This window comes from Oncorhynchus mykiss, chromosome 6, assembly GCF_013265735.2.
Source record: "Oncorhynchus mykiss isolate Arlee chromosome 6, USDA_OmykA_1.1, whole genome shotgun sequence".
NCBI classification, from domain to species: Eukaryota; Metazoa; Chordata; class Actinopteri; order Salmoniformes; family Salmonidae; genus Oncorhynchus; species Oncorhynchus mykiss.
In genome coordinates, this window is record NC_048570.1 from 71,308,075 (window position 1) to 71,452,253 (window position 144,179).

Here is a 144,179-nt window from a genome sequence, read left to right on the forward strand (position 1 = left end):
GATACAGCCATCAGAGCCTTAACGCTAGCTATCCCAGAGTCTAGCAATCAATTTTGACTTGTTTTGATTTTCTGAAATCTGATTACTATAAACTGTTCGGTGTTGAATATATTGTATGTGACCGCTCCACAAACAGGCTGTCAGGATTGCTGAGTGAAAGTACTATGTGATGATCAATGTCTCATGTCAGTTTGAATTTCCAAAGCGAGTCACTGAATACATCAACATACTGTGTGAAATAATTGAAAACACCCAACTGCTACCTAGCCAGACCACTGGAGGGCACACTCCCACTACAATGCTATCTTCTACAGTGCCTGAATGCTGTCAGCTTTGAAAGTGTTCTCTATAGGGATATTGTAAAGACATTGTATGTTGTATTGACCGCCTCGATGAGTAAAGGCAGTGGGTCAAAGTGCTGTGCTCTGATGGTCTTTTAAATGTTGCACTAGTCTGCACATATATAGATATTCATGATCTCATGTCACCTTAGATGCATGCCTATTATGGGAATTGCTAGAATGTTCATTATTAGCATTATGCTAGCCTGTATGACTATCTCTATGGGTGAGGTCATTATCTTCTCAGTCTTAGAGCAGTGTGCTGTGGGTCATTAGCACTATGCTATCTCTATTATTAGGAACCCCAACAGAGTCATCAGATATACTGCTGTGGTTGTGACAAACAGTGGTGATTGAAATGTATCACCCCTGTAAGAAAACAAGGAGAGCTGAACAACATGGAGAGAGAGCTAGTTATAGAGCAAGGTGGACAACTACAGACAAGGATGAAGAGACAATAAATCAAACCTTACTTTTGTATTTGTCTTTCTAGCACCGATCTGGCTGACAGCTGCTTTACTGAGGAAGTTTTTACATTCTATGACTGTGACATGTGGATTTATGGACCTTAGTTGAATGCACTGACTGTAAGTTGCTCTGGATAAGAGTGTCTGCTAAATGATCAAAATGTAAACCTAATAAAAATGATAGGGTATGAATGGAATAGATCAAGTGGGGGAAGAAGAGAGGCAGCTTAAAAAACTAGCAGGAAGGTTGATATACAGTAGCCTACTGACAAGGACCATCTATTCAAAACCTGCGAGTTTCCCCCGGTAAAATCTGCTCTAGATGGAAACAAACTCAATCCCAGGATCTCAAACTTCAAGATCACAAGAGGAACTTTCCTTTCCTCATTTCATGTAAAATCTAAAGTAAACCATTTTTTAGATTATGCTTAGAAAGAACTGAACACAATGTAACAGTCCTAAGTTAATCTATTTAAATCTCAATGAAACCTTCAAGACATTGTCAAATACCAGTCTAGAGAGAGCAGTAATTGCAAGCCGGGTTGTCTTTGAAGAGGTCTTAATAAAATGGAAACTTACCAGCGATAATGTCATCCATTTGCTCCAAGGCTGCCTCCAGCATGTGGCTGGCATCTGACGTCATGGCAACGGGCTACTTCATACACTGTTACTCACTGGATCACCTTGCACTAGTAGAAATTGAAATAGAGAGAGGAGGAGGGGGATGCGGCGAGTGAGAGTAGAGCCGGTGAGAGGAGGGTTTGAGAGAGACGGAGAGGGGCAGAAGGAGCCGAATGGAGGCGAGTAAGAGATGGGACAGTTTTCAATCATGAACTAAAATGTAAAATCAGTCAAAGAGAATCTAATCAGCACTCAGATGACTGGAGCTTTAGGGAGTACTCTTTACCTCTTAGATCAAAATTAGAGCAAAACAACAACAGCTGCCCCAGCCCTTTTTCCCATGTAAAAATCCTCCATGGATGTGACTTTTGGCTTTAAATATTCCTCTCATTTTGCGGGCGGAGTTCATGCCATTGTCAGCAGTCCTATCCACTTGGGATGGAATACCAACCTTAGCATTGTTTGTGTTTTTGTGGTCCTCCCGAAAAACTGCATTGCAGTGCTAGCTGTGCCACTAGAGATTCTGGGTTCGAGTCCAGGCTCTGCCGCAGCCGGCCGCGACCGGGAGACTCATGGGGCGGCACACAATTGGCCGAACATCGTCCAGGCTAGGGGAGGGTTTGGCTGGCAGGGATGTCCTTGTCCAAATGCGCACTAGCGACTCCTGTGGCGGGCCGGGTGCACATTCACACTGCTCGCTGTCCTATCACTGCCTGGTATACTGGCAACTGCACCGTCCACAACTGCAGGGCTCTCAAGAGGATGGTGCGGTCAGCCCAACGCATCCCTGGAGGTACAATGCCTGCCCTTCAGGACATCTACAGCAGCCAGTGTCACAGAAAGGCCTAGAAGATCATCAAGGACCTCAGCCACCTGAGCCACAGCCTGTTCACCCTGCTACCATCTAGAAGGTGGAGACAGGTACATCAAAGCTGGAACCAACGGACTGAAAAACAGCTTCTATTTCCAGGCCATCAGACTGTTGAATCATCACCACTAGCTGGCTTCTGCCCAGTACCCTGCCCTGAACCTTAGTCACTGTTACTAGCCGGCTACCACCCAGTACTCTTGCCTACACCCTAGATACTTATATTCTGGACTGACATTGCTCGTTCTAATATTTCTATTTTTCTTAATTGTCTTGTGTTTCTTTATTTTTTCATGGCTGGTATGATTTTTATGGCTTTTATTTTTCCCTCAGCCTGAGAATACGGAAGTTATAAAATACTGAAACAAGGTTGAATCAGTATAAAGATGGTACTGACCAGCAGGACTCAGTCACAATCATTTCTGTATAGCATCCACAGTTTACCTTATGTCACTGTCAATCAGACAGTTAGACACAACACAGAATACCATGATTTTAAAGAGCTGTCATGCTTGGCTATACTAGGGTAGCACAACCAAGGCATTATTTGGAGGACACATAAGAGCCTTGTACTGACAGACGGACATACTGTGGGAGGACAGGATGACAGACAGTTGGATACTGATAATCAATGCAAACATGGACCAATGGCTGTCATAACAAAGTCCAAGTGAAAACCGTATGGATGCTGTAGACAGAACGGAGAGCCATCATCTCTGTCACTACAACCTGTTTTGGACTATTTGCTGTATAATTACACGCACACGCGCACACACACACAAACCTACTCACAGGAAAATGTACATTGCACATTGCCACATTGTATTACATCCCCTGTTCACAGATGTAATCGTGTAATCCTCTTATTTGGTCTATTTACAAATCAAATCAAATTGCATGTGTCACATGCTCCGAATACAACAGGTTTAGACTTTACCGTGGAATGCTGACTTACAAGCCCTTAACCAACAATAAGGTTCAAGAAATAGAGTTAGAAGAGGGGGGTCAATGCAAATAATTGGGTGGCCATTTGTTTCGTTATTCAGCAGTCTTACAGCTTGGGGGTAGAAACTGTTTTCCTCTACACCAGTGGTTCCCAAACTTTTTATAGTCCCGTACCCCTTCAAACATTCAACCTCCATCTGCGTACCCCCTCTAGCACCAGGATCAGCGCACTCTCAAATGTTGTTTTTTCCATCATTGTAAGCCTGCCACACATACACACTATACAATACATTTATTAAACAAAATAATGAGTTTAAGTTTTTGTCACAACCCGGCTCGTGGGAAGAGACAAAGAGCTCTTAGAGTACCAGGGCACAAATAATAATACAACAATAATCAACAATTTTGGTCTTTATTCAGCCATTTTACAAATACAACTTTATTTGTTAATTGAAAATTGTGAATAACTCACCACAGGTTAATGAGAAGGGAGTGTTTGAAAGGATTCACATAATTCTGTAGTGTTGGGTTGTATTGTAGTCTTAGCCTTAAATAATTTTCCACACACATTCTGTGCCTGTATTTAGTTGTCATGCTAGTGAGGGCCAAGAACCTAGCAGGGAGACCTAGTGAAGGACCTGCAGAGAGCTGGGACCAAAGTAACAAATCCTACCATCAGTAACACACTACGCTGCCAGGGACTCAAATCCTGCAGTGCCAGACGTGTCCCCCTGCCTAAGCCAGTACATGTCCAGGCCCATCTGAAGTTTGCTAGAGAGCATTTGGATGATCCAGAAGAAGATTAGGAGAATGTCATATGGTCAGATGAAACCAAAATAGACTTTACCTAGCATAGATTTATAGATGACCTGGAGCCAGTGGGTCTGCAGACGAATATGTAGCGAGGGCCAGCCGACTAGAGCATACAAGGCGCAGTGGTGGATGGTATAAGGTGCTTTGGTAACAAAACGGATGGCACTGTGATAGACTGCATCCAATTTGCTGAGTAGAATATTGGAAGCTATTTTGTAGATGACATCGCCGAAGTCGAGGATCGGTAGGATAGTCAGTTTTACTAGAGTAAGTTTGGCGGCGTGAGTGAAGGAGGCTTTGTTGCGAAATAGAAAGCCGATTCTAGATTTGATTTTGGATTGGAGATGTTTGATACGATTCTGGAAGGAGAGTTTACAGTCTAACCAGACACATAGGTATTTGTAGTTGTCCACGTATTCTAGGCCAGAACCGTCCAGAGTAGTGATGCTAGTCGGGCGGGCGGGTGTGGGCAGCAAAGGTTGAAAAGCATGTATTTGGTTTTGCTAGCGTTTTAGAGCAGTTGGAGGCCACAGAAGGAGTGTTGTATGGCACCCCCATAGAGACTGCCAAAGGTCCGGACAACAGGCCCTCCGATTTTACACACTGAAATCTATCTGCGAAGTAGTTGGTGAACCAGGCGAGGCAGTTTGAGAAACCAAGGCTATTGAGTCTGCTGATAAGAATACGGTGATTGACAGAGTCAAAAGCCTTGGCCAGGTCGATGAAGACGGCTGCACAGTACTGTCTTTTATCGATGGCGGTTAAGATATAATTTAGTACCTTGAGCGTGGCTGATGTGCACCCGTGCAGACTGAAGGAAAAGCTGCCAACAAGTGCTCAGCATATGTGGGAACTCCTTCAAGTCTGTTGGAAAAGCATTCCAGGTGATGCTGGTTAAGAAAAGGCAAAGGGTGGCTACTTTGAAGAATCTCAATATTAAATATATTTTGATTTGTTTAACACTTTTTTGGTTTCTACTTGAGTCCATAAGTGTTATTTTATAGTTTTGATGTCTTCAAGAAAAACCATTGAATGAGTAGGTGTGTCCACACTTTTGACCGGTACTGTTGTTTGCCAATGTGTTGTAATCACACACATTTAAGGGTCGATATGTAGACTGCTTACTGAATCACAGATAAGGTTGTTACTTCATAGCACTCTGGCTCCATAGTGGCAGAGATGCAATCACTAGAGGAGTGATAACCTACCAACTGAACTGCACCACAACAAAACGTATCTATCAGATTAGTCAGATATGATCAAGTCCTTGACCAGAACCAGAGTGCTGCATCATCCTACCATCCTATTGTATAGTTAATTTAAGGTCTTTGGTATATTAGAAAATGTGCTATCTAGAACCTAAAAGGGTTATTTGGCTGTCCCCATAGGAGAACCCTTCGAAGAACCCTTCATGTTCCAATTAGAACCCTTTCCACAGAGGGTTCTACATATAATCCAAAAGGGTTCTACTTGGAACCAAAAAAGGGTTCTCCTCTGGGGACAGCCGAAGAACACTTTTTTGAACTTTTTTTCTAAGAGTCTATAATGACATCCACTCTAAACGTTTTGACTTGTAGGCCTATTTTAGTCACAGCCATTCAGTTGTTGGCTAAATAAATGCTTTTATTTCTGTCCAGGGAATTACAAAAGCACTTTAATTATATGGTACATACACTGTGTTTGCTCCCACAAACCTCTGCACCGCTCAACACAATCAACACAAGTAAGTACAGGTTTTAAATTGAATCCCATTCCATACACTGTAACCATGAATCTGTCTTCGGTATTGACTGAAATCTATCATTTCTATTTGATTTGACCTACATTGACATATGCCGTCGGGAGAATGTTCACTCGCCGTGATATTGCCCCATGGGTAGCATCTGTTGGGGGCAGGATGGCTTATTAACAGTGTTATAATGTACATTTAGCCAGCGGGCTGCTACAATTAATGGTACATTACACACTACCGCGACATACTGTATGTGGATCTGTTTATCTTCTGTAGTGTAATGTGTTCACATAATCCAATTGAAATGGTATTGTGTTGCAGATTCATTTGTAATAGAGTGTTTATGTTACACTGTTGCCCCTCTGTTCCATTTGCATTCACCTGTGTTTTCTTTTGATAGTGTACGTGTCCTATCAGCAGAGACGGTAGAGAAAGCGAAACATCTCACAGGCAATTTTTTTCCCTGATTGGGCAGGGTGGGGTGAGCGGGGGTGAAGGGGGAATAGGTAGACCAGAGCCAGCTGTTATCGGGCAGATTCCTGTTGAAAACAATTGTGAAGGTTCCTGTCTGTGTAAGTGGGCTGTGCCTCTCATTTGTGACCATCTTTGAGAATGAATGCCGGAAAGCATTCTCACGTAAGAAAGGGAACGCCCACTTACACAGACAAGAACCTTGACCTTTTTGTTTTTATGGTAAACAGTCTTTATGTAGCATCTTCATTATCCACCATCTTTGCTATCTGTATAGGAGAGCATGGGGAGGCAGTGATGTGCTGCTATGCCTTACAAGGCCACCAGAGAGCATCAAATGACTAGATACACTATGTCAATGACCAAATGTTGTACGCATGGCAATCATGAATGGTGTTCTGTCTAATATACTGTGTAGCAAAAAACACATCATAAAATAGTCTACACATCAAAACATAGGCTACACATCATAACATAGTCTACATGTCATAAAATAGTCTACACGTCATAAAATAGTCTACACATCATAACATAGTCTATACGTCATAACATAGTCTACACATCATAAAATAGTCTACACATCATAACATAGTCTACACATCATTACATAGACTGCACATCATAACATAGACTGCACATCATAACATAGACTGCACATCATAACATAGGCTACACATCATAACATAGTCTACATATCATAACATAATCTACACACATAGTCTACACATCATAACATAGTAAACACATGTTAACATAGGCTACACATCATAACATAGACTACACACAAGTGCAAGATGGAGTGGGGTAACTGAATTGATTCGCTTAAAAATGTCAGTCCATTTATCCATTGATTCCTCGTGTTTTCTCTCTCTCTCTCTCGCTCTCTCTCTCTCTCTCTCTCTCTCTCTCTCTCTCTCTCGCTCTCTTTTAAATGGTTGCAGGGTATTTTATCCTCCCAAGACTGTTACACGTGTAATATGTTTTATATCCAATGACAGTTAAGATCATTAATGTTGCCATTAATTTGAAAATGATCAAAACTGCCAGTTCAGTGTTCGGTTGCAGTTTGGCCATGCAGCTCTCTGTAAAGGCAGAAAGGCTCATACAGTCCAGTGAAGATTAGATTGCTTCTCAGGGCAGTGAGCCTGGGTGAATCCTCGGAGAGCTGCACACAAAGACTGGCGCAGAGAGATCAGAATGGTGCCTCCTGGGTAGTGATGATGTACAAACCTTGGCCTCTCCTGAATACCATAACAAATGCCTTCACCCTCCAGCTAAGACCATTAGCGGCCAGATAAATGCAGGGTGTGTGTGTGTGTTTCATAGGGTTTATGTACATGTGGGTGTGTTGGTAGGAAGTGTTTTGTAGAGGGACGATGTGTGTTTTCTTATATGTGTGTCTGTCAGTGTGTTCATGCACTCTACCCAGTCTTCCTTTCAGACCCCTAGACACTTGTATGGCCACAGGGTGTATCCTGATGGCTTATTGGATTCCTTTTAGTGATGGCCATTAGCTAAACAAATAAAGGCATGTCTCTGTGTTACGACCTCCACCACTGTGGTCACAGGATCAACATTTTAACTTCAAACATGAAACCAAGCAGAACTAGTTAGGGTGGGGAATCATATACAGTACCTGGGACTTTGGTCTAGAGGTGTTATCTCAGTGAATGTTGCAAGGTATTGTAATAACAGAATCAATGCACAAATATATTTGTATGTGCATGCAGTCATTCCTGCCTATTAGCCTGTGTTTGTGCTTGTGTGTACGTGCATGTGTATGCCTGTGTGATTGACTGCTGGGTTTAGTGAACTTGACGTTCCGTCATCATGATGACACTGACCTTCTCTCCACCAATGTGTTCTTGCTAATGCAGTTCCCAGAGAGTGGAGAAATCAATTGCTCAGTCAGGACAGGAGGTGGACTGGTTCACCATGGTCAGTTTACTGACTGCTGCACTGAGCACTGCGTATCACCTCTTGATTTGATTTGATTTATTCGTTTCCCCATTAGCCGACACCAATGGCGACAGCTAGTCTTACTGGGTTCCGACATAACGAACAAGATATTACAGACAAAATACATTTAGAAATATGAACATGTCGTTTGTGTGTGCATCTATCAGTTACACATACATGTCAGTACAAACACACAACAAGTAGGTCACATGGGGGAGAGGCGTTCTGCCAAGTGGTTTTGCTTTACTTGTTTTTTGAAACCAGGTTTGCTGTTCACTATAGCTGGGAAATGTATTTAAAAAAAGCTGTTGGCATGTCTGGTAGGGTATGTGTGTCAGTGCTGTATGTAAGTTGACTATACAAATAATTTGGAATTTCCAACACATGAATGCTTCTTTTAAAAACAAGAAGTGATGCAGTCAGCATTTTCTCAGCCAAGAGAGACTGGCATCCATAGTATTAATATTAGCCCTCTAATTACAATGAAGAGCAAGCTCTGTTCTGGACTAGCTGCAGCTTAACTAGGCCTTTCTTTGCAGCACTTGACCATATGACTGAACAATAATAAAGATAAGATACAACTATAGCCTGCAGGAATTGCTTTGTGGAGTGTGGTGTCAAAATAGTATACATTTCTTTACAACCATTGAATCTATAAGTTTTGACCATGATAATTTACAATCTAAGGAAACACCAAGTAATTTAGTCTCCTCAACATGTTCAACCTCCACGTCATTCATTACCAGATTCAGCTGAGGTCTAGAACTTAGGGAATGATTTGTACCAAATACAATGCTCTTAGTTTTAGAGATGTCCAGGACCAGTTTATTACTGAACACCCATTCCAAAACTGACTGCAACTCTTTGCTAAGGGTTTTAGTGACTTCATTAGCTGTGGTTGCTGATGCTTATATTGTTGAATCATCAGCATACATGGACACACACGCTTTGTTTAACACCAGTGCCAAGTCATTGGTATGAATAGAAAAAGGTGAGAGGGCCTAGAGAGCTGCCCTGCGGTACACTGCAATTGACATGTTTGACATTAGAGAAGCATCCATTAACCTCTCTGCGCACGGTAGCGGGCTGAAATTCCACAACATACGGTGATCGCTACATAAATGGTCATATTAAACATTCATGAAAATACAAGTGTCTCACGTGTATCGAAAGCCTAGAATCTTGCTAATCCAACTGCGTTGTCAGATTCAAAAAAGGATTTACTGCAAAATAATACGATGCGATTATCTGAGCATAGAGCCCCATAAAAATACAAAAATTAACCAGCACAGGGTTAACATAATCACAAACTGCATTTAAAATAAATAGTTTACCTTTGACGATCTTCGTCTGTTTGCAATTCCAATGCTCATTGTTACACAATGAATGATCTTTTGTTTGATAAAATCCGTTTTAATAGCCTAACACAAAACATTTTGTGAACCGCTTGTGTAGTGAATTCCGTCTCATTCCATTTTCGACGACACATTCCAGGTAAATCACCCACACAGAACGTGACTTTTCCATTCATGTTTGTTTTCACTGCAATTAACTGGTTTGTTTGTAACACAATCAAACCTGATGGGCCATTTCGCGGGACGTATTGAATGAAAGAAACCGATTTGAAGACAACAAGTAATGACATCATTGTGCACCAATGATTTGCCCGCTGTTTCGTTGATTGACTGTCTTTTAACCCAATGACCACTGATCGTCTTGAAATCTAGCTGGGTAGATAGCCAATGAGCTGAGCTATACGGCAATACGCCATGTTTATGTGTTGCAAGACCAACCCATGTAGTAAGCTCCAGCGTAAAGAGAGTCATGGGCTATTGAATTTTCATACCGGAAGGAGAAACACATATTACGCATTGCATTGTTTGGTGAATGCGCAGATTCAGCTGTTTATATATCAATCATTATGGCAACTAAGTCAAGTCTAGATATACAGATGTACACACAACTTTAGAATAAATTGATTGGGAAGGTGAGACAGAGATTGTTGTAGGACGCTTAATTTAGTGATTGTGGAGGAATACTTTTTGAACGGGAGAGGACAATTAATAATATAAAATATTATTTGTGATTTTTTATTTATTTTAGAAGCAGTATATAAACATTTAATGTCCTGAAATGTGAGATGCGTGTGTCTGCCGCCCCACCCCAACCCACATGAAATAGCCTATTTGAGGCTGTTGAGGAGAGGGCAAGACCACATCAATGGCCAAAGTGAAATGGAGACAGTAGATACAGCTGGTCTGTTGTAATATAATAAAGACAGTAGATCTTGCTGTTCTGTCATAATATAATAGAGACAGTAGATCTAGATGAAATGTCATAATATAAAAGACACAGTAGATCTAGCAGGTAATAATAATATAATAATATATTCAACCTTCAACTCTCTATATATATATGTTTATTATACCTGTTGATACAGGGCTCATATGTGAAACTATTTTAACTGAACATTTTCTTTCACAGTGACACTGACACCGAATGCGAGTCTTATCCGGTGTCCTGTGTGAATTTAAGTATGCTCTCTATAATTCTCTCTTTCTCTCTCTCGGAGGACCTGAGCCCTAGGACCATGCGTCAGGACTACCTGGCATGATGACTCCTTGCTGTCCCCAGTCCACCTGGCCTTCCCGCTGTTCCAGTTTCAACTGTTCTGCTTGCAGCTATGGAACCCTAAACTCTTCACTTTTACTCTTGAGGTGCTGTCCTGTTGCACCCTCTACAATCACTGTGATCTCCACCCGGCACAGCCAGAAGAGGACTGGCCACCCCTCATAGCCTGGTTCCTCTCTAGGTTTCTTCCTAGGTTTTTGCCTCTCTAAGGAGTTTTTCCTAGCCACCGTGCTTCTACACCTGCATTGCTTGCTGTTTGGGGTTTTAGGCTGGGGCTATATAAATAGATTTGATTTGATAGAGGACTGAGGGTCTTCCAAATATTGAAAGTGTGTAAATAGTTACCCATGTTATTTTGTAAATGTATATATATATATTTTTTCATATTTTTTTATCAATAATAATTATTTTTTCCATTTTTTTTGGGGGGGGGGGGTGTATGTTAGAATACCATTTTGGTATTTTGTATATAGTTATTTGTTTCAAAATGTATACCTTCACCAATTTGGCCACTTGGGTACATTTGGGCTACTTGTGTGGGACACCTGGGTGACTTCATGATAAATGTCATATAGCACACTCATTTTGGAAGTTATCATTCTGAAACTTTGCACAAGTACTGTTGACCTCTTATGTTTTTCACTGAAATTGTCCGCATCATCCTATCTGAATGTTTGTTTTATCTTGTTCATTTTAAAGATGATGATACAAAAAGAAAAAGAAAAACATATGGTTTCTTTCATTGTTTTATCTAAACCAGATCTATTGTGTGTTATTCTCCTACATTAAATTCACATTTACACAAACGTCAGAGTGTTTTCTTTCAAATGGTACCAAGAATATGCATATCCTTGGTTCTGTGCCTGAGCTACAGGCTGTTAGATTTGGGTATGTCTTCAGGCGGGAAATTGCACAAAGTAGGGGGAGGAGCTGCAAGAGGTTAAAGAAAACCCTCTGAGTTCAATTAGATAGATAGTTCTGAATCACAATATGGCAGAGGATGAAAAGACATGCGTTTTCTCAACAACAGGTTATGGTCAATAATATCAAAGGCTGCACTGAAATCTAACAGTACAGCTCCCATAATCTTCGTATTATCAATTTCTTAAAACCAATCATCAATAATTTGTGTCATAGTTACGTGTCACATAATTTCTCAATTTGCATTAAGTCAGCCAATCAGATGTGCGGCCTGACTTATTAGCCACTTCTTTTCCCCCATCTCTTTCAACCATACAGTTTTGTAATTCTTCATCAATCCATAGAGTTCTAACAGTCAGTTTCTTAACAGTTGCATGTTTATCAATTATTGGAAGAAGCAATTTCATAAATTCATCAAGTGCAGCATCTGGATGCTCCTTATGAATCACATCAGACCAACAGATATTTTTGACATCATTTACATACCTGTAATAGTCACCGCAAAATCTTTTGTATGATCACTTCTACATTATTTTAGGACCAGCTTTTGGAACTTTGGCTTTCCTGGATATAGCCACTGTGGATATAGCCACTTTCCACTGATATAGCCAAATGGTATGGATACAGCTTTAGAACAAAGTTCTACAGTATTAGTAACAATGTAATAATAAATGCATGTGGTTGATCTTGTTCCTTTGGTGTTTGTAAACACCCTGGTAGGTTGATTATTAACCTGAACCAGATTGCAGGCACTTGTTACAGTGAGAAGCTTCCTTTTGTGTGGACAACTTGATGAAAACCAGTCAATATTCAGGTCCCCAAGAAAGTAGACCTCTCTGTTTACATCACATACACTATCAAGCATTTCACAAAAATGATTTAGATACTGACTGTTAGCACTTGGTGGCCTATAGCAGCACCTCAAGAGGAAAGGCTTTAGATGTGCAAAGTGATCCTGCAACCATAACATTTCAATAACACTTGACAAACGACCAGGGAAATGGCTCTGAAAATATATAGCAACACCTCCCCCATAAGCATTCCTGTCTCTTCTATAGATGTTATATCTTTCTATTGCTACTGCTGTATCATCAGAGGAATTATCTAAGTGTGTCTCAGAATGGCTGTTTGCTGTTGATGAGGAGGATTTAAAGAGATGGGGGGTTAATACTGCCAACCTGTTCAATCTCACTCACTGTGTCTTCCTGTAACAGGAGTGGAAGGTGTGGAAAAACACTAGCTCTACCGATGGATTACTTTAATATCTCTATCATCGTCCTATAATAATCCTATCATAGCGATGAACTGACATTCCATTGGCTGCTCTCGCTCTCGCTCTCTCTCTCTTTCCATACCTCCCCCTCTCCCTCTACCTTCCATCAGTGTGCTCCACCAATAAACTAGTCTGTGGAGAACTTCAAAGTAGGTCCTCAGGGCTCCCTACTCCCCAGTGTAGGGATGGAAAGATGCTATGTCTGTTCCATGTGCTCTCACTGACAGAGCAATGTCTGTATAATTAGCAATACAACTCTATGGTTCAGAGGAAGGGAGAAAGATAGAGCTGAGAAAGAGTATCAGTATCAAATAGTATCATATTATCACAAGAAGTCAGCTTCACAATCACTTATTTGTTCAATAGTTTTGTAGCAAAGCAGTTGTTCCCAACTCCAGTCCTCCAGTACCACTAACAGTACACATTGGTATTATAACCCTGGACAAAAACGCCTTATTGAACTTGTCAAGGGCTTGATGATTAGTTGACAACTAGAATCAGGTGTGCTTGCCGGCGCACAACAAAAATGTGTATTGTTGGGGGCAGTGGAGGCTGTTGGTGGGAGGACGGCTCATAATAATGGCTGGAATGGAGCTGAATAGCTGGAATGGAGTGAATGGAATGGTATCAAACAGATGAAGATGCGTTTGATACCAATCCATTCCAGCCATTATTATGCTCCCGAGTGGCGCAGCGATCTAAGGCACTGCATCTCAGTGCTAGAGGTGTCACTACAGACACCTTGGTTCAAATCCAGGCTGTATCACAACCGGTCATGACTGGGAGTCCCATAGAGCGGCGCACAATTGGCCCAGTATCGTCTGGGTTTGGCTGGTGTAGGCTGTCAGTGTCAATATCAATTTGTTAAAGCAAAATCTACAATGGAATGGTTCAAAAATAAACATATCCAGGTGTTAGAATGGCCAAGTCAAAGTCCAGACCTGAATCCAATCGAGAATCTGTGGAAAGAACTGAAAACTGCTGTTCACAAATGCTCTCCATCCAACCTCACTGAGCTCGAGCTGTTTTGCAAGGAGGAATGGGAAAAAATTTCAGTCTCTCGATGTGCAAAACTGATAGAGACATACCCCAACGACTTACAGCTGTAATCGCAGCAAAAGGTGGCGCTACAAAGTATTAACTTAAGGGGGCTGAATAATTTTGCACGCCCAATTTTTCAGTTTTTGATTTGTTAAAAAAGTTTGAAATATCCAATAAATGTCGTTCCACTTCATGATTGTGTCCCACTTGTTGTTGATTCTTCACAAAAAAATACAGTTTTATATCTTTATGTTTGAAGCCTGAAATGTGGCAAAAGGTCGCAAAGTTCAAGGGGGCCGAATACTTTCGCAAGGCACTGTATATATTCTCCCCTGTTTCTTCCCATGATGGCTTATAATGTCTCTGACTGCTAACGGGATATTCAAACATCAGTGTCTTATTGCTCTCCCTCTGCATCTAGGCGCAACTGAGAAACAGTTGACTGTTTCCAACCCTCAGTTGTACACTACAAAACACACACACATGCACACACGCACGCGCGTGCGCACACACACACACACGCACACACACACACACACACACACACACACACACACACACACACACACACACACACACACACACACACACACACACACACACACACACACACACACACAGAGAGAGATATGCATTTGCAACCATGCGTGCATGCATAGGAACGCATGCACACACACATTAATGCAGACATGGACACACACACACTATCCATCATGTCCATCAGGGTAAAGACAGGGGCAGCAAAAACAGCAGCTGACAGATCTTAATAGAGCCTGGCTGTCAGTGTGTTGTCAGTATTATCCCCCTGAGGATAGACTGGTCACTTAAAGCCTTGATGGGCCAGGTCAATGGATACTCATAGCTCAGGATCTAGAATAGCCCCTGGCATAGATAGCCTAGCGAAGTGTGAAAAGAGTGTGGATCTCTATTAATGGTACTCACTGTAGAAATATGTATCTAACTTTGCAGTCATATGAAAAGTACTTGGATTATAGTTTTTTACAATCGGTAGGACCCATTTCTCAATACTTAGGTCACCTTTTCAAACCCTTCACACAGTGAGCATAACAGCAGTCCATGTGGGCTAAACTATGGACCATTTTTCAGTGCTTTGGCACAAAATGCAATGACTACATCTATCAATTTTCATGAACTCTTTTCTCACTCACACACAATCACCACCAAAACTCTATGTACCTACAGGCCAATTTGCACATGTTGACATACTCTTTTCAAAACTGTTAAACTTAAGTTCAAAACCTAAAAATAACACAAAATTGAATAAGACATACATTTGCTACATTTCTACAATAATACTGTATTGAAATATATTCCAAATCTAAAAAATGAAATACTATCCAAACAGTTAGACCAACCACAGCTGATTCCCATCGTAGCTGAACACCTACCCAGGTGTTAGTCTTTCAATTACATTACCATCTATACATTGGAGGACATCTTAGGAATAATGCTGTACTGTAATGTAAACATGGACCCAGCCAGAGATAGAGAAGTGGCTGACAGAAGAAGAAGAGTGGCTGGGAGAGGGCGAGGGAGAGGAGTGTGTATGTGTGGTGGAGGAAGACTGAGAGGAAGATCAAGAGCTGTCCTCTCAGTTGAGATCAGGGCTACCATAATTGATCATGTAATAAATCATGATCTATCAATGAGAGAGGCCGGTCTGAGAGTGCAGCCAAATCTGCAATGCTCAACAGTGGCATCTATTCTGAGAAATTTCCAGCAAAACAACAGTTAGACGTGTATTCTGCAAGGGCATCTGACTGAACTGCACATTACAGAAGTAAATTGAGCAAAGCCTCCAAACCTACTTGTGTGTAATTGTAAATGTTTTTGTAATTTCTGCTTAGGACCCAACGGTTACCTCCTTCCTACAGGCGGGAGAGGTAGGATTTTCACTGCTGTGCAGTAAAGTGTTGGACGAGTGTTGGCAGACAATTTAAGCATAACAAATATTTCTAGAGCCCTGAAACAACATCAAGTCAGGATGAAGCAGTTGTACACTGTCCCCTTTGAGAGGAACTCTGAACGAGTCAAGCAACTCAGGAACCAATAAGTCAAGGTAAGATGACTATAAAATACAGAACTGGTTTTGAAAAAACCAAACAGGGCAGAGGCACACAATGGCATGTTTTTAGGTATAATGTAAACTACCGTAATAGCCTAACTCTTATGTTGCCTTGTGGATTTATTTTAGAGAGTCATGGAGATTGAAGCAAGGCAAACACCCCACATATTCATCTTTGTGGATGAGGCTGGTTTCAACTTGGCCAAAACACGGCGGTGAGGAAGGAATGTGATTGGGAAAAGAGCCACAGTGGATGTCCCAGGCCAGAGGGGTGACAACATCACAATGTGTGCAGAAACATCCTCTGATGGATTGCAAACCGCTAATTGGGCCATACAACACCGAGTGTCTCCTTTCATTCCTGGGTGACCTCTATGGAAGGGTTGTGTCTGGTGAGGAAAGGGTTGCAGTGAGACAAAATCAGTCATTGTTTGTAATTTTATGGGACAATGTGACATTTCACCACTCCCGTACAGTCACAGAGTGGTTTACAGCCCATCCCAGGATGGTGTCACTTTTCCTCCCACATTACTCTCCATTCCTCGACCCCATAGAGGAATTATTTTCCTCATGAAGGTGGAAGGTTTATGACCACCATCCACATGATCAAATGTCCCTCCTGGACACAGTGAATGCTGGATGCCTGGACATATCTGCAGAAGATTGCCAGGGATGGACCAGGCATGCCAAAATATTATTTGCTAGGTGTATTGCCCAAGATGACATAAGATGTGATGTGGATGAGAACCTGTGGCCAAATGCAGAAGACAGGGTTGACTAGTATTGCTACTGTATCTGTATCAGTAGATATACAAATTATTGTATTTTGGAATCACTCAATTCCATAAAATGACATAAAACATATTGAAGCATATTGCATCATGTCTGATACATTCCTGTAACATATACTGCAGTGAATTCTAAACAGTAGAGAGGTGTCATTCTTGTTTTGTAAAGAAAACATTGTGTAATGCTACCTGTTGTTAGTGTTGTTTAGGTCATTGTTCTTTGAGTGACAATGTGTGCTTGTTGGGTGGCAACCTTTGCTAGTGTTATGGAAGAACGAGTTGATTTGAGACATGTATGAAGTGTTTTGGTAGTTTTAGGGCAATTTGAACGTGAAATTAACTGCTGTGCCAAGCTGAAAGTTAGGAGGAGAACTGTGTGAAGAGTTTTGAAAAAGTGACCTAAGTATCGAGAAATGGGTCCTAGTGATTGTAAAAAACTGTAAAATGATGATGTAATCTTTTGTTTCACGGACTTGTTGGAGTTGTGTTTAAGTGTCCAGTGAACCTCATCAATGTTAGTCTCTAGAGGAAAGAAATGGCTTCTCTCAATATTCTTGTAACTAGATCACTGTGATGCCCTGACCACTTCATTTGGATAGAGGACTGGGTGTGAGCGTGTGTGTGTGTGTTCTTGTGTGTGTAGTTGTGTGTACATGCATGTCTGTGTGTACACCTGAGTGAGAGACACGTTGATCTCCTTATTGGGTAGATTAATATTGGAATTCATAGATGGATACATCTCACCATCCCCCCTACTGTCTCTCCTCTATATTCCCCCATTCATCCCCCTCTCTATTCTTTCCCTCCCCTTTCAGAGTTAATATGTTCTGCATCTTTTCTAGATGAACAATCATCAAAAACGTTATGTTTAATTGCATACATGTACAGTATCTATGTTATGTTGATTTAATTCCATGTCTACTTTGTCAACAGTATATTGATGTCAGGCTGATCTTTATTGTGGAGTGTGCACTCATGTACAACTAGGGGGTTTCTCAGGTGAAAGACAGCTTGGCTGTAGCCCTAAAAAATGTGCTGCTCCTACTTCTCTCAGCTCATTATCCATGCATGTAGGCCACTGGAATATGCAACTCTGGGGAGGCTGTACAGCTGGCGACCGCAGGCATGACAGAGACAGAAAAGTGCAGTTTACCTGCGAGAATTCGTAAAATACCTAACTTCTCAAAGTGATTTTCTAACGGAGCATTTTTCACCTGGTATTTTAACACTTAATTCAATAGTTTCAAAGCTCTCTATTCTGTCACCAGTCAAGGTGATAAAACGACAAGATCCCACTCCAGAGTTATCGTACAGGGACTACGTCATGATGTGTGAAAACATGAGGCACACACGGTATGTGAGCTAATCAATTACTCTGATGACACCAATATGTCCTCCCCTCCTGTAAAATAGGCAAAGAGAATGATGTGCTGTAGTATGAGGATGTTCCCACCATCCTTATTTAGGTTGACTTACTTAACCAATCTCCCTGTAGTCTGTTGGAAACCGACCAGCAACACAGCATCTTCAGGTGGCTCAGATATGTGGTGACAGGAGGACTCTATTTGATGTGAAACAAAGGTAATTAGGCCCTGAGTTTAAGGGCTGGATGACACGACAATCTAAACCTCATCAGGACGTGGGAAGGAAGGACAGAGGGAGAAAATAGAACACATCTGATTTCGCTGCGGGTGAATGTTATTTCATACAGTACAGAATGCAATATGCCTATGGATCATTATTGTCCAAATGAACTCAATGCTGAGGTATTCACTCTCCCCTACCTGTAGTGGTTTGATTGTTCCCAGTAATATTTATTATTTTTGGTGAATTCAAACAAATAGGCTTAATCTAAACAAGTTGCTTCACATATCAACAGTAGTGAAAATTTGCTGCAGAAAAAATGTTTTTATTAATTGATCATAGTATAGCTTTTGCTATATTGAAATGTTCATTAGGCCAACTGGCTCTTCAGAGATGCAGAGGCAGCTCGGTCTCTGCTGTCAACATGTAGTCATAAAGTGCTGAGAGCTCCAACGGCTTTGCATCCTCATTAGCATTATCAGTAGCAGGGGTAGCGGAGGCAGCCATATCCTTCAGCTCATTGTCATCTTCCTCATCCTCAGCGATGAGGTCTTTCAGGCTGGTCTCACTGATAGATTTAGCAGAGTCATCAGTAGTGATCATGTCCTTAGTGCTCTCAGGAGTCAGTGCCATGTCAGGAGTGGAGGTCTGGGTAAGGGGTTCTGATGTGTGAACCTCTGTCATGGTCTTCGATGAGACCATGGAGATCTGGCTCTGAGAGGTCGCAGTAGTCTGTGTGTCTGTGTTCATATCTGTTGTCTGTGTTTCTGTCTGTGCCTGTGTCGAAGTGTTGGTAGAGGATGGCTTTCTCTCTGTCCTAGTTGCCATAGATGAGGTGGGCAGAGGGACTCCAGGTAGCTGCCACTCCAGCGGGAGGACGGCCAGGTTCCTAGCCAGGGAAAACTGGGAGAGGGAGCTCTACACGGAGGAAAAGGGGGGTTAGGTTGAGGTCAGAGGGGAAACTGTCTGGATGTTTGAATCTCTGTCTGTCCGCATAGTAATTAAGGTTTCAGTAACTTACGTGGGCACGTGGTAAAGTTGGAGAGTCAGGTATTATGTACATTTCCTCCACAGGGGTCTTCACTTGCCGTGGTGTCCTTCGATTTATCTGCATAAGACAATTGTAACACCCAACGATAATGCAGCATTATGGGAAGGTTCTTTTGCTCACAGTAAAATATGATACAGCATGTTTGGTTGTCTCACAGAGTTAGGTCTTTGTCCCGAACTAGTTCCCTTGTCTGTTTCTGGTGTTGTACTTCTGGGTTTGTGGTCCTGAGATGATTTCAACAGCTGAACTTCAGTCCGGTCTTTCTCCCTGCCCACCTTTCCATTACTCTTGTCCTTAACCCTTTTGGTTGTAACATCACCTCCAGACAAGTCTGAACCTGTGTAGATGAGACATTTTGATTTTGAAGATACGTTCTTCCAAGTGGAGCCAATCTCATTCTATATCTAATCAGCAGACACCCCATAACACTCACCAGTATCAGATGCATTATCTTTGTCCTGGTCCTTTCTACTCTGTCTGTTCTGAGAGGGACGAGTCTTCCTCAGCTTGACTTTCCCACCACAGCAGAAGAGAGTGAACAGCTGCAGGGCCGCCACAGCTGGATGGATGCTCTTCTTCTTCTCTTTCTGCTGGATCTCCTTTGCTTTCTCCTCAGGGGAGACCTCAGTGTCACAATCAGTACATCAGTTAGAAATCTACTGACATTTCAAACTACAATATCAATGTTGAATATACATAGCAAATGAGCTTTAGCTTGATTAGCAGCAAATATGATTTCATAAGTGTGTTTCCATGTCCAAATGTTACACCCTAATAACTAGTGTTAGTGCTGTCCGTTCTGCATTTGTGGTCTTGAGATTCAATGCAATGTTTCTCTCCCCCAACCTTTCCTTTACTCTGGTCCTTGATCCTTTTCACATCACCTGCAGAGTAGTCCAAGCCTGTAAGTGAAACATTTCTAAGACACATGATGTGTTTTTATCTCCAAGTTAAGCCTGAATAATTGTACTATGTAGCAGCACTAATCAATATACACCTCCTAACACTCACCAGTATCAGAGTCATTATTGTTGTTCGTATCATTTATCGTTGTTCCCCTTCTCCCCTCACCACTCTGGGAGGGATCAAAGGCTGTTTTCTTCACCTTGACGCAGCTCAGCATCGTAAACAGCTGAAGAAAGTTCAGGGCTGGAGGGATCCTCTTCTCCTTGGGTTTATCTTTATGTTCCTGGGTCTCCTTTGGTTTCTCCCTATGGGATACCTCAGAGACAGGGTCACTTAGTCTCTGACCCATGTCACGCCAGGGTAGTGTACTGTTGTAATCAATCAAATCACTTATTAGTCGAGAGATCGTTCAAATGTAGCTAATCTCTCTACCTGAGCTTGTCTGACAGTTTTAATGTGGTCCGAGATTATGACATAAGTGTGTTTCCGTGGCAACATGTTACCTCATAATGTTCCCTTATAATAACTAGTGCTCCATCCCTGGTAAAGGGGCATTGTGACATCATCAGGTTAGTTACCTATCTGCATATCCACCCAAAACACTGGAACAGCTTATTTCTATAGACCTAGTCTGCCTGTATGTCTGTATGTCTGTCTGTCTGTACAGATGAAGGATCTTAATTTGATCACTCTTTTGTTTCTGAGAATTGTACTGCAGAACAAGAAATGCGAAGATGTATTGTATTACAAAACGCTTTGTAAGTTTGTAATTTCCATATTGAAAGGTCAGACTTGATTTGCACAAATAAACAATGTATCAACCCCTACAAAAAAATCTTACTTCATTATAATCCACATAATAATTCACATTTCCTGTTGCTGCAGAATTATTTTCCTGCTGTAGCAAACTGGCTCAAATTAAGATCCTACAACTATGTATGTATGTCTCTCTCTTTCCTTCTCTATACCTCTCTCTCTCTGCCTGTACTCATATTCAACCTCTGCCTTCACCCTATTGCAGCAGTTTATTTTCTCATCATTTGCCTGCATCATGTTGCAAGGAGAGGGTGGCTGAGCACAGGTCAATCACTCCACAATGAGTATGATTATACAGTTGATTATCAAGTGCCACATTCAACAGACTACTACTGTTGGCAATCAGAATAAATGCTTGTTGTAGTCCAGGAGTCGACTCAGTGAATACATGCAGCCCAGTGGGCAAGAGTCATGGCAACACGTCTATTCATACCTCCTCTATGTCTGCACTATTAAAAGCAAATCGCCGCCACATGTAGCGTAAGAGATAGCAAGCCTCCCTGGCTCAGCGCCTGTTAGTGTCAGCTTTTAAGTGCTACATGTCAGCCTGATAATTACTCTGTGTGTCATCCGCTGAGGCGATTAGTGATAAAAGCTCACACAACATGATAGGCTAACACCTCTGTAGGCACCTGGATGGATCACGGTAGTTTATCCACTTCACTCAGACCCCTAACGAGAGGTTTGCAGGTATGCACACACAAACACACACCACATGCACACATACACACACACACACACACACACACACACACACACACACACACACACACACACACACACACGCACGCACACACACACACACACACACACACACACACACACAGAGAGAGAGAGAGACACACACACACACAGAGAGAGACAGAGACAGACAGATGTGTCACAACCACACACCCTATTGTCATACAGTAATGGTTAGTGTAGGTGGACTGCGGGACCATGGGTCATGGTTGTTAACCAGACGAGAGGCGACAGCAGGCTGGCTGTCATAAAGGCGCTCAGAGAGACCTGTGACACTGCGCATACTAATGGTAACTAAATTATTCATCTGTAGCACGGCAACATCCAACAGCAGCGCAGCTAGCTAATGGCCTGGTTTATATCAGTCAGGGATGAGAGGCCTTATCTACATCACAGCAACTCTAACCATTGGCCTGTGATGCTATATGCTAGACAGAGGAGAAGACAGGGATCATGGACAATAGAAAAGAAACAGACTGCAGCTAGCTGAATGTAATGGGGAGCAGATATGGAAGAGGATGTTCTACAGTGCAGTAGCAGTGCAGTAGCACCAGTCTCTGTCTGTTGCCAGCACTAGTGGTAGAGGTGATACACGCTCTCTCTTTATGGTGGTCCATGTCAATGCCCTGCTTAGCAGTGTTATGTGCTATACAGCATAGTGTATGGCTGTGTAAAAGCCGTATGTTAATGACCTGTGAAAGAGCAGTATTGACGAGCTGCGTTAAAGCAGTAAGACCATGAGATGGTGTGTTTTATATCCCATGGGATGTGGGACCTGAAGTAAAAGGCAATGTCTTGCCTTGATATAATGATACAGTAAAAATCATGGAAGAAAAAATACATTTCCATTGGCCTCCCTAGCTGGGATGAGTTAACAGAGATATCATCACTGTGTGACAGGTGGAGCATGAAGAAGCCCCAAATGGCCATGTAAAAATCTTAATCTGTGGTGGACAGGACGACAACGAGACTAGACACTCTAATGTACTTGTACTCTTGCTCAGTTGCGCACCGTAGTCTCCCACTACTCTTTCTATTCTGGTTAGAGACAGTTTGCGCTGTTCTGTGAAGGGAGTAGTACACAGCATTGTACGAGATCTTCAGTTCCTTGGCAATTTCTCACATGGAATAGCCTACATTTCTCAGAACAAGAATAGACTGACGAGTTTCAGAAGAAAGTGCTTTGCTTCTGGCCTTTTGAGCCTGTAATCGAACCCACAAATGCTGATGCTCCGGATACTCAACTAGTCTGAAGAAGGCCAGATTTATTGCTTCTTTAATCAGGGCAACATGTTTCAGCTGTGCTAACATAATTGCAAAAGGGTTTTATAATAATCAATTAGCCTTTTGAAATGATAAACTTGGATTAGCTAACACAACATGCCATTGAAACACAGGAGTGATGGTTGCTGATAATGGGCCTCCGTACGCCTATGTAGATATTCTAGCCGTTTCCAGCTACAATAGTCATTTACAACATTAACAATGTTGACACTGTATTTCTGATCAATTTGATGTTATTTTAATGGACAAAAAAATGAGCTTTTCTTTAAAAAATAAGGACATTTCTAAGTGAACCTAAACTTTTGAATGGTAATATAAAGATAAGGTTGAGCGATGGCCGAGCGGCACAGGCAAGATGCAATGGATGGTATAAGATACAGTACATACATATGAGATGAGTAATGTAAGACATGTAAACATTATTAAAGTGGCATTGTTTAAAGTGACTAGTGATCCATTTATTAAAGTGGCCAATGATTTGAGGCAGCAGCCTCAGAATTAGTGATTGCTGTTTAGGAGTCTGATGGCTTTGAGATAGAAGCTGTTTTTCAGTCTCTTGGTCCCAGCTTTGATGCACCTATACTGACCTCTCCTTCTGGATGCTAGCGGGGTGAACAGGCAGTGGCTCGGGTGGTTATTGTCTTTGATGATCTTTTTGGCCTTCCTGTGACATCGGGTGCTGTAGATGTCCTGGAGGGCAGGCAATTTGACCCAGGTGATGCGTTGTGCAGACCGCACCATCCTCTGGAGAGACTTGTGGTTGAGGGCGGTGCAGTTTCCCTACCAGGGGGAGATACAGCCTGATAGGATGCTCTCAATTGCTCTTATCTGTAAAAGTTTGTCAGGGTTTTAGGTGACAAGCCAAATTTTGTTTGAAGAGGCGCTGTTGTGCCTTCTTCACCACACTGTCTGTGTTGGTGGACCATTTCAGTTTGTCTGTGATGTGTACGCAGAGGAACTTAAAACTTTCCACCTTCTCCACTACTGTCCCTTCATGTGGATTGGAGGGTGCGCCCTCTGTTGTTTCCTGAAGTCCACAATCATCTCCTTTAGTTTGTTGATTGAGAGGTTGTTTTCCTGACACCACACTCCGAGTGCCCTCTCCTCCTCCCTGTAGGCTGTCTCGTCGTTGTTGGTAATCAAGCCCACTACTGTTGTGTCATCTCAAACTTGATGATTGAGTTGGAGGCATGCATGGCCACACAGTCGTGGGTGAACAGGGAGTACAGGAGGGGGCTGAGCACACACCCTTGTGGGGTCCCAGTGTTGAGGGTCAGTGGGGTGGAGATGTTGTTTCTTACCTTCACCACCTGGGGGGTGGCCAGTCAGAAAGTCCAGAACCCAATTGCAGGGCGGGGTTGAGATCCAGGGCCTCCAGCTTAATGATTATCTTGGAGGGTACTATGGTGTTGAAGGCTGAGCTGTAGTCGATGAACATTATTCTTACATAGGTATTCCTCTTGTCCAAATTGGATAGGGCAGTTGTAACCCCAGAATATTGTTGTATAATTCTAAATACTTTTTATACCAATTTTTGGTATAAAAAGCCTCTAAAATATATGTAAACAGACACAGAAATTTCAAAAATTTTATTTTCTTGGAAAACTGTGTTTGTTATTATATTATACAATATCAGTACTTGTTGCATTTACAACTTGTCTAAATCCTATCATCAACTGATTTCAATCATGTGCATAGCTGTGGATTGACTGCATTGTTTAAATGGAATGTTGGCATGTTGGCATAATTTGAAAAATGTATGGAATCATTGCTATAAAACTGTCTGGCTATAGCTAACAAACATACAATGCAGATAATCTTCAAATGCATTGTTTTACATTATCTTATCACAGCATTGGCAAACCATGTTTGACCACCTCCCTGACCAAAATGGCTGACCCTTTAGACCATCATAAGAAGGTTCATAACCATTCTAGCGTTCTAATTCCTAATTCTATTTCCAAAGCATCCTGTAGGCTACACAGAACGGGGAAGTTGCCCTGTTTATAGCGAACGTTGCATCATCATCATCATCTAAACGGTGTCACGCGTCATCTTCTAAAGTGTCCCATATGCAGGGAGGGAATGTATCGGCTGATGACCAGTGGTGGAAAGTACCCAGTTGTCATGCTAAAAGTAAAGATACCTTAATAGAAAATTACTCAAGTAAAAGTGAAAGTCACACAGAAAATACTACTTCAGTAAAATTATAAAAGTATTTGGTTTTAAATATACTTAAGTATCAAAAGTAAAAGTATAAATCATTTAAAATTCCTTATATTAAGCAAACCAGACAGCACCATTTTCTAGTTTTTTATTTTATTTACGGATAACCAGGGCACACTCCAACACTCAGACATAATTAACAAACAAAGCATGTACTGTATGTTAAGTGAGTCTGCCAGATCAGAGGCAGTAGGGATGACCAGTGATGTTCTCTAGATAAGTGAGTGAATTGGATCATTTTCCTGTCCTGCTGAGCACTGTATTTTGGGAGTAATGAGTATTTTGTGTGTCAGGGAAAATGTATGGAACAAATAGAACATTATTTTCTTTAGGAATGTAGTCAAGAAAAAGTTGTCAAAAATATTTAAGTGGTAATTTCAATTATTTTTACTCAAATACTTTACACCACTGCTGATGACATGCTCAGCTAAAAAAGAAATAGATGGCTCCAGTTCCTAGTGTTCTATCTTGTCATATTTAAAATGTACACAATGTTGGCTTGTTATAGATGTGTATGGAGCTATGAAGTCGTGCTGGTAAATGTGGTAACCTTCACAGTAGCTATAAGAGTGATTTCCAGAAATGGTAAAAGTTCATAGTACAACAGACGTTACGTAATTCCCATGACTAAAGTCAATACAATGGCAGCCATCATTCCAGAAGAGTTCAACATATAAAGTAATTAATCACTAAAAGCATCAGATAATGAAACATGGATATTCAACAGACAGTCACGGTAGACCTCTTCTGATCTACAGTATATCTGATAAACTGGCTCAATACACGAGGTACAATTGATTAGATTAGAACACCACACTTCTAGTGCTGCGGGTAGCAGGCACAGATCTAGGATCAGTTTACCCTCCTAATCCCTAACTTTACCATTTGGAGGAACATGCTAAATTGACCTGAGAACAGCATATGGAGTAGGTACAACTCCATCAGACTTTGATTTCTGGCACTTTGTGAGGGGCAGGCATGTCTAATTGAAAACACCCTCTCTGACAGTGACAAATCACAGCTCATCATCACTGGAGGCAGCTAATCCATGGAGAGCGACGGTGGACCAATTTAGCCCCAGAACATGCAGCCTACGCAATAAGGAGCTAATGGTTCGATAGCCAATCAGCTTGCTCTAAAAATGATGAACCTGTATGATACTGAAGGAAACAGTGGAGTCAATATTCTGTCAGAGCCTCAAATGTACAAGTACATGTATCCCCCAAGAGGTATGCATAGCCACACAGTATTATTGGCTAAACCCAGCTGATAAAGTGAAACAGTAGTTAGCAACTAGGCATGTATCCAGATTATTCTAAACCATAATGATAAATAATCTGTGAATGTTCCGAGCAGATGTTCATTTGGCATTGGTTTCTATGTGGATTCATTAGTAACCTTCTCACAAATACAGGCATTTCTTCCTGTCATGGTTATTCACTCGGCTGCAATCTCATTTATTGGATTTGTAATATGTAAAGATAAACAACGGATCATCGACAAGGTACAAAACAAATGACTAGACCCCATCTACATCTCTCAGAAAACACTTAAGACTCACACACACACACACACACACACACACATACACATTTCGCTGTTTTTTTTATTTTTATGTCATTCATATGACTATCTCTTGATACCCCTTCTCTCTGTTCTTGATCGTCTCTCCCCCTCTCTCTACAGTATTTCACAGTCACTCAGTTTGTGCCTTTTCCTATTTTATTTTGACATTTAGCTTACTGTAATAACTTAATAGAATCACCGTCCCCCAATTACACACAATAATTGTATTAATTTACAGGATCAGATTAGGCATGTTAGGTTTCATTACCATCTGGTTTTACACTTGCCTTTTATCGCCTCACGATAATCTGCGGTTGTCATAGCAACAGGTGAGGAATATTAACATTGACCACCCAGCTGTGTTTTTATCAATAAATATTTATTGATAACATTTGAAAGGACATTTTTACGTACAGGTACTAAGTCTAAGAAATGAACTGCCACTGCACATGTCATGTGATCATGCGACAGAACATTCTATTCCAAGAACAGAAACCGAAAGAAACTGAGGAGAAAATATTCCACCAAAAACCATGACCTCATGCACCGTTTCCAAATGAAATATGTATGTCAGTTCGACTGGTTGTTTTTAAGTACACTGTGCAATACAGACACACCCCATTAAAAACAGGTAGATCAAGACTAATGTAAAAAACGGTTACTTCAAACTCAGGCTTAGACCAAACTGTTAAAACCTCCTGGTTGTTTTTGTCATCCATTTTCTTTTTGGGACTGAATAAAAAGACAACAACCATATTATGTGGTCACTCAACATGCAACTGAATCAATCTAACTCCCCATGCAAACGTCCTGTCCCAGAGACACAGAGCAGACAATAATTGGTCTCTGATAACCATGAGATCGACCGCACACTGTCATGACGTATAACAGTATGACGACCACTCAGCAGGACGGTACTCCTACGATTGGGCTGGACCGCCTGCCTCTTCTCCTTGTGGTCGTATTCCGGGAGGGACCAGACGGTTAAGCTTACGGAGACGGAGGAGTCTTCAGGGAATTACAGGACCCTGCCTGGCTCCCGCCTGTGGTGCCTTGGTACTGTGGGAGAGAGAGAGAAGAGAGATGAGAGAGATAAACCTCCAATAAAGATAGCTGTGTACATGTAGATTAGTAGTCCTAGAGACATTCTGTAAAGGGGATGAAGATAACAGATCATTTCAGGTCAGTGTATTGACCAAATCTGCTACTTTGATAAACCAATTAAATTGTGAGTTCTGTTTGTAGGTGAAGTTCACTGCACTGTAGTTAAAGCTTAATAGCAGCAATTGTGACCTAAAGACATTAATAAGAGCTCACAAATTCAAGACTCTCTCACTAATTGTAGGTGATAAGCAACAAGCTGTGCCAAACTAAAATCTGTTTTGGAAAGAATCTTTATTGCCTCTGAATCCTCCTTAGAGGACTGCCAAACAGAACTACTCTCTAAAACACCCGTAGTGAAAACAGAGATTCTCTCAAACTCCCAGCACTTCAACATGAAAGCACTTGATTGATTATTTCGCTTGCAGAAATCTAGCCGCTCAGAATCGGTTAGTTAAGCAAGCAGAAAAACGTCTTCCTCTCTTTTCATCTCATCGAGGTCAGATCTATTTTCCAGTGAAAGGGTCAGTTCTTCTTGACAGTAATTGTTTTGTTTGCTGGCTTAAAAGCAAAAAGAAAGAAGCCATTACAGAAAGAGAGTGAGGGAGAGAGTGATGGGTTACAGAGCAAACAAACACACACAAACATAGTTGAGTTTGAAGTCCTTTTGCGTCCCGGGCGTGTTCTGAATATGTGACTTTTTGGGGGAGGGCCTTGTGAAGGCAGAACAACATTGATTCGAATGGCTGGTGAGGCAGACTGCTAAATAATAGATGTGCTTTCCTGGGGGCTCAAATTAGGATTTCAAAGCATAGTCACATAATGTAACTAACTAAGTAAGTAACCCTGAAGCAAACAGAATAGTCTGCTTAATTGTTCCTTTTCTCAAATCCTCCTCTCTCTGTCTATCTCTTTTCTTGCTCTCGTGCTGTCTCTTTCACTTAATCTGCAGTATGTCTCTCCCTATCTGTCTGTCTCTCTTTCTCTCCCTCGCTCCCTCTCTAAACATTGGTGGTTCACTCAGCTGTGTTCTAAAGGAAGACAGTCTCCTTTGTTGCCAACACAATAAAGCCATTACGCAAGGCTGAGTGCACAGGTCACACACACACTCTCTCCTTCAACTCCTCAACACTCCTCTCCACTCAATCTATCATCCATAATAATAATAAAATAGATGTATTATTATATCTTTCCAATTAATGTCAGCTATTGTATGTATACCGTAGTTCAGCTACAATGAAATGTAGAAAGGTCTTGATTCTTGACCACTAACCACCTGTACACATGAAAGTCTGATTTTAATTGTATTTTCCCCCAGTAGATTTGGCTCAACAACAACAACAACAAAATCAAGGTAGTTCTACTCGCTGAAAGCATTGGCATTCTCAGCTGTGGTTGTTTTTAACAATGGAGGATTTTTTTTGCGCTGGGAGGTAGAGAGGTTGAGAGCCTCTTAGGGTATTGATTATTGAGAAGAATGAGGCCTTAGAAAAGAGAAGGATAATTTTGATGAATGAGTTTCTGTGGCAGGTAACGACACTCTACCGTCTGAAGTCTGAAACCACCAGACATAGGTCAAACTAGTCAACTTCATGATGTTGGGTATTTGGGTCATTTTGACAATATGCAATACAAACCTACTTCAGTTGAGACAGACCTTGAAAATGTTGCACTTGGAAACAAAGACATATGTGGGCACACACACACACACACAAACGAACACCGGCTTTACCTCTATGAGCGGGTGCCAGTGGGCGATGGGTTTTCGTGGGTACGACAGCATTTCGCTCCAGTGGTCTCGGCCCAGGTGCTCTGCATCGTTGCCCACTTTACACACCCCGATGACCTCATTATGGCCTACACTGGATAAGGAAACACACAGAGGCCTTCATTACTCCTGACTTTGGACAGGAGATGAAGGAGTATTGTCTCTACCTAAACTTAATGTTTATTTGGTTAGTAAGACAAACCTACAAGTTTATTCCTAACTTTAGACAGAACATTAAAGTAGCATTACAGTAACCCTGTGTGGATCTAAAAGTGAATCACATGTCTAATTGAAAATGTGTGAATTCAGTGAAAAATAGGACATCAACCAAAATGTATGATGGGATGTGAAATCTCAGGAAAGAACATTCATATTGCGTCTGTATGAATGGTGTGACAGAGCAACATGATGTGACAGAATGAGAGTATCTTTTCAATAACGGTGTGACAGAACAGTCATTATTTTTTAACATTTTTTTATTTCACCTTTATTTAACCAGGTAGGCCAGTTGAGAACAAGTTCTCATTTACAACTGCGACCTGGCCAAGATAAGGCAGAGTTACACATAAACAAACGTACAGTCAATAACACAATAGAAAAATATATGTACAGTGTGTGCAAATGTAGAAGATTAGGGAGGTAAGGAAATAAATAGGCCATAGAGGTGAAAAAACTACAATTTAGCATTAACACTGGAGTGATGGATGTGCAGATGATGATGTGCAAGTAGAGATACTGGGGTGCAAAAGAACAAAAAGACAAATAACAATATGGGGATGAGGTACAGTATTTGGGTGTGCTTTTTACAGATTGGCTGTGTACAGGTACAGTGATTGGTAAGCTGCTCTGACAGCTGATGCTTATAGTTAGAGAGGGAGATATAAGTCTCCATCTTCAGTGATTTTTGCAATTCGTTCCAGTCATTGGCAGCAGAGAACTGGAAGGAAAGGTGGCCAAAGCAGGTGTTGGCTTTGGGGATGACCAGTGAAATATACCTGCTGTAGCGCGTGCTATGGGTGGGTGTTGCAAAACTAGGTGATCGTGTGAATATGTCTGCCTTCACAGTAATGATGATACATTTGCCATGGTGGAAAAACATAGCGGTACTAAAATGAGAATTGATAAGAGAAAGAATAGAAAGAAGATAAAGACGAGGAGATGTTGGACTGCTACCCACACGATAGGAGGCCCTGGAGTAACGTAACCTTCTCTATTTCACTCCCATCGGCATTGAAAGCTTTTTAACCCTCTGTAGGCCTTGCATCAATTCTGAATAAGTATTTTCTTGACTGGAGGTACCTACTCTCTCAAGGGGCTATAAAAGCCTGATAGACCGACAAGTAGCACAAAGGTATATACTGCACAAGAACCACAATTTAAAAACTACTGAGTCACTGAGTTAAAAGCTACTGAGTTAAAAGCTACTGAGTCACTGAGTTAAAAGCTACTGAGTCACTAAGTTAAAAGCTACAGAGTTAAAAGCTACTGAGTCACTGAGTTAAAAGCTACTGAGTCACTGAGTTAAAAGCTACAGAGTTAAAAGCTACTGAGTCACTGAGTTAAAAGCTACTGAGTTAAAAGCTACTGAGTCACCGAGTTAAAAGCTACTGAGTCACTGAGTTAAAAGCTACTGAGTCACTGAGTTAAAAGCTACAGAGTTAAAAGCTACTGAGTCACTGAGTTAAAAGCTACTGAGTTAAAAGCTTCTGAGTCACTAAGTTAAAAGCTACAGAGTTAAAAGCTACTGAGTCACTGAGTTAAAAGCTACTGAGTCACTGAGTTAAAAGCTACAGAGTTAAAAGCTACTGAGTCACTGAGTTAAAAGCTACTGAGTTAAAAGCTACTGAGTCACTGAGTTAAAAGCTATGGAGTCACTGAGTTAAAAGCTAATGAGTCACTGAGTTAAAAGCTACTGAGTCACAGAGTTAACAACTACTGGATCTCTGAGTTAAAGCTCATTTACTCACCGGTCATAGTCCATGACGGCGATCATAAGGCCGATCTGGTCAATGTTCTCTGGGGGGACATCAAAGACTATGGCTTCATTGTAGACAGGGTTCAGAGTGTTCCTCTTAGTGGAGGTCTTCCTCTTCTTTAATCTCCGACCGTCACACATTAGAGAGACCTTCACATACGGGTCTAGAGAGAGAGAGAGAGAGAGAAAGAGAGAGAGAGAGAAAGAGAGAAAGAGAAAGCGAGAGAGAGAGAGAGAGAGAGAGAGAGAGAGAGAGAGACTGAGACTGAGACAGACTGAGACAGATTGAGACCGAGACATAGAGACTGAGAAAGAGTCTGCTGTGCTATTTTTGTTGTCTACAGCATATGTTGATGTTAAGTAGTATTGAATAGAAACACACAGTGTTATAGTGATGTGCTGAATAGAAATACACAGTCAGATATTATGTGTTTTTGTGGTAATGTTGTTATGGTGTGAGGTAGTGTTGACTTCTACCTGATGCCCCAGTGATGTCCATGGCCTTAAGGTTCCTGGCCTTGATCATGGTGATGGTCAGTCTGCCGGCAGTGGGCAGGTAGCACAGAGAGAACATCAGGTCTCCCAGATCCACATTATCCTGCAGGGTGGAAACACAATACAACACCACAATATCAACCACATTATCCTGTAGGGTGGAAACACAAGACAACACCACAATATCAACCACATTATCCTGCAGGGTGGAAACACAATACAACACCACAATATCAACCACATTATCCTGCAAGGTGGAAACACAATACAACACCACAATATCAACCACATTATCCTGCAGGGTGGAAACACAATACAACACCACAATATCAACCACATTATCCTGCAGGGTGGAAACACAATACAACACCACAATATCAACCACATTATCCTGCAGGGTGGAAACACAATACAACACCACAATATCAACCACATTATCCTGCAGGGTGGAAACACAATACAACACCACAATATCAACCACATTATCCTGCAGGATGGAAACACAACACTATCATCCACTGTATCCTACAGGGTGGAAACACAGCACAACACTATCAACCACTGTATCCTTCAGGGCTGAAACACAATACAACAATATCGACCACTGTATCCTGCAGGGTGGAAACACAACACCACTATATCAACCACTGTATCCTGCAGGGTGGAAACACAATACAACAATATCAACCACTGTATCCTGCAGGGTGGAAACACAATGCAACAATATCAACCACTGTATCCTGCAGGGTGGAAACACAATACAACAATATCAACCACTGTATCCTGCAGGGCTGAAACACAATACAACAATATCAACCACTGTATCCTGCAGGGTGGACACACAATACAACAATATCAACCACTGTATCCTGCAGGGTGGAAACACAATACAACAATATCAACCACTGTATCCTGCAGGGTGGAAACACAATACAACAATATCAACCACTGTATCCTGCAGGGTGGAAACACAATACAACAATATCAACCACTGTATCCTGCAGGGTGGAAACACAATACAACAATATCAACCACTGTATCCTGCAGGGCTGAAACACAATACAACAATATCAACCACTGTATCCTGCAGGGTGGAAACACAATACAACAATATCAACCACTAAATAAATCATCTCAAAATAATCAACATACGGTCAGGATCGGTTAAGGACAAGATCCTTATCGTTCTTACCCTCAATATCAATAGAATAAGTATGGAATGAATGCTATCACAACAAGCTCTGATCATATCAAGCACAAACCATTGCCTTGGGATTTTACAAGGACTTGAGCCAACATGTTGACCAAAAATGCAATGGCAACTCTCTAGTTGGTTTCGGTGAAGGGTAGGAAGATTTTCTTATGAGATTAACAATGGCAAATTCCCTCACTCTCTTTATAACTAATATGTTGCTAATTTATAGGAGAACTCATCACTGACATGTCCTCATAAGTATCATCACTAACTCATAAAGATGAAATTACAAATTAAAAACTCACTCACAGGTAACGGTGTAGTAGCAAAGATGTCAGGATAGATATATCTGAAACCCTCCCCAGTCATTGGTCTGGAAAACTCCCTCTCATATTTCCAATAATAAACAATGATGCTACGCGAGAGAGAAGACTTCTGTTCAGCTGTAAAAAGCAACAGCTCAATTATCACCCTGTTCTGAAAATAACTCCGTAGAGTTGGTGAGATCTCCTCCTGGTGATCTTCTCTGACACACTGAGAATTCCACTGGAACATTTTAATGGGAGAGCAATAACTTTCTATGCAATATTTTAATTGATTAACCCAATGAAAGGTTTCATAAAAACGTTACCAAACTTACACAAAATATAGCCCTGCAAATAGTCATAATGGTGTGTACAATGTGTTTGAAAGAGTATTCAGTAAACAACTATTTGTTTACCTTCATTAAACAACTTTGTTACAATATTTCTGTCATTCAGTGATATTTATTCCCATAGTAATTTGTTATGGATCCATAACTAAATCAACATCAGAATTTTGAAAGAGTATTGTTATTATTATTTTATTTAGTAAAGTGTAAAGATGTTGATGAAAAAATACTGTACTGCTGTTTTAAGTTAGAAATGTAACACTTCAAAGTACTTAAGCATCGAATACATTGCAGGATGTTCACACCTACAGTAGCCGGGCTATTAAAAGTCTATTGTCCTGCTAATCGTGCTACAAGTGTTTGAAAACCTGTTTTCAAAATGCCACCAGCTGTCCATCACGACTGTAAATTAAAACACAGCATATTGTTTACATCTTGTTTACATTCTTTATTGTAACCACAATGTCACAAATAATTGTATCTACCTTTCCAATTACTTTTAGAGTTTGGGATTAATTTGATTAATATTATGGTGTTTCTATTCCAAGGAAAATGAAAAAGCCTCTGGGTTTCCGTTATCTGTACAACGGACGGTCGGGAGTACTGTACTGGGCTATTTAGCTAAAAAATGCAGTGTTCTGCGGTTCAATTCCCTGACAGGGAGGCAGGAGTAGGCTGTCATTGTAAACTGACTTGCATAGTTAAGTAAAGGATACAGTAAGAGTATAACATTTCTACACCCTCATTTTCTAATTCTAGTCTAATACCCAAACGGAGATTCAGTGAAAATAAAAATCTCAAATCAAATCAAATGTATTTGTCACATACACATGGTTAGCAGGTGTTAATGCAAGTGTAGTGAAAATGCTTGTGCTTCTAGTTCCAATGATGAACACGAATATGTACATAAAAATATATAAATCAGTGATGGCCGAACGGCATAGGCAAGATGCAATAGATGGTATAGAGTACAGTATATACATATGAGATGAGTAATGTAGGGTATGAAAACATTATATGAAGTGGCATTGTTTAAAGTGGCTAGTGATACATTACATCAAGATGACAAGATGCAGTAGATGGTAGAGAGTACAGTTTAAACATGAGATGTAGGGTACGTAAACATTGTATAATATAAAGTGGCTAGTGATAAATTGATTACATCAATTTTTCCATTATTAAAGTGGCTGGAGTTGAGTCAGTGTGTTGGCAGCAGCCACTCAATGTTAGTTATGGCTGTTCAACAGTCTGATGGCCTTGAGATAGAAGCTGTTTTTCAGTCTCTCGGTCCCAGCTTTACTGACCTCGCCTTCTGGATGATAGCGGGGTGAACAGGCAGTGACTCGGGGGGTTGTTGTCCTTGATGATCTATTTGGCCTTCCTGTGACATCGGGTGGTGTAGGTGTCCTGGAGGGCAGGTAGTTTGCACCCGGTGATGCGTTGTGCAGACCTCACTACCCGCTGGAGAGCCTTCCGGTTATGGGCGGAGCAGCTGCTGTACCAGGCGTACAGCCCGACAAGATGCTCTCAATTTTGTATCTGTAAAAGTTTGTGAGTGCTTTTGGTGACAAGCCAAAATTCTTCAGCCTCCTGAGGTTGAAGAGGCGCTGCTGCGCCTTCTTCACCACGCTGTCTGTGTGGATGGACCATTTCAGTTTGTCCGTGATGTGTACGCCAAGGAACTTAAAACTCTCCACCCTCTTCACTACTGTCCCGTCAATGTAGATAGGGGGCTGCTCCCTCTGCTGTTTCCCGAAGTCCACGATCATCTCCTTTGTTTTGTTGACGTTGAGTGTGAGGTTATTTTCCTGACACCACACTCCGAGGACCCTCACCTCCTCCCTGTCTGCCGTCTCGTCGTTGTTGGTAATCAAGCCTACCATTGTAGTGTCGTCTGCAAACTTGATGATTGAGTTGGAGGCGTGCATGGCCACACAGTCATGGGTGAACAGGGAGTACAGGAGATGGCTGAGAATGCACCCTTGTGGGGACCCAGTGTTGAGGATCAGCGGGGTGGAGATGTTGTTACCTACCCTCACCACCTGGGGGCGGCCCGGTGGGTCTAGGGTGTCAGGTAGGGTGGAGGTGATATGGTCCTTGACTAGTCTCTCAAAGCACTTCATGATGACGGAAGTGAGTGCTACAGGGCGGTAGTCATTTAGTTCAGTTACTTTAGCTTTCTTGGGAACAGGAACAATGGTGGCCCTCTTGAAGCATGTGGGAACAGCAGACTGGGATAAGGATTGATTGAATATGTCTGTAAACACACCAGCCAGCTGGTCTGCGCATGCTCTGGGGACGTGGCCGGGGATGCCTTCTGGGCCTGCAGCCTTGCGAGGGTTATCACGTTTAAATGTTTTACTTACGTTGGCTACAGTGAAGGAGAGCCCTCAGGTTTTGGTAGCGGGCCGTGTCAGTGGCACTGTATTATCTTCAAAGTGAGCAAAAAAGTTGTTTAGTGTGTATGGGAGCAAGGCATCGTGATCTGCATCGGTGCTGGTTTTTCTTTTGTAGTCCGTGATTGACTGTAGACCCTGCCACATACCTCTGGCGTCTGAGCCGTTGAATTGCAACTCCACTTTGTCTCTGTACAGACGCTAAGCTTGTTTGATTGCTTGGCTGAGGGAATAGCTACACTGTTTGTATTCGGTCATGTTTCCGGTCACCTTGCCCTGATTAAAAGCAGTGGTTCTCGTGTTCAGTTTTGCGCGAATGCTGCCATTCATCCACGGTTTCTGGTTGGGGAATGTTTTAATAGACGCTGTGGGTACAACACCACCGATGCACTTGTTAATAAACTTGCACACCGAATCAGCGTTTTCGTCAATGTTGTTGTTCGCCGCAATGTGGAACATATCCCAGTCCATGTGATCGAAGCAATCTTGAAGCGTGGAATCCGATTGGTTGGACCAGCGTTGAACAGACCTGAGTGCGGATGCTTCCTGTTTTAGTTTATGTCTATAGGCTGGGAGCAACAAAATGGAGTCGCGGTCAGCTTTTCCGAAGGGAGGGTGGGGGAGGGCCTTATATGTGTTGTGAAAGTTAGAATAACAGTGGTCTAGGGTTTTACCAGCCCTGGTAGCACAATCGATATGCTGCTAGAATTTGGGGAGCCTTGTTTTCAGATTATCCTTGTTAAAATCCCCGGCTACAATAAATGCAGCCTCAGGATATGTGGTTTTCAGTTTACATAGAGTCCAATGAAGTTCTTCCAAGGCCGTCGATGTGCCTGCTTGGGGGGAATATACACGACTGTGATTATGATCGAAGAGACTTCTCTTGGTAGATAATGCGGTCGGATAATGCGGTTCTTCTACCTTGTTGTCAAGAGACTGGACATTGGCGAGTAGTATGCTCGGGAGAGGTGTGCGATGTGCCCGTCTACAGAGCCTGACCAGAAGACCGCTCCGTCTGCCCCTTCTACGGCATCGTTGTTTTGGGTCGCCGGTTGGGATCCGATCCATTGTCCTGGGTGGTAGGCCAAACAGAGGATACGCATCGGGAAAGTCGAATTCCTGGTCGTAATGTTGGTGAGTTGACGTTGCTCTTGCTCTTATTTCCAATAGTTCCTCCCGACTGTATGTAATAAAACCTAAGATTACCTGGGGTAACAATGTAAGAAATAACAATACTGCTTAGTTTCCTAGGAACACAAAGCGAGGCGGCCATCTTTGTCGGGGCCGGAAGGTCATTGATTTATCAAGACCAGTCCCCATGCTTGTCTCAGAGCAGTGCAAAACGGTGCTAAAATAGTTTTAGGCTATTGCATGTAACTTCAATATACTCTTTAAATAAATAAGACCTACACCAATTTTAACAGCACATTACTCAACACTAGTGAGACTCAAGTCGCCTACGGTAGACCTACAGTAAATCGAAAAATATGACATGACTCTCCGCCAATAATTACATATAGAGGATTGGAGGATATTTCTGTAATTCAGCGATATTTATTCCCATAGTAATTCGTTATGGATCCAACTATCCAACTAACTAAACATCGGCCTTTTGAAAGAGTATTTTTATTATTTTATCAATGAAAGCATAAAGATGTCATTATTAGTTACATCATTTCAGTGTGAACCTGCAGACTGGCACTAAGAACAGAACAGCGAGAACGTTTCCCTAGTCAGCGCCATTATAAATGCAATGCCCCTTAAAATGTTGCCAGTGTGGCAGGGTGGGGGTCCACCCTCTTCCCCATGGGCTAGGTAGGTCTTCTGTGCGCGGCTCTGCGGCCCATCCCGTGCCCCCTGCCCTCGTGCCTTGAACCTTGCACTCTTTCAGTAGATACAGCTGTAGAGCTGCAAGGCAGTCCCATTGTGCGCCACTCGGGAGCCATGATCAATATATATTGTCCTGCTAATAACAGGGTTAATAATATATACATGTGAGGATATGCAACAGGATTTTATATAATTCTAAATTAATAATAATAATAATCGCTTTGTTTAAAAAATAACAATATTTTGGAGATTATTTCATTTTCAAATAATGTAAAATGAGTGAGAAAAAGGCCATTCTTGAACATGGGGCTAATGGGGCTAATTTCTAATTTGTAAATAAAGCCAGTTTGTTATTTAGAATGATTTGTTTCTGTTTTTAGATGGAGAAAAAACAAAACCCTACAGTCATCTCATGGGTTTCCCAGTCAAGGCCAACTCAGGTATTGAACCAGCATCTGTAGCAACACAGCTGCTATGCAGCGTCTTAGACCATTGCACCACTCAGGTGCTGTACAAAATGGCTGGCCGGGAGTGGCCTACAGTACTACAGTAAGAGCAAAATAATCCTAAAAAAATAAATAAATAAAAAACCTTAGCGTAACAACAGTTTTAGTAAGTAATACTGAAATTGTGCACAATTATCAGTTTCTATTTAGGTTTTAAGTCACAGATTCATTGTCAGTTAGAGACACAGTAGGACCCAAAAGCATAATCAGTGCTCTAACTCCCCCTTGAGCTGGTCTGGAGCAATGAAGTGGTGACGCAGGGTAACGTACTAAACCAAAAATTACCTCTAAGTTCCGCGGTGTAAGCTGTCAACTTTTAAAGGTGGAACCACTGTATATAGTACCGTAGTCCTACTAATGAATACCACGAGGCATTCCTAAGGCATCTTGATACGTATGCAGCCTTGCACTCCATCAAAAACTCGGAAGCATTTTTTTTTTTACAATTACTTTCTCCTTCCCAAACTAGATTAGTGAACACAAACAGAATGCCCCTCAGACTGTTAATAGCAGTGCGTTCTGCTGGTCTCTCTCTGCCGTCTACCATGCCCGATGGGGGGGTGTTTGTTTTCTCCCAGAACCCCCTGTGGTGTTCCGTAATGAGGTCCCTGCGTCCTGTGACATTTACACGCCTCTCCCTAATTGTCTTCCTATCAGGTTGCTCAGGGGTGCAAGCAGGATGAGAAGGGTTAGATCCGTGTCCCAGGCACCCGGGGACCCCCAGTAGGGCCTTCGCCAGCAGGAAATTGCATTTGAAGAGGGCACGGTGGGAAGGGGGTGACAGTAGGTGTAGGAGGCAACAGCGGGTGTAGGAGAAGGTGACGACTGTGCTCCACTGAGAGTCTCTGGTCATCACGTCGCCTCACAGGCCCAAATCTCACTGGCTTTACACATCCCAGCTAAAGTACAGCCTCGTAGAGACAATACACTGCTAACGCCAATGATCAAAGAAATAGCCATGGTTTCAGGTAACATAATCTACTTACAGTAGCTACTACTCTGCATAGAAGAAGCTAAGTGAGTCCTGCAGTCATACCTCTTTGTTTCAGAACATCAAAATTACATATAAAATGATTTCTTCTATGGTCATGGCCTCAGCACAGATGTGGAATATACAGTAGCTGCACTTCCATTGAACTGTATAGGCCCTTCACACTAGAGACAAACAACAAGTGTACTGGATCCTGTGTTTGTCAGAGACGTCTTCTTATTGTGTGCTCATAGCTCTAAATCATTACAATGTGACAATGCTGCTGCCTCCTTGGTGCTGCATCTTCCCTGAGCAGAGGAACACAAACCTGAAATAGCACCCAGTCAGTTATACAGGCAAGCTGTCTCTGCTTCATTTATAACAATGACTCTGCATTCACCATCAATAGAAGCCTATGCTGTGCCGTGATTTTGACAAATGGCCAATATTGCAGCAGATAAGCAAACACCCCTCTATAACCAGCAGGGCTGCTCTCCCGCGAGCCTAACAATCAGTTATACGTCAACTAAGCGGATATTGGTTTTGTGTGTGTGTTCGTGTATGTATGTGTGTTAGTGTGTGTGTGTGTGTATATGTGTGTGTGTGTGCGCATTCCTGTCCTCGTGCGTGTATGTGTGTGCAGGGTGGCAGGTAGCCTAGCGCTTAAGAGCATTGGGCATGGAACCGTAAGGTTGCTGGTTCAAATCCCTGAGGCGACCAAGTGAGAAATCTGTCCCTTAACCCAAATTGCTCTGGATAAGTGTCTGCTCAATGACTAAAATGTAAAAGTATGCATTGGCAAACAACAGAAGGCCAGACTTGGTTGAGACAACCACTGAAGGATTGTAGAGAACCTGAAGGAGAGAAACAGGTCACGTTCCCCACAACCACCTTGGATTGTCTTTAAATGGCAACCACAATCTAGCCTTATCAAGGCTATTCCTCCAAGAAAGATGGATTTGTGAATATTACTTTTTTTCACTGTTAGAAAATCATAATAGCAATGCTCATCACATAAGTGCAAACACACAGGGTGCAACTTGCGACCACAAGGAACCATTTAAATATAAACAGGTTCTCCAGCACAAAATGCGTATCAGCCAATTAAAATGGTCTATTTACTTGCACATTACAGAACGGTAAGTTACAGCTGGTCCCATCAGATAATATGGCACACGTTAGCCCTATGCTAACCTCAATAGGTGGCACTGATTATATCCTAGCACAAATTCTTCATCAGCCTATCAAAGATCTCAGACTTTATATCCACCAACCAACAATGTGTTGTTTGACGTACTCGAAATAGGCCAAGCTACAAATAAAACTGTACTTTTCACTGTTTCTCTGACGCTTTCTGGGATGTCATTTGAACAACATCACTGCTCTACTATTTCGGGAGCCATGACTGTCATCAACTTCGTCTATGTTTGGTGTGCAGTGGTATCAGAGTGCAGTAGCAACACACACTCTGTCTACACATATTCAAAGTTAACACGCAGCTGGTAAACGTAACAGCAGGTTACAACAGATCTGAAAGGCTGTGAAAATAACATTGAACAATACAACTGTGTCTAGCTAATGATGAAAGGGATGAGGAGTTATTTTGTCATTCAAGGCAAGTTGCTATCTTACAATAACTGTTCCATTTCAGAGAAACTGCTACATTTCCAAAGTAATTGAGGCGTGTTGTTAACTTACAATAGCTGTGATATTTCAGTGCAACTGGCATGTTGTAAAGAATAACATTCCGTCCCCATGTATATCTTCCCCATCATTGATACAGCTGGTCAGTGAGGATCCGCCTGTGTGATTCTGTCAGCTATGTGAGGAGATGTGGATCTGATTGCCTCAGGTTGTGAAAGAAGGGAGAGATGAATGATCTTGTCAGCTCTATGAGACACACTCCTCCCTCTTTCTCAGTAACACTTCAGCGGGGTTGTTTCATACTATCTCACCCTTCATCTCACTCTGTTTTTTGTTCTTTCTCTTTTCCCCTTGACTAGTGGTTCAGAGAGAGGGAAGATAGAATATATTGGGTGGACACAGAGTGTTATAGACACTAGAGAGTAGTCCTGTCAGGTTTCTTTGTTTCTTCTGATCTATGATAATATAAGTGTGCTCTGACATTTTTCACTGGGTCCAGACTCTGACTGGCTACATGACAGCTTTGAAGGTAATGCGTTACTTATAACTGGAGGATCTCTGGTTCAAGCCCCCTCATCAGGTGTATTCATGTCACAGTACACAGTGAGCGGTTAACCCAAGTGTACATAATATACTGTAGCTAGAGATCCTCCACTGCTCCACTACAGCCCCGTTGATGAGAATGGGGGCGTGCTCGGTCCTCCTTTTCTTGTAGTCCACAATCATCTCCTTTGTTTTGATCATGTTGAGGGAGATGTTGTTGTACACAACTTAATGATAGTCTTGAAGTCGTGCCTGTCCATGCAGTCGTGAGTTAACAGGGAGCACAGGAGGGGACTGAGCTTGCACCCCAGAGGGGCCCCCTTGTTGAGGATCAGAGTGGCGGATGTGTTGTTACCTACCCTTACCACCTGGGGGCGGCCAGTCAGGAAGTCCAGGATCCAGTTGCAGAAGGAGGTGTTTAGTCCCAGGGTCCTTAGCTTGACAGAGCATCTTAGACAGATATCATGTGGTTTGGATTGGGTTTGATCTGTTCCAGAGAGCTTCATGTGCCCTCAGGCTAAGGAATGCTAACCACAGGCAGCTCAACACAAACAAGACTACTGCAATCCAATTGTAATATCATAGTGAAAATAAAATATAAAGACAAAAAATCTATAAATGTATAACTTACAGGCTATAACTAGGACCAGAGTTTTTCCTGGTCAGGTTACATGGTCAGGAAAACTCCTGGTCTTAGTCATGAGGGATGTATGATTTCTTGGTCTTAGGTAGGGCTGCTCCCTGTTGTTGCTGGGGCTCCAGACTTAGTGGGAGGCCCGGTCCAGCCCTAGACAGGCTCTAGTGATTATTGGATACCATCACCATCTCTGTGTCAACCTGTCAAAGCTGCCCCCCTCTCACTGACAGCCGAGATTTAGGTCACTCCCCTCTGAAATGAAGCCCTCCATCCTGCTATGTGTATTCAAACATAAACATGCACAGAAGCACATGTGGCACATGCATGTACACTCACACTCCCACCCACACACACACACATGCACACACACACATACATCCAAATACCACTGCTCTCAATTATGTGCCTGCTGTCAAATGAAATACCATGAGCTTGAGACTGATATTTTTGTCCTTTCCAAATATAGACACACTAAGAGCTAATGACCCATGTTACCAGACACCCCCTCACTGGAACATTATTTAGGTCATATTCCTAAATAATGGCTGGATCAAAGTGGCAAATACATTTGAAGTCTAATTAAACTTCAAAGACCCAATATGAGTGGCCATTTATTAATTACTACCTACACTGTCTGCCCTCCACTATATACTTTTATTTCTCTGCCCAGCCTATTACCACCCTCATTGTGTCCAACTGTACACTCTTAGAAAAAAAATAAGAGTGTATTCATATTATTATTTAGTCGAACATTAGTATTCATGGTTAAAGTAGAGCTCATCAGAGATGGTGGGTACACCGTCATCACCCAGAGAGAGAGAGAACCAATTGCCTGATTACCAGACAGGTGAGGTGGAGGCGGAGGAGGTAGAGCTGAGTGGAGGAGGGAGGTGAGAGAGAGGAGGCAGAAGAGGTGAGGGGATGGAGGTAGGGTTCAGTTGTGTCACAGAGCATCCAATTAAACCACACTGAGACAGTCAGACACACGCACACATGTGGCCAATATGTTAGACAACCAATTATGTGAGACAAGAAGATAGCAGTGGAGGGGAGAGGAGAGCAGAGCAGTGAAGAGAGAGAGCAGAGTAGGAGAGGGGACAGGAGAGGACGGCTGATGTTAACAAGGCAGCAGAGGGCCTGCATTCAGATAATTACCACTGAGTACACTCTGAAGCCCAACCTTTACATCCAAAACCCCAGGGCCTCAATAAAAGATCTCTATGTGAATGTAGCCCAGCACTAACACAGGATTCAGCAGGGCATTGGTTGAATCAGTACTGGAAAAGTATGAAAAGTCTATGTAGCTTCACACGAGTAGGGCTGGCCAGCCCTGACTTACACTATCCAACCACCCACATTGGCTGGAACAAAAGTCGACAGCCAGGGCCAGAGTAGGATTGACCACCCCTGGTCTAAGTGCCTTTGAGTTCCATTGATATGGGTTGAAGGGAAAGGCAGGTCATTAGCTATCCCTATTATTCTCCAGGCAACAGGGCACAGGGCTCTGACACAGTCATCCTGAAGGAATAATGAGTCACCTAGAGTCAGGTCACCTGGGTTCCAAACTCATGAAAGTCAAAATGGTTGCTGTTCAGACAAACTACAAGACTTGTATCACTATCAAAGGCACAGAATCACCTGAACCCCAACACAGAGGACAGAATAACCGGCTCATGAATTATTATTATGCATGCTGTCAACATTTGCATGCTGTCCTTGCTCTGTGACTGTATCGCAAACCTGTGTGTACAGGAATGCTCTGAGTGGGTGTTAAATCCTCTGTGACAAATGTCATCATATATCAGTGTGTGTGAGGGTGTTCTCTTCATCAGCTATGCCTCATTGATTCAGCACTGACCTCCCTGGAATAATATGAATCATATTTTATAATCAATGGGAGGGCAGAGCTCTGATAAATGCCAGTTCCATGTGACATGAAAAACACAGACAGGATCAATGGTCACAGCTACTGTAGCTCACACACTCACACACTGAGAAAAGCGCTGGTCCATCAATGAGATCACTGAAGACAGGGCCTACCTGTGATTGTCCACAACAAGACAGGTCTGTCTGATCTTACACAACTTTGAAAAGGATTGCTGTGAGGAGATGATTAAACATCTCTATTCTAAGAAGACATAATGGGGAGAAGTGGTTGGAGAGTGTCATATAAAAAATTGCAGGAGACAGCAGTCTACAGAAAAAAGTAGAGAGAACTTAATTTTTAATTTTTAAATGTACATGCACATTTTCTCCTCTCCTCGACTGCATGTGCTGCTGCAGGAAGGGTGGCATTGCCTAAGCAACCAAATACTTGTTTGCTACAACACCTTGCTTGTTTCAGCAAGGAGCAACAATATTTCTTCATGTTGTAGAGTCCAAACCCACTGCCTCCAGGTCATCTATAAGTCTTTGCTAGGTAAATCCCCACCTTATCTCAGCAGGTGTATGTCTCTCGCCATCCCCAAAGCCAACACCTCCTTTGGCCTCCTTTACTTCCAGTTCTCTGCTGCCAATGACTGGAACGAATTGCAAAAGTCACTGAAACTGGAGACTTACATCTCCCTCACTAACTATAAGCACCAGCTGTCAGAGCAGCTTACAGATCACTATACCTGTACACAGACAATCTGTAAATAGCCCACCCAACTACTTCATCCCCATATTGTTATCTTTTTTCTCTTTTGCACCCCAGTATCTCTACTTGCGCATCATCATCTGCACATCTATCACTCCAGTGTTAATGCTAAATTGTAATTACTTCGCCACTACAGCCTATTCGCCACTACAGCCTATTTATTGCCTTACCTCCTTACTTCATTTGCACACACTGTGTAAAGATTTTTCTATTGTGTTATTGCCTGTACGTTTGTTTATGTGTAACTGTGTTGTTGTTTTTGTCACACTGTTTTGCTTTATCTTGGCCAGGTCGCAGTTGTAAATGAGAACTTGTTCTCAACTGGCCTACCTGGTTAAATAAAGGTGAAATAAAAAAGAAACAAAAATGTTCCAACAGAAATTGACTCGACCGCAAAAATGCCCGGCTGTCCCGTCCCATCTTGTTTTTTCTTAAGACAGTTCTTTTATTTTCATGGTCTTCATCCATAACTGTCGGTTACAAGGTTATACAGTACTTGTAGTTGTGCCAGCCCTAAGAGTGACAGACATACAGTACCAGTCAGAAGTTTGGACACAACTACTCATTCCAGGGTTTTTCTTTATTTCGACTATTTTCTACATTGTAGAATAATAGTGAAGACATTCAAACTATGAAATAACACATTGTTGGCTGCTTTTGAATGGTAGTGTATTTTTACACACACACACACCGAACTTTCCATCACACAAACACACACAGGTGTCTAATTTACGCGGCACTGTGATGAGCACTCATTCCTGATGACCTCAGGCATCATCACCATGGGCCCATTTAGCTCTGCTGAATGAGGTTAGGACCTGGTGGAAAGGAGCTGAGATGGGGTGAATTGGGAAGATTAGTGCTTACTGCTAATACTAATGGAAATGCCTGTGTCCTTCACCAGGGTCCACTGGATGGAACAATGCAGAGAAAGTGATTATGAGTTATCTTCCTCAAGGAGACAATGCTTCACTACTGAGAGATTAGATACTAGCAAGCACGTGTACAGGTAGAGCACCTAGGGGTGCTGGAGCACCTGCCCATTTTGGTGGTGTTTCTTTTTTTTTTACAAATTACTTCTTATTTTATTTTTTGTCTCTTTTCCTATTCATTTTTTATCTCTTCTCCCGAGTGGCGCCGCGGTCTAAGGCACTGCATCTCAGTGCTAAAGGCGTAACTACAGACCCTGGTTTGATTCCTGGCTGTATCAAACTGGCTGTGATTGGGAGTCCCATAGGGCAGCGCACAATTGTCCCAGCATCATCCGGGTTAGGGTTTGGCCGGGGTAGGGCGTCATTGTAAAGAAGAATTTGTTCTTAACTGACTTGCCTAGTTAAATAAAGGGTCAATTAAAAAAAGCTATATAGTCCCAAAAATATGTTATAGAAAAGATTATCTATATACTGACCAGGGGAGCCCCCATTCATTTTTACACTGAAGCCTGTGACATGACACACCAATAAGGACTCATCTCTCGGCATTTCCAGCCCCTCCACTATCTCAGCCAATCATGGCTAGCCTGGAAGAATCCTGTATTTCTCCCTATATGAATTTTTTTCAAACGGCTCTCTTTTGAAGTAGGAACTAGCGTCAAATGCATAGGATCCTGTAACCAGTCACATATGTGTAGGCAAAATCTGAGGAGAAACACAATGATGTGTAGGCTAACTGAAATGAGACTCAATTTAATAACATGTTTGCACCATATGGATTAATGACTCCTATTTTCCTTTGTGGGATTCCAAGACTAGGTATTTAAATATCTGCCCAAATATATGAACTTCATATTGCCCCAAACCTGTCAGAATAATACATCAGAGTCTCTCATTAGGCTCAGTGTAGTAACAATGATCTGATACCATACTCCAGGTTGAAGAAACATTATTTTCACCAGCACCAGAACTACAGTAAGACAGAACAAAGTCATCATAAAATAAATCCTCTTTGAAAAAGTGGAGATCCATTCACTCCACGCACAAGCTAAATCCACTAATTTCTCCCCAACTGTCAGCTCAGTGAGCTGGCTAGCAGTCATTTTTGTTTTCTCCACGTTACAACACTTTTTCTTGGGTACAGTTGAAGTCAGATGTTTACGTACACCTACTTTGGAGTCAATAATTAAAACTTGTTTTTCAACCACTCCACAAATATCTTGTTAACAAACTATAGTTTTGGCAAGTTGGTTAGGACATCTACTTTGTGCATGACACAAGTAATTAGTCAAACAATTGTTTACAGACAGATGATTTGACTTATAATTCACTGTATCACAATTTCAGTGGGTCAGAAGTCAGAAGTGCCTTTAAATAGCTTGGGAAATTCCAGAAAATGATGTAATGGCTTTAGAATCTTCTGACAGGCTAAATGACATCATTTGAGTCAATTGGATGAGTACCTGTGGATGTATTTCAAGGCCTACCTTCAAACTGCCTCTTTGCTTGACATCATGGGAAAATCAAAATAAATCAGCGAAGACCTCAGAAAAAAATTGTAGACCTCCACAAGTCTGGTTCATCCTTGGGAGCAATTTCCAAATGCCTGAAGGTACAACGTCCATCGATACAAACAATAGTACGCAAGTATAAACACCATGGGACAACGCAGCCGTCATATCGCTCAGGAAGGAGACGGCTTCTGTCTCCTAGAGATGAACGTACTTTGGTGTGAAAAGTGCAAATCAACAACAAAGGACCTTGTGAAGATGCTGGGGGAAACAGGTACAAAATGATCTATATCCACAGTAAAATGAGTCCTATGTCGACATAACCTGAAAGGCCGCTCAGCAAGGAAGAAGCCACTGCTCCAAAACCACAATAAAAAAGCCAGACTACGGTTTGCAACAGCACATGGGGACAAAGATCATACTTTTTGGAGAAATGTCCTCTGGTCTGATGAAACAGAAATAGAACTGTTTGGCTATAATGACCATTGTTATGTTTGGAGGAAAAAGGGGGATGCTTGCAAGCCGAAGAACACCATCCCAACCACGAATCATGGGGGTGGCAGCATCATGAGGTGGGGGTGCTTTGCTGCAGCAGGGACTGGTGCACTTTACAAAATAGATGGCGTCATGAGGAAGGAAAATTATGTGGATATATTGAAGCAACATCTCAAGACATCAGTCAGGAAGTTAAAGCTTGGTCGCAAATGGGTTAGCCAAATGGACAATGACCCCAAGCATACTCGAGTTTCGACTACTTCGCAATTGCATTAGGCAGGACTACAAAAAGCCTTGATTGAGAGGAGGTGAGGCCATGCTTGGTTTCTAACCAAATAAAATGAACAAAACGTAAAAATGTTTTTTTTCTGTTTCTGAATACGAAGTATATGCAGGCGCCAAAAGCACATTAGGCTAATCTTGTGCCATGTGCATATGGGCAGTGTGTGTCACAGCTGGATAGGCTGTGTTTCTGCTGTCAAAATACATGCCATAACCAACTGCGTTAACGCTAAAACCAGCTTTTGATTGGTCTTAAATATCCCTTTGAGTGCTGCCTCAAATTAGCACTTTGGATCATGTTTTTAAGGACACACCTCAAATATTTCCACCCCTCCCATTGGAGCACAAGCAAGCTGATTTAAGGCAGGTAAATTGCCGAACCCGACATTAGGGCTGGAAAATGCCAGTGCGACAGTTTTTACATGACGAAATTGCAAACTAACACACGTTTGACACAAGCGCTGCCGGAAATAGAGCCCATTTTCTTTATTGCAGATGAAGCTTACTGTGGCTCATCTTGAAAAATGTATATGAGGCATTCAACCAGAGGAAAGTGCCGTAAAAATGGCTAATCTGAAATGAGTATCCTGCTATAGTTATAATTGACCATTTATCTTAGTAAATCTACAGCGTTTATTAAGCAGAACAATCCTTCCCCTACAAGCCGGAAACAGGAAGTGATCAAACAGAACGTGTTGACTCACCGTGGAGACGTACTGGATGTCCCGGCAAAGCTTTGTCTCTGCAGGGAAGTCCACCAGATCCAGGAAGTTGTCCACCACCACCTGGCCGATGATATCATGGCGCGAGAAGCGATCAAAGTCGTAGACACTGAAGTGCAGCTTGCGCGTCGGCAGCTCAGCGTACTCCACGGGGAACAGGAATACTTCATCGAACACGGGGTTGAGCGTCTTGCGGTGAACCTTGGTCTGGTGTTTGGTCTGCCGGTCCGGTAGTAGGTAGATCTTGACGTAGGGGTCCGAGGTGCCCAATAAGTCCTTGGCGGGGAGATCCTGCGCCTTGTGGATCTTGACGATTAGTTGCTCCAGGTCACAGTCAAACTTAAGAATGAAGTGTAGGCGTCCACAGCCTCCGCCCCGCCGGCCCCCCTCATCCCCTTCCAGGGAGCGCTGCTTGTAAAGCTCTGGTTTGAGACGGCCCAGACCCAGGCCCATCCCAGTCAGAGAGTCCTGTCTCTGGAACTGGGCCACGTTAAAGTCCGGGTTGGACCTGTTTACAGATAATCTACGGATAGAGTCAGACCTGTGTAGAGGACAGACAGAAAGAGACACATTACCATTGTCAGCATAGGTGAAAGGAGACACACAGAGAGACAGCAAATGTGTATTTGATACAACAGAGTACCTGAATAAAATAGACAACGGCTTTCTGCAAATATGACCATTACGGCTCAAGCAACAATCGACAAAAATAACAATTCACTGTACAGTGGATAGCAGTGGATAGACTTTCCTTCAAACACAAACAAATTACTTAAAACTAAAGTGAAACTCATTTATATAAAGAGTGTCTGTGGTTATAATTACTCATAGAACATTGTTTGCTGTAGAGGACGTGACTCCACAAGACTGAATGGGATAGCTGCCCTACAGCTGCTGGGTTGCTATGTCTGAGTTTCTGTTCAGTACTCTAAACCTGATTAATGCTAGAACTTCCCAACTGCCTCTTTTGTGTCACACAGGGCTTTAACAACGTAGTGAGTCATGGTTTATACATATGTGTGGAAGAGTTTACAATGTTCTGAAGGTGAAATTAAGAATCTTGAGAAAATGATTTCAAATGAATGAATGGGCTGTCGGGTATATTTCACTCGTGCAAAATATTGTGCAAACCAAAGTTGCAAACCAATTATGATGCCTGTACTTCAGAAGGACAGTATAAATATTTGTACAGTAGGGTTGGGGTAAATTCCAATTGAATTCAAAAGTTCACTCATGGTGGATAATTGACATTGAATGACATTGAAATGTTAAAAATCTTCAAGAAATATTCCGTAACTGTTTGGACTTTCTTTAATTGGAATGGAATTGGAATTGTAAAAACATATAACCTCTGGAATTTAATTGGAATTCAGTATTATTACATTAGGCAGTTAAAGGAATGATCACAAATAGTATAGCAAAATAATCCTAAGAAATATTTAGGATTATTTGTAATAATTTCAACCTGCATTCCTATATTTCTGACATGATCAGCCTGAAAGCCTGAGGGAATTTAATTTTCATTTGTGGAATTCTTGGAATTTAAACCTAACATTGGAATTTAGAGGAATGTAATTATCTCTGAATTCAAAGACTGACCTGGAATTCGAATCAAATTAAATGGAATTTAAAGGGAGAGAGAATTGAATTAGAATTACATTTGTGGAATTAACTCCAATCCTGGTGGACTGTGGTACTCATGTACTGGCAATGTACAGTATTGAAATCTTTATTCCTACTTTGATAACCATTATGGTGAACTAATTAAATACTATCTATTATGAAAGCAAAGTAGCAGTCTTAGTAGCAGTCTTATATTGTAAGGGAACTTGGTATAGTAGGTACTACAGTATACAAGCACAGTACATGGCACAATAGTGACTTCATCATAGTAGAGGACTGTGATATAGTACTCACCCAATCTCTGTGTGTATAGACATTGACCGGACGGAGGGTGAGGGCTCAGTGGTCTGCCTCTGCGTACGAGGGTTGGTGTGGACCCCGTTCTCGCGGCCTTTACTCTGGGTTTCCAGAGGGATGTCTGGAGATGTGTGGCTAATCTTCATGGCCGCCTCTGGGATGGGAATGATCGCCGCTATGGGGGGCGGTGATACGGGGGTCACCGGCCCCGTCACTGTCCCAGATGCCACAGGGACAATGGAGCAGCGATGGGACTCACGGCGGTCGAGGGCGGGGACGGGGGGGTCGACGGCCGTGTAGACTGGCTCCCTGGCTGGGACGTAGGGTTGCAAAGGTGCCATGGGGGAATCGTGGTGCCCATGGGTGGGCTCCTTGATGCTGGGGGAGAGGCCACGCTCCCTCCATGGGATCCAGCAGAGCTTCCAGGAGACGAAGATTGAGACCCCGAACAGGGCCAGGCCACAGGCTGTCACCACCAGGGACAGCAGGCTCACCGACACATCTACAGAATGCAGGGAGGGGTGGAAAGAGGGAGAGAGGGAGGAAAGAAAGGGATAGAGTTAGTGTAGGGTAATTTTACTTATACAAGGATGTGAGAGGCACAGTGAGACAAACAAAGATCAATTACACATGTACAAGACAAAAGCTTGGGAGAGAATTAATCATCACATCATCATTTAACACATTTTTTACCTCGCCGCCATTGAAAACACGTGATGAATCACGCTTCCCCATGTGGCAGTTCAACGGACAAATCTGGGTTTGGCGGATGCCAGGAGAACGCTACCTGCCCCAATTCATAGTTGGATGCAGGATGAATAATGGTCTGGTTTTCTTTTTCATGGTTCGGGCTAGGTCCCTTAGTTCCAATGAAGGGAATTCTTAACGCTACAGCACATAATGACATTGTAAACGATTCTGTGTTTCCGACTTTGTGACAACAGTTTGGGGAAGTCCCTTTCCTGTTCCAGCATGACAATGCCCCCGTGCACAAAGCGAGATCCATACAGAAATGGTTTGTCGAGATCGGAAGACCTTGACTGGCCTGTACAGAGCCCTGACCTCAACCCCATCGAACACCTTTGGGATAAATTGGAATGCCGACTGCAAGCCAGGCCTAATTGCCCAACATCAGTGCCTGACCTCACTAATGCTCTTGTGGCAGAATGAAAGCAAGTCCCCACAGCAATGTTCAAACATCTAGTGGAAAGCCTTCCCAGAAGAGTGGAGGCTATTATAGCAGCGAAGTGGGGACCAACTCCATATTAATGCCCATGATGATTTTGGAATGAGATGTTCAACGAGCAGGTGTCTTCATACTTTTGTTCATGTAGTGTATGTCATAGCTTCTCTAGCTGTGTGCCATTAAAGACACACCACAAGGAACAGCCTAAGACTGATTTAAATCACTGTGCACTAATTTAAAAAAACATGGCTTGGTCAATTACAAGTGTGCTTTGCGGGAACTTTTCTCATTCTCCTTTACTATTCTCTTAATAAAGAGGGAGTGTGACAAACTTAATTAGGAATTATCCAAAGTTGTTTAATCATCTCCTCTGGAGTCCCATATGCGGCCAGGGTCCTGATTTTAGTGCTGCTGTAATCCATTGTCCTTGACCGATAGGAATAGAGCAAGAAAATGTGTTGTGGAGAAACATTCTATGGGAATCAATTGACCCAACATGAACAAGTTCCAAGCCACTCTTCAGGCTTAAATCTTCAATATTTAGATATACCTGGGGTGCAGGTGATATTTAACAGCCATTTTGAGCAATTCATTAAAGTATGTGATGGATCATCTGTAAGAGTTTAAATTGGTGTGACGACGTCAGACCTCTCTGTTCATTTCTCCTCACAGAACATACTAGCTACAGTTGAAGTCGAAGGTTTACATACAACGTAGCCAAATACATTCCTGACATTTAATCCCAGTAAAAAATCCCTGTTTTAGGTCAATTAGTATCACCACTTTATTTTAAGACTGAAATGTCCGAATAATAGTAGAGAGAATGATTTATTTCAGCTTCTATTTCTTTCATCACATTCCCAGTGGGTCAGAAGTTTACATACATTCAATTAGTATTTGGTAGCATTGCCTTTACATTATTTAACTGGGTCAAACATTTCAGGTAGCCTTCCACAAGCTTCCCACAATAAGTTGGGTGAATTTTGGGCCATTCCTCCTGACAGAGCTGGTGTAACTGAGTCAGGTTTGTAGGCCTCCTTGCTGGCACACGCTTTTTCAGTTCTGCCCACAAATGTTCAATAGGATTGAGGTCAGGGCTTTGTGATGGCCTCTCCACTACCTTGACTTTGTTGTCCTTAAGCCATTTTTCCACAACGTTGGAAGTATGCTTGGGGTCATTGTCCATTTGGAAGACCCATTTGCGACCAAGCTCAGGTAAAGGGCACGCTCCTCTGCCCAGGCGTTGCTGACGCCTGCCAGATCTTACGCCTGGATAGGTATTTTACGTACCAACTAACCACATCATACAGGTAACTGCCAAAGTAAATGGAAACACTTGAGTAAATGAGGGATACAAAGTATATTGAAAGCATGAGCTTCCACACTGGTGTGGTAACTGAGTTAATTAAGCTTTGATGAGCATAAAAATGATGAAAACCATATGCCATGGCCGTCTCTTTCACCAGATTTCAACCCAACTGGCTGATTATTTTTGCCACATTGGCCATGCAAATTACCACAGGTGAGATAAATTACATTTGCTGAGAATCACTTGCCTCCAACTAAATTAATTAGAATTTAAATAAAATTTCAGTACTTATTTTAATAAGAACATTTGGTCCTGTGTCGTTGTAAATCAGGCAAATACACATGTGAACACCAACGTTTTCAATTTCAACTTATTTTCGAAGAAATTGTGAATCATGCAAGGATGCATCCTCTCTCCTTCCTCTCCTGCCTCCTTTTGAAAAATGTCAATGTAATCGAGGAGAGGAAACGTGGAAACAAATGTGCTTGATGAAATGAGACTCCCCTCCACAAGCTCGTCATCAGGCAAACTGTGAATATAGTGGCTCAAACAGATTTTGCTAGTTGTACCAGACATTTTCTAGACTAAAAGTGGGCGTTTTAAAACGTGTGGGTACTTTTCTCCTCCTCCTCCCCTCTGTTGATTCAAAGGGGGTGTGGCGGATTACAAAACAAAACTCTTCCTGGTAGGATTCTGGAAGGATATACGTAAGAATTCTCAGCTGGGAGAGGCTATCGAGGAGAAGTGCAAACTCCTCTGTTCAGCTCTTAACAAAATGATATTCTCCTACTTATGGTAACGACTTATCGGTTTCCTTCCAGGTCAGGAGGGGAGGAGGACAGAGGAGTCGAGGATGGAGGATGATTTATGCCCAATGGAGAATCTCCCTACATCTATGCTGGTCCTCATCCTCTACACAGTTTAAACTAAGATACTACACGTATGTATACAGTGTGAGAAGCCTTGTGAAAATGCTGCAAGTAATCCTGTAATTATATTTTCAGCATGACTTGCAACATGTTGTGTTGTATGTTGATGATGCTAGTGATGTATTGCACTTTGTTGTCCCCATAACAGTCTTGTAGGAAGCAGTGACAGTCCTATGAATGTGAAATGTGTCTTTACAATGCTGTCAACGTCATCATAATTACAGAGCATCGCGGTACAGCTCACATTCAGAATGAGAGCTAGAGAGACTGTTTAGGGTTTACTGTGTTCCCATGTTTCCATGCAACATGGGTTGCAGGCACTTTTTGGCCATATCAAGGCAGCCTCAAATATCACAAATAAAAGATTAAGATTTCAAAGTGTTTTGATGAATAATTAAGTGTGCTCATTCACACTGGCACAGGGTCCCCCAGTCACCGAGGAAGGGGGGGGACAGAAAGACAATCACGAAGAGCCTTCTGATTCATCTTGGCGTTTGCCTCCAAAGCAATCTCAGGAAGTGAAGTAATGATGAGATCTCCCTCTCTGGGAATTCTTCTGAAGAGGAAGGATGAAGTTCCGCCAGAGAGATCTTCAAAGAGATGAATCAGTGTCATGGGGAATTCATCATTTTTGCACAGCTGTCACCCATTGAACTAGGAGGACTTGGCAAACTCTCAGAGATTAGGGTCACACAATGTAACACAATGCATGACACCTAACTAACGTACCCCTTCCGAACTGCAGAGCAAATCAGCACTCCCCCACTCATCACTACTTCACATAATGGCAAACCTACAGAGGCCGTGCATTTTTCCTAACTATCTTTACAGGTGTTAAATGGTCAGATTGACTAGAGTCATTTATAAAACAGACCCACTCAACTGTAAATTGTTTTGCACCCTAAAGTATTGTACCGTGTAGTTCACCATATTTTGCCATATGCTGTCCTATTCTCCAGCCCTGTTTGTCCGTTGTTACTGAAACCCTGTGGGTTTACATCAACTGAGGCGTAGGAAATTATGAAATTATGATTTGTGTAATTAATCCACTGGGAGAAAGCTTTTTTAGTTATTTGTTTAATTACAGTGCCTTGCGAAAGTATTCGGCCCCCTTGAACTTTGCAATCTTTTTCCACATTTCAGGCTTCAAACATAAAGATATAAAACTGTATTTTTTTGTGAAGAATCAACAACAAGTGGGACACAATCATGAAGTGGAACGACATTTATTGGATATTTCAAACTTTTTTAACAAATCAAAAACTGAAAAATTGGGCGTGCAAAATTATTCAGCCCCTTTACTTTCAGTGCAGCAAACTCTCTCCAGAAGTTCAGTGAGGATCTCTGAATGATCCAATGTTGACCTAAATGACTAATGATGATAAATACAATCCACCTGTGTGTAATCAAGTCTCCGTATAAATGCACCGGCACTGTGATAGTCTCAGAGGTCCGTTAAAAGCGCAGAGAGCATCATGAAGAACAAGGAACACACCAGGCAGGTCCGAGATACTGTTGTGAAGAAGTTTAAAGCCGGATTTGGATACAAAAATATTTCCCAAGCTTTAAACATCCCAAGGAGCACTGTGCAAGCGATAATATTGAAATGGAAGGAGTATCAGACCACTGCAAATCTACCAAGACCTGGCCGTCCCTCTAAACTTTCAGCTCATACAAGGAGAAGACTGATCAGAGATGCAGCCAAGAGGCCCATGATCACTCTGGATGAACTGCAGAGATCTACAGCTGAGCTGGGAGACTCTGTCCATAGGACAACAATCAGTCGTATATTGCACAAATCTGGCCTTTATGGAAGAGTGGCAAGAAGAAAGCCATTTCTTAAAGATATCCATAAAAAGTGTCGTTTAAAGTTTGCCACAAGTCACCTGGGAGACACACCAAACATGTGGAAGAAGGTGCTCTGGTCAGATGAAACCAAAATTGAACTTTTTGGCAACAATGCAAAACGTTATGTTTGGCGTAAAAGCAACACAGCTGAACACACCATCCCCACTGTCAAACATGGTGGTGGCAGCATCATGGTTTGGGCCTGCTTTTCTTCAGCAGGGACAGGGAAGATGGTTAAAATTGATGGGAAGATGGATGGAGCCAAATACAGGACCATTCTGGAAGAAAACCTGATGGAGTCTACAATGGAATGGTTCAAAAATAAACATATCCAGGTGTTAGAATGGCCAAGTCAAAGTCCAGACCTGAATCCAATCGAGAATCTGTGGAAAGAACTGAAAACTGCTGTTCACAAATGCTCTCCATCCAACCTCACTGAGCTCGACCTGTTTTGCAAGGAGGAATGGGAAAAAATGTCAGTCTCTCGATGTGCAAAACTGATAGAGACATACCCCAAGCGACTTACAGCTGTAATCGCAGCAAAAGGTGGCGCTACAAAGTATTAACTTAAGGGGGCTGAATAATTTTGCACGCCCAATTTTCAGTTTTTGATTTGTTAAAAAAGTTTGAAATATCCAATAAATGTCGTTCCACTTCATGATTGTGTCCCACTTGTTGTTGATTCTTCACAAAAAAATACAGTTTTATATCTTTATGTTTGAAGCCTGAAATGTGGCAAAAGGTCGCAAAGTTCAAGGGGGCCGAATACTTTCGCAAGGCACTGTATATATGTACGATAAATGACTAAGCACAGATAGGGCTATGCAAGAGAACACTCAGGATGTTATCTTATCTTAAACAAGGACTGGATTTGTGAGATACCATGTTTCTCTGGATCTCAGTGACCACATCTTAACGAAATCTTATCGTAGACCCTTTACATACTGTACCTCCACAGGGGTGAAAGTGAAAAAAGTGAAGACAGCTGTTTGGCAATCATCAGTAACAGTAAAAATGATGTACAGCCGTGGAAAGACAAAATTACAAACATGGCCAATCTCTTGAAATTGAATTACCATTCAGGTCGAGAGCTGTGGCTTCTGATGCGAGGTCTGTTTCATATGGATTTTAGTGCTGAGAGATTAATCAAAATGTTGGTTATTTTTCATTTTTTAAACAACATCGGTTCAATTATTTTAATTGCATTTAGTTCGTTTTTTTGTCTGTGAGCTCAATGCGCAAATTGCACAATTTCTCTAAAGACAAATCAGATCCAGCCTGAACTGTCCGATGTCGTATGTTGTATTTTCCAACAGGCCAATATTCTATACTGTACAACAATATAAAGACAACATCCAACAATTTCAAAGATTTTACTGAGTTACAGTTCATAGACAGAAATCAGTCAATAGAAATAAATTCATTATCACCCAATCTATAGATTTCACATGACCGGGCAAGGACGCAGCCATGGAGCTAGGCCCAGCCAATCAGAATAATACAAAATGGAAAAAAAAAAGAATGGTGAGGCCGGTTGGACGTACAGCTAAATTCTCTAAAACAACGTTGGAGGAGAAATTAACATTAAATGATCTGTTCTCTGTTGGACATTCCTGCAGTCAGCATGCCAATTTCACGCTCCCTCTAAACTTGAGACATCTGTGGCATTGTGTTGTGTGACAAATCTGCACATTTTAGAGTGGCCTTTTATTGTCCCCGGCTAAAGGTCCATCTGTTTAATGATCATGCTGTTTAATCAGCTTCTTGATATGCCACACCTGTCAGGTGGATGGATTATCTTGGCAAAGGAGAAATTCTCATTTACAGTGATAAAAACTAATTTGTGCACACAATTTGAGAGAAATACGTTTCTTGTGCAGCTCATGAAAAATGAGACCAAGACTTTACATGTTGCATTTAAATATTTGCTCAGTATAAACAGTAGTAATTAACTACAATGACCATAATCCATTGTGAATCTACTTAGCCAATCTGTGTTTATTTTACTCCTGCTACGGAAGAGAGAAGAATGTGTGATCTTGAGGTGATATAGAGCGCAGCTGTTGCTTAGCCAGGTACCTCTACCTGAAAATACACGATCAAAGTGATTGATAGTTGGTATTCAGCAGTCATAAAATTATGCCTTATTTATTTTGAAGAACTACTAAAATAGTGATTTTGTCAGACAGCATAGGCAGCAACTCTACAGAGATGATAGGATGACTAGGAATGAAATAATAAAGTCATCAGATAAAACAAATGTAATATACACAACTGAATTATTTTATTAAAGTAAAGTGCTTAAATGTTTAATAAGTGAAAAGCAGTAATGTGCAGTCACTACCATCATGGGACTTTATTTCGTTTTATTCTGTGTTGTTACAGCATTCCACCCAGATAATAAAACATATACCAAAACGACCTCAAAAAGCAGTCACTCAGCACTAATGGATGTGGAATCTGCTGGGCGGACCAAGGGAAATCACATGCAGGGTAAAAGGCCAGCTGACCACCTTTGATTGCAGTAAAAAGCAAAGGGGTTGTTTTTGACATGGCCCCTTCCATTACATATTCCCTCAGAATGTTGAGGCAAAGCAAGCTGGGAGTCTGGGGCTTCCTTAATGAGCCTAGTATTACACACCACCTACCCCTCTTCTTCCTCCTCTTATTGCTGTCTCCTCCTCCACATGCTCCTTCGCTAACTTTCTATTACCATCCCCGTCTTTCTCCTTAACCTCACCCATGCTTCCCCCTCTGATATGTCAGGAATAGAACACCTTTTACACATCAAAGTCAAGAATTATACTGTTCCGATAGCTCTCACGTCAATCAGTAATCAAACAGTTGATTAAAATAATAGATTATAGTCCACAGCGGTCTATAATAAATGCTCCCTTAAATGAGCCACTTCAAATATTGCAGTGAGTTGGCCTACGCTGTGACAGTGTGAAGAAGGTGAATGATGAAGTCTGCCCCAAAATATTATCTTCAGAGCCTTGACCGCTCTTGCATTTCTCAGAGCACTTGCAAACACCTCATCAAAACGTGTGTACAGTCGACACTGTACATGGTGGTAAATGGGACAAGGCCACTCTGACTCACACTGCCTTGCTTTGAGGATGTCATACCAACATAATATCTCAACTTGTGTTTCTAGGCTATTATGAAGATCAAAAAAACGTCGTAATAAACAATCGTGAATCTTCTTGGGCTGATCCCTCCGTTCAAGCTCCTCCAAGCTGTTATAAACATGATCCAGGATCATAAAATACTGCAATATGGAGAACCAACTGTGTAAATATGTACCTCTGAGTTCATATACTGTATGTTACCTGCATTATTTGTATCAGTTGATTGAGTGCTTCATGACAGTAATGCCATTGAAATGCCACTAACCAGGGTGGCCATTTTGCTGTTGTAAAATTCATGCCATGCCACTCCTGTCACCTGTGCTGAAGCTCTTCTTTATCTGTGTAGGACACATGTTTAAATTTTCAAGTTTTAATGTCAAGTGAAATGCCTTTCTTGCCAGCTCTAAACCTAACAATGCAGTAATCAATATCAATGTAGTATTGAACATTTTATAAGGTAGAACACTCAAGAAGTAAGTAAGCTACATGCAGTTCCAATACAATATGTATAATGTGCAGAGATACTGGAGTGATGGAGAGCATTGTCCATATGTCCACCTGATGTCCTCTGTACACACAGCACATGTGACCGTCACAGACCTGCAGTTGGCTATTGAACATGAATGGGGGAGGCTTTCAACACACAAATTCCATTCTCTGAATCACAAAGCTACTGATAGCATCAGTCACTATTCCTGATGAAATAAGTCAATCAGCGAAACCACAGGCCATGTCACAACCAGCCAAAGACATGGTACACCAGGGGTGAGCTGTGTTTAGACCACAATGTGGCATCTGATTGGACTGTGGCTATTGAGCTCAGAGATGAGGGCGAAAGACTGACATGGGCAGCCCTGTAGCCTGAGTGTAACGGTTTTCTTTAGGGGAAGTAGAGGCGGACCAAAATGCAGCGTGGTTGTTATTCATTGTACTTTAATAAAGAAACTGTACACGAATAAACTAACAACACAACAAACGTGCGGAAACCTAAAACAGTCCTATCTGGTGAAAAACACAGAGACAGGAACAATCACCCACAAACACACAGTGAAACCCAGGCTACCTAAATATGGTTCCCAATCAGAGACAATGACTAACACCTGCCTCTGATTGAGAACCATATCAGGCCAGACATAGAAATAGACAAGCAAGACATCCAACATAGAATGCCCACTCAGATCACACCCTGACCAACCAAAACATAGAAACATACAAAGCAAACTATGGTCAGGGTGTGACACTGAGAGCACATTGATCCAGAGGCCTAGTGGTGGTTTGCTTGGCACATTGCCCTGGTACTGCCTGAGGAGGTCTAGATTCATAGTATATTTGAAAACACTCAAATAACCCCGATAGCTAACAAAAACATCCAACAGAAAGAGAGACGGGGGATATTGCCAATTTAAGCACTTCCTTGGACCTACAGTACTCCCTTGTGTTGCTCTAAGGTGCCTTACAGATTGTTTGGTGTTGAATTAGTTAGGAAGCACTAATTAGTGTACCCCTATAGCAAACTGATATGTAATAATCTACATTACCTACACCTCTACTCAATAAGTCATCAGCAGCAATAGCAGTCAATATGCACTGAGTTTACAAAACATTAGGAACACCTGCTCTTTCCATGACATAGTTTGACTGACCGGGTGAATCCAGGTGAAAGCTATGATCCTTATTGATGTCACTAGTTAAATCCATTTCAATACGTGTAGATGAAGGGGAGGAGACCGGTTAAAGAAGGGTTTTTAAGTTTTGACACAATTGAGACATGGATTGTGTATGGACGCCATGCAGAGAGTGAATGGGCAAGACAACGTGTTTTTTTACTCATTATTAGGAATGTGTTCTTAATGTTTTGTACACTCAGTGTAAATTAGCTACTGTATGTGAATACGAGTGAGCTGCTACCAACCAAAAACCTCATAGGCATTATCTATCACAGGCATTATCTACAGTTGAAGTCGGAAGTTTACATACACCTTAGCCAAATGCATTTAAACTCATTGTCTTTCACAATTCCTGATATTTAATCCTAGTCAAAATTCACTGTCTTAGGTCAGTTAGGATCACCACTTTATTTTAAGAATGTGAAATATCAGAATAATAGTAGAGAGAATTATTTATTTCAGCTTTTATTTCTTTCATCACATTCCCAGTGGGTAAGAAGTTTACATACACTCAATTAGTACTTGGTAGAATTGCCTTTAAAATGTTTAACTTCTTATGGCTTGGGGGCAGTATTGAGAAGCTTGGATGAATAAGGTGCCCAGAGTAAACCGCCTGCTACTCAGGCCCAGAAGCTAAGTGGAAGTGTATTATTAGTACATTTGGATAGAAAACACCCTGAAATTTCTAAAACTGTTTGACTGATGTCTGTGAGTATAACATAACTCATATGGCAGGCAAAAACCTGAGAAAAATTCCAACCAGGAAGTGGGAAATCTGAGGTTTGTAGTTTTTCAACTCTTTGCCTATCCAAGATACAGTGTACAATTGGTCTGATTGCACTTCCTAAGGCTTCTACTAGATGTCAATAGTCTTTAGAACCTGGTTTGAGGCTTCTACTGTGAAGGAGGAGAGAATGAGAGCTGATTGAGTAAGAGGTCTGCCAGAAGGCCATGAGTGTTATGGCTGTCGTCGGAATGAGACCAAGGTGCAGCGTGGTGGACGTACATTATGAATTTATTAAATGAACACCAAAAAAACAAGAAAGATAAACGACACGTAAAGTAATGTAGCACTAAACCAGCAACTAACAAAAAGAAGATCCCACAACAGAAAGTGGGAAAAAGGGACAGGGGCAGACAGCTGCCTCTGATTGGGAACCGTACTCAGCCAAAAACAAATAAATAGACAACATAGAAGGCCCACCCCAAATCACACCCTGACCTAACCAAATAGAGAAATGAAATGGCTCTCTAAGGTCAGGGCGTGACAATGAGCTCATTCAGGCACGCTTCCGTGAGAGGTAGCTGCGTTCCATTGCATTTCTCAAGACAAAGGAATTCTCCGGTTGAAACATTATTGAAGATTTATGTTAAAAACATCCTAAAGATTGATTCTATACATCGTTTGACATGTTTCTACGAACTGCAATGTCATTTTTTTACTTTTCGTCTGGCCTGCACGTTGTGTATTTATCGAACAAAACAAACATTTATTGTGAAACTGGGATTCCTGGGAGTGCATTCTGATGAAGATCATCAAAGGTAAGTGAATATTTATAATGCTATTTCTGACTTCTGTTGACTCCACAACATGGTGGATATCTGTATGGCTTGTTTTGGTCTCTGAGCGCTGTACTCAGATTATAGCATGGTGGGGCTTTTTCGGTAAAGCTTTTTTGAAATCTGACACAGCGTTTGCATTAAGGAGAAGTTTATCTAAAGTTTCATACATATTTTCTATCAATGTTTAGGAAGAGTATTTATGTAAATTGATGTGGCTTTTGGAAGCAAAACATTACTGAACGTAAAGCGCCAATGTAAACTGAGATTTTTTGATATAAATGTTAGTGATTCATTTTATCTATATTTCTGCTTTTTGTGACTACTCTCTTTGGCTGGAAAAATGGCTGTGTTTTTCTGTGACTACTTACTGACTTAACATAATCAGATGGTGTGCTTTTGTCATAAAGCCTTTTTGAAATCGGACACTGTGGTGGGATTAACAACAAGTTTATCTTTAAAATGGTGTAAAATACTTGTATGTTTGAGATATTTTAATTATGAGATTTCTGTTGTTTGAATTTGGAGCCCTGCACTTTCACTGGCTGTTGTCATATCGATCCCGTTAACGGGATCTCAGCCGTAAGAAGTCAACTTGGGTCAAACATTTTGGGTAGCCTTCCACAAGCTTCCCACAATAAGTTTTGGCCCATTCCTCCTGACAGAAATGGTGTAACTGAGTCAGGTTTGTAGGCCTCCTTGCTCGCACACGCTTTTTTAGTTCTGCCCACAAATTTTCTATAGGATTGAGGTCAGGGCTTTGTGATGGCCAGTCCAATACTTTGACTTTGTTGTCCTTAAGCCATTTTGCCAAAACTTTGGAAGTATGCTTGGGGTCATTGTCCATTTGGAAGACCCATTTGCGACCAAGCTTTGACTTCCTGACTGATGTTTTGAGATGTGGCTTCAATATATCCAGTTAATTGTCCTTCCTCATGATGCAATCTATTTTCTGAAGTGCACCAGTCCCTGCTGCAGCAAAGCACCCCCACAACATGATGCGGCCACCCCCAGGTTTCATGATGCAAGCATCCCCCTTTATCCTCCAAACATAACGATGGTCATTATGGCCAAACAGTTCTATTTCTGTTTCATCAGACCAGAGGACATTTCTACAAAAAGTACGATCTTTGTCTCCATGTGCAGTTACAAACCGTAGTCTGGCTTTTTTATGGCAGTTTTGGAGCAGTGGCTTCTTCCTTGCTGAGCGGCCTTTCAGGTTATGTCGATATAGGACTAGTTTTACTGTGGATATAGATACTTTTGTACCTGTTTCCTCCAGCATCTTCACAAGGTCCTTTGTTGTTGTTCTGGGATTGATTTGCAATTTTCGCACCAAAGTACGTTCATCTCTAGGAGACAGAACGTGTCTCCTTCCTGAGTGGTATGATGGCTGCGTGGTCCCATGGTGTTTATACTTGCGTACTATTGTTTGCACAGATGAACATGGTACCTTTAGGCGTTTGGAAATTGCTCCCAAGGATGAAGCAGACTTGTGGAGGTCTACAATTTTTTTCTGAGGTCTTGGCTGATTTCTTTTGATCTTCCCATGATGTCAAGCAAAGAGGCACTGAGTTTGAAGGTAGGCTTTGAAAAACATCCACAGGTGCACCCCCAATTGACTCAAATGATGTAAATTAGCCTATCAGAAGCTTCTCAATCCATGACATAATTTTCTGGAATTTTCAAGGCTGTTTCAAGGCACAGTCAACTTAGTGTATGTGAACTTCTGAATCACTGGAATTGTGATACAGTGAATTATAAGTGAAATAATCTGTCTGTAAACAATTGCTGGAAAAATTACTTGTGTCATGCACAAAGTAGATGTCCTAACTGACTTGCCAAAACTATTGTTTGTTGACAAGAAATTTGTGGAGTGGTTGAAAAACGAGTTTTAATGACTCCAACCTAATTGTATGTAAACTTCCGACTTCAACTGTGTAAGTACAGTTTGATAATACTGTGGCAATGACACCTAAACAATGTCGAGTAGCTGGGAGTCTCAGTCTACAAGGTGACACAGCAGAGGGACATGTTGCTGGAAAACTCTCTTTCCCCAGCCACTCGCTGTATGGCCATGATCTGGCTTAAGATAGAATAGCTTAATTTCCCCCGGAGTTGCTATTACTGAGGACTCAACATGGCATATGTTATTCATATAGCCCAGAATCACACCATTGTGCATAATGGGTCTGAGTGCTTAGCAACATGCTCAGCACTACATTAATGTATAGACAGCAGGCAGATGTCTGTGAAGTTATTTTGGTAAAGGTGAGAGATCTATTGTAAGATATATTTTTCATTCTCCAGATGATTTAAAATAGTTAGCTTCACAGTGGCATTAACATTGAGTATGGGCAGACATTCATTCTGACCTGATCTGGTGTGAGGGAGTCGCTTGGCCTGTACAAACACTGCAAATGTGTTAGCCATGGTTGGTTTTTAACCCTCCACACACAAACAGACACACACACACTCCTCTCCGTTTGGGTCACATATTATCTTTGAATGCCAGAGACCAACGCAAAAAGACTTGTCAATCTTCCTATATCTTTTTCTCTTCTCTCTTTCATCTGTATTTCTCTCTGGTTTTATTGAGGTGCCAGTCATCCAGGACAGGATGACATGGCTCAGCTGGATATGTTAATAAAATCAGGGTCTGTGGACTCAAGGGAATCTGCCTCTGATCGCAGTTCAATAACCCCACCATACACTCCACCTGGCTGTCAATGCAGAGGGGAGAGTGGAGAGAGAAGAAGGGAGAGTGCACAGAGAATAGTGCTGAAGAGAGAAGAAATGGTGCATAGGGGAGAGGAGCAGGGACAGATAGTAAGCAGAAAGTAGAAAGGAGAGGAGAGGGGGTATAGGGGGAAGGGGAGGGGAGAGGAGAGGAGAGGAGAAAGAAGAAGGGAGAGGGGAGCAAGGAGATGGGTGAGTGAAGAGAGGTTTTGACTGAAAGGATGGGGGTGGGGTTACGAACCACATCTTGAACAATTCATCAATCAGGGGTATGTGAGAAATGCAGAAGTGTTCACAATATGTAACATTTTATGCCTTCCAGAAACCTCCTGTGAACCTTCTAGTAATCACCAAGGTCTGCAACAGGCAGCCCATGATCAGTGGGTAGAGTGGAAAACACGTCCACGCACGCACGCACGAACACACACACAAACAGCTCGCGTGGGTTACTAAGAATGCACTCCTCCCTCGTCTCCAGACGCACTCGCACGGCGTGCTAGCTTCCCAAAAATTCCCGTTCCACTATAAGCACTGCCTCCATCTCTTGCATTGGCTAGCACGTATATGCAGGCACTCACCACTCACCCTTGGTAAATGGGTCAGGGATTAAAAAACGAATCCGCTGAGAACTTTAGTGTGGCCGAGTGTTGCATCGCATGTGCCAATGCAAAAAAATGAGATAGCATTGGGTATCACGCGAGCTCCAGCTTCAATGAATGCGGCCAAAGATTCCGCAAACTCGCGCCAGTCCCCATCCCCCACTCTCAACACCCCATCCACCTCAGGTGCACCAGAAATAAATGCACATATAACAAATCCATAGTACGCACTGCATATCCCACACTACATGTATTGGAAAGGTTGAATATAACCTACTGGCTTTTTACATTTTTTTATCAAACATGTGTTCCTGAAAAACCCTATATAAAATAATTTCCCCACTCCTAATCTCCATGCAACAAGTTCTGTGCAGAAATTGAACCCTTTCTCTCCAAACTTAATGTGTAAAAAAATATATATTTAGATCAGTGTTTCAGAGCAAGTTACGTCTGTATAATTCAAACCGAAAAGCGCACATTGCATACACATACACTGCTCTCAGGTCAGATTAATTGGATATGATTGACTGGTGCATACCTGAGTCCGTGTAGCGTGGTCTGGCGAGGTCCCGGAAATGGTAAATGAAATCCAGACAGTTTTCGTTCTGTACTTCCCCTTTAGAGCACAGATCAGACAGTAGTTCTAGTGCTTTTTGACAAATCTCGTCCTCTCTGTCGCCAGGCATTTCCCACCAGCATCCTTCTGAATAGAGGGGCTCCTATGGCACCACCACACCACCCCGCCCACCAGAGAGTCGACTAGCCCCCGCAGAATCACACTAATCCTCCCGGCAGAGAGTCAACTAAAGCCCCAGTAGCAGCGTACCACTCCACCCGAAGCGGAGTCACCAACACCCAGGAGCTCAGCACCACTCTGGCTGTCTGAAAAACCAACCAGGGTAGCGGAGGAGGAACAGGTAAGTATAGTAGGTCAAAAAAACATCATATTCCTTTGTTTCTTTCCAAACGTCGGGCATCCCTTTTCGAGTGTGTAGTATTCAATTGTGGGGTTTTCCCCATCAAAGTAGCCTATCGTACAATTTAGCCACAGGTTGAATGTCCGACCACTCACAGGAGGCTATGAGGCGCCGTGCGCTATCCACACTCAATTGGTGCTGAAAAAGTGCATGCGCCCTCTCGATGCGTGAATGACCGGCGCCGCGCAGCCAGTCGCTCAATTCACCATCAACGCAATGAGCAAGCGCGATCCCGACCTGCGCCGCCAACACTAAACCCCCATTGCTCTCTTTGCGCCGAGACCCCTGGGCTGGCATCCAAATGCACGTCAAGAGTGACGCCCAACTGGCTTTCCATACAACTGGCCCTGAGAACGAACTAATTAGTGGTGTTGACTGTGCACGTTGTTTAGTATTAAGTGCATGTTTTCTGCTACTACATTAATTCGTATTGTTTTTCTCAGTTATATTCTATACAGTTCTGTTTATCGCTTTGGCCAGGTAGGGTTGTTGTTCTACCTATTTATCTTGGGATATACAGTATGTCAATGCCATTAAGGGCTGCATGGTGAGGCTGGTTGATAACGAATTATATTATAGATTTGCACAATTGATCAGTTTTCACCTCTTTAATTGTGCAGTCAATTGAATAATTTCTCAATCCATTTCAGTGATTGACAAGCACTGTATTAACCATGTGGAAATGTGTGTTTGTATGAGTGTGCGTCTGTGTGCATATGTGTGCATGCATGTACAGTACATGTATGATATATAGATTTAAAGATGGAACTATAGGGGAATTTAGGTGTATGTAATACATTCCTGTCCAACCCTTGTCCAGACAGTTTTGTAAAGATGAATGAAAACAGCCTGTGCACCAAATAGTTATTTAAGCAGCACAATGGAGCTAAAGCTACCAGCCCCATAGAGCCTTATACAGGAGTAGAATCAGACTCCATAATGAATGAGAGCAAACCCTTTCCATGCTGGAGGGCATGGTTACCTCATAAAGAGCAACAATTGGACCTGTACAGCTTAGCACCATCGGATACATGTTAATATTTTTTTTGTCGCTTTCGTACTATTTTCACTGAAGAATTTTTCACTTAACACTTAACAATCCAAAATAATGTTTAATGTGAAATATAATGAGTACATTGGTTTAATCACCAAAACACAACATAATAATATCTTCTCAATGTCGTTATTTTAACAACCAGTTCATCTAACAGCAAAACTTTTAAGATAAATTGCCCTTTGGATGTAATATGCTACAGGCAAACCATCACACTTCCTCCACCATGCTTCACCGTTGATATGAGGTTCTTACTGTGGAATGCAGTGTTTGGTTTTCGCCAGACATAATGGGATACTGTCATGGCTTCTAGGAGTAGTGGGTGGAGGAGTCAGGCGCAGAGAGCAGGGTAGTTCAAAACGTGGATCTTTATTCCAAGACAGAGTAACGGTCAAGCCACACACAAGGGCGCATAAATACCCAGTCCAACAAACAGGACTGGGTAATGCAATTTTAAACCAAACGTTTAAGTGATCATCAATTAAGAGCAGTCGGATTAAGCAATAGTAAAATGAATTTTAACAAAAGAGAATATAAACATATCAAAAGTAATGTGATCACTGCATTGTAAAAAATCAATTACTTTCTATTAACATGTATTGGAGCATCAAACATGTATTTCTAGGTGAAAAAGTAACTGTATGATTTTGTGTATTGTACTTTGTCAATTGCAATTTTGCTCAGAGTTTTGAAACAACTGCCTTTTTGATGATCTGTTTTGAGTTTTGTACAAAGAGTGAAAATGGCACCAAGGGCAAAAACATGTATGTAATAGGCATCTAGTGAAATCATAGACGTCTTTGTTTCGTATAATTCATTTGAAGAGGAACCAGGGTTTGGTTATTCCCATGATCCAAGTGTATTTCAATGGAACATTGTCATATACAGTGCATTCGGAAAGTACTCAGACCCTTTGACTTTTTCTACATTTTGTTACATTACAGCCTTATTTTAAAATTTATTACGTTGTTTTTCCCCCTCATCAATCTACATACAATACCCCATACAATAAGTCAGGAACCAAAACACACAGTCAGTTAGGAAAGCAAATGATAGCTTTTTCAAACAGAAATTTGCATCCTGCAGCACCAATTCCAAAATGTTTTGGGAGACTGTAAAGTCCATGGAGAATAAGAGTACCCCCTCCCAGCTGCCCACTACACCGAGACTAGGAAACAGTGTCACCACTGATAAATCCACAATAATCGAGAATTTCAATAAGCATTTCTCTATGGCTGGTCGTGCTTTCCACCTGGCTACCACAACCCCGGCCAACAGCTCTGCACCCCGCGCAGGAACTGGCCCAAGCCCCTCCACCCGCTTCTCCTTCACCAAAAATAACTATCAGGTATGTCCGTTACTTTGAACCGAATGATTAGGGGGTCCAATCATAGCCTACATGTACATCAGAACAGACTGAATGATCTGAGGGTCTAATCATAGTCTACATCAGAACAGACTGAATGATCAGAGGGTCTAATCATAGTCTACATCAGAACAGACTGAATGATCAGAGGGTCTAATCATAGCCTAAATCAGAACAGACTGAATGATCAGAGGGTCTAATCATAGCCTAAATCAGAACAGACTAAATGATCAGAGGGTCTAATCATAGTCTACATCAGAACAGACTGAATGATCAGAGGGTCTAATCATAGTCTACATCAGAACAGACTGAATGATCTGAGGGTCTAATCATAGTCTACATCAGAACAGACTGAATGATCTGAGGGTCTAATCATAGTCTACATCAGAACAGACTGAATGATCAGAGGGTCTAATCATAGTCTACATCAGAACAGACTAAATGATCAGAGGGTCTAATCATAGCCTAAATCAGAACAGACTGAATGATCAGAGGGTCTAATCATAGTCTACATCAGAACAGACTGAATGATCTGAGGGTCTAATCATAGTCTACATCAGAACAGACTGAATGATCAGAGGGTCTAATCATAGCCTAAATCAGAACAGACTGAATGATCAGAGGGTCTAATCATAGCCTAAATCAGAACAGACTGAATGATCAGAGGGTCTAATCATAGCCTAAATCAGAACAGACTAAATGATCAGAGGGTCTAATCATAGTCTACATCAGAACAGACTAAATGATCAGAGGGTCTAATCATAGCCTAAATCAGAACAGACTGAATTATCAGAGGGTCTAATCATAGCCTAAATCAGAACAGACTAAATGATCAGAGGGTCTAATCATAGTCTACATCATAACAGACTGAATGATCAGAGGGTCTAATCATAGTCTACATCAGAACAGACTGAATGATCAGAGGGTCTAATCATAGTCTACATCAGAACAGACTGAATGATCAGAGGGTCTAATCATAGTCTACATCATAACAGACTGAATGATCAGAGGGTCTAATCATAGTCTACATCAGAACAGACTGAATGATCAGAGGGTCTAATCATAGTCTACATCAGAACAGACTGAATGATCAGAGGGTTTAATCATAGTCTACATCAGAACAGACTGAATGATCAGGGGGTCAATTCATAGCCTGTATGAAGTTCAATCAGTGAGACACATGATCAGAGCCTTCCATCTCTGTGTATCCACACTAACTGCAGTATCACTATTGAGAAAACAATATGTTCATCCTTCAATTATGATTATTTTGGCCCCTCGTTTGCCAGGTAGGATATACCGTGAAGGTATAAGCTTTGCAAATATGGTGACATTTGAATTGTTTTTCACACACACACACATACATACACACACACACACACACACACACACACACACACACACACACACACACGCACACACACACGCACACACGCACACACGCACACACGCACACATGCACACACACACCCCACACAGACAGACACACACCAACATACACCCAACCCACACACACATACCACACCCACCCCGCAAACACGTACACGTGCACACACACACTCACACACGTGCGCACGCACGCACACATGCACACACACACCCCACACAGACAGACACACACAAACATACACCCAACCCACACACACATACCACACCCACCCCGCAAACACGTACACGTGCACACACACACTCACACTCACACCCCACTCCCCCACACACACAGAATATATGCGAATTTGAGGGAGTATAGGAGAGATGAGTGAGCCTTCATGTGCTTTCTGCCTGCTCTCAAATAAGAACACAGATTCCAGCAGTGTTCATGCCATCAAAGACATGCACGACTCACAGTGAACTGTAACCAGTTTGTGTTCGCACTCCCGCTTTTGCCCTCCTCCGCTTTTCCAATGGCGTGCTGTGCTGTGCTTTCCTGCATTCAATAAAGACATGTTTTATCCTACAATGCATACTTATCACACAACAACAGCAGCGAACTGTGCACCGGTAACCACAGTCGTTTTGTTAAAAGCACATCATTTGTATACCATTTTTTATTTCTCATACAGGTATTTTTCTTTGTCAGAACTCCACCATCCCCCATTGAAGGAGGGGAGAAAGCTGAAGAGAGAAGTGTGTGGTGGCAATGGTGCTGTGTGGATGTGTGTGTGTTGGTGTGTGTTAATTGTGAGACATTCTTTCTGCACAGCCTCAAGTCAGCTTTCTTGGTGTCCATGGCAACTAAGAGACACTAGGGCCTCTCTGTGAATCTCTGTCTGTCTCTTCTATAGTGTCTTTCTTACTCTCTCTTCCTCTCTCTTTTTCACAGAAAATATGTGTATGTGCATCTGTCTATTACAGTAAGCTACTTATCCTCCTTTATTGTTCAGCCAATATGATGGTTGGGTTTAGGGAAATGAGGTAGCTCAAGTGGGGAATTACCCTCCCACTCCCACTCCTCTTCCCACTCTACTTTCTGTTTTCCCTCCTCTCATCAACCTCTTCTCCCTTCCATTTCCATTACCCTCTCTTCATCCTCCTCCTCTTCTTTTCCTCTACAGCATATTCTGCACCCATACTCCCATATCTCCCTCCTCTCTATATCTACCCTGCCTCCTCTCTCTTCCTCTTTACTCTATCTATCCCACTGCACCTTCTCCCATCATCCCTCCAGCTTTTCTAAGGCTCAATCATCCACATTGTCTCCTTTTTCTTCTCATCAACTCTTTCCTATCCATAATCCCATCTGTATCCATATCTCTATTTCTCTATCTCAATCTCCACCCCTCTCTCTCCTGCTCCAGTAATGGCAGTGTGTTACAGTCTGTAGCTGAGAAGCAGCTCAATGGGGCAGAGCATCACAGTGATAAAAGGCTGGTGGAATGCACCCGCAGAGCCTTACCGCACGCAAGCAAGCACACACACACACACACACACACACACACACACACACACACACACACACACACAAACACACACACACACACACACACACACACACACACACACACACACACACACACACACACACACACACACACACACACACGCACACACGCACACACACACACACGCATACACACACACACACACACACACACCACACCACACCACACACCACACCACACCACACACACGAACCATACCCATTACAGAGCCCCTGGGCACACACAGCCTGCATCCTCATCGCCGCTTCACCCCAACCCTTAACCCCCTCCAGCCCACACCAGGAATGGGGAAGGTATGAGAAATGGAGTAATAGAGGAGAAAACCCTCAAACCCACAGACATACTGTAGTCTCTCAGAGGCTGTGAGATACCCCTGCTCGGCTGATAGAGGGAGTTTCTATTTTAAGAGAACATTTAACTCTGGGCACTGGAAGCATATGGCTCCAGCCAATATAGAAAGTGATGATCTAAGCTGTAATCATACGAGGGGAAACCAAGAAGACATTATAAAAAGCTCAGCCTACTTTATCAATTATATACATGTACAGATTGTGCAGTTCAATTGGTGTTTGTTTATTAAAACAAAGCATATGGCATGATCAATTCAAAACTAATCAGTGCCACAATATAACCAGGATATATGGCTCTTTCTGTAGTGTTTTGACCATGTGTTTTGATTATTGTAACATTAATCCAATCGACTGGCTCCCCAGGCCCATCTCTAAACACTTTCTGATTGATTCTGCTGTGATGGCGATGTTCTGTAATGAGTGCTTGATATTGTTTTATGGATCTCTCTCTTTTTCTCTTGTTTTTTTGGCTCTCTCTCCTTTTCTATTTCCTTCTCTCGTATCCTGTGGGCCTGTGGTGTATAGGGTTTAAGCACTATTGAGCACTATAACCGTTTCAAGGTGTGTTATGCTAGGAATCTAGGCTGTATTGTGCCTCTGGCTCTTTTCTACTGCAGTTGGTGTGTATGGTTTTAAGTGTTCAATCTTAAATACTCTGATGCATCATCGCATCAAATAAATATAAGAGACCAAAAATAAAGTTGATGACAAATATCCCTTTGATGTAACCCATATGCAAATTGCAGAAAGAGGATAATTATACATTTAAAAAAATCCCTCCAAATACAAAGTTATTCCAAAATGGCTGTGCTGTTCTGTGCAGTACACAATTAAGCCATCACTGTCAGAAGGTAGGACAGAGTGAGTGGATTCTGAAATGTCAAATGGAGAAATTGAAATGTTTTGGATGGCAGTGACTAAGAGAAGCATCTCTGGATGCCATGAAAAGGTGTCGCTGTCAGAGCCTGACTAGGCTTTCCTCTTCTCTTTCATTCTAAAAAAGAGAGGATGGATTATAAGCCTCCCATTGGCGGAGGGTCTATCTGCAGCAGGCAGGGAGGAGAGAGGGGGAGGGGGATGAGTGAGGTGAGAGAGAGAAGGTTCTGCATCTCATCACTCAAATGATTCATGACTGTTTATTGGGAGCAGAAGAGCACAAGCGGTGCCCAAGCCTCTTAACTCCATGTCTTAAAACAAAGGCTGGTGTTACACAACCACCAGGTTCTCTATCACAATAATTATATGTGAAGAAGAATTCCACAGGTAATCTGTTCTGCTTAGTCAAGGACCCCTGATCTGGCAGCAAGCAGTCAGTAACCATTGACCACAGCTGGTCATGACCATGTCCATGCTCAGAGCCCACTGGCTAGAGGCATTATGGTAATTTCGCCACAGCCCCCTTGCCTGATTAACTAGGGAGATGAGACCTTCACCTGGCAGTGCCAGTGCAGTAATTGCAGTTAATTTGAGTGATTTGCTCCCAATCACCATTCAGAGTATCTGGCCGACATTGCACCTGGCTATCTCCCAAGCTCAGAATGGAAAATCATACAAATATAGTATACCATTGATTCCTGCTGGTCTCAGAGCCTTCACTCTATGCCACATGTATAGGGCCAGCGTGAAAACATCTGTTATCAGTTACATTGATAAAGGACAAAGACACAGTAGGCTTCATGACATATCAGCTTCCGAGGTGTTAAAGCCCTTTTTATATGCCAATACATTTCAAAAGGCGTGTTTGTTTGTCTTTACGTGTATGTATGTATGTGTGCTTGTGGATTTATGAAACATGCGTTGTGGTTTAGGACTAAGAAGTCGCCCTGAGGGTGTTTTGACAAGCACGTGTTCTTTCGTCTGCTCTCTCCCTCCAGAAGACCAGCACGCTAAAGCGGGAACCCCAGGGAATACACACACGCAACCAAAGAGCTTTAGCCGTAAACATATTTATATTTTTCATCAACGTATTCCCTGGAGAGACCGAGAGAAGGAGTAGCGAAGCTGCGATGAGGAACACAATCTTCTCCAGAGGAGAGAGCATTGCATGGCAGGCTCTACTTCCTCCTCTCTCTGTGTTTGCCCGAATCCCCTTGTGTAAAACACGACATCGAACACTTCTCTGAGGCAATCCGAACTCATGTGTCAGACAATCGTGCATTTAATTTACATCTGAAGCAAATGAGTAGGCAGATACCTCTCTCTGTGTCTCAGCCCCAAAGAAAGACAGTGCTGTCTCATTGAGACTTCACCAAAAGCTGTTTCTGTTTGTTACTGACTTGGCTTGTAATAACTGTGCTGTATTGTCTGTAGTTAGTGTGCATGACAGAGACCTGCATCCCTTAAAGCTTTAGCTAACCTTTTCGCTTCAGAGTTCATATCTTGAATGAAACCTCTATTACTTCCAGCAAACCAAACATCACCATCACATTCCTTCATGTATGAGTCGCTCCCCCATTGGTGGAAACTGATGACTATTTCTCTATAAAACATGATCTAGCATCTCACCTCACGTCTTAACAAACCTGTTCGCATGTCACTCACATCTCCAGCGCTAGGCTTTTTAGCGAGCAGGAGACTGAGAGATGTAAAATGGCTCCCTTGTGTTCTACAGTAAAGCACTCTGAGCCTCCTGTGATCTATCGGTAATTGTCTGGCTGGCCTGAGCTTTCCTGTAGCCCACTCATTATCCCATCTTCCTGAGGTGTGGCAGATTGGTACACTCTCTCATCTCACAACCTTCACTATTCACAGTAGCTTATGTGCTTACTCCATTGTATATCAGGCTTACACTTCTACACCAAGTATACATACCTCGCAATACAGTATAGATGTATAACACATTTATTAATAATGTATAGTAAAACAAGGAAGATATCTATTGTGAGATGTGTATATTAATTGCATCGAAACATGCTTATACACACACAACCATCTTGAAATATTCAACAGGCATTTCACTACCCTATACAAGAGCTGAGAAAACAGAGAAGAGACTCAAACTAACCCAGGCTTTAGATGGCTGTGAACAGAGCGCGTCCCTTGAGTGAAAACTGCCTCATTTACATTCTGAGATGACCACCACTGTATTGTAAGGCTTAATCTATGAGTCCCCCAGGCCAGCTCCTCTCCTGGCCATTTACCAGACACAATACCCTCATAACAGACCGGGGTTTGTTGGACCCACACTACCTACAGTCAACACCAAGAAAGTATGTGGATATACCCCTGTATTACAGACACAGTTACACACACAGAATCCCTCCCCCACCATTCTCATACTGTAGTTTTGTGTTAGAGCGCCCCACCATTCTCATACTGTAGTTTTGTGTTAGAGCGAGCAACACAATGCATCCCCATTTCCTCGGCTCTGCTAAAAACTAGGCCACTTAAAAAATTAAAATGAAACCCTCATTAGATTTTCAGGAGAATGGGGTTGGTAGAGGGAGGGGATAGGATGGGAACACGGGAACGTGGAAGCACCAAAGACGCAAATTAAAAATAAGCAATTTTAACTTGCCGTGAACAGCCGTCAACCCTGAAAAACCCCATGCTAATTGAATGGATGCATTCTTCACACATGGTAGTAGTGTTTTCAGAGCGCAGCGCGGAGGAAACGGCCTGAATGACGCTAAAAATAGACCCAGCGTCTTTTATTTTATGTGTAACAAGCAGAGATAATTAGATTAGATAGCATTTTATATTACACACTATCTCCCTTAGATCTCTCCTTTCAATGCCATTACCTGATAGCGATAGACACCATTTAGATGCCTCTCCATTTCCACAGTACTTGGGTGGAAGATACCTCCACACGGTATCAATGGGCCTGTGATGAATGGAGCTAAATAGCGTTACATGGTGGAAGTTTTATGGCATATTTCATCCCCCTCTGATAAGAGAATTATAAACATTCATCAGTCAAACAAATGTTACCCCTGTATAATGGTTTCAGTGTGTGTGTGTGTGTGTGTGTGTGTGTGTGTGTGTCTGTGTCTGTGTGTCTGTGTGTCTGTGTGAGTGTGTGCATCCTGTCAGTCTGATTGCCTATCTGCATATGGGCATGTGTGTCCACTCTGCCGTCTGTCTGACTAATGTGAAATAGGAGAATGGCACTATTAACAGGCTGTAGTCAGGCTGCTGTGTGTCCTCTGACCCTTTGACAAAACACAGATAGAGAGCTCTCTTAAATAATTGAGTGAACAAGCCAGGGGACATAGCAGGAAGTCCAGGCCACTATTATTACATCCGCTACTGAACTGTAGTGTACTGGACTCAACTCTATATCATAACTGAACTGTACTGGACTCAACTCTATATCATAACTGTACTGTACTGGACTCAACTCTATATCATAACTGAACTGTACTGGACTCAACTCTATATCATAACTGTAGTGTACTGGACTCAACAATATATCAGAACTGTAATGTACTGGACTCAACTCTATATCATAACTGTAGTGTACTGGACTCAACAATATATCAGAACTGTAATGTACTGGACTCAACTCTATATCATAACAGCAGACAGGACAATGGAAACCTATCCCTGGGGATGATTTTACTTTCCTTTCCTAGGCTCTGGCTCAAACCTTTTGAAAGTGTCCATCCATATTACAGCGGTGAATGCAGACGTGTAATGTGCACATGAAAAGGAAACACATGGGGCTGAATGGAGGGAAATCATTTTCATGTTAGCTAAAGTCACTTTGCTCGTGTTCACATTAACATTGTTAATGTGTCTGTATTCATGAGTTTGGTCACGTCTGCAGTGCGTAATACAAAAACGAATGCATCTGCATAGAGATCAAAATAACCAACCTTGATGCTGTCCTGTCTCTATGGACAACAAGTACACATGTTCCAGCAGATTGAGGGTCATGTGAGTTATACAGACATGAGTTCTTCAGCACTCGTATGGAATTGTCCCAAAACATTTAGCATCTTTGTACCCATAATGACTATGTACTCTCTTTATGCTTGCTAGCCCACATGGTGTGTGTGTGGTTGTCAGTATTGGCTTGGGAGTATGCTAACGAGAAAGCCTGAATATGAGCTGAAACTGATGCTGTTCCACTGGCTTATCTCCCATCCACCCCGGGAGTCACACAGCTTTCACACTGAGAGAGGAAGACTCTCCTATCCCTCTGCCTGTCTCCTGGCTCCACCTGGGTGATTGACGGAACGAGAGCTGCTGAGGGGATGAGACCTGGTGCTCCGCTAGGCTAGGTGTTACCCCAGGGGGAAGCAGCCTTGACGGGGGTTAGGGAACCCTGCTGATACTGGAGCACACCTGTTAGACCTGCAGAAACCTGTCCCTCATGGGAGGATACAGGATAAAGCTGTGTTGGGGGAGTGTGTGTGTGTGTGTGTGTGTGTGTGTGTGTGTGTGTGTGTGTGTGTGTGTGTGTGTGTGTGTGTGTGTGTGTGTGTGTGTGTGTGTGTGCGTGTGTGTGTGTGTGTGTGTGTGTGTGTGAGTAGGTTTTTGCTATACCCTACCTCAAAGCATTAAGCAACAATCCTCTGTCTCAGGGAACTCACCTCCCCTGATTGACGGCGTCTCTACAAACAGCACGAAATCTTCTCTTCCGGAGTGAGGAAACATTGCAGTAAAGGATATTCTGCTCACACCTCATCTTCCACTTCACTCGTTTTGCCAAATGTTTACTGTATCTCTTCACATTGACTCTGGTCTTAGTCTCGCTGTGGGGGTACCTAAGGCTGCAGTGGAGTGGTTTAGCCTGTAAAGCCAGGAGTTGCTGGCTGGAGGCTTCAGTGTCTTAACTGTGGATCTCTGAACTTCGACATGTCAATACAAAAGTAATCCTTGACACTAGATACAGACTGGAATACCAGACGACAACGTAAATCAGTGTCTCACCCTAGCTAGAAGACATGTTTCTAGTCTATGCTATCGGTTTAATATGGATATCTCTGATGCAATATGGCCTACGTAGGAATTTTTGATCAACTGCAGTGAATCATTTGGAACATTATTGTTTGCTTCTACTTGGAATTCTGAAATGCCTTGTGGGGAAATTGCCGGTTGTTGTTTCTCATGTGTCTCGTTGTTTTCCTCAAGCTGTGAAAATGAAGTTACTTATTTGTGGACAATAACTGAAATTTGAATGTGAATGGGAGTGGGAGATCCACCCAAGTTCTGCAGTGGCTGATGTTCTCGGTTTTCCCTCCCTCGGCCCTTGGGAACAAGCCAGCATTACTGATCATTATTGCACTGCACTTTACTATGAAAACCACATAGTTCAACATATTACATTGTATCTCTGTGATGAAACATGCAAATTGAAGGCAGTTTCATGTCTACAGCAGACACCCAGATCTGTCTCATTCTCTGTAACGATCCTCTTCCTGTAAATGACTGAACCAAAGTGCAGCGTGGCACATGTTCATGATATTTTATTAACTCAGAACACTCGAACAAAAAGGAAAACAAACAGCTCTGTAAGGAACCTAAACCATACAGAAAACAACTACCCACAAAACCCATGTGGGCAAAAGCTACCTAAGTATGGTTCCCAATCAGAGACAACGATAGACAGCTGTCCCTGATTGAGAACCAACCCAGCCAAAACTAAGAAACACAAAAACATAGAAAAAAGAACATAGAATGCCCACCCAAATCACACCCTGACCAAACCAAAATAGAGACATAAAAAGCTCTAAGGTCAGGGCGTGACATTATCTCATTGTGTACAACTGCAATTGGCAAATAAACATGTTCCAATGACACATTATAAGTGTATACACTACACAACACTCAGATTTACATCATGCTTGGTGTTTGGGATTCTGGGTTTTTCTATATATAGATTACTATTTTTCGATGTTACTTTTGATTTGGGTGATAATGTTGCTAGAGTTTTATGTATAGATTACATATTTAGCTGGTTCCCGCCAACAACCAACGACTATGATTAGGGTTGCAAAAATTCAATACATTTCCCAAAATCTTCAGGTTTTCCAAAAATGTTGCATTCTCTTCTTGTTCCCTCCTGATTCTGGAAATCTTCTAACCAGGATTTCTGGAAAACCTTGGAATTTTGGGAAAGTAACCGAATTTTTGCAACCCTAGCTAAGATCATTGTCCATGATGGAAACATTTAGTCAAAAACAGACCATTATGTTGGACACATTTGTAGCTAATTAGCAGCTAGGTTTGATAGAAAGCACTAGAAGCTCATGGTCTCTAGTTCTATAGATGTATTATTTACTGTTCTCTAAAAGCAGAACCATTTAGAGAGGATGAGACTGGAACAAATCCAGGATGTCAACTTAGTCATTTTCTTCAGGGCTAAAATGCAACAGCAAACAAAACTGTTCTGCCTATGTATATTTTATTGAACAAATGAATGCATCATTCATAAAGGCCTCATCACTTATTGAAGTATCACATTGGCCCTTTGTAGATGAGGTGCTGGGAAGGTTTGGGGGATGCATCGATTTTAAGGGATGCATTGATTTGGAGGAGTTACCTGTTGCTCAGATTTGTTTAATCATGTCAGACTACAAGGCTCATAAAATCATTTCAGGACCAAGCCACAGGTATAGGTATAGGTGCAGGTATAGGGCACCCCTCGGCAGGAAAAACAGAACTAGACAAAAGTTTGTGCCAGGTGTGATGTCCCTCCTAAATAGCTCGGGCTAATGTTCCTATCGACCCAGTAAGGCCAGCAGGCTAGTCTCTTTTTATTGGTATGTAACTGTTATGAAAGTTGAATTGTCCATTTTTTTGTATTTAAAATGCCACTTTAAACGTGTACATGACACTGCAACAAAATTTCCCCATGGGGACAATAAAGTCAGTAAAGGTAACCTTTACAAGTGTGTGGTTTGAAATGAACATTGCATATCCCTGAGAATGGGGACACAGCCAGCGATCAGTCATTATTGATGGCGACCCTGGAGCAATTAGGGTTGAACGCTTTGCTCAAGGGGGAGATGGACAGATTTTTCACTTAGTCTGCTCGGGGATTCAATCTACTAACCTTTCGGTTACTGGCCAATTGCTCTAACCGCTAGCTACCTGCCACCCACTGTGTGTGTGTTTGTGTGTGTATGTGTGCATGCATGCAAACTTAACCCGGAGTAGGAATCCCTTTGGCACTAATTTCAGAACCTTGTGGTCATTTTTCAAAACTCTAGACACAACATTCAAAACGTGCATCACTTGTAACACAGGCTGTTCAATGTTCAAAACATTACATTGTGCATTTATATCTTTAAAGAAACCTTGCACTTGCAGAATCATTGTTTCAAATAACTCATTTATCATGAAATACCAAAGGAACATTAATTTAGATCACCCACATACAAGATACCGATAGTCTCACTGTGTAGTTGTTCGTACAATCATTAAATATTGTAGTACAAAATATGTTATACATGTTTCATTATGGTACTACACGTAAATACATCACTGTAAAAGGACTAGTAGAGAGAATACTACAGACACGGTGGAATCATTGAACAAAATCTGAAATGTATTGATGAAATACAATAAAATCACAACATAGGTTTCTTTGAATCAAAGCAAAATAAATAACTACAATTGTTTTTATTTTAAATACAGTAAAACGTCAACTGCAGTGTTCCTCACCTGGCTTACTGTAAAAAGCAAAAAAAAGGATTGATTACTGTACTTCTATATTTTCCTTAACCCTGTCTTGTGGATTTGGCCACAGGTTCTCATCCACATCACAATGGATGTTTTCATTAGCCAAACATCTTGGGAAGAATCTTCGGCATGGCGAATCCAGGCCTGACACTGGTCTGCCGTGATGTCATTGCATGCGTTATCCATGGCCTGGAGAAGGGTGGCTTGTTCGTGAGGGCGCCTATCATATACCTTCCACCTCCATGTGGAGAAAAATTCCTCAATCGGGTTAAGAAAAGGAGAGTATGGGGGTAAGTGCAGGGTGGTAAATTGTGGATGGGCCTGAAACCATGCTTGCACCATTTGAGCATGGTGGAACCTGACATTATCCCACACAATGTCATAGGTCATGCCATCAGCTCTACCGACCTATTTTAGCTCATCAAGGAAGGTTACATTCGAACAGCGAATCATGTGGCTGCCTGCAACTCAATACATAGAGAGAGAGCTTTAGATGTTGTTTGACAAAACATTAGAACGGGCAATATGCGTAATCTAAGCAACTTTATTGATGCAACACATGGTGGTTCCAGCATCTCAGAAGCCCTCTTCCTGGGATTTTTACGCACTACAGTTTACAGAGAATGGTGCGATAAACAAAACACATTCAGTGAGCGGCATTTCTGTGGGCAAAAACACCTTGTTAATGAGAGAGGTCAGAAGAGAATGTCCAGACTCATTCAAGCTAACAGAAAGGCCACAAATGTTGAAATAACAGCTGTTTAAAACAGTGGTTTGCAGAATGGCATCTCTTAACATACAACAACATGAATAATTCAGGCTGTTGTGGAGGCAAAAGTGGGTCCTACTCAGTACTAGATAGGTGTACCTAATAACATGGTCTGGAAAACTGGTACATGGGACCATAGAAACAGTGTCTAATAAAGAATGATGCTGAAATATTACAGCCATAGATAATGTAGTCCAATTGGTTCATGTTCCATGGTAATTGGTGTCAATGGATCTCGTTATCCTGAAACTTTCATGATCTAAACATAGAATATTGTTTGTCAGTTTCCATAAAACTATGGAGTAAGAGTAATGCAACAGTTACATATCATTTTGAGAAGTTGTATCAATTGATAGTTAGATCATTGTAATGAAATGAATAGACAGTCATCTCAGATGTAATGTGTGAATTTTATTTTGAAATGGTAATACTTTGATGTTAAGTTGTGTCATTTTGATTTTAGTTCAGTGAACAAATTATCTTAGCTTTATGTGTATTGTATCCAAGCAATTGGAAAAAGTGTTAGAGTTTTGATGTGCATTTTGATCATTGGTTGTGAGTTTTGTGTCTAGAGTTTTGAAAAATTATATCAAGGTTCCGAAATTAGTGCCAAAGTGATTGTAAAAAACTGTAATTACAGAAAGTAAGATCCTAATCCTAAGAATGGTTAGTAGTCTAAGTGGTGCAGTTACATTTAGTCTGACACATTCCCAACTCCACATCACTGGGCTCATGGCTTCTGACTCAGAGAGCATTCTAAATGGCCTCATGGGGATGGGCTATGGAGCTAGATGTACAAATGTGTGTGTGTGTGTGTGTGTGTGTGTGTGTGTGTGTGTGTGTGTGTGTGTGTGTGTGTGTGTGTGTGTGTGTGTTGATGTATCAGTAATAATTCATTGAGTCGAATCTATGTGTCCCTATGGGCCAGTATACTGTAGAGGAGGATACACAGACAGCTACATCAACAAGACAGTTCAGCTTCTGGGACATGACATAATGGTGTAATTAGGGAATACACAGCTATATATTGTCTGTCCTTTAAACTGGCCCTGCTGATCTACTATGAACTAGATGTTTCTCATTATAGTTTTTTACATTTATTTTTATTTCACCTTTATTTAACCAGGTAGGCCAGTTGAGAACAAGTTCTCATTTACAACTGCGACCTGGCCAAGATAAAGCAAAGCAGTGTGACAAAAACAACAACACAGAGTTACACATAAACAAACGTACAGTCAATAACACAATAGAAAATTACATGTACAGTGTGTGCAAATGTAGAAGATTAGGGAGGAAAGGCAATAAATAGTCCATATAGGTGGAATAATTACAATTTAGTATTAATACTGGAGTGATAGATGTGCAGATGGTGATGTGCAAGTAGAGATACTGGGGTGCAAAATAGCAAAAATAGAAATAACAATATGGGGATGAGGTAGTTGGGTGTACTACTTACAGATTGGCTGTGTACAGGTACAGTGATCGGTAAGCTTCTAAGACAGCTGGTGCTTAAAGTTAGAGAGGGAGATATAAGTCTCCTGCTTCAGTGATTTTTGCAATTCGTTCCAGTCATTGGTAGTAGAGAACTGGAAGGAAAAGCGGCGAAATAAGGTGTTGGTTTTGGGGATGACCAGTGAAATATACCTGCTGGAGCACGTGCTACGGGTGGGTGTTGCTATGGTGACCAGTGAGCTGAGATAAGGTGGGGCTTTACCTAGCAAAGACTTATAGATGACCTGGAGCCAGTGGGTTAGGCGACAAATATGTAGCGAGGGCCAGCCAACGAGAGCATATAAGTCGCAGTGGTATATGGGGCTTTGGTGACAAAACAGATGGCACTGTGATAGACTACATCCAGTTTGCTGAGTAGAGTGTTGGAGGCTATTTTGTAAATTACATCGCCGAAGTCAAGGATCGGTAGGATAGTCAGTTTTACGAGGGTATGTTTGGCAGCACGAGGATATTACTATATTACTAATATTTACTAATTATGATTTCATATAGATTCACATAATTTTCATTTTGTGGTTTTGATTTGTTCAAAACCACTGGTGTCAGTTGGTCTAATGGCTATGTAAAATGTATGCGCCATATCGAATGGACGGTTTTAGTGTGCGTGTCCTTGCATGACACAGGCTACCATGAGCCTCAGAAACAAATATATCTTCTCACCAGTGTCAACGCAGGATTTAAGGTATGCTGGAACTGTCTGTAAAAAGTATCAATTACTATTCAGTATCCCCATGGCCAGCATCAGTTCCTATTCAGTATCCCCATGGCCAGCATCAATTCCTATTCAGTATCCCCATGGCCAGCATCAATTACTATTCAGTATCCCCATGGCCAGCATCAATTACTATTCAGTATCCCCATGGCCAGCATCAATTACTATTCAGTATCCCCATGGCCAGCATCAATTACTATTCAGTATCCCCATGGCCAGCATCAATTATTATTCAGTATCCCCATGGCCAGCATCAATTACTATTCAGTATCCCCATGGCCAGCATCAATTATTATTCAGTATCCCCATGGCCAGCATCAATTATTATTCAGTTTGGGAGATTAGTTTTACAGTGTGACAGTGTCCCTCTCCAACCCTGGACCTCAGCTCCTATGGAACTGTGGAGGGGTAATAGAAAACCATATTGACCAAATTCTACATATTTGGGGGTTTGTTACCACCAATACGTTATACTCTTAGAAAAAAAGGTGCTATCTCAAATCAAATTCTATTTGTCACATGCGCCAAATACAACAAGTGTAGACCTTACCGTGAAATTCTTACTATCTAGAACCTAAAATGCTTCTTCAGCTGTCCCCATAGGAGAACCCTTTAAAGAATCCTTTTTGGTTCCAGGTAGAACCATTTTGCTTCCAGGTAGAACCCTTTTGAGTTCCATGTTGAACAATTTCCAAAGAGGTTTTTACATAGAACCCCAAAAGGCCCTACATGGAACACCAAAAAATTATACCTGGGCCAAAATGGTTCTCCTATGGGGACAGCCAAAGAACCCTTTCGGAACCCTTTCTTCTAAGAGTGTAGGGGAGCCACACATCTCCTCAAACACCCCATGTAAAACTCCATATACCGCTGTATGTTGTTTCCCACACTCTTGTTGCCATAGTAACCCAGCAGCCACCACTCCCATCGGCACCTCACTCACTCTCCCAGATTCCCCCCTCAGTAAAGTCTGTCTTCCAGATCCCCCCTCAGTAAAGCCTGTCTCATTCCATTTCGAGTTGAAGTGATTGTTGGCCCACTCTCTAAGTGGTAGACAGGTTACCACTGATGCAGAATGCTCAGGAATGGGCACCATATGAGATTGAAGTAGAGAGGTGTTGACTGATAAAATCATACTGTCTGATATTGCCTCTATAATATGTTTCCAACCATGGTGTTATGAAATAGTGTGGGCTCGGTACAAACCATGCCTGGCTGTGTAAGAAGTGCAAGAGGTGAGCAGTGTAATTTGTATTTCAAATATGGCTACTTGGGCTCCCTTGCTATTGAGAGTGCTTGGTGAAATGTAAAATGTCATGTGATTAGGGAGTTGTGTGTTTGTGTGTGTTTTCCATTGTTAGACCCAATGGATTAGTTATCGTCACGTACAGTAGGACATAGTCTACATGCTGTAAATGGAAAAAGCATGAAACACACAATTCGATTAGGGACATTGAATTTTGACACTCAGAGCTTCGATGAGACATTTGGCGGAAACCAATTATTTTCATAAAGGAACTAAAGGAACCATTCCTCTAAACAACAAGCCTTCTGTTTCTAACATCACATAGCATGTAAAAATACACACTTTCCTCTCAAAATATTGCAAAAGATTAGAGAACCATATGGATGAAAGGAAGACAATGTGTCCTTGTTTTTACCCACCTTCACAGATCTGTTCTAACTAACAAAAGGCCACTGCAGTTTGCTTTGACGAACAAAGACAACCTGTATGTTCAGGGCGCGTTCTCATGATGTGCTGTGTCTGATTAATTCAACAACAATAGTGTAACACTGAAGCAACCATGAAACAACGGTCAGGCAACATTTGAGTTTGACACTGAATTAATGTCTAGCCTTTCCCTGTATCCTTATATTTACCAGATGCTCTTATCCAGAGCCACTTACATAGCAGGAACAAGTAGGGTTAAGTGCCTTGCTCAAGGGTACCTCAACAGATTTTTCACCTAGTCGGCTCTGGGATTCAAACCAGCAACCTTTCAGTTACTGGCACAACGCTCTTAACCGCTAGGCTACATGACGCCCTTTTGCCAGGGTTCACGCACTTCCCTTATCATGTGATTATACTGCATATCTCATGTCACTATATATCTCTGTAGACAAACATAGGCCTATGAATAATTTGGCCATGTTCCTGAACACAGCACACATTAGGCAGCATGCCTCACACACAGGAACAGGGCATTAATATTGTATCACAACTGATCTGAGGACAGTCACTGGATGGATCAAGGACTGTATGACATTTTGCTGATACCCAACACCCTGGCTTAACACCTCTCCAGTTCAGATTGACCTGTGTGTGACAGACTCCCCAGGGGGTATAGCAGGAAATAGTTTGCCCTTGGGCTAGGATGGCAAACACTGAATTCTCTCCACTGGAATGCACGCACGCACGCACGCACGCACGCACGCACGCACGCACACACACACACACACACACACACACACACACACACACACACACACACACACACACACACACACACACACACACACACACACACACACACACACACACACACACTTCTTAATTCCTGTTAATAACCAGCCCTCAAAGTGACAAATCATAGCTCCAGATAAATAAAAGATAAACAAATGAGTGGGTGCTGGGGGCCATTCTGTAGAGGCATTAACTTCAACATTATTCTAGGATATAAACACCTCCAACAATAAAAAATAAGATTAAGAATGTGGCTATAAGCCCACGTAAACCCACTCCATTTCTTTTGACTTCCCCTTTGCATTTCATTACACAACCAAATAAGGACATAAAAAAGGGAAATATCAATAATAAGTAATATGTTTATATATAATACGCTAGGGAAGCGCGCTAGGGAAGTGCGCTAGGGAAGTGCGGAAGAGAAGATGAGAGACAGAGAGAGAGAGAAAGAGAGAGAGAAAGAGAGAGGGGGAGAAAGACAAAGAGAGAGGGGGTGAGAGAGAGAGACAGAGAGAGGAATGAGAGAGAGAAATAGAGAGAGAGGGAGAGAAAAAGAGAGACAGAGATAACAAGTAATGTGTCGTCCCTCACGAAGGATTCAGCACCCCCCCCAAAATTGAGATATCACATGTGACTTTCTAACAATTCAAATAAATGTCTACACAAATGGAAGGCAGTTAGACAGGGTACCATTCCAGGGCTTGACATTCAGGTTAATTTGTCAGTGGCACACCAGGCCAGTACCAGAAAATGATTGGCCTGGGCCAAGATCACAGCAAGTTATGCTCATCATGGTTGATTTCATGTTTCATTTGCAGTCTGGGCAACTCCATTATATTAGTATATCCAACCAACAAATCTGATATTTACACTGATTGTTTGGAAAACAAAAATGAAACCATCCCCCTCTCAATGTTGACATATAGCTTATATTAAACTGTTTAAAATGTAATATTCCCTTCAGAAATGATGAGCCCAATAACATATTGTTGAAAAGCAACAATGTTGCTTTGCTAGAATGAGACAAAATCAGAAGGTCAATGACACAGAGGAGGATTGCAGAGATTGTTGTTGTTGATGAAGGGTGAAGAGAGATTTGCTTGTGATCAAAGCCACCATTGTGAATGTGTTGACAAAATTAAATTGTGACATTTGACTACCAAAGGTCACCAGTAGCACACATTATAAGATTGCAAATTATACACTAAGCATACATTTCCCATGTAATATGCTACCAATTGTATTGTGGTATTTTAACATTATGATTCTCATATATTATATCTTATGGCTCTTTCACTATACCTGTGTCATGACATTGATGATTATACCTCACTTCCTGTAAAATACATAGGCCTGCATGTAAAATGCACACGAATGGGTACTTTGGGTAAAGAAAATTGTGGTTTGACTTGCAAACGTTGTTGTGGAAATCTCTCTTCACACACCATCAACACTAACAATCTGCAATCCTTCTCCATGCCATTGACCTTCTGATTTTGTTTCTGTATTCTAAAATCATTCTCAGCAAATAAACAAGTTTGAATTACAACGCTACCCGCGCCCCGATATTTTCCTAGTTGTCATTTTATCCTACAAATTCTCAGCTCCTTATTTACATGTACAGTACTGTACCTAGAATACAAGGGTTGGATTTGCACTAAACAATTTAACATGTCAGAAAAATCTTGTAGAATATCGAGCTTATGGTTAGCTTCATGTACATTATCTACTGGTATCATTTTCAATTGAGGATATATAGCAGCTAGCTCAACAATATGCAAATTACGTGTGAATTTAGCTAGTCTCTGCTTCAGATGTACAATGACAAGGGGCACATTACCATTATGCCAGTAATGCCATCGTACTGTAGGCCTATGGCTGCATTGGTGATGCATGCCATCATGATGAGCTGCAAAATGGGTTCACATGGCTGATATCCTGAGACAGAGTGACAAAATGAAACAGATTGGAGAGCTCACAACTGGACAAAAAGGTAATGTTCATTTGAGAAAGGAACACAGAAAAACTGCCAGATTAGAGACATATCCCATTCACCCTTTTTATTGCAGAAATGTGATCTGTGATTAATGAGCATTGACACTAGTTTATCTTGAATACTATTTTTAAGTTAACAATTAAAACAAGTTTAAACACTTGACTTCAGTGAATCAACATATAATTTCAAAATGGACAAATAAGTTCAACGTTAAAAATAAGTAAGAAGGCTATTATTACTAAAATATCATTTCACCTGATCTAATGGGTGTACAGACGTCTATTCCCGCCCAGCAAAAATACACATTACTGTCAACTCATTAGGTTTTATTATTTGAATCAGGTATGTTAGTGCTGGGCTGGAATAGAAGTCTGCAAACCAGCATACCTCCAGGAGCAGGTCTGAACTGCTACAGTTGTAATACGCTTGTAGCCTACATTGTGTGACTTTTATGTTGTATACAACATTTGCTATCATACAGTGTATTTGGAAAGTATTCAGACCCCTTCCCTTTTTCAATATTATGTAACGTTACAGCCGGATTCTAAAATTGATTAAATAAATAAAAAACCCTCATCAATCTACACACAATACCCCATAATGACAAAGCAAAAACAGTTTTTTTGTCACGATCGTTGTATGAAGCGGACCAAAATGCAGCGTTGTATGTGTTCATGATGAACACTGAATACAAAACAATAAACGAAATAACGACCGTGAAGCTATAATGAGAACTGTGCTGACACAAGCAACTAACTAACATAGACAATCACCCACAAACAAACAGTGAAACCCAGGCTACCTAAGTATGATTCTCAATCAGAGACAACTAATGACACCTGCCTCTGATTGAGAACCATACTAGGCCGAAACATAGAAATCCCAAAATCATAGAAAAACAAACATAGACTGCCCACCCCAACACCCTGACCATACTAAATAACGACAAAACAAAGGAAATAAAGGTCAGGACGTGACATTTTTAGACAAAACATTTTGAAATACCTTATTTACATAAGTATTCAGACCATTTACTATGAGTCTCGAAATGAGCTCAGGTGCATCCTGTTTCCAATGATCATCATTGAGATGTTTCTACAACTTGATTGGAGTCCACCTGTGGTAAATTCAATTGACTGGACATGATTTGGAAAGGCACAGACCTGTCTATATAAGGTACCACAGTTGACAATGCATGTCAGAGCATAAACCAAGCCATGAGGTCGAAGGAATTGCCTGTAGAGCTCTGAGACAGGATTGTGCTGAGGCACAGATCTGGGGAAGGGTACCAAAACATTTTTGCAGCATTGAAGGTCCCAAAGAACACAGTGGCCTCCACCATTCTTACATGGAAAAAGTTTGGAACCACCAAGACACTTCCTAGAGCTGGCCGCCCAGCAAAACTGAGCAATCGGGGGAGAAGGGCCTTGGTCAGGGAGATGACCAAGAACCCGATGGTTACTCAGAGAGCTCCAGAGTTCCTCTGTGGAGATGGGAGAACATTCCAGAAGGACAACCATCTCTGCAGTACTCCACCAATCAGGCCTTTATGGTTGAGTTGCTAGATGGAAGCCACTCATCAGTGAAAGGCACATGACAGCCCACTTGGAGTTTGCCAAAAGGCACCTAAAGGACTCTCAGACCATGAGAAACAAAGTTCTCTGGTCTGATGAAACCAAGATGGAACTCTTTGGCCTGAATGCAAAATGTCACGTCTGGAGGAAACCTGGCACCATTCCATTCCTTTTTCAGTGGCAGGGACAAGGAGATTAATCAGCATTGAGGGAAAGATGAATGGAACAAAGCACAGAGAAATCCTTGATGGAAACAAGCTCTAGAGTGCTCAGGACCTTGGACAGGGGCGAAGGTTCACCTTCCAACAGGACAACAACCCTAAACACACAGCCAAGACAACGCAGGAGTGGCTTCGGGACAAGTCTCTGAATGTCTTTGAGTGGCCCAGCCAGAGCCCGGACTTGAATCCAATCGAACATCTCTGGAGAGACCTGAAAATAGTTCTGCAGCGACACTCCCCATCCAACCTGACAGAGCTTGAAAGGATCCGCAGAGATGAATGGGAGAAACTCCCCAAATACAGGTGTGCCAAGCTTGTAGTGCCATACACAAGACGACTCGAGGCTGTAATCTCTGCCAAAGGTGCTTCAACAAAGCATGAATTAAATAAAATATATTTGTTTTGGAGTTTGAAAATGTAGCCTACCGGCCCAAGTGGGCCATATAAAAGCTTGATTAACTGGCAGATGTCTCTGGTGTGACTCTGTTAATTACAATAGCTCTCGCCTTGGGCCAATCAGTGTACTTTTGTGTAAAATACAATGGCAATGCGCATCATTCACCCAAGTTTCATAAAAATCGTGCCATTGCTGTCTGAGATATTGCATGGAACTAACAGATGGACAGACAGTGACCTATCCACAGTAGAGAGTAACACATTAGTTAGAGCTTTATGTCCCCAGGCTCTGCTAAGGGAGCCATTACCTTGTGAATATAGTCCATTCCTCCACAGAGCTCTGCACCTTGATTTACAGATAATCTCTCTCCACTTCCTCCCTCCAGGCGCACATGTAGTCGAACATCCAGAACATTTCAAATCAGACTATGAACTTAAGGACTGTGCTATAACTGTATAGCAACCAACCTATTATAAGTCATTTTGTATTAAGTCACACACACACATACAAACATTAAACAGAAATCCTTTACACAATCTAAAGGGATAGATCTTTGACCCCATTGATGTTCCATGGCACATTTACTGAAAACACACCTCACACATGTGTTCATTCGTGATCAAGTACCATCACCTAAACAGGCTGCCAGGCTCGTATTACTGGTTTAGAAATGTATTTCAAAATCCCCAAACTCCAAAATGTCTCACTTGAACTCTTTGCACGTATCTCATCTCACTATGAAAGCCTTCTTCAGGTGATCTTGTGATTGACGAGACACAGCCATTGCCATTGCCATTCCCTACACAGCTCCATAGATTGGCTACAATGCTGTCTGGTAGTGTAGTAAGGAGTAGACTCAGTAGACTACCTGCTGAGTGTGTGGTTCCGTTCCCGTCCCTGTGATGCCTGCCATCCACATTGACAGAGCCTTGATGTAATCTGGCACGAGCTGCCATGGCCCATGTTTCATCCGTCTGTCTCTACCCAGCCTGGGAGAGGGGAGGCTGGGAGAGACTGTTGTAGGCGGGTGAAGGCTGGGGTGCTGGGCGAGGCAGGAGGATTCTAGTGGGACACTGGGGAAGAATGGAGGACAGTAGGGGAGACTGGGGAGACTGGGAGGATGAGGGTGGCAAGGTGAGGCTGAGGAAGGCTGGGTTAAAGTAGGGGAGAATAGGGGACATTAGGGGTGGTGGGAGCAGTATGCAGAGACTATGGGTTAATGGGGGAAACACTATGGAGACAGGGGATACTGGAAGAGGCAACCTAAAGGAGAGAAAACCACAGCAGGGGAACACAACCAGGGAGAACTTAGAGAGGGAGAAACAGGCCTTTCATAGGGAGCGTGTTCTATTGCATAGGGAGTGTGTTAAATTGCATAGGGAGTGTGTTCTATTGCATAGGGAGTGTGCTCTATTGCATAGGGAGTGTGTTCTATTGCATAGGGAGTGTGTTCTATTGCATAGGGAGTGTGTTGAATGACTCATAGAAGATAGTACAGTAACAGCATGGTGGAGTGATATTCTGTCCAAAGGCTGTCTCTGTAGTGTCCTGTTGCTAGTTCTCTGTTGGAGTGTTCTGTGACTTACAAAGACAGTACAGAGAGTGTGAGCTTGAGCCTGGCAGTTTGTGACACAGATGAATGGAAATAAAAGATGGAAAGGGTTAGCAAAATCCCAGTACTGAAGTTTCCAAATGACCTAGGGTAACTTAACTTTGGAGACAGTTCCACCTCCTTCAATGTATCAATATTATAAATTGTTAATCTTCCTCAGCAACAGCAATCTATCGAAGGAGGGATGATACCATGCTGATACCATGATGCCATATTTTTATGGCTTCACTACAGGCCGTGGGGGCCAGTTAAGAGGTTAACCCTCTCTTTCCGCTCCATTTAAGTGGATCACAGTTTGATGGATGAGTGTGTTCTGGTTCCCTCTCTCTCTCCTGCCTACTCTGAGCTGGGCTGATTCACTGTGACCTTGTCTCAGAACTATGGCAGCCTGGCCCGTAGGAAGCAGCCGATCGATGCCTCCATATGGGTGTGTGGGATTCCAACACTCCCTCTGTGTGGAATAGTGCACACGGAGATGTGTTCTTCAATGACACACACACACACACACACACACACACACACACACACACACACACACACACACACACACCCACACAGACACACCCACACATCGCAATTTCTGGCACAAGGGAAGCTGTTGCCACGGAAACACAAACCAAGGGGTGCAAGCCGCAGGGGAGAGCTGGGCTTGTTTGATTGTGCAGTACGTTCAAGACAACCTGATTCTCAGGAACATGAATCAGTTGGAAAAGAAGACATTCATCACAACATAACAGGATGACTGATGGGAGATGCATGGTGTAATGTCTTCATAACTGATGCAACAATGGATGTTCAGCCTCCCTCAGAGAAAGTCCATGATTGGGTTGGACTCAAATTGCAAATGCAATCACAATATTGCATAAGAATACATTTTTGTTATAGAGTAGCTAGATCCAATTATTAAAATGTAATTTTTCTGGACAGGGCTCATTTTACACTTGTTATGAATAATGCGTGAATGTGAAGTTGTATTAATATACAGGTTCTTCTCAGAAAAGTACTGCAGATGAGTGCTAGATTATTATATTTACATAACATTTTAGTCATTTAGCAGATGTTCTTATCCAGAGCGAATTACAGTAGTGAGTACATACATATTCATACTTGTTCGTACGGGTCCCCCATGGGAATCAGACCCACAACCCTGGCATTGCAAGCGCCATGCTCTACTAACTGAGCTACATGGGACATGTACAGTGCTTAATAACATGGATATGACACAGTATAACACAGGTTATGTTGTAATGGAAAAAACCTGCTAAAACTGAATATCAGAGTCTCAAAGCTCTCCAATTCTACGTATAAATCATTTCAACACCTGACCACTCTAACCAGCTGTGAAACAGTCAAGACCTTAAAGTCCTGTTTAAATCAAAGTTAGATGGAAATAAAGATGCAAACACACAATGGGAACTTTTTTGTATTGGCTGAGAAAGTACAGTATGGATCATATGCCTTTCCTATATCAGTCCAGATTATGTGATTGTAGATTTGTTGGCAAGTTGAATTGAGTAGTAATATGTCTTAACACATAGCGCAGTGGTGCTGCAGCTGAGCAGGAGCTGAGTGTTCTAGTGGGGTCGGTGGTGCTGCAGCTGAGCAGGAGCTGAGTGTTCCAGTGGGGTCGGTGGTGCTGCAGCTGAGCAGGAGCTGAGTGTTCTAGTGGGGTCGGTGGTGCTGCAGCTGAGCAGGAGCTGAGTGTTCCAGTGGGGTCGGTGGTGCTGCAGCTGAGCAGGAGCTGAGTGTTCCAGTGGGGTCGGTGGTGCTGCAGCTGAGCAGGAGCTGAGTGTTCTAGTGGGGTCGGTGGTGCTGCAGCTGAGCAGGAGCTGAGTGTTCCAGTGGGGTCGGTGGTGCTGCAGCTGAGCAGGAGCTGAGTGTTCCAGTGGGGTCGGTGGTGCTGCAGCTGAGCAGGAGCTGAGTGTTCCAGTGGGGTTGGTGGTGCTGCAGCTGAGCAGGAGCTGAGTGTTCCAGTGGGGTCGGTGGTGCTGCAGCTGAGCAGGAGCTGAGTGCGCTCCGCCCCGTCGTCCCCACAACCCTTCAGCGGCCGTGTCCTCACAGATGTAGTCCTGCAAACGCAAAGAGACACCATCGGTGCTATTAGAGGTTGCCAATGAGTTGAAGTGGGACAGGCACGGCTTGGCTTCTGCGGGTGCTTCTCTGTAAAGCTGAGCCCACTACAGCACAGAGATCCAAGCTCTTGGTAATCGAAACCGGCTTATAAGCTACTCATCATCATTGGCCAGTAAATCTTGCTGGTCTTTGAAAATGGACTCCGAATTATTCCATTCGCCAAATCTTCCAACAGTGCCAAAGCAGCCATTGTGTGTCATTAAGCATTGCTATTGCATGCCTTGCATGACTCAGATACTTCCGGCGCCGACAGAGATGGCCGCCTCGCTTCGCGTTCCTAGGAAACTATGCAGTGTTTTGTTTTTTTACGTGTTATTTCTTACATTAGTCGAAAAGAACTACTGAATATAAGATCAGCGTCAACTCACCATTAGTACGACCAAGAATATGTTTTTCGCGACGCGGATCCTGTGTTCTACCTTTCACCCAGGACAACGGAATGGATCCCATGCAGCGACCCAAAAAAACGACTCTGAAAAAGAGGGAAACGAGGCGGTCTTCTGGTCAGACTCCGGAGACGGGCACATTGTGCACCACTCCCTAGCATCCTTCTCGCCAATGTCCAGTCTCTTGACAACAAGGTTGATGAAATCCGAGCAAGGGTAGCATTCCAGAGGAACATCAGAGACTGTAACGTTCTTTGCTTCACGGAAACATGGCTCACTGGAGAGACGCTATCGGGGGCGGTGCAGCCAGCGGGTTTCTCCACGCATCGCGCCGACAGAAACAAACATCTTTCTGGTAAGAAGAGGGGCGGGGGCGTATGCCTTATGACTAACGAGACATGGTGTGATGAAAGAAACATACAGGAACTCAAATCCTTCTGTTCACCTGATTTAGAATTCCTCACAATCACATGTAGACCGCATTATCTACCAAGAGAATTCTCTTTGATTATAATCACAGCCGTATATATCCCCCCCAAGCAGACACATTGATGGCTCTGAACGAACTTTATTTGACTCTTTGCAAACTGGAATCCATTTATCCGGAGGCTGCATTCATTGTTGCTGGGGATTTTAACAAGGCTAATCTGAAAACAAGACTCCCAAAATTTTATCAGCATATCGATTGCGCAACCAGGGGTGGAAAAACCTTGGATCATTGTTACTCTAACTTCCGCGACGCATATAAGGCCCTGCCCCGCCCTCCTTTCGGAAAAGCTGACCACGACTCCATTTTGTTGATCCCTGCCTACAGACAGAAACTAAAACAAGAGGCTCCCACACTGAGGTCTGTCCAACGCTGGTCCGACCAAGCTAACTCCACACTCCAAGACTGCTTCCATCACGTGGACTGGGACATGTTTCGTATTGCGTCAGATAACAATATTGACGAATACGCTGATTCGGTGTACGAGTTCATTAGAATGTGCGTTGAAGATGTCGTTCCCATAGCAACGATTAAAACATTCCCTAACCAGAAACCGTGGATTGATGGCAGCATTCGCGTGAAACTGAAAGCGCGAACCACTGCTTTTAATCAGGGCAAGGTGACTGGTAACATGACCGAATATAAACAGTGCAGCTATTCCCTCCGCAAGGCTATCAAACAAGCTAAGCGTCAGTACAGAGACAAAGTAGAATCTCAATTCAACGGCTCAGACACAAGAGGCATGTGGCAGGGTCTACAGTCAATCACGGACTACAAGAAGAAATCCAGCCCAGTCACGGACCAGGATGTCCTGCTCCCAGGCAGACTAAATAACTTTTTTGCCCGCTTTGAGGACAATACAGTGCCACTGACACGGCCTGCAACGAAAACATGCGGACTCTCCTTCACTGCAGCCGAGGTGAGTAAGACATTTAAACGTGTTAACCCTCGCAAGGCTGCAGGCCCAGACGGCATCCCCAGCCGTGCCCTCAGAGCATGCGCAGACCAGCTGGCCGGTGTGTTTACGGACATATTCAATCAATCCCTATACCAGTCTGCTGTTCCCACATGCTTCAAGAGGGCCACCATTGTTCCTGTTCCCAAGAATGCTAAGGTAACTGAGCTAAACGACTACCGCCCCGTAGCACTCACTTCCGTCATCATGAAGTGCTTTGAGAGACTAGTCAAGGACCATATCACCTCCACCCTACCCGACACCCTAGACCCACTCCAATTTGCTTACCGCCCAAATAGGTCCACAGACGATGCAATCTCAACCACACTGCACACTGCCCTAACCCATCTGGACAAGAGGAATACCTATGTGAGAATGCTGTTCATCGACTACAGCTCGGCATTCAACACCATAGTACCCTCCAAGCTCGTCATCAAGTTCGAGACCCTGGGTCTCGACCCCGGCCTGTGCAACTGGGTACTGGACTTCCTGACGGGCCGCCCCCAGGTGGTGAGGGTAGGCAACAACATCTCCACCCCGCTGATCCCCACAAGGGTGCGTTCTGAGCCCTCTCCTATACTCCCTGTTCACCCACGACTGCGTGGCCACGCACGCCTCCAACTCAATCATCAAGTTTGCGGACGACACAACAGTGGTAGGCTTGATTACCAACAACGACGAGACGGCCTACAGGGAGGAGGTGAGGGCCCTCGGAGTGTGGTGTCAGGAAAATAACCTCACACTCAACGTCAACAAAACTAAGGAGATGATTGTGGACTTCAGGAAACAGCAGAGGGAACACACCCCTATCCACATTGATGGAACAGTAGTGGAGAGGGTAGCAAGTTTTAAGTTCCTCGGCATACACATCACAGACAAACTGAATTGGTCCACTCACACAGACAGCATCGTGAAGAAGGCGCAGCAGCGCCTCTTCAACCTCAGGAGGCTGAAGAAATTCGGTTTGTCACCAAAAGCACTCACAAACTTCTACAGATGCACAATCGAGAGCATCCTGGCGGGCTGTATCACCGCCTGGTACGGCAACTGCTCCGCCCACAACCGTAAGGCTCTCCAGAGGGTAGTGAGGTCTGTACAACGCATCACCGGGGGCAAACTACCTGGCCTCCAGGACACCTACACCACCCGATGTCACAGGAAGGCCATAAAGATGTTCAAGGACAACAACCACCCGAGCCACTGCCTGTTCACCCCGCTATCATCCAGAAGGCGAGGTCAGTACAGGTGCATCAAAGCTGGGACCGAGACTGAAAAACAGCTTCTATCTCAAGGCCATCAGACTGTTAAACAGCCACCACTAACATTGAGTGGCTGCTGCCAACACACTGACACTGACTCAACTCCAGCCACTTTAATAATGGGAATTGATGGGAAATGATGTAAATATATCACTAGCCACTTTAAACAATGCTACCTTATATAATGTTACTTACCCTACATTATTCATCTCATACGCATACGTATATACTGTACTCTATATCATCGACTGCATCCTTATGTAATACATGTATCACTAGCCACTTTGTTTACATACCTCATGTATATACTGTACTCGATACCATCTACTGTATCCTGCCTATGCTGCTCTGTACCATCACTCATTCACATATCCTTATGTACATATTCTTTATCCCCTTACACTGTGTATAAGACAGTAGTTTTGGAATTGTTAGTTAGATTACTTGTTGGTTATTACTGCATTGTCGGAACTAGAAGCACAAGCATTTCGCTATACTCGCATTAACATCTGCTAACCATGTGTATGTGACAAATACAATTTGATTTGATTTGATTTTAATACCCACCCATTTGATTGTCAATTACCCTGATTACCATGTAACTGACAATTGTAACTGACAATGACAGGGCCATTATCACATTGACATTTCTGCGCAACGAACATGTGATAACAATATATGAAACTGTGCACTCCTATCTGCCTGACTGAGGCATCGAAAACGGCATCAGTTTAAGTGTAATATGTCTCACTGTTTACCTTATTTATGAGAAGTTTGTTTTATGATAAATGCTTAGAAAGTGGCCAACGCCTTTTTTTTGTGCATACAATGTTTATAAATGAGGCCCCTGGCCTTCATAATCACCCGACCTCAACCCAATTGAGATGGTTTGGGATGAGTTGGACCGCAGAGTGAAGGAAAAGCAGCCAACAAGTGCTCAACATATGTGCGAACTCCTTCAAGACTGTTGGAAGAGCATTCCTCGTGAATCTGGTTGGCAGAATGCCAAGAGTGTGCAAAGCTGTCATCAAGGTAAAGGGTGGCTACTTTGAAGAATATCAAAAAAATGTTAACCCTTTTTTGGTTACTACATAATTCCATGTGTTATTTCATAGTTGTGATGTCTTCACTATTATTATACAATGTAGAAAATGGTAAAAACAAAGAAAAACTCTGGAATGAGTAGGTGTGTCCAAACGTTTGACTGGTACTGTACATCTATACTGTATATATGCAGGCCAAACTATTACACTCTCTGGACTCACACTCTGGGTGTGATTCCAGATCCCTCAGACTAGCTTGTGGTTCCTGACTGGGCATAGACACTGCTACGAATCCCTTTTGGCCCGACAGTCTAGGGGGGGATGGTAACTAGACCCTTAAGACCCATAACATATCTCATGCAAATTATAGTGAAAAAGTAAGAGTGAGAATGAAATAACCACAGACAATTAAATTAGCATCAAACACTCATGGTTTATTTGAAAACACACGTTAATGGGGGGAGCAGGAAAAGGGGCTGAGCTGGACCCAAGGAAAGAAATAATAAGTATCCAAAAACACCCCTAAGCTAGACTAGCCTACTTCACCAACAGCTAACTAACCAAAAATACACTGGGTGGTCCGCCCAGTTCTAACTAGTGTTTTTATACAAAGTATTCTTACGGGTAGTGTATGCCCATGGGCGACTTATCCTGGTACCCCCTTTTCCCACCGTCAAACAAACACCATAACAAAACCAATACTCACAGGTGGGGACAAAGTGACATGTAGTTGCAAAAACCCAACAAGAGATCTACAGACAGATGGCATTGACAGAGAGATTGAGCTCTAGAGCAAACGACAGACAGGGTTTTTAAACCAAGGGAAAGGGAATGCGATAATAGGGTAATGGAAACAGGAGGAGGTGTGTCTTCTGATTAGCGACTGATTGATGACTGATTGGGGAATGATGATTGCCACCTGTGAGGGGAGACGGAGATAAAATAAATACACACACACAGGATACACACAAAATACCTGTATCCGTAACAGACACCCTTCTTGGTGTTTGAGTTATAAGTGTTGGGGTGGTGAGATAAGAGCGGTGAGCCAGCAGAGTGTGAGGGTATGTATAAGTGAGAACTGTGAGGAGAGGCTGTAAGGCAGAGACCCTAGAGCCACATAGCAAACACTCTTTATCTAAATGCAGCAGAGCAGATGGATGAATGTTAGTGTGGGAGAGAGGAGGAATGGGTGTGAGTGTGTGTACTCTTTCCATGACTGTACATGTGGGTTTCTAGTTTGTGTGTGTGTGTGTGTGTGTGAGAGAGAGAGCAGGAGGTGTCACACCACGGGGGGAGGAATCCAACACACCAACATATGGATACACCCTCAGGCTAACCAATACATTCTTTCTCAGGCTTGACCACCCACATGTTGGGTTTTCTCTTGTCCAATAAGATATGGAATATTCTATATTTGTGGACTTCATGGACCTCCACTTTGTTGATATCATGGCTAACAGAAAGAGTGAGCGACAAACAAATAGCGAGTGGAGAGGAAACAACTCAATTATTACATTTGATTGAGGCTTGAGGGAGAGAAAAGGATCGTTTGGGTTTAGGTTACGCCAGACATTTGTTATGTCTAACGATCATCTGTATTATTTAATACATTATCAAACACTCTTATTATTTCTGCACTCATCCATTCCTCTAGCTTTAATTAAACAATGACCAGCGGCTACCAAGGCAACCGCCACATTGTTTGGAGTCCTTTGGCATTGCTGTGGAACGGCAGTCAATTTCTGATTAGTGCGTGGTGAATTCCCGTGAAATGCGTTTCCCAAGCAACAGCGAGATAACATGACAGGGAATTTGTTTTCTGCTATCGCCAGGATGGGGCTTTCCTTTTCTCTTTCAGCAATGGGGGAAGAAAGACAGTAAATAAAATAGAACATTTTTATATCAAAATGTAAACAAGACTAAACAAACTATACATATCAAATTATAAATTAAACTCAACCATGATATTGACTGACTGAGCCTCTACATGAAACTTGCCAGCAGTATATACTGCATATTATATAAATGTAATATGCTGGGCCAGTGAACATGGAAAAACAAAACCATTTCCAGTGTCTCTATTCATTACTCCATAAAAATGTCCAGAATTCTTCTACTTTCTTTGAGACTGACCCACCTTAGATGTGCCCATCGTGCTACTCTCCAGTCTAAAGGCGAATGGATGTAAATGGTCATCCACGCTTTTCAAAGCAAAGATTGACTAGGCATTAAACAGTGGTGGAAAAAGTACGCAATTGTCATACTTGAGTAAAAGTAAAGATACCTTATTTGAAAATGACTAAGTAAAAGTGAAAGTTACCCAGTAAAATACTACTTGAGTAAAAGTCTTAAAGTATTTGGTTTATGTATACCTAAGTATCAAAGTAAATGTAATAGTGAAAATATACTTAAGTTTGAAAAGTAAAGTGTTTGTGTTTAGTGAGTCTGCCAGATCAGAGGCAGTAGTAATGACTAGCGATGTTCTCATGATAAGTGCATGAATTGGACCATTTTCCTCTCCTGCTAAGTATTCAAAATGTACTTTTGGGTGTCAGGGAAAATGTATGGAGTAAAAATACATAATTTTCTTTAGGAATGTAGTGGATTAAAAGTAAAAGTCGTCAAAAATGTGAAAAGTAAAGTACAGATACCAAAAGAACAAGGTACTTTACACCACTGCCATTACATGATGGAATTGCAGCTCAGTAGCTCTGTGCCAGTCTATAGACGTCGGCCCTGTTCTGCCATGCCACATATCACTCTTCATATGCAAAAATATGAATATGAACAGCAGTAGTCCGTACTCCCCACCATCACCTCCCCTCCCTATATGACTATATCACTGCCATGGAGCCCAATTGAGGTCTATACATTTGTGGAAAAGAGCTTCCGGAGGTCTGGTCTTCGTATTGATTTTTACTACCCTGGCTTATTGGTTTATGAAATGTTATATTTCCTCTGACTCCTTGTCCAGACGGATAGAGAGCCTGGCCAGAGAAGGAAGGAAGGAGCTGCAGTATTTCCCAATGCAGTTTGAAAATTGAAAATCAAGTTATTGTTTTTTTTATTTTCTTTTTCTTTCCTCTTGCGGTCTGTCAGCAGTCTGTCAGCGGTCTGTCAGCAGTCTGTCAGCGGTCTGTCAGCAGTCTGTCAGCAGTCTGTCAGCAGTCTGTCAGCAGTCTGTCAGCGGTCTGTCAGCGGTCTGTCAGCGGTCTGTCAGCGGTCTGTCAGCGGTCTGTCAGCGGTCTGTCAGCAGTCTGTCAGCAGTCTGTCAGCAGTCTGTCAGCAGTCTGTCAGCAGTCTGTCAGCAGTCTGTCAGCAGTCTGTCAGCAGTCTGTCAGCAGTCTGTCAGCAGTCTGTCAGCGAGTGGGCTGATTGTCCTGTGAGGCAGATCACAGGACAATTATCTCAGAGACACATCTCTCCTTTTAGACACACTAGACTGAGATGTGTATGTGGTTAACCCTTTCCATGCCCTGCTTCTGCAGCTCAAGCCATTCTGATCACTGCAGCTAAAAAGAGAATTCAGACACCCTTTAAATGAAAATGAAAGAAAATACACATTTGCCAAATGAGAGGGTGTAAGGTGCTTATACTGTAAAATACCTGTAATATTAGGTTTCCAGTCATTTGATATATTTGACCAGAGCTCATACAAGTACCCAATAAGAATAGCCATGTTTGGTCATAAATTAGTATTCACATTAATATTCACTGAAAGCATGTAACACTTGCATAATGCAATTGGCCAAATTGGAATTCCATTGCTTATCTACTAGGTTCCGCTTTGTGTGGTAGTTAAATAAAACCATATCACAATGTGTTATCACAGCTCCTATAGCAACAGTCATTGCTTTCAGCTCTAGGGCTTTTGGCATTTTCTGACTGACTCCATATCAGGAATTGTACAAGCAGCCACCTGCTGTGTTTTAAAACAAGGGGTTTATTTAGATTTGTTTTCGGAAAGACACTGAAAACAGATGCAGGACCAAAACACTGTATTGCCTGAATCTCAATGCGCACAATTACTTTTCATATAACACCAAAAGTCCCCGGGGAAGATATGTATTTCATATTAAATGTCTCATAATGAATGTTTTAGATTACTCTGGGATGATATATCACCATAAGTCATCAATTACAGTACAGCATCATGATGTTAGGGCAGATTTACTATTTTGTTTCTTCCAGCTCCATTTCCACATGACAGTTTCAGTCTCTACTGTTAATATAAATGTAAAACTATTCATGCCAATTTCACACTACGCACAGTCATTTTACATCGTAAGTCAATCAGAGTGATTTTCAATGCAGAGGAATGTATAGAGTCTCACCATACCTTATGCAGTGCCATTGCAGCACAAAATAGGCTTTTCCTTCCTACTAGTGGCTTTATCAATGTTTATACCACAGAGCACTTCACATACCGAAGCAATACTTCTCATTGGACTCAAGGTTTTTCATCAGTCGACTTGAGATCTCACCAGCAGTAGCCTAAAGGCAGTCTGAGATAGAGAGGTAGACATCACATCTATTTTGAGCCCACCTATCCTGCCTTGTTGCCAACAGGGAGAGAAGGTGGAGAGAAGCCAACAAGCCAGCCCTCTGTCAGAGAAGAGACAGTTCATGTTGACGGATGCCTTGTGGGCACTCTGGAACACTCCCACACAGTCGACCACTGCACTGCCCCAGGTCTGTGTGTGTAAAGCTGTAGCACCGCCCTTATTTACTGTGGGCAACGTTTCAAATAGGCCCGCAGTGGCGAGTCCTGGAGAGCTGCTTATGATCTGCTGTGAGTTGTTGCTGTGGCAACAGTGAATGCAAAAAACGAGGCCTGATAAGGTCCGGGGGCAGCGCTTTGAGGCGAGTCGCCGTGTGCTGCATTCTCACTCACTCACACACACATGCAAACACGCACGCACGCACTCACACATCAACAGCATCACTCATCTGAGTACAAAGACGGCAACAACGATCTTATGCAACTCTTTATATCACATCTCTCTTCTCCCATTTAGCCACTATCACCATGGATATTTAGTGTATATGTCAGCAAATATCACCTTGACAAGTCATGTTGGAAGACTCCCAAAGCTGCAGTGTGAACCAAATGTGTGGTTGTTATGGCAATGGCATTGTGTGTATCATTGTAAAGTGTGTTTGTGTTGCATTATTCACCTTTTCCCTCTGAATTCCACCACCCATAGGACACCATCATATCCCCCAGGCTGTCAAAGGTTGATTTAAATCAGTCTGACTCATTTCTTCAAGATGGCTGCCAGTGCATGACATCTCTGTTCACTTATTTCCCCTCTCTTTACTTCTGCTTGGTTTAAGGGAAATACTACTTAATGGAGACACCAATTGAAACCAAAGCATGTTGCTTTAATGAGCAAAGCTGGCAACTAACTGTCCCTGATTGTGTCACTGTGAATATCTTTAGAAGACAAGCTCAGACTATGAGCAACCTGGGTGCATTCAGCAAGGCACATCGTTGTGCAACTTTCAGATAGCATGTAGAAATATAGCCTCTCTGACATGTATAATAAGGAATCATGTCAGCTCTATTCATGACATTTATATCTACAGCGTTTCCTAATGTTTGGATACTGAGCATGGCCCTCGTGACTGTGTTTAGGGCCAAACGTTGACGGGACGAGGCACATGTCTCACTGTATGAGACTGATGTTGGATTTCCATACCTTTCTGACAGAGTGAAGTGGCCTAATATGTGGACTTTTACACACACTCAGCACTAATCACAGTGTTGCCTGAAGTCCAAATAAATAAAACCCTCAACACCTCAAGGCTCAACACTAAATAGGTATCTTCTGCCACCGTCTGGTCAATGTGTGTATGTACTGCATCACCGGGAAGCGCACCCTTTTGCAGACCAGTGTTACAGTGCTGCTTATGCAGCTCCCTGCCTAGACACTCACATATCTCTGGTTATGGGTTGAGAAAAATGGGTCATGTTAGACTAGTATGCTGTTACAGTATTATGTATGACCAAAGTGTATTGAAATGGCACAGGCTTAGATAGGCACCTACTGGTTTACTGACTCTACCTGTCAAACATACTCTAGTAAAACTGACTATCCTACCGATCCTCGACTTCGGCGATGTCATCTACAAAATAGCCTCCAAGACTCTACTCAACAAATTGGATGCAGTCTATCACAGTGCCATCTGTTTTGTCACCAAAACCCACTGGCTCCAGGTCATCTACAAGTCTTTGCTAGGTAAAGCCCCACCTTATCTCAGCTCACTGGTCACCATAGCAGCACCCACCCGTAGCACACGCTCCAGCAGGTATATCTCTCTGGTCACCCCCAAAGCCAATTCCTCATTTGGCCGCCTTTCCTTTCAGTTCTCTGCTGCCAATGACTGGAACGAACTGCAAAAATCACTGAAGCTGGAGACTCATATCTCCCTCACTAGCTTTAAGCACCAGCTGTCAGAGCAGCTCACAGATCACTGCACCTGTACACAGCCCATCTGTAAATAGCCCATCCAACTACCTCATCCCATACTGTATTTACTTATTTATCTTGCTCCTTTGCACCCCAGTATCTCTACTTGCACATTCATCTTCTGCACATCTACCACTCCAATGTTTAATTGGTATATTGTAATTACTTCACCACCATGTCCTATTTATTGCACATTTATCTTCTGCACATCTACCACTCCAATGTTTAATTGGTATATTGTAATTACTTCACCACCATGTCCTATTTATTGCACATTTATCTTCTGCACAACCTACCATTCCAGTGTTTAATTGGTATATTGTAATTACTTCGCCACCATGGCCTATTTATTGCCTTACCTCCCTTATCTTACCTCATTTGCACACACTGTATATAGACTTTTTCTATTGTATTATTGACTATGTTTGTTTACTCCATGTGTAACTCGGTGTTGTTATATGTGTTGAACTGCTTTGCTTTATCTTGGCCAGGTCGCAGTTGTAAATGAGAACTTGTTCTCAACCAGCCTACCTGGTTAAATAAAGGTGAAATAAAATTTTAAAAAAAATGAAAAAGGAACTCACTTCTAATCAGCTTATCGTCTCCATCTAGTGGCCAAGAGTATGAAGTTCACTGGTTTACGTATGGTATGTAAACCCTGGCATGAGTATGGACCTCAACGTAATATAATACATTTACCTCAATATAAATGGTATTCAAAGAATAATAAACATCCGTATGACAATTTCTAACATTTACTTTTATTGTAAAGGTGATATATTCCAAAATATGAATATGTTAGAGGAGCAGAGGAAAAAAGAGAAGTAAAAGACATGTAAAAAACATCTACACAAGACTTTGGTAAGACTCCTGGGTGATATTCCTATCAAAAAATCCACAGCAAAAAAATTACATAATGATCTTATAATAACAATGCACAAAATCATAGAGATTTCAGTTGCGGTGTGTCTACATGAACTGTAGTACAGCTGAGTAAAAAGTCATACAGGAGATTTCTTGATCCTAGAAACATTTTTTTTCTGAAGGATTATAAAATGCTGGAATGGCTGGGTAACTGTGCTTTAAGTTCTGGGATATTATACACTACCAAAGAGGATACTACAGGATATAGCCTAACAGTACTATCGCTTATTAAATCAATTGGTGTTTTCAACATTATCATTATTCAAGAATATTATACCACAACAAGTTTACAGTAATCTTGCAGAAGAATCCTATATGTAACAGAGCTAGTTAATTTACGAACAGAGGAAAATCAGTCAGGTTCATCAGAGGCTAGGCATTATTTTGGGAAGCCTAGATCCTCTCTCGAAATGGCTGTTTGTTTTAGGCTCGAGAAGAGACCAAGGGAATTCCTTCCTTCCTTCTTGTAAAATAACACATGACCTTTGACCTTGAAGGATGGGTCATTTCAGAATTTGCTAAACTCTTTCCAAACTCTGACTAGAGGTGTATACAGAACCAGTGTACCTTCCCCAATCTAGAATCTTCAGACTCAGCCCTGGATTAAACCAAGAGAGATTAAGGTCCGTGCCAGTCCTAAACAGAGTGCATTAGATCATTGAGTGACACTATGCCACCTCACGCTCCGTCACATAACCAAGTTGCCCATAGGCACAGATCTAGGATCAGCTTACAATCCCCAAACCTAATCTGAACTGTCAGAGGGGAAAACAACTGAGCTCACACCAGTGTTTATGGGCAACCTCCACCCACTCCGTACCCATCCCATCCCGTCCCGCCCAACTTGGTCCATCTAGCAGGGGTGCACGTTACACGCTCGGATCTCCTTCCTGTCCTTGCAGCTGGGGAGCTGGGCGCTCTTAAGCCTCCTCTTGGCTGTCATGAGCCGCTCCTGAATCCCCCCGCCACACAGCTTGGTACAGTCCGTCCAGCTGGACCATGGCCTCATCTTACAGCCTGACCAGAGAGAAAGAGAGAGAGAAGGCATGGAGAAAGACATTTTATACATTTTCATGGAAATGTGTTCCTTGTTAAAGAATAGCAATGATCATATTGAAGATAATGACTATAAAAACTGACTGTGATTTAGTTTTCTATGAGTACATTTACATGCACACTAATAATGCAATATTAAACTGATCATGGCAGTAGGTAGATTATACAATAGTCATGTAAACACATTACTCTGTTTATCTTTATCGGGGGAAGGTCAAAAGAAGTACGCATACGCTGATTAAAAAATCTGGTCAGAGTGGAGTCCCACCAACCTGGGTGTTCAGCGGTCGACGTGGTCTCCTCCCCCTGTCGCCCCCCCTGTTTGCTCCTCCTCTTCTCCCTCGCCTCCTTGCGTCGTTTCTTCTCGTCGCTGTTGACCTGTCCCTGGCCACCGCCGCGGTTACACTTCCTGATCTTACACTTCTTCCTCTGTACAGTCTCGGGACACGAGTCCCCTCCGAACTGAGGCTCCAGCTTCACCATGCGTGTCCTGATCATGTGACCTTTACCACAGGATTTGTTGCACTCAGACCACTCCGTCCACTCTGACACCATACAGTCTGTTGCTGTAGAGAGAGAGAGAGAGAGAGAGAAAGAGAGGGGGGGGGGGGATAGAGAGAGGGATAGAGAGAGAGGGGGGATGAGAGATAATGAAGAGGGGGATAGGGTGGAGTAAGAAAGGTGAAGAATTAATATGGGAAGAAAGCTTGAAGATACACGTCATGACTTTGCATCAGTGTTCCTTGTTCTAAACATAACACAATATGAATCCCCTGGAAACAAATTCTCTGACTTATGTCCATAACGAGAACATTCTTACGAACTGCAAGGATGATTAGGGCTGGCCAGAATAATACGGCCAGCTTTATCCCCTCACTAAGACTGAAGGAAGACCAGTTAACAAGCTTTTTCACCCCAATACAATGACGTCTGCCAAAGTTAAAGCTGGTTATTTCTGACTTTTAATCCCATGCTTCACAATACAGCCCTTAAATTAGCTCCCTCATTTTCTAGGGAACAGGAGAAAGGAGAGGAGAAAGAGAGTATTTTCCTATGGTAATGTGTCTGCCAGTCTCGTACCTGACTAGAATATATATATAACCTATTAAGTCAGGCTTAAATGTGAGAGCACATGGGCACTTCTGGGTTCCAATGTTCCCTCTCATATAAACCTGCTAATACTCCACCAGGGTATTCTCATGATAACCCTATCTGGGAGAGTTTGGGCTGGAGATGAGACTATGGGCACCCCTAACGCAGATGACATAAAGATGTGTACACACTAACAAGCCAAGTGTGTTATAAGTGTGTTTGTGGCGTGTGTGTGCATGTGGATATGATAGAGAGTGTATTATAAGCAGATGGATGCTCGGTTGCACAATGAAGATAATAATCAGCATTATTATGAACTACACATGTGAAGTACTGTTTCAGTTGGTGTGTCCACACATGAATAAAGTAGATTCACTCCAATGTGTGTGTGTGAATGTTCCTTACGACACTCTGGCAGCATACACTTCTCCACCTGCTCCAGGTCCTCTGTACACTCTCCCAGCTCCACAGGAGACTTGAGCATGCGCTGCCTCGTCCGCATGCCTTTCCCACACGTCACACTGCAGTCACTCCAGTCAGACCACGGAGACAGCATACAGGGGATGGTGTCTGTGCACACAGGACACACACAAAATCAGTGTCTATCCGATTTCATCTTGTTGGCATTTGTTGTGGTGTGTGAGTGATAGTGTGTGCGTACGTGTGTACAAGTGTTGTGTGGTGTGTGAGTGAGCGTGTGTGTGCATGTGTGCGTTTGTTTGTATAAGCCTGCATATGCTTATCTGTGTGTGACTGTGTGTGTGTGTGTGTGCGGGAGTGTGTGTGCGGGAGTGTGTGTGTGTGTGTGTGTTACTCACGACACTCTGGCATCATGCACTTCTCCACCTCCAGCACCTCAGCCCCACAGATGGAGCCGTCCGGAGGAGGCATCTTCACCATGCGTTCCCTTCTCTTCATACCCAGCCCACAGGTGGCACTGCAGGAGTCCCACTCACCCCACTCTGTCACCAGACAACTGTTGGGTGCTAAAAAGAGGGGGGATCAGACAGTTAAGAGGGGAAAAGGCAGAGAGGGGGAAGGGAAGAGGAGGAGGGAATGAGAAGGGGAGGGGGAAGAGGAGGGAGGTGGGGAAGAGGAAGAGAGGGGGAGTGGGTGTGTTCAATGGGAGAGACAGAACTTAATCCACATATGCATTACTTTGTCCTGTAATCAGACATAATTATACATCATCCTAATAGTTTTAACAGTACATTTGAATAATTTAGCAGATGCTCTTCCACTGAGAATTGATGCACACAATGAGCCTCATTTATCTAAAGCCTAGAAATACATAGATTTGTTTATATGAAAAGCGCATACACAGATTAATCAAACGTTTCCTATACCTCGGAAAATGTTTTTTTTTACCTGATTAAAAGAAAACTTTGCTAAATGCAGCAATGTTTGTGATAAATTACTTTGTGAACCATTGATTTCAGGGGTTAAAGCTACTCACTGCATTCCTCGTTCACAGTACACTTCTCGTTCTCCTCAGTAGGCAAGGTACACACAGAGCCATCGTCAGGGAACTGCTTGACGTAGCGTTCCCTGGACCGCAGGCCCATCCCACATGACATGCTGCACGGAGACCAGGTGATCCACTCTGACATCGTGCAGGTGGACCCTTCTGAGAGGTCGGGGGCAAAGTGCAGAAGGTCACAGTCAGTTATGGCATTTGAGTTGCATTCAGGATTTTAATGTCCTTACAGTGTTAGTAGTCACATCACACTTTATATAATCAACCAGTGTATGATGCATCTACATCATGGGACCTCCTGTTAGTCTCATTTATCATAGCAAGACAATAGGAGACTATGAGCATCTATGTCAGCTCATGGCCATTAGAAGAGCTTGTACCAGTACACCTGTACCCAAAGTGTTACCCAAGAGCTTGTACCAGTACACCTGTACCCAAAGTGTTACCCAAGAGCTTGTACCAGTACACCTGCACCCAAAGTGTTACCCAAGAGCTTGTACCAGTATGCCTGCACCCAAAGTGTTACCCAAGAGCTTGTACCAGTACACCTGTACCCAAAGTGTTACCCAAGAGCTTGTACCAGTATGCCTGCACCCAAAGTGTTACCCAAGAGCTTGTACCAGTACACCTGTACCCAAAGTGTTACCCAAGAGCTTGTACCAGTATGCCTGCACCCAAAGTGTTACCCAAGAGCTTGTACCAGTATGCCTGTACCCAAAGTGTTACCCAAGAGCTTGTACCAGTACACCTGTACCCAAAGTGTTACCCAAGAGCTTGTACCAGTATGCCTGCACCCAAAGTGTTACCCAAGAGCTTGTACCAGTACACCTGTACCCAAAGTGTTACCCAAGAGCTTGTACCAGTATGCCTGCACCCAAAGTGTTACCCAAGAGCTTGTACCAGTATGCCTGCATCCAAAGTGTTACCCAAGAGCTTGTACCAGTACACCTGTACCCACAGTGTTACCCAAGAGCTTGTACCAGTACACCTGTACCCAAAGTGTTACCCAAGAGCTTGTACCAGTATGCCTGCACCCAAAGTGTTACCCAAGAGCTTGTACCAGTATGCCTGCACCCAAAGTGTTACCCAAGAGCTTGTACCAGTACACCTGTACCCAAAGTGTTACCCAAGAGCTTGTACCAGTATGCCTGCACCCAAAGTGTTACCCAAGAGCTTGTACCAGTATGCCTGCACCCAAAGTGTTACCCAAGAGCTTGTACCAGTACACCTGTACCCACAGTGTTACCCAAGAGCTTTGAAAATGCATGAGCTGTGAACACATTTATGCAACAGACATGTTTCTCCTCATTAAAAACAACCCCCTGCTGTTGTTGCATTATGTTCAGGTGGGAGGGAGGGAGGATAAGAGCCGTTCTGGGTGAGACTCACATGGATTTATATCTAAACCCTCCCTCTCCAGACTGAAAGACTCATTAAACTCTGCTCTATAAAGAAGCTCATCATTAATAAGATGAGCAAATCATCAATGAATCATTAATAATAAGCAAATCATGAATAAGAGCCCAGAGTAAGAGCCCGCGTGTGTGTGTGTGTGTGTGTGTGTGTACACGCACATGCACACAAACACAGAATGATGCATACACACACATGGGCTCTTACACACACTGATGCATACACACACACACACACACAGACACACACACACACACACAGACACACACACACACACAGACACACACACACACATTTTATTATTCATTAGTCTTTCATTGCAAGCAGCAAAGACGTGACGCCGCTGTGTGTATTCTCATAACTTGTTATGTGTCTTTTAATAAAGCCTTAGTATCCACTGTGGCCTCCCGGCAGCTTTAGCCCATTACACATTTTATAGGCTTGTCTCAGAAACACAGTGTCCCTCTCACCTCTATGCTGCTACAACTTTATTGTCTGAGCTACAAACGAGCTGGGGGCTTTATCGATGACCCAACACCAATAAAGACCTGCAGTAAACCAGATTTTACCTGTTTTCTTTGCAATAACCTATGAAATGCTAACAAAGATGACGTCCACAATAATAAAGCTTCTAGAGGGACTTGAGGGTCGGATGTTGAAGTTTGTTTTTAGATGGGTGTTTGTACACCAAGACAGCAACAAGAAATACACATTTCCAGATTGTATCCTAGATTGTACTGTAGTATATCTGTTCATGTCAATATACATTTGTGTAACGGGGGTGGTTCGGTGAACCACGTTCACGTGTTGAGTAACATTGCCTGAGACGAAGACTTGCATTAGCACCCTGAGCTAATATATCGGCTTTAGCTCAGGAGGCAAACACAGTCTTGTAAACCTTTGTTCGAAACCCCGCCATGTCTCATGAGCTGCCTAGTCCAACATACTGACCCTCGTCGCTGCAGCCGGGCCCCATGCAGGGCTCAAAGTCCTGGGTGTGAGGACAGGGTACACTGAGGTCCAGCTGGGCCTTCAGCATCCTCTGTCTCATCCTCTTGCCCTTGTCACAGGTGGCTGAGCTGCAGGCTGACCAGGGAGACCAGTTGGAGTAGATGCATGTCTCTGGAGTGTCGTCTGGAGGAAGGAAAAGTGGGAACGTGAGAGACAGTGTGAGAGAGAGAGAGAGAGAGAGAGAGAGAGAGAGAGAGGGAGGGGGAGAAAGGGTGGCAGAGGAGTGGAAGGTTTAGAGAGAGAGAGAGAGAGAGAGAGAGGAGAAATACATTCATCAAGTGAAGGGCATAAACACAAATGTTCAAAGTCATAACTAGTTATGTGTTTCCTCAGGTGTGTGTTGAGTGCCTAAGCCCCTCCTCACTAAGTGATGTGCTATTGAAACACTGATCTGACTCAAATCAATTTAAACATGTATGTCCCTGGGACATGTTCAGGTGCGACAATTCACTTGGAAGAATCTCAACTGCAGCCTTATTGATTTATTGAAAATGCCACTACTGATCAAATCTGCTTATGATTCCATCTGTGCAGCTTTCCCATGAGAGAGAGAGAAAGAAAAGGCAACATGGAGGACAATAAAGCTGAGCTGGGTTAACTCATTCTACTGTTTCTCAAGCTCTGGTTCTAATCTCCCACGCCTGGAGATGGGCAGAGAGAGAGAAAGAGAGTGAGAGAGAGAGAGAAAGAGAGAGAGAGAGAGAGACATGCCTTTCTCCTCTCTCTTGCTTATCGCTCCTCTGTTACAACCTGTGTTGGCAGAGTTGGGGAGATACAGGGACACAGAGGGGAGAGAGAGATAAAGAGAGACACAGACCTTCCTCTTTCTCCTCCTGGGCGATATCAGCCACAATGTCATCCACGTTATCAGGCACGACGTTGCACTGCTCTCCCTGCGGACAGACAAACACAGGCCTGCGTTGTGGAATACATACCACTCTGTTGTGATAAGATCCTCCGTTTGCCTCTGGCGGCTATCAGACAAAGAAGGGGGTAAACAGGGAGGTCAGCTGATGCATCCTCTCACCTTTGCTGGAGCTCACAGATACACACACACGTTGTCGCTATCTAGCTAGCGTATTTAGTTATCTGTCTTTCTAGCGAACGGGGAGGTGATATGGGGACATGCTGGTAATGGCATTCAGCTGTCATAACAATAGAGGTCCACTTAGGGCAAGTGACAAACGATCAGAGTGATAGGGTGTGTGTGTGGGGCTGAGGGCGTTGTTGTGTGTGTGCGCGATTGTGCGCGCACGTGTGTGCTTGTACCTGCACGCTTCAGTGTGTGAGGATCAATAGATTGACAAAGGCTATAATAGAGTAGATGGAGAGATTCCAGTTGAGTCTGCCAGGCTGGATGCTGTGTAAATGCTATAGTCCACTGACATTTACATCACTGTTCAACAGCTGTTCTCTTCAAACGGCACCTATACAACTAACATCTATATCTACAGCTGTATTGACTCACAACGTCTTCATTTAGACACTGGAACAATGCAGAGGGAGTTAAAATAAAGCTACTTTCTTCTGACTGAAAAAGATGTATCTTCCTCTCAGTGTCTGAAGCTTTAAAGTTGACATTTCTAGTTCAATACACCAATATGTTCCATTGTGCTGTTTGTTTACCTTCTCATTTCGAGTCGTATACCGAAACAACGTTATGAACACAGGCACATAATCAAATGTTTGTAACCGCTTCGAGATCTTAGAGCCAACCTCAAACATGCCTTGATGCGCATGAAATCAGGTTGTGTTGGTGACAGCTGGAGGGAAAGAACAAGAGGAGTGTGAGACAGAAAGGGGATGGAAATAGGAAGTGAAGTGAGCAAAGAAAGAGGATCGAGGCAACAAAAGTGGGAGAGATATAGCAGCCAAAGGAACGGAAGAAATGGAGAGAGATGATTGGATGAACAGACCTTTCGGGCGATGCGCTCCACTACTACCCTGGCCACGGGGGTGATGGCGCCCCCCTCAGGGTCGTAGAAGGGGCTCTGGGGGTGGTCCAGGCTAGTCAGGGGGCGGATCTTCTCCTGAGGGACTGTGGGCTTGTTGGGAGACTGGAGGTCAGAACACACACACACACACACACACACACATACACACACACAAATGAAGAGTCAACATAGATACATGACTGTCTTTTCATGTCAATATGTGTTCCATTGTAGTATTGATGAACAGTGTCATGATATCAGTGATAAAATATGTATTTGCAGATAACCTTGAAAAGTTGCAATAGGTCTCTTCATGTGCACTATGGAGGTATACAACACATCTATAATATAGTCTCGTCCCAGCACAAAAAAACATACGTCCTCCTAAGACTGGCAAACCTAGATTATACAAGTCACAAAGCCACATCCACTAAAACAACATGAATCCATAGATCTTGGTCAGGCACACTGTGAGTTATGGGGTTATGTGGTGAAACTGTTGTCATTAGTCTGCAGCAAACGTCTGCTAGCAGGGGGCTAACACAGCAAACACAGCCACAGGGTTTCTGAAGGCACAACACTGTAAAACAAGCCATCCACTAGTCTGAACATAAAGGGTTGACATGTAACTTTGTATAGTGCTATTGTGTTATGGTGATCAACATCTTCCACACCTTTGAACTTCTGATATGTTATGTGTCAGGCATAACCCTCCATTACAATGTACAGAATGTGGTTGCTACATCACTACATACATCCTACTGTTTCACCCCAGTGGAGAGCAGAGTCACACAGTGAGAGAGAACACCACAGGAGGTTACCAGGAGCTGTTTTAACAACTCCAAACGTCAACTTCAGGCTTCCTGAAACAACAGAGACCACTAAAACATATAGACACCGTTCAACAGTAAAACACTCTACAACCTCATTTCATAACTCTTGACCGGTTCTTACACAACGTGTTCTTTCTTCCACCCAAGTACACCGTAAGTATGTCTGAGGCTCCAGATATTTCATATGAGTAAGGTCATTGTTGGGGCGAGCCAAATCAAACAGGGGAGTAACAGTTCAACAGGTTCGTCTGTGAACTCCCAGGGATCAGCCAAAGGTCTGTCTGTGAGCTCCCACAGCACAGTCATAACCTCTCCTCAACCAGTCTGCCCATACTGAAAAATAATATATTGACATATATACAGTGTACAAAACATTAGGAACACCTGCTCTTCCATGACAGACTGACCAGGTGAAAGCTATAATACCTTATTGATGTCACTTGGTAAATCCACTTCAATCCGTGTAGATGAAGGGGAGGAGACAGGTTAAAGAAGGATTTTTAAGCCTTGAGACAATTGAGACATGGATTGTGTATGTGTCCCATTCAGAAGGAGAATGGGCAAGACTAAATATTGAAGTGCTTTTGAACGGGGTATGGTAGTAGGTGCCAGGGGCTTGTGGAGTCCATGCCCCAATGAATTGATGCAGTTCTGAGGGGTAAAGGGGGTGAAACTCAATATTAGAAAGCTGTTCCTGATGTTTTATACACTCAGTGTATTGCAATATTATTTTTGACAATATCTTAATATCATTTTTGTGCTAGTCGGCTGTACCTGCACCAGAATTCCAGTATTTCTCCGTCATAGCTTGTTCTCCATCTTCTTTTTAAATACTGAACTAATTTGTTTTCAGCACTTTTATTTCCATGACTGATCGAAAGTCGTTTTCTCATGGCTCTCTCTTGTGCCTCTGCAGCAGACGTATGTTTGGAACGTCGCATTGCAGTATTGAAAAGTAAGACATAGATTCATGAGAATCGCAATAGATATCATATCGGCACCTAAGTATCATGATAATATGGTATCGTGAGGTCCCTGGCAACTCCCAGCCCTATAAGAAGTGTGATTTTATACAGTAGGTGGTGTGAGTGATGTCTGGGGCTTGCGCTCCAGGGTTATGGTTAGAATCACTGTGGTAGAGATAGTGTGAATATTAGAGCGTGTAGTTGTGACATTTTGAGGAGGTCATTGACCTCATAGGTGACCCCGTTGTCGGTGCCTGCATCCCAGGGGATCATATCCTGGACAACCCTCTGGGCCCAACCACACTCCTTGGTGCAGAGGTCCTCTGCAGACAGCCCCACGTTCCAGTCAGGGCTGGGCCCCAGCATGGTGAGGAAGGACATCAGGTGACGGGTACGATCCACTGAGAACTCAGCTGACGGGGCAGCACGACTGGAGGACAGAGAGAAGGGACTATTTTGAAGAAAGTCACAATTGTAATAACTGTGATAAGTGATGTTTTACCTACCTTTAGTTGATCAATGCACTGATTGCAAGTCACTCTGGATAAGGGTGCCTGTTAAATGACTAAATGTGAAAAGTAGAAGAGAGAAGAGAGAGAGTGTAGAGCGAGAGAAAGCGAGAGAGAGAGAGAGAGAGAGAGAGAGAGAGAACAGAAATACTGACTGAAGTCCCTAAAAAGCATGAAAAAGAGATAGAGGGATAGCAAGGAAAGGGAGATGAAGAACGAGGAAAGGATGAGAGCAGGGGTACTTAAGTCGACAGAGATGTAGAGAAGTTTCTTTGCTGCCTCAGGCATGCCCTGCACATCCAGCTCACCCCCTACAACAGTTCAACACAGAGCCGCCAGCCAGAGGTAAAGAGTAATAAACACCCCTAAACACTTTACTGGTGGCAGAGAGCCATGGATATGTGTGTGTGTGTGTGTGTGTGTGTGTGTGTGTGTGTGTGAGTGCGTGTGTTTGTGTGTGCAACAGATAATGTGATGAGCGATCACACACACACCCAAAGAAAAGTGTTCACAGACAGTCACAAGCACAATAATGCACATGGCAGCACAAATGTCTGTTCAGAAATCCTTTTTCCTAGTACCAAACCACAGCATTTCTAATGAACGTTTATCAGGGGTTGATAGATACCTCCCACCCTCCTACACCCTATCCCTCCTGCCACCCTGTCAATTACAAGTCGGCTTTGTGTTGGGTCCAATGTGGCTGTCAGAGATAAACCTAAGGCCTCCGAGACTGGCTGAGCTGAGCAAAGGGACGCGGTGACACGCGGTGAGGGGGAAGAGGGGACGGCTGGCAGCCTGCTGTGTGTTCCCAGAGGATTAGAGCTCTTACACAGCCTTAGAGGTGATTATTACTGTGTATGGGAGGACAAGCCAGGACTGGATAGGACAGGGCTGGACAGAACTGGACAGGACAGGGCTGAGGTGTGTGTGGTGATAGAACATCTGATGGATTTACTGGCATATGAAGAACAAAACAGTGACAGGAGAATAGCAGAAGGGATAATTGTTTCAGGTGACAATTGAGCTTCCGTACAGTCTTAGAAGGTGCTATATAGAACCATAAAATATATCATAACGCCTTTCATTGAGGGCCTAGTTATACCCTAACACAGTGGTGTCAGAAAACTCCTGGTTTACAGGCCACATAAGTCTTGCAAGTCACATTATGTTGGCTTGCAAAGTGATGTGCAATTCCTATTGGAATCCAGCCAGAGTTAGGATATCCAACAAGTGGAATTTTATCACCAGCAATCTGCTTTGAGAATGACTGCCATGGTAGGGAAGATAGAAAACTGATACTACCTCAGTGATCTAAACTGGAACAACCAGCTCTGTAATGGGTGCAATAAGTCAAATTATTAACAAATTGGTTTAGTTTACAAAAATGAATGTTATTTATCTTTGTGTAGCATAACATGTATCAACCAATCAATGTCTATGCAAAAACACATTCAAACAAACAATTATGAAAATCACCATGCAATACAGCATGCTGGGAAATATGATATACTCTATGGTTCTATATAGAACCCTTCTTGCCTTCCAAAGAATCAAAAAAAACTTTCTTCCAAAACCATTTTTTTTTAGGATGTTAAAGGTTCTATGTAGAACCCTTTGGCTTACAAATAACCCCTTTCTTCCTTAAAGTGTTCTTCAGATCAAAACAGTTCTTGGTAGAACCCTATCCCCTTGCAAAGTACCATTTTGGAACACTTTTTTTGAGGAGTGCAGAGAGTGAGACATTGATGCCGCTACTCTAGCTATAATACTATAATCAAGAATTCCCAGAATACACTTTCAAATGTTTATCCTTTAATCTGTTCAAGTTTAAGTACAGTGAACATCACTGTCCATCACCTATTGGGACAGTTGGATAGATATCATGTAATGGGTATACAGTATATCTGATTAGACTCTCTCTCTAATTCCCTTTTTTCTGACTCTGACTCCCTCCCTCCCTCCATCCCACCACATCCCCAGCAAACACGCTGTCTCTGAGTGACAAAGACAAACCCTTTAGCTCATTAAGGGCTGCGTTTTCATTGACAACCCCTTATTTCCCTGTTTCTGTCTGTCTGTCTGTCTGTCTGTCTGTCTGTCTGCACAGTGCTAATCAGCTGGAAGCCTCAGAGAGCTGGGGTAGTCCTGCTGTCTTTAGAAAGGGTCTGATGAGATGTATAGAGTGCTTTAAAAAGACGATGGACTCACTACTGGACATCATGGAGCTGTCACAGGCACAGCCATTTCTGTTCTGAGAGAGAGAGAGGGGTGTGTGTGATTGGGAGGGGGTCAGGTAGAGCAGAACAAAGAGAGGAAGATGGAGAGAAAGAGAGGGGTGTAGGCTGTCTTCTGTGGGGACCGTCTGAGTACATAAGACTCTGAAGAGTGTGTGCGCATGCTTGCCTTCATGTCCGCACGTGTGTTTGAGAGAGGGAGGCCTCTGTACTGTGACAGTGTCGGAGAACACCGCCCAGCGACGGAGATTCCCACAGCAGATTGCTCTGTCTGGGTCACTAGCACATTGTGTGACACATTGTTGTTGTGTGTGTATCAAATGAAATGTTATTTGTCACATACACAGTTGGCAGCAGGTATACAAGGTGCAGTGAAATACTTGCGTGCTGGCCCCTCAACATGGCATTACAATATCAAACAATATTCATCAGAGGTCAATCAAAATGAACAAGTCATTAGAGGAATGTAATATGCATACTAATAAGACTGATATCTACACAATAGGATATACAGTATTCATGATTAATGTGCTGTGTCAAGTATGACTGTGTTACAAATATAAAGTGAATAGTGTCTTGGTCGCACAGTTGAATAAATAGTATATTATTGAACAGCTGTGTTAACTGTGTGTGTGTGTGTGTGTGCGCATGTGAGTGTGCATGTGCGTGTGTGCTTGTGTGTAAGGGTTTATGTCTGGAGAGTCAATGCAGATAAGGTGCAGATATTCTCTGAGGTGAAAATAGTCTCTAAGGTGCAGGTGTGTGAGTGTCTGTGCCTGTGTGTGTGTGTCTCTTCACAGTCCCCGCTGTTTCATAAGGTGTATTTTTATCTTAAAAAAAATAGAATCTTATTCTGCTACTTGCATCAGTTACCTAATGTGGAATAGAGTTTCATGAAGTCATGGCTCTATGTAGTACTGTGTGCCTCCCATAGTCTGTTCTGGACATGGGGATTGTGAAGAGCCCCCTGGTGGCATGTCTTGTGGGGTATGCATGTGTGTCTGAGCTGTGTGCTAGTAGTTTAAACAGACAGCTCGGTGCATTCAGCTTGTCAACACTTCTTACAAAAACAAATAGTGTGGAAGCCAATCTCTCTACTTTGAGCCATGAGATTGACATGCATGTTATGAATGTTAGCTCTCCGTGTACATTTAAGGGCCATCCTTGCTGCCCTGTTCTGAGCCAATTGTAATTTTCAAAGATCCCTCTTTGTGGCACCTGACCATACGAGTGTGTGTGTGCATGTGTGTGTGTGCTTGGATGCGTACATGCGTGTCGACAGCTGACAGGTGTATACGTGAGATAGAGATATTCCCAGAGAAACATTGAAGCGGATTATGTCAGGTTATCTAGAAGTGCAGGTAGACCAGTGGGACTGAGAGGGAAACCAGATGAAACCAGACATCCTCTCAAATGTGGTTTACCTATGAAGGACAGAGAGACAGACACAGACCTTAAACTCAAAGTGGAGTCTCCAGTTCACTGTGTCAAGTGTTTCAATCCAGCCGGGGAGGGCAAAAGCAAACATGTCATTTAAAAGGACATTTTGAAAACGACAGGCAGGGAGAATGATGTGTTTACACGTCAATAAAACACGGCCTGAGGGAAGGAGGAGGAACGTGAACACAACACAAAGGAACATTGATTCCTTCCAAGTCCAGCCCGGCTAATCCCCTGGCGTGTATGCAAATGAGGCAGGGGGTAATTTCCTCAATGCGCCGCAGCGTTTTTAATTAGGCAAGCTTCCCTCAACGATAGGTCCAGCAACCCTCGTAACCTTGGTGTGGGGGCGTGGAGCGGTTGGTTGGTTGGAGAGGGCTCTGGTGGAATTCTATTCCTCTCTCTCTTACTTTCTCTTCCTCCCTCTCTCTCTCTGACCACATCTCCTTCTCTGTTGCTCTCTCTCTGTGTCCATCTTTCCCTTATTTGGCTATTTTCTCTCTCTCTGACCACATCTCCTTCTCTGTCGCTCTCTCTCTGTGTCCATCTTTCCCTTATTTGGCTATTTTCTCTCTCTCTGACCACATCTCCTTCTCTGTCGCTCTCTCTCTGTGTCCATCTTTCCCTTATTTGGCTATTTTCTCTCTCTCTGACCACATCTCCTTCTCTGTTGCTCTCTCTCTGTGTCCATCTTTCCCTTATTTGGCTATTTTCTCTCTCTCTCGCCCTCTCCTTTTAACATGTTATGAGTCATATCTGCACCTCCCTCGCTCCCTCTCCACCCTCCTCTGACTCTCTCTCCCTTTCCTTTGCTCCAGCCACCACATCTCTCTCAAGATGACCACTTTAGTTCGAAATCAGTACAAGTGATCACTAGAAATGAAGATGGATAGAGAGACAGACAGGTAAAAACGTGGTTACATAAACACAGTGTATTCAATAATGTTCTAGTCCCATGATGAAAGTTCTTCCAAACCACTCCTAACCCAACACTGATCCCAGATATCCCTGAACCTGAAGCTCCATCTCTAACGATCTGCCTTGGATCCTTCAGATGTAATAAAGAGCTGGTTGTCTAACCACTGATAATTCATCAACGTCTATTTCTCTCTCTCTCTCTCTCTCTCTCTCTCTCTCTCTCTTGCTCTCTCTCTCTCTGTTTTCTCCCCCTTTCTCTTCTTGAAAGGCAGGGTAGGAGGGTTTGTTAATTGGCAGGCAGCTGTGTAGTACAGATCAGCCTGATGTCTTGATACACAGGAGCCTGCAGGAGGCCATTAACCTTGATGGAGAAAAACCCATCCAGGAGATCTATCAATAATCATCAAAACACACACCCTCTTAACCCACACACATACGTACACATGTACACACAAGTGCAGTAACATAAGCCCCCTTCACTAATTCACACACACACAGACACACACACACACAGACACACAGACACACACACACACACACACACACACACACACACACACACACACACACACACACACACACACACACACACACACACACACACACTTGATGAATCACATGTACAAACACGTACAAACAACATTTATAAACACATTCAAAAACATATACGAACATGTACTAAGAAAAATCACATGCAATCCCAACAGACTCATTTTAAAGAATAAAAAGAAACATCCTTCAACTGCAGGAGCAATGAACCATTTCTGCACCCTACTTTCAAGGAAGAAAACCTCATGTACAAACAGAATGTGTACATTTCCACATCACACTACAATCAAGAACCTCCACCTCCTCCTCTCCTTTTCCCCTCCTCTCATCCTCCCTTTCCCACCACCCATCCCCTAAACCAGTTGATTTGATTTCCTCTGCATTTACACAGCCACTTTATGATACAATTAATTTGCTGGCATATAAACAAGATAGTGAGCTAATTACCCTCTGTGTATTTGATTGGCTCTGTCCCCAGCTGTGGTTGCCTTTGGAAGCTCTCTTTGGAGTCTCACACTCAGATCCTATGTGAGAGTGTTTTTTACATTGAGGATGCTTTTCTCTCTGTGCTACCTGTGCTAACTAGCTCCTTGTTTTTCTCCTAAATAAGAGATGAAATTAAGGTTTATGCATGTAGGAGTCTAAAGGAAGCCTAGTCACGCTGATCAACTTGGTGCAGGTGGAGATGAGCTAGCAGATTCAGGCCATGTGCTTTTGAGTGGCTCCAAGGCACCTAATTTGTGTGCATATAGAAAGGACAGAGAAGAAGAAGGGTGGGGGCCGCATATAGAAAGGAGAGAGAAGAAGAAGGGAGAGGGTGGCATATAGAAAGGAGAGAGAAGAAGAAGGGCAAGGGTTGCATATATAAAGGAGAGAGAAGAAGAAGGGTGCAGGTGGCATATAGAAAGGAGAGAGAAGAAGAAGGGTGGCATATAGAAAGGAGAGAGAAGAAGAAGGTGAGGGTGGCATATAGAAAGGAGAGAGAAGAAGAAGGTGAGGGTGGCATATAGAAAGGAGAGAGAAGAAGAAGGTGAGGGTGGCATATAGAAAGGAGAGAGAAGAAGAAGGATTGCATATAGAAAGGAGAGAGAAGAAGAAGGTGAGGGTGGCATATAGAAAGGAGAGAGAAGAAGAAGTTGAGGGTGGCATATAGAAAGGAGGGAGAAGAAGAAGGGTGAGGGTGGCATATAGAAATGACGGAGAAGAAGAAGGGTGAGGGTGGCATATAGAAAGGAGAGAGAAGAAGAAGGGCAAGGGTTGCATATATAAAGGAGAGAGAAGAAGAAGGGTGCAGGTGGCATATAGAAAGGAGAGAGAAGAAGAAGGGTGGCATATAGAAAGGAGAGAGAAGAATAAGGGAGGCATATCGAAAGGAGAGAGAAGAAGAAGGTGAGGGTGGCATATAGAAAGGAGAGAGAAGAAGAAGGGTTGCATATAGAAAGGAGGGAGAAGAAGAAGGTGAGGGTGGCATATAGAAAGGAGAGATAAGAAGAAGGTGAGGGTGACATATAGAAAGGAGAGAGAAGAAGAAGGTGAGGGTGGCATATAGAAAGGAGAGAGAAGAAGAAGGGTGGCATATAGAAAGGAGAGAGAAGAAGAAGGGTGGCATATAGAAAGGAGAGAGAAGAAGAAGGGTTGCATATAGAAAGGAGGGAGAAGAAGAAGGTGAGGGTGGCATATAGAAAGGAGAGAGAAGAAGAAGGGTGAGGGTGGCATATAGAAAGGATAGAGAAGAAGAAGGGTGAGGGTGGCATATAGAAAGGAGAGAGAAGAAGAAGGGTGAGGGTAGCATTTAGAAAGGACAGAGAAGAAGGGTGCAGGTGGCATATAGAAAGGAGAGAGAAGAAAGGGGGTGAGGGTGGCATATAGAAAGGACAGAGAAGAAGGGTGAGGGTGGCATATAGAAAGGAGGGAGAAAAAAAGGGTGAGGTTGGCATATAGAAAGGAGAGAGAAGAAGAAGGGTGAGGGTGGCATATAGAAAGGAGAGAGAAGAAGAAGGTGAGGGTGGCATATAACAAGGAGAGAGAAGAAGAAGGTAAGGGTGGCATATAAAAAGGAGAGAGAAGAAGAAGGTGAGGGTGGCATATAGAAAGGAGAGAGAAGAAGAAGGTGAGGGTGGCATATAGAAAGGAGAGAGAAGAAGAAGGGTTGCATATAGAAAGGAGGGAGAAGAAGAAGGGTGAGGGTGGCATATAGAAAGGAGAGAGAAGAAGAAGGTGAGGGTGGCATTTAGAAAGGAGAGAGAAGAAGAAGGTGAGGGTGGCATATAGAAAGGAGAGAGAAGAAGAAGGGTGAGGGTGGCATATAGAAAGGAGGGAGAAGAAGAAGGGTGAGGGTGGCATATAGAAAGGAGAGAGAAGAAGAAGGGTGCAGGTGGCATATAGAAAGGAGAGAGAAGAAGAAGGGTGGCATATAGAAAGGAGAGAGAAGAAGAAGGTGAGGGTGGCATATAGAAAGGACAGAGAAGAAGAAGGTGAGGGTGGCATATAGAAAGGAGAGAGAAGAAGAAGGGTGATGGTGGCATATAGAAAGGAGAGAGAGGAAGAAGGGTGAGGGTGGCATATAGAAAGGAGAGAGAGGAAGGAAAAAGGATGTTGCTGCAGAATTGGTCAGTCACTCAGGAGAAAGTGTGACTGAGTTAGTCAGAGAGAAAGAGTGAGAGAAACAGAGAGAGATGATAGAGGAGGTTACTGCTGGACTACTCACACATTCAAGGGTTGCCAGGCAGGCCACTGCGCCTTCATTTTGATGACTGTCAGGACATCATCACCCTGAGAGAGAGAGAGAGAGAGAGAGAGAGAGAGAGAGAGAGAGAGAGAGAGAGAGAGAGAGAGAGAGAAAGAGAGAAAATATATATATTTGCTCAACAAATGCACTTGTCATCTGACAGATAGAGGCTCAGCCATATTCACCACATTACTCTTCCAGATGAGTGGAGAGAACAGATGAAGACAGATAGAGGCTCAGCCATATTCACCACATTACTCTTCCAGATGAGTGGAGAGAACAGATGAAGACAGATAAAGGCTCAGCCATATACACCACATTACTCTTCCAGATGAGTGGAGAGAACGGATGAAGACAGATAGAGGCTCAGCCATATTCACCACATTACTCTTCCAGATGAGTGGAGAGAACAGATGAAGACAGATAGAGGCTCAGCCATATTCACCACATTACTCTTCCAGATGAGTGGAGAGAACGGATGAAGACAGATAGAGGCTCAGCCATATTCACCACATTACTCTTCCAGATGAGTGGAGAGAACGGATGAAGACAGATAGAGGCTCAGCCATATTCACCACATTACTCTTCCAGATGAGTGGAGAGAACGGATGAAGACAGATAGAGGCTCAGCCATATTCACCACATTACTCTTCCAGATGAGTGGAGAGAACGGATGAAGACAGATAGAGGCTCAGCCATATTCACCACATTACTCTTCCAGATGAGTGGAGAGAACAGATGAAGACAGATAGAGGCTCAGCCATATTCACCACATTACTCTTCCAGATGAGTGGAGAGAACGGATGAAGACAGATAGAGGCTCAGCCATATTCACCACATTACTCTTCCAGATGAGGGGAGAGAACGGATGAAGACGGATAGAGGCTCAGCCATATTCACCACATTACTCTTCCAGATGAGTGGAGAGAACGGATGAAGACAGATAGAGGCTCAGCCATATTCACCACATTACTCTTCCAGGAGAGGGGAGAGAACAGAGGAAGACAGATAGAGGCTCAGCCATATTCACCACATTACTCTTCCAGGAGAGGGGAGAGAATGGAGGAAGACAGATAGAGGCTCAGCCATATTCACCACATTACTCTTCCAGGAGAGGGGAGAGAACGGAGGAAGATCAGTTTATTTCCCCCTCTTCCACCTCTTCCCATTTTCTCTCTGAGACAAAGGAGTGATGAATACATCGTGCGTCACTTCAGATGGAGCGCCGGCATCACCACTTCATAAAACCTGCATAAATATTTAATCAGTAGCTCTGGACACCGCAGGGCTCACTGCCTGAGCAAGAGCAATGTCTTTGCGCTGGTCCCAGATCAGACAAAACACTCAAAGCACAGAGCAGGATTTAACCCCAGACTGAACTCAGACCTGAGAAAGACACAGCTCCCTCGACATCCAGTCACAACAAAGAATAAACCTTGAGAGTTATGGGAAAATGTTTCATTGATATTAGTTTTGCCTTTCCACTAGATTGGTTTGTGAAATAATAGTTCTTCTGTCCATCACATAGAAATGTGATGTGGACATGAAAATATTATATCAAATCGGTTTAATGTTCAATAGTAAACATATCTCTGGGATAACAGCATTATACATATTAAATGCTCTGGCCCATTCCATGTGGAAACCATATTTCTTAAGAACAAAGCACAATAGGATCACTGCGACTGCAAAAGCCACAATTAAAAGTGTTTGAGCACCACACTGGCTCATTTGCGCCCAGCCTTTTTCATTACGGCTGCAATTTATGACATCACATTGTGGCGGTAATGGCTCTTTGGCTGTGAATAGGCGGCTAGCAGCTGACTAGAACATTCTGTTTGTATTGTTATAGCTGAGAGAGACTGTGTGATGTACAGTGGACTGAAGAGTGCATTCTGCCATATGTGAAATGAACCAAACCCTGCTCTGGGCTTTTTCGATGCCTTTACAAAATGGTACAGATAAAGCACATTAGAAAACATGGATGTATTGGTTCATATGTAAAACAGCAATTATAAGGCTATCATTTGGCCGAGACTGTAAATGGTGACATAGATGGAAACAATTTGTCCTGATGAACAATGAACATCGAACACAAGTCCCCAGAAGAAAATAAAACTGCAGCTCAGCACATCTTGTCAGACATCTGCCACCGGGCATGTTTGCACCTGGCTACTGCAAAGATCAAAGTGAATTATCCAATGCCAGATCATTGCTTTACAAGCCACCAATTAATGTTTCCAATAGAGGATTCTGTTCCAGTACCGTCTAGTCCCATTTCTGTATGTTTGGTAATCACTTTTTAATTATTTCCTGTAAGATGATTACCCATAGTAAAAGGCTGTGAGCCCCACCCAGTCATACAGAGCTGACGTCCTTCCTTTGTCCTTGAGAGCTGCATCGCAAGCAGGCTTTTGTTCCAGCCCAGCTCTAACATACTTGATTTAACTAACTGGTCTTCATCGAAGACCACAATTTGTAGATTATTTTAATCAGCTGTGTTAGTGCTGGGTGGGGAAAAACCCTGCACACACTGACAGCAGTTCAAAACCCCCTGTTCTGACCTCTAGATCTGCACTGCCAGTACACGTAAGCAGTCATAAGGCTTATTCATCCTGCAAATGACCTCTGAACTTTTTTCCATACCTCTCTTTACACATTTACTTGTAATACCAATGGGATCACAGCTAGCTCGTGGTAACACCGTCTCACTTCAGCAGTCAGCAAAAGCCACACACCCTTTGAGACCTGGCCTGATTGCCACCAGCAGCTCTTGAGGATAACCTGTTCCCCTCCGGCTAAGTGATGAGGCGCTCTGTAATCAGCCAGGAAGCCTGACTGGAACCTAATCGGGGGGTTTGTGTAGCACCTCTGAACTCCACTGCTTCTGTCTACTGAATGCGGTGGGAAAGGCAGTGCAGGATCCAGCTAGCTCTGGTTGAGACAGCAAAGACCATATAGTCGTTTCCAAATGCCATGGGCTACTATCACTGAATACATAAACTACATGCTCTGGACACAGAATACACAGAATATGTAACAGAATACTTATCAACTAGATGTACATTTTACAGTATGGCAGAATGTGTATCACAAATTGTACTGTATGTATTGGGTGATTCATCAAAAATCTAGACGAAAACAGGACCATGATTTTGGGTATTTTGACTAAATGTTGTCCATAGAAGGGTCCTTTGGAGGAAGAATTGTTCCAAAGCATAACTGAGAAATAATTAATTGAAGTTGGGACATTTGTGACATTTTGGCCTTACCCATAAGACACCATAATGTTTCATCTGTAAGTTCTAAAAATAAAAGATTTGTGTCATATGAAGCTTTACCGCTTGCTCTGTAATGGGTAGTAGTTAAATTGCAATAACAATTTTCTTACATTAATATGTGAATATTGAAAAATATAAACATGAATAAAGGAGGCCTAGGTACGGCCAACATTTCACACATATTCCAAATTCAAATAATATATACATTTTAGAATTATGCTTTAAGATACAAATGTCAAATATATGTCAACAATCCTTCCCCCAAAGGACCTTTCTATGGATACAATTTCATGAGAATGAAAAAGATCATGGTCCTGTTTTGTTCTAGTTTCGTTAGGAATCCCCCTATTATGGACCACCTCAGTGTCAAAGAACAGGTTAGTCTGTACCAGAAAGCACAAACAAACTGATAAACTAAGGCTGCTCATTTGAGCATATACCCCATCAAGACTCCACTTCAGTTCCCGCTGTGTCTATTGTTGTGAGTCTATGCCTCTCTGACACATCAGAAAAAATAAGATTTGATTCATCTTTGTTTCAGACAAGTTCTTTGTTGCCAAAGAAACATAATGGCCCAGTGTTGTTCAGAATAGCTCTTTCGGCTTGATGACTGTGTTGTAGATTTGGAATTGAAAGGAAACATCAGGGAAAAAAATTAATTAAAAACTCTCCACTCATGGTGAAGAGAGAGAGAGAGAGAGAGAGCAAGAGAGAGATTGAGAGAGACAGACAGAGAGAGCAAAAGAGAGAACAGAGAGACTGACAGAAGTCCCTTAACTTCTTTGGGACTGGGGGGCAGTATTGAGTAGCTTGGATGAATAAGTTGCCCAGAGTAAACTACCTGCTACCCAGGCCCAGATAGAAGTTTCTAAAACTGTTTGAATGATGTCTGTGAGTATAACAGAACTCATATGGCAGGCAAAACCTGTGAAAAAATCCAACCAAAAAGTGGGAAATTTGAGGTTTGTAGGTTTTCAAGTCTTTGCCTTTCCAATATACAGTGTAAATGGGGTCAGATTGCCCTTCCTAAGGCTTCCACTAGATGTCAACAGTCTTTAGAACCTTGTTTCAGGCTTCTACTATGAAGGGGGAGCGAATAAGAGCTGTTTGAACCAGGTGTTTGTTTGGCAGAATTCCATGAGCTAAATCACACGTGAGAGCGAGCTGCGTTCCCTTTCATTTCTAAAGACAAAGGATTTGTCCTGTTGGAATATTATTGAAGATTTATGATAAAAACATCCTAAAGATTGATTCCATACATCATTTGACATGTTTCTACGAACTGTAATGTAACTTTTTTGACTTTTCGTCTGGACTTAGTGCTCGTGCGTTGTGCATTTGGATTACTGGACTAAACGCGCAAACAAAAAGGAGGTATTTGGACATAAATTATGGACTTTATCGAACAAAACAAACATTTATTGTGGAACGGGGATTCCTAGGAGTGCATTTTGATGAAGATCATTAAAGGTAAGTGAATATTTATAACGCTATTTCTGAGTTTTGTGACACCTCTCCTCGGTTGGAAAATGGCTGTATGTTTTTCTGTGGCTTGGTGCTGACCTAACATAATTGCATGGTGTGCTTTTACCGTAAAACTTTTTTGAAATCTGACACAGCGGTTGCATTAAGGAGAAGTTTATCTTTAATTGTGTGTTTAACACTTGTATCATTCATCAACGTTTATGATGAGTATTTCTGTAATTTGCTGTGGCTCTCTGCACTTTCACTGGGTTTTTGTTTGAGACAATGCATTTCTTTGTTTTTCAATTTAAAGTTTATTAAGTTTTCTTGTTTTTCAATCAACCAACAAAACACATTCCACATTCACAGATGTGACAGGCTTTTAAAAAAAATAATAAAAAAAAAATAATAATACTTTTGAAAAAATAAAAATACAATTAAAATGAATGATAAAGTCAAATAAAACCATTTATTTTTCTTAATCTATATATTTTCCTTGGTACATATATATATATATATATATATATATATATATATATATATATATATATATACATACATACATACATACATACACACACACACATATACATACATACACATATATATATATACATACATGCATACATACGTACGTACATACATACGCACACATACATACACACCCACACATACGCACACGTACTCAAAAACTAAATTAAAATAAAAACACACAAAAAAAAATAATAACATATAACACTTGCAGCAGCACTATCAAGGTTCTTATCAGCTATTTCAAGCATTCGCTGAGACGACGGGCCAATAGTTTGTTTTTAGGTTTTACAGTACCTTACACAACATGTATCTGCGCATTTCCCTAGTCACCCCGTTCACTCTGTCCAGTTTGAAATATAGTTGAATAGTGGAGACCAGAGTCTATCAAACTTGGGCTGTCTCTTGTGGAGGTCATAAGTGAGCTTTTCAAGAGGAAGAAAGTCAACAATCTGGTCAATCCACATTTTAAATGTAGGAGGGGTATTTGAGGCCCACAATAGAAGAATACATTTCTTAGCAAAGTATGTAATAGTCATAAGCAAATGTTCTCTGTCAGGATCAAGAACAAAGTCCTGCTGGGCATTAAGAAGATAGATACACGGTGTCATATCAAACTGTACCTCTAGTATTTTCTGTGCAGCAGTATGTACAGATTGCCAGAATCTGGCAATCTCCCTACAGCTCCAAAATACATGCATATAGGTTCCACTTTCAGAGGTACATCTTTTACAGTTAGGAGACATATCTGTTTTCATTCTATGGAGTCTCAAAGGAGTATAATAAAATTCGTACAAACATTTGTAATTAGATTCTTTCATTTTTACACTGGTAGAGGAGCAGTATACCCTGTCGCAAACCTCCGCCCATAACTCATCACTGATAGTCAGTCCAAGGTCCTTTTCCCAGATTATTTTCAAAGGAGTAAAGGAGGAGCTTCCTTTCTCAGAAAGGAGTCTATAGATGTAAGATATTTAGCCTTTAATGGATTGTGCTGTGACAATAAGGGTTTCAACTTCATTCAACTGAGTTCTAAACCTCCTCTTGGAGGTAAATGAGGAAATTACATGTCTAATTTGAAGATATTTAAAAAAAATGGGATCTTGGCACATCGAATTCACTGCAGAGCTCTTGAAAGGATTTCAGTGTAGTGGTTTTCTGATGAAATAGGACTGAAAAGGTCCTGATTCCTAGAGTATGCCAAAGATTAAAGTTGGCCTCCCTCAGGGCTTTTGGCAAGTCTGGGTTGCCCACTATAGGCGAGTGAGAACATATTTGGGAGGAAATGCCCAGGTATTTCTTACAGTCCCTCCACGCTAGTAGGGTGCTGTAAATCACAAAGGTTTTGGCTATGTTGCCCACTTCACTAAAGTTATTAATGAATATAATTGAGCTTAAGGGCAATGAACCACAGGATTGGGCTTCTATCTGAATCCACGTTGACTCTTGTCTGTTTGTGATCCATGTTAGCATGTTGCGGATTTGGGCAGACCAGTAGTACAATTGAAGGGAGGGAAGGGCAAGACCACCCTTAGATTCAGGTTTCGATAGAGTGGAAAACTTGATCCTAGGTTTTTTATTGCCCCATATAAATTTGGTGATGCTTTGGTTAGTTGTTTTGAAGAAGGAAACTGGGAGATAGCATGGGAGCATCTGAAATAAGTAGTTCAGTCTAGGGAGGACGTTCATACGGATTACATTAATTCTTCCTACTAAGCTAATTGGGAGGGAGATCCAGGTTTGAAGACCGTTCTTGATTCGGTCCAGGAGTGGAAGATAATTTTCCTTAAAAAGGCTATTCAGATCTGGTGTTATGAAGATCCCGAGGTATTGAAACCCCTGTGTTTTCCATTGGAAAGGACAAAGTGTCTTCATAGAGCTGCTGAGTGTAATATTGAGAGGGCAGGCAGTGGATTTGTTAAAATTGATCTTATAACCTGAAAACTTGCCATACTGAGCAATTGTGTCTAAAATGAGAGGGAGGGATTTCTCAGGGTTGGATATGTAGAGCAAGACATCATCCGCGTAAAGCAAAATCTTGTACTGCAGGCCGCCTGCAGAAACACCCATAATACTTGGATTGCTCCTTATCAGCTCTGCCAGAGGCTCCGCCCCCAACAAGTAGAGCAGCGGGGACAGCGAGCACCCTTGTCTTGTGCCCCGTTCCAGAGGGAATCTGTCAGAGTTCAGTCCATTAGTAGTCACCATGGCATTTGGATGAGAGTATAGTGATTTGATCCATTTAATAAAATTTGGGCCCATATTGAACTTTTCTAAGACTGAAAACAGAAAGCTCCACTCCATCCTGTCAAACGCCTTCTCAGCATCCAGTGAAGCCAGCAGGACAGGGGTCTTTTGTGCGTTTACTTGATCAATAATATCAAAAAGACGGCGAATGTTATCAGAAGAGTATCTGTCTCTAATAAATCCAGTTTGGTCCGCTTTTATTATTTTGGGAAGAAGAGTGTTTAGTCTTTTGGCGAGCAATTTGGTAATTATTTTATAGTCAAAATCCAACAAGCTTATGGGCCGGAAGGACGAGCAGGATAGGGGGTCCTTGTCCTTTTTTAGCAACACTGTAATGCGAGCTGTGTGCATTGAGTCTGGGAGAACTCCGTTTTTGCAAAAATCCTCCAGCATTGGCATGAAGATAGGGCTGAGCTGGGGCCAAAAAGCTTTGTAGAACTCTCTGGGGAATCCATCTGGGCCTGGGGACTTATTAGGTGGCATGGAGGTAATTGCCTCCAGGATCTCCTCAGGAGTGAAGGGGGAGTTGAGATCTTCCTGGTCGGTCTCTGATAGTTTAGGTAGCGAGATTCCCTCTAGGAAAGAGTGGAGTTCTGCCTCTGTGTGTTTTCTCTCAGAAGTATATAGTTTGCAGTAAAAATCATGAAAAGTTAAATTGATATTTTTTGGGTCATATGTGACCTCGTCCTCTGCTGTTCGGATAGCCATGATTGTACGCCCTGACTGCTCCTGACTGCTCCTATACTCATGGTATTTCTGTTTAGTAAAGAAAACTTTTTTTTTTATCTCCTGAGTGTAGTCCAAATTCAGTTTGGCTTTGGCTGCTTTAAGATGACTCCAGGAGGTGCTGTCTAGGGATTGTTTATGTATTTTTTCACAGCATTCCAGCTCCCTCTCAAGATCTAGCCTGTGTGCTTCCATTGCTTTTTTCTTAGAGGAAGCATATGCAATTAGATGACCTCTTAGTGTGGCTTTAGCAGCGTCCCACATTGTGGCCGGAGAAACAGGAGAGTCTTTATTGTCTTGTGTGTAGTTGTCTATCCATGTAGTTACCAATGTATGGAACTCGTCATTTGATAGCATGGAGGTGTTGAATTTCCAGCTCTTTGACCTCGGGATGTTTTTGCAGAGGTCAAAGCAGAGGTGGACAAAGGCGTGATCTGAAAGTGCTATGGATCCGATTGTACATGTGGCTGAATTTATGAAACTCTTTGGGATAAAAATGTAATCTATACGGGAGTAGGTGTTATGGACATTAGAGTAGTATGTGTAGTCCATAGATGAGCTATTATTCTCTCTCCAGATATCTATCAGTCCCATCTCTTTAGTAAGAGATTTCAACATCTTTGCAGATCTAGGATTTGTGGTGGGGACTTGAGATGATTTGTCTAGGGTTGGGTTAAGGGTACAATTAAAATCTCCGGCCACCACACCAAAGGAGACACAATGCTCATTGAACAGGGTTATAATTTTTGACATGAAGGCAGGAGTATCTGTTTTAGATGCGTATATGTTTAATATAGTAATTGGTTGACCATATAGTGACCCAGTTATCAAAATAGATCTCCCCTCCGGATCAGATATGTTTTTGTCAATTATGAATGGAACATGGCTGTGCCTCTACTGTTTGATTTGAAAGATGAGAAATACACCTGTCCCACCCAAGCTCTGCGGAGTTTGGCATGTTCAGCATCACAGAGGTGTGTCTCTTGTAATAGCGCAATGTCTGCTTTTTCCTTTTTTAGAGCACATAGTATCTTTTTTCGTTTTATTGCATGCCCTAGACCATGGCAGTTCCATGTCAATAGATTTAAGGTACTAGTCATCGTCATCGAGCAGTAATCGAACTTTAGTGCAAGTCATCGCTGGGTAAAAGTGGATAGTAATTACAGCTGCGTTCACATAAAAGGAAAATAAATGGTGTACATAAAATAATAATCTCTGAACACCCCAGCCGAGTTCCCAAACAACTCGACACATCCCGTTGGATCTATTACCCCCCCGCTCAGTCTCAATTCTGTGTTCCGAATAAAACAAAAACCGGGAACAGTTAGCAACGCACAACGTCTCCCTCTCCCCACCAAAGAAATGCCTCATCCTCTCCACCCCGCATTGAGTAAATAACACAGTTGCCCTCGTCCAGACCACAGTAAAAGAGGGGAGAAAAATAAAATCAATAGCCCAGCCTACATATGCCTCCCCCAAGGGACATAGGGAACCCCAGGTAATAATAGCAACAACAAAAAAAACAGGGAAATAAAAGTAGGCTGAAACATTAGTAGGCCTAGGTTAGGCTATACAGCCCATCCCTCTCAGTTAAAGGAAAATAAATATAAATTGGACGGCTATAATGACATTTAGGGGGTGGATCTCTGGATATCGGCTATATGTCGTCTTACCTCTTTTAGTAATGGCATTAATCGCATTTAGTCATTGGTCTGTTTCTCATTGGCCAGGATTGTCTTTCAAAAAACGTTTTGCCTCTTCGGGAGTTTTGAAGTGTCGCAAGGCTCCTTGGTGAAGAATCCTGAGCTCGTTTGGGTATTTGAATCCCCTGAAGATGCCTCGGTCAATGGAGTATTTCTTCACTTCGTCGAATTCTCGGCGCTTTCGGCGTATTCCAGCTGACAGGTCCTGGTGTAAAGCAAGTTTGGCGTTTCCCACTGTGATGGTGTTGTTTTTCGCCGCCTGTAGGACTCGTTCCTTGTCGGTGAATCTCAGGGAACGTATGGTTATTGGGCGCGCTGGTTGTCTGGCTGCTGGTGGGGGCCTCAGTGCTCGGTGAGCTCTCTCGAGTTCTATGGGCCTGTCGGTGGGCAGGTGGAGCCACTCGGGAAGTTTGTCTTGCAGGTAGCGGATCAGTGGCATGTTTCCCTCTTCTTTTTCGCCCAGATTGAATAGAACACAATTATTCCTTTGCCCCCTGTTTTCCAGGTCCTCTGTTTTCTCTTCCAGATGCTCGATTTTCTTTTTAGCATATGCTATTGTTTCCATGGCATCTGTCAATAAGTTTTCCATGGATAGGATTCGCCCCTCTGCCTCGTCCAGGCGCCCCGCGTTTATGGTTATCTTGTTGTTGATGTCAGGCAAAGCGTTTTCCAGGATTGTCACCTTGCCCCCTATCGCACTGAGCTGAGAGTTAATGGCATCTAATTTGGTGTTTAGTTCTGTACGTTGGGATCTCAACTCAGAAAGGATGTCTTCGACAGAGTGCGAGGTTGGCATTCGTTGTGCCTCGTGGGGGAGCGGGTTCTCTTGCTCCTGGCTAATGGCGCTAGTTTTTTCTGAAGCTAGCTTCTTCTTGGAGGCTTTTTCCATCGCTAATACTCGAGTCCGGGTAAAAATGTCACCTGTAGTGTCGCCTTTTGTAGCCGCCATGACTTTTTCTTACTAAAGCTAAATGAGTGTGAACTTGGAGTGGAGGTAAGATTAGGAATTGGAAACTACTTTTGCGGAGCTCTTAGTTCATGCGGCCATCTCGTTCAAGGGTCACGTGATCCCCCGACAATGCATTTCTGAACATAACGCACCAATTTCAAATGAGGTTTTTGGACATAAAGATGAACTTTATCGAACAAAACACACATTTATTGTCTACCATGGAGTCCTGGGAGTGCCATCCGGTGAAGATCAAAGGTTTGTGATTAATTTTAACGCTATTTCTGTCTTTTGTGACACCTCTCCTTCTTTGGAAAATGGCTGTATGTTTTTCTGTGGCTAGGCGCTGACCTAACATAATCGAAAGGTGTGCTTTCGCCGTAAAGCCTTTTTGAAATCAGACTCTGGCTGGATTAACAAGAAGTTTATCTTTAAAATGGTGTATAATACTTGTATATTTGAGGAATTGTAATTGTGAGATTTGTGTTGTTTTGAATTTGGCGCCCTGCAATTTCACTGGCAGTTGTTGAGGTGGGACGCTAGCATTAGAAGTTAAAAGCAGATGAAAGAGAAAAAGAGAGAGAGAGAATGAGCAAGCCACTGTAGTGGGATGTGTGCTGATGAGGAATGCGTCTGAGCACTAAGAGGTCTGTGTGAACCATAGCTATGTCTAATGACACCACTGCTCTACTCCAGACTCCAATACTCCACTCCAGCCCCCATAGAGCTTCATTATAGCATTACTCCTAAAGCAGAGAGGGTGGTTCCAACAGGATCTGTTCTCTCCTCACTGACCCAGAAGGAACACACTGACAGATCTCTGGATGTGGATGGCAGTGTATGTGTGGTGTGTGTGTGGTCTACTTCAAAAGGCACTCCAGGGAACAAAGAGATAGAAGGGGGACAGATTTTTGAAGCGCACTCAATCCACTTCAGAACATCCTGCCCTGATCGCTGCATTCTATGTCGTGTCAGCCAGCCCCAGTCCCTAGTCACTTTAAAATCCATTTGATTTAATTGAACCACCCATAGGTAGTGCTCTGGCTCGGATCGTTAAGGTAGCCTATTCCTCCGCCACTTTCAGGACGCCGTCAAAAGAGTACGCCGCAACAGGCTTCTCAACACAAAGCAGCAAGGAAGAAAAGAATATGCTTTTAGAGCAAATTACTTTTTTTCTCCTTTTTTAGTTTTTACCAAAAGGAAATGCCATCAAAATGTGTTTGAATGCTATAAGCATTAGCCGCCCCATCACTTGGGATCATGGTCCCTTTTTTCGGGGAAATTATTTTCAATTTGAAAAGCCTAAGTGGGGATTATTTCACTCGTATCTCTCCTCCCTCTCCCTCCCTTTCATTCTCCCTCTCTCTCACTCTCCCCTCTTCTGCACTCGTTTTTTCTCTCCCACTCTCTCTCTCAATTCCTCTCTGTGATGATACTCTCAAATCTCATACAATAGATAATGAACATAATCCTAGAGTAGCACCTGGGAAGTCTCTGATTGGACACCACTGTGCTAATGATTGTAACATCCACTCAGCTTGTTGTGAATGCTAATACAACATCAGCTTAGCCAACTGCAAGGAGGATGTGTATTGAGGATGATCAACAGATTATAGCGTAATGATGCTATTGTTATAATGAATGGTACAATAGTCAATAAACGTATGAGTTCATACTGAGTGAGTGGGTTACTGACATGCTAGAATAGTACCGGAGACTGTCGATTGTGGCAGTGGTCTTTTGTAATACATGTAAATAGACTATCTGGGAAAGCTGCATTGGCATTGTAAAATAAAGTGTTTTTGTCTCCAGGGTAGATTTGTTTCTGTTCCTCTCATTGTCAGACTGATGAGGGGGACCAGCCTGACAAACCAAATCAAATTTATTTACAAAGCCCTTACATCAGCTGATATCTCAAAGTGCTGTACAGAAACACAGCCTAAAACGCCAAACAGCAAGCAATGCAGGTGTAGAAGCACGGTGGCTGGGAAAAAGGCCAGAACCTAGGAAGAAACCTAGAGAGGAACCAGGCTATGAGGGGTGGCCAGTCCTTTTCTGGCTGTGCCGGGTGGAGATTATAACAGAACATGGCCAAGATGTTCAAATGTTCATAGATGACCAACAGGGTCAAATAATAATAATAATCACAGGGGTTGTCGAGGGTGCAAATAATCTCATTTAACTTCAGCACAAAGTAACAAGATGATCTCTTTTGAAAAGCCCTCCGTCTCTTTTTAGGAAAGATTCCAAATGAATATGATGCATGAGGCTCAGGTTGCTGCTTGCAGAATTTAATTTAATGAAGTTGACAAAGGTTGTAAATGTAATCACACTGAACACTGAACTCAGCAAAAAAATAAACGTCCTCTCACTGTCAACTGCGTTTATTTTCAGCAAACTTAACATGTGTACATATTTGTATCAACATAACAAGATTCAACAACTGAGACATGAACTGAACAAGTTCCACAGGCATGTGACTAAAATAAATGGAATAGTGTGTCCCTGAACAAAGGGGGAGGGGTCAAAAGTAACAATCAGTATCTGGTGTGGCCACCAGCTACATTAAGTACTGCAGTGCATCTCCTCCTCATGGATTGCACAATATTTGCATGTTCTTGCTGTGAGATGTTACCACACTCTTCCACCAAGGCACCTGGAAGTTTCCGGATATTTCTCGGGGGAATGGCCCTAGCCCTCACCCTCCGATCCAACAGGTCCCAGACGTGCTCAAAGGGATTGAGATCCGGGCTCTTCGCTGGCCATGGCAGAACACTGTCATTCCTGTCTTGCAGGAAATCACGCACAGAACGAGCAGTATGGCTGGTGGCATTGTCATGCTGGAGGGTCATGTGAGGATGAGCCTACAGGAAGCGTACCACATGAGGGAGGAGGATGTCTTCCCTGTAACACACAGCATTGAGATTGCCTGCAATGACAACAAGCTCAGTCCGATGATGCTGTGATACACCGCCCCAAACCATTACAGACCCTCCACCTCCAAATCGATCCTGCTCCAGAGTACAGGCCTCGGTGTAACGCTCATTCCTTCGATGATAGACGCGAATACAACCATCACACCTGGTGAGACAAAACCGTGACTCGTCAGTGAAGAGCACTTTTTGGCAGTCCTGTTCTGATCCAGCGACGGTGGGTTTGTGCCCATAGGTGACATTGTTGCCGGTGATGTCTGGCGAGGACCTGCCTTACAACAGGCCTACAAGCCCTCAGTCCAGTCTCTCTCAGTCTACTGCGGACAGTCAGAGCACTGATGGAGGGATTGTGCGTTCCTGGGGTAACTTGGGCAGTTGTTGTTGCCATCCTGTACCTGTCCCGAAGGTGTGATGTTCGGATGTACCAGTTCTGTGCAGGTGTTGTTACATGTGGTCTGCCACTGCGAGGACGATCAGCTGTCCATCCTGTCTCCTTGTAGCGCTGTCTTAGGCGTCTCACAGTACGGACATTGCAATTTATTTCCCTGGCCACATCTGCAGTCCTCATGCCTCCTTGTAGCATGCCTAAGGCACGTTCACGCAGATGAGCAGGAACCCTGGGCATCTTTCTTTTGGTGTTTTTAAGAGTCAGTAGAAAGGCCTCTTTAGTGTCCTAAGTTTTCATAGCTGTGAACTTAATTGCCTACCGTCTGTAAGTTGTTAGTGACTTAACGACCGTTCCACAGGTGCATGTCCATTAATTGTTTATGGTTCATTGAACAAGCATGGGAAACAGTGTTTAAACCCTTTGCAATGAAGATCTGTGAAGATATTTGGATATTTACAAATTATCTTTGAAAGACAGGGTCCTAAAAAAGGGACGTTTCTTTTTTTTGCTGAGTGTGTGTGTGTGTGCATAACTGTTTGTGTATGTGTTTTTGCTGAGTGTGTGTGTGTGTGTGTATGTGTGTGTGTGTATGCTTTTATATAATTGCCTTTGTGTCTGACCTTCCTTCTCTAGGTTTTCTCTGCTCACCGTGGCCTCGCTCATTACCATAAAAACCTTGGGAGGGAATTTATAGCATCTCTACCTCCAGGAGAGGCCAAGCTGATCTGCTGCACAGAGGGTTTACAGGCAACATCTAACCAGTAGGTTTTAATAGAAACAAACAGAGTTCAATATACAGTACAGACAGGTACATCTGTGAAAGTTAAGGATACTTGCACAGCCCTCTGTAAAGGAATAACCCTACTAAAACAACTTGCACTGCACTTATGTGGGATTGATACACAATGACTGGTGGAAGGTATACAAGCATCAACCATAAAACATGCATTATTGTAGACCCTTTCTGACAAGCATACATACCACTAATCCACACGGTCGACACAAAATGCATCCCAAAGATGACATTGTCAGGAGACTGCAAATCACACAATTGTGCTAGATATTTCCTTACCTGTGTCATACTAGGGAACCATCACATTGAACATACACTCTCTCAAGCCATTAGATTGCAATAATGGCTTCCGGAAGGACACAGATGAAAAAATAAATGTTGGTGGTTTTACCCTAAGAGTGTCTTCAGAGGTACTCTGTCGTTCTCCCCATCTCTAGATCATCAAATGGACCATGCCTCGACAGAACACATCAGTTGTCTGCCTGATAGAGTGCCACTTCATCCAGACTATTTTAACCTGGTAATTACCATAGATTTAAACCAGCGGGCAAGGTAGAATTTACATGGCAATGCCTCCCACCTGTCAAGTTGTAGGGGTAGCCAAACAGGTAAAATCTGATAACTTGATATAGTTGCATGGGCTCTCTAATAAACCTCAGGCACAGCAGACCATTTTCTATTCTTCCACCACTAAGATAAATAACACAGTGAAAGGCTGTGTGCTTTAAAAGGTTCATACTTTCACAGTGGTCTCGTCTCATCCCCAGTCCCTATGGAGAGAGGAAATTGAATATGTGGCCTTTTAATTGGCCGGTCTGGAGTCTGTCTATCTGATCACGGTCAGTGCAAGCAGTCTGCCTCATTCTCTGGCCCACTGCTTTTAATCCATTATGAAACGTTTGATGCAGAGGGCTCACTAGAGTCACACTGTAATTGCCTTGCATACAGGGGAGAAAACATATTGTATTTCATTTTTAGTCCAGGCAGTAAATATAGCAGTGGGAACTGGCTTTGACTGCTCTGTAAATGTGCCTATAGTATAAAAGTTGATGCCGGCGGAGCCGATGGCAGTCCCTTCACTGTGCTGTACTGTCACTTTGGGTTCAAGAGATCTTTCCTAGGTGATACACACAATCTGCTTGGCACAGGTGTGGCTTGGCAGAGAGGTCCTGGAGAAGAGAGAGAAGGAGAGAGAGATGACTCCTGGCATATTCACTCCTTCACCTCTTCACAGAGACTTTTTATTTGTTATTTTAGCTTTATTTAAACAGGTTCTCCTTTAGATAACATATATTTTCAAAGAGAGACCTGGTCCAATAGCAGTAGGGGGAACAACATTTCAGACAAAATAACTTACATACACATCATTAAACAAAACTATAAACACACAATGACATATTACATAAAAAAGTACTAGAAACTAGAAACAGATGGCCTAAAAACAATTACACTCTTCTATGATATATACGTCAATCAAGTGTTTAAACTTCACCAATGTTCAGGAGAGAATTCCAGGACCATGGAGCTAAGTAACTAAAATGATTTCTACCATGACCTGTTCTAATTTTTGGTACTGTTAGAATTGACCCTACCGTAATTGATATTTATTTACCGACCTGACTAAAATAAGAACAGAGATAAAATGCATTTTACCCAGTACGGCCTTATAAATCAGTGTATATGTCATGGCTGGCTGAAGGACTGGACCAAGGTGCAGCATGGTAAGCGTACATTTGAACTTGATTTAAAAATGACGCCGACAAAATGAAGAACAAAAAAACAACCGTGAAGCTATGTGCCCTGAACAACTGCAAAGTTAACTTCCCACAAAACAGGTGGGGGAAAAGGGTACCTAAGTATGGTTCTCAATCAGAGACAACAATAGACAGCTGTCCCTGATTGAGAACCATACCAGACATAGAAATACAAAACATAGAAAAAAGGACATAGAATTCCCACCCTAGTCACACCCTGGCCTAACCAACATAGAGAATAAAGAATAAAGTGAATAAAGAATAAAGTGACAGTATACCAGTGTTTAAGCCTACGTAAGGTCAATGACGAACAGCCAACAGCGCTGTAGAGATCACAATGATGTGTTAGATATTTTTGATTTTTAATGAACCTGAGGGCTGCATGATACACTGAATCAAGTGCTCTCAGGGTAGTGGTTGAGGCCTGCATATATATATAACATCACTACAATCTAAAACCGCCAGTAATGTACATCGTACCAGCTCCTTCCTGGCCTCAAAAGAAAAATATGCCTTATGCCGGTAATAAAAACCTATTCTCAGCTTGAGCTTCCTTATCAAGTTCTCTACATGCAGAGTGAAGCTCAGCTTATCATCAACCAACACACCCAAATATTTGTACACTTTAACTTGCTCTATAGTATGTCCAGCCAATGTAGCAATGACATGATTAGTAACATGCCTGACATTTGAAAATACCACTTGAAGTGGAGAGGAAGAAGAGGAGGAGAGGAAGAAGAGGAGGAGAGGAGGAGGCGGTAAAAGGTGAGCCATAACTCTTTGAGGGGGAGCATGGGGGACCTGCTCCCTCCTGGCTTTAGGAGACAGCTTGGCTCCCACGCAGCCCACACTTAATGTCATTTAGTCTTAAATAATGATGTGGAGGGAGGGTTCAACAGCTCTCCTACCTTGGCAGAGCAATCAGGAAAAAACGACAGATCCAGAGACTCAAGGTTTAAGAATACGGGGTCAGAAGGAGAGAGAGATTGAGATGTAGGGGAAGAAGAGAGACAGAAGAAAGAAAGATAACAAGTTAACTCAAAATTGTGAGAGAGAAAGTGGGAATGACCAGGAGCAATGTCCAGAGAGAGGGGAAAAAAATAAAACCTTGTCAGTAATGACTACAGTGTACTTAATCTTCCAAAATGACAAACGTAGTGAGCAGTGGAATTTGAGACCAAAACACAGTGCTGCGATGGCACTTAAAAAGAGCAATAAACCAGCATCCAGCCTCTGTCCTACCACTGGGGACCAGCAGATAGGCTACCGCATTTATCTTCACAAACGTGTGCTAAGTACAAAGCAGAGAGAAACACCAAAATGCTTCTTGGCAGTGAGCAGGAGGGTTCTAAGGCTTCTACATCAGACATGCAGTGATTTGGAGCCAAAACACTTCAACTGAGAAGTGAGTGTGTGTTAAGCAGTCAACTCGTTGCAGATACATTAACGGCAGATCACACACACACACATTCACAGACTAATGAACGCTTTGTGATTTACGAGCTTTGTGATTTACGTCAGTAAATGCATTCTTGAAACCACGCTGTCTCGCAAAAAAAATATTACGTGATGATATGATTCGATTATTAACGTAGCTAAAACGAGCTCTGGCTCAAAGCAGACTCATAAATGTTTTCAGTAAGACATTGTCATACAGAGTTGAAATACCTAGCCAATACATTTTGAATTGAATAATAATGCTTGTGAACTTCAGAGCTGTAACAATTTCACACTTTGGCTTTGGTTAAAGGCAAATACAAATGCATACTAGTAGTAGTCATCGCTCCTGCTCGAGAGTCGACACATTCTGGGTGATGCAAAGCAACATCATCATATCATTGGCTATTGCTCACGTTCTGACCTTAGTTCCTTTATTATGTCTTTGTGTTAGTTTGGTCAGGGCGTGAGTTGGGGTGGGTAGTCTATGTTCTTTTTTCTATGTTGTATTTCTGCGTTTGGCCTGGCATGGTTCTCAATCAGAGGCAGCTGTCGATCGTTGTCTCTGATTGAGAATCATACTTAGGTAGCCTGTTTTCCCCATTTTGGTTGTGGGTGATTATTTTCTGTGTCTGTGTTTTCCACACGGAACTGTTGCGTTTTCATTTTGTGTAGTGTTCAGTTTGTTCAATTAAAAATATGACGAACACTTTCCACGCTGCATTTTGGTCCTCCTCTCCTTCCACCAACGAGAAGCGTTACAGAACCACCCACCACAACCGGACCAAGCAGCGTGGTAACCAGGAGCAGAGGGTTCTGGACTCCTGGACATGGGAGAAGATTTTGGACGGTAAGGGACCCTGGGCACAGGCTGGGGAATATCGCCGCCCCAGGGAAGAGCTGGAGGCAGCCAAAGCAGAGCGGCGGCATTATGAGGAGTTAGCACGGCAGCGCAACAGGGACGAGAGGCAGCCCCAAAAATGTATTGGGGGGGACACACGGGGAGTGTGGCTTAGTCAGGTAAGAGACCTGAGCCAACTCCCCGTGCTTACTGTGGCGAGAGGTGGACCGGGCAGGCACCGTGTTATGTCGTGAGGTGCACGGTGTCCCCAGTGCGCAGGCATAGCCCGGTGCGCTACATCGCAGCTCCTCGTATCGGCCGGGCTAGAGTGGGCATCGAGCCAGGAGCTATGAAGCCGGCTCAGCGCATCCCGCCTGTCCGGCGCTGCCGGAGTTTCCCATCTTTTCAGGGTTCCC

At 42.7% G+C, this 144,179-nt stretch overlaps 2 protein-coding genes across 5 annotated transcripts in view; both read right to left on the reverse strand.

Annotated features, from left to right (window-relative positions):
• Window positions 1-26,091: 26,091 nt before the first annotated feature.
• On the reverse strand, window positions 26,092-67,505 carry syt9a (synaptotagmin IXa). The gene is made up of 7 exons (XM_021607508.2): window positions 66,850-67,505; window positions 51,341-51,845; window positions 49,406-49,964; window positions 32,453-32,573; window positions 31,968-32,139; window positions 29,965-30,094; window positions 26,092-28,190 (listed from the first exon to the last, which is right to left on the reverse strand). Exons 1-7 carry the CDS (start codon window positions 66,995-66,997, stop codon window positions 28,122-28,124), a joined length of 1,704 nt encoding a protein of 567 aa, XP_021463183.1. The 5' UTR covers window positions 66,998-67,505; the 3' UTR covers window positions 26,092-28,121.
• Window positions 67,506-106,367: 38,862 nt separating this feature from the next.
• Window positions 106,368-144,179, reverse strand: part of LOC110526494 (spondin-1) — a 120,622-nt gene continuing 82,810 nt past the window's right edge. Inside the window, exons 7-16 of one of the 4 annotated variants that reach the window (XM_036980879.1) lie at window positions 124,696-124,760; window positions 116,564-116,765; window positions 114,520-114,660; window positions 113,421-113,577; window positions 112,544-112,726; window positions 110,159-110,329; window positions 109,521-109,688; window positions 109,108-109,272; window positions 107,883-108,176; window positions 106,368-107,571 (exon numbers count right to left, since the gene is read on the reverse strand). In XM_036980879.1, the coding sequence (XP_036836774.1) occupies window positions 107,408-107,571; window positions 107,883-108,176; window positions 109,108-109,272; window positions 109,521-109,688; window positions 110,159-110,329; window positions 112,544-112,726; window positions 113,421-113,577; window positions 114,520-114,660; window positions 116,564-116,765; window positions 124,696-124,760 (1,710 nt within the window). In that variant the 3' untranslated portion in view covers window positions 106,368-107,407. Of the gene's footprint in view, window positions 107,572-107,882; window positions 108,177-109,107; window positions 109,273-109,520; window positions 109,689-110,158; window positions 110,330-112,543; window positions 112,727-113,420; window positions 113,578-114,519; window positions 114,661-116,563; window positions 116,787-124,695; window positions 124,761-144,179 lie in introns of all 4 variants that reach the window. The other 3 variants (XM_036980878.1, XM_036980881.1, XM_036980880.1) reach the window with 3 other exon arrangements.

Excerpts from the sequence above, each read along its gene's own strand:
- syt9a (XM_021607508.2), bottom strand. The coding sequence starts at position 66,997 with ATGCCTGGCGACAGAGAGGACGAGATTTGTCAAAAAGCACTAGAACTA. Across the intron at positions 32,574-49,405 it reads ACATCCAGTACGTCTCCACG|GATAATGTGGATCTGGGAGA; the intron begins GTGAGTCAACAC and ends TCCACCCTGCAG. Across the intron at positions 30,095-31,967 it reads GCCGTCATGGACTATGACCG|TGTAGGCCATAATGAGGTCA; the intron begins GTGAGTAAATGA and ends TTCCTTATCCAG.